The sequence below is a fragment of the Pezoporus flaviventris genome, unplaced genomic scaffold, assembly GCF_033815535.1.
Source record: "Pezoporus flaviventris isolate CSIRO_AGI_PZ_B2104156 unplaced genomic scaffold, CSIRO_AGI_Pfla_v1 ptg000002l, whole genome shotgun sequence".
NCBI lineage: Eukaryota > Metazoa > Chordata > Aves > Psittaciformes > Psittacidae > Pezoporus > Pezoporus flaviventris.
The window spans coordinates 23,177,286-23,321,464 of record NW_026892550.1 but is presented as its reverse complement, the minus strand read 5'-3'; the positions used below and the strand labels follow the sequence as shown (position 1 = coordinate 23,321,464).

The 144,179-nt window shown below is 38.1% G+C and overlaps 1 protein-coding gene and 1 long non-coding RNA gene across 2 annotated transcripts; both read left to right on the top strand.

Annotated features, from left to right (window-relative positions):
• Positions 1–28,700: 28,700 nt before the first annotated feature.
• Positions 28,701–127,030, top strand: KCTD8 (potassium channel tetramerization domain containing 8). The gene is made up of 2 exons (XM_061471787.1): positions 28,701–29,594; positions 125,717–127,030. The coding sequence occupies exons 1-2, from the start codon at positions 28,751–28,753 to the stop codon at positions 126,175–126,177; spliced, it is 1,305 nt and encodes a 434-aa protein (XP_061327771.1). The 5' UTR covers positions 28,701–28,750; the 3' UTR covers positions 126,178–127,030.
• LOC133278714 (uncharacterized) lies at positions 72,022–73,416 on the top strand. Its single transcript, XR_009746672.1, has 2 exons — positions 72,022–72,088; positions 72,477–73,416. It is a non-coding gene; the product is annotated as an uncharacterized LOC133278714 (long non-coding RNA).
• Positions 127,031–144,179: the final 17,149 nt, after the last annotated feature.

Sequence of the window (144,179 nt, the reverse complement as noted above, 5' to 3'; positions counted from 1 at the left end):
TGCCATCTGCCACAGCTAAGGAGAGTTTGGCTCTACAGTTTTGTATCTGTCCTTCAGGAAGCTACAGGCTGCTATTAGGCTGTTCCTTAACCTTCCTTTTGTCAGACTATGCTGCCTCCACCTGTTTTCATGCAACCTGTGCTGTAGGCCTGTAAATACATTTTCTGTCTTCTAATGTCAAGATAATTCTTAACATTTCGTTGAGAACATTTTGTTATTGGCAAAACTGTCAATAATGTGACTAATATAAACAATTATGATAAGACATCAGGGCATTTCCAGCATACCAAAATAGCAGAAGAGGTCTAATTTAATGAGTTTAGCCTTACCACATTTTAGTGAACACTTAAAATCTGATTGTCTGCTTTTCTCATGGGAAGTGGTCATATAGTACAAAAGATGGCTGTTTGAACAAAAAACAAAAACAAAAAAAAGAAATAAACTATGGCAGATATAGAAAATGTTCAGATAAACTCAAAAGCAAGCCTCTGTCTCAGGGGGACATTACAAGAAGACTTCAGTTTTATCACTTGTAGAGAGCAACATGGAAGCCACTGGGAACATTATCGCTGCTCTACAACTGTTTAATTTAGCAGACAATAAATGAAGTGTTATTTGGTTCCCTTTACAAGTAGAAGGGGGAAAACTTAAAATGAAGCTTGCTGCAAAGTATGCTGTTTCTGTAATTTCACAGCAGGACAATCAGAGACCACTTAAACTCACAAAGTTGTGGAAAACCTCAGTGCTACTAAAACACGTATCACTCACTGGGGCCTTATTGTATGGAAGGTAACATAAAAAAATTAATCAGCATATGCTAAGCTTATGCATCGTACCACAAATTCTGTGTTGTGTGTTGTCTTCTCTTTCAGAAAACAGCTGTAAAAAGTTCAGCTGTAATCAGCAAGGTATAAAATTCATGCAGATTCCAAAAAATGATGAATCCAACCCAATTTTTACCTGTACTCAAGACAAGGCATCAGCGGTCTTTAACATTACAACTGGAACTTTAAGACAAAAACCAGACAAATGCTTGATTTTCAACAATGAGAAGTTTGTACATTCAAAACGTATATACTCCAAATTTCCATGTAATTCTGGTGAGGCTATCTAAGCAACTCTAGTCATAAACAGAAGACTGTTAAAACTTCAGTTCTGATTTAGTAACTATATAAGTATTTTGCACAAAATATACTGGGAGATATCAAGAGACTTCCATGTGATATAATTTCTTATTTTGCTATGGGAGATGTTGGTCTAATTCAGGTAAGGAAAAGAACTGCTCCTGAGTCTCCCCTCCCATACATCCATTACAAGATTAAGTATGTGGCATTACTACCATGTTAATACTCTGAGCATGGGTAAGTGACAGGCAGTTTTGGCAGCTAACAACCATACTGAGTGCTGAATTTGGCTTAGCATAAGCGACTGTATGCTTCTCAGCATTTTGCAATAGATTGTTTAGCTTGTTACCCTTTATGAGCTAATTTATTGTGAGATTAGATGCCTGACTCTGAATATGGTTTCTGCTAAGAACTAAGTACCACAGCTACTAGGTTTAGTCCACACATTTCATGTACTCCCTCTCCAGTTTTACGGAAAACATCTCAAGTACCCCCACTTACCATAGAAAAATGTCAGACACACATATGATCAGAGCAATAATGGGTTTATTTTCCTTCTCCAAGTGGGATCAACAGAAAGCTGCCCAACAAATACCCCTAAACAGCTAGTTAAATGGTGCACTTCTGCTTATAGGTCCCTTTTCTTCCTCTTTTGCTTCTCAAGTTCTCCCCTTTACCACCTTCATCCACTCCCAAATAAACAGTCTGTCCCTATTTACTCTTCCCTGTTGTCCCTAATTTTGGTAGTTTATACATCTTCAGTATTTGTGATATGGTTGCACTGGTAATTTCTACCTCCATCAGCAACTCTAAGTTAGTAACCCCATTTTGTTATCAATTGTATTTCTCATTTTTACTACTTCTTGTTAATGCAGCCATGTCAGAATTAGATGTCTACAAATGTTACCCTGTTTGCTCTCTGTAGTATCTTGTAATTTCTTGTGGTTTTGTTAATGTAGCTGTGTGTACGCCCTAATAAGAGCTAGGCTTGTCTGAGTAGTGAATCTAGTAGATTTTAGATACAGTCCTTACTGCAGTGGAAGGTTAATACCTATTACACGAACACAGTTGTTATCTCTCGCTGTTGGTTAGCACACCAGGAATATTGCTTCCTTCATAATGACTTTAAACATGAGGTGCTGGCACACACACCATCAGGAGGTTTCTGATGGAGACAAGAAGGTTATATCATCCCAAGATGCCATGATACATTGAAACTAATTTAAAGTTACTTTAAGCTGACATACCATATTGAGGCAGAGTACTAATTCATATATAGCAGAAGATCATATTCAAAGGCCCATTGACCTTGCTTCTGAATCTCTTCCAGATTTGCCTAAAAAAGCTCTTAGGTTAGTTTGGGAAGTTAAAAAAAAAAAAATAGCTGAAAGCTGTACTTGGCTGTAAGTAATCAGTTTCTTGTTTCTTTTGTTTTAAATTTTAATAATAATAGAAAAAGTTTAGTGGCTGTCTCTGTCCTCATTGAACTTTCTCTGTTTGGAAAATTACTGCCACTGTCTTTGGCTCATCATAGTTGACTGTATGCTTGCATTCATTCAAATCTGGGGGCTCTGTCACCCTAAAACATGTTCCCTGAATGCTGGAATGCCCTTCAGAAGTCAGTCTTGATGCTTAACTTTGTGATGAGGACTGCAACTAAATTACATGGATCACTGGTAGAATATATATATATATCATACATATATGTATATTTTTCTATATCAGATAACTAATGTAAATGGTTTGAATTACTCCATATGAATTCAGCTAATTCAGCACAGATGGTGAATTCTTAAGACTCCTGTCTTCAAGGACAAAGAGCTTCTGAATAGATTGTACATGACAATGGAAATCAGTTCATGTTCAAAGAATTTCTATTATTTGTAAAAAAAAAATAAAAATATATAAATCATGTCACATCAGCTACAAACAGGTTGACTGAAAGACCTACCCAGACATTTCAATCAAGCTGTACAAGTGGCAAAGCCCTCCTGGAGATAGCTTGTACTACTTTGTGTTTTGAGCTGTCTCTTCCCTTGTGGAAAAAAATTAGATAATTAGACAAATTATGTCTTAGAAGTGTTTTTATGGAACATAAATTAAGGGGCTTAACATCTGATTAGCAGAGTGAGAAGCGGTGTGTTCAACTGGCTGAACAACAGCAGGAAGGTGAGCATTGTCATTTACTGGTCCACTCTCTTGTATAATTTTGTCATGGAGAAAGTGCATAAAATATGTGGTTATGGTATTTGAATACATTCCTTTTTGTAACACAACAAATTCTGTGTTTCCAATCTTTGTATATCAAGCATGCTAAGATACATGTTGCTATTCTAAGGTTGATGAATCTGCTGTGAAAATGTTATGTGAAAAATTTATTAGGGTTTATTAAGCTCATGATTGAGATTCTAAACTGTTCACTCTGACCACTAATATATGTGACTTCAAAGCAACATCTCATATGGACAGACTTCTGTTGAAGTGAAGTTTTCTGTGTCTAAATTTTTCATGATGAGTATAAAAATCATAAGAATAACACCATAAGTAAGTGAATGAGCAGATGAATGAATGGTACTGCTCCAATAAATTGAAAACCTACAGTGCCTCTCATTATGCCTACATGCCAATTTCATATGTTCTTGAATGACAGCTACTTTTATGGATAAAAATTTAAGCACAGACTTAATCAAAGTGAATAGACCTTGTGTGTGTGTGTGTGTGTGTGTGTGTGTGTGTGTGTGTGTGTGTAGGAAAGGGGAAAGTGAATGCTCTTTTGCTGTATTTGATTGCCTCCAATAGAAATTGATTTTATTACATCTGACATGACCCATCTCTTTACTTAAACGTACAATGAGATTTCCTCTGAAGATGAACTTTTCTCTGAAGATGAACTTTTCTCTGAAGACAAACTTATGACCAAAGATCTTGATTCTGGAATCAGAGCCTGAATATCCTGATTATCTACATCTGCTTGTTTTGAGGTGAGTCTAGCAGATTTACGTTTATTCCTCAGGATCTGCACCATCTTGAGAAACTTGAGCCACTAAAACCAGCATACTTGCCTGAGACCTGTTGAACTATCAATAAACAGTAGTAAAAAAACACAGCCTCTTTTGATCTTGAAGGGAAGGGAAGGATTCCATTGAGTGACTAAAAAGAGAATGGATGTAGCATACACTGTTCTAAGAACTTACCTGAAATTGTCATGCAGGGCATTAAAAATTAATAGTATAAGTACAGTTTGGTAAAAGGTGTATGCATAAAAGTAGAGTTTGACTGATTGTAAATTATGAAGTATCTGCATTTATGAACATTCCAATATTATATACTGCATCACTTATAGTAAATAGGAAAAAGAACCATCTGACCCTGAGACATCAAGCTACTTTAGTTAGAAGTAAATAGAATCACAAATATATATGATATATGATTTCAGTCACTCAAAAGCTCTATCTAACTGTAGCACTACATCATCACTAAGACAAGATATCGAGAGGCATAATCATGACATGCTCCTCTGCAAAGATCTCTTTTCCATGCTGGCTCTTCCTGCAATGTGGGAGCACAGGACAGTGAACTTGCGCCCTCTCACTGTAGTACTCTAAATATCAGATTAATTTCCATAGGAATAATTTTACTTCTTAACACTTTTTATTAAGGGTTATATACTTTTATGGTATAACAAGATCCAGCTCTTGGTTATGAAAGAGAAGTCAGTTCAGACGATGGAAGAATGAAATTAGCATCACAGCCTGTATCTACACTGTGGGATATGGGAACCCTGCCTTGCCCTTGTGCTGTGAGAGATGAGGTCCCAGCTTTCTGACTCCATGCCAGGATGCGACCTGAGCATATATCCGCTGCATGTGCACACCTGATTTTTTGCAGGGACTGAGCAGGAGGGAGCTGCCAAGTGCCCTGCTGCGTACCTGATCTAAACCATCACGGATCTCAGTGGCACATCAGGGTCGTCTGACCTGAAGGCTGAATAGACGTTTCCCTCCCATTGCTGTATTCCCTTCCAGCAAGGAATTTAAGTATATGAATGCCTTCTCCCTATTCTGAAAAGCCTATAAATGTCAAATTATCTGTAAACTGATGAACTGGTTTTATGTATAAACACCCCCTATCCCTTTGTCAGCTGGGACAATGTAGCATTCCCTCAAAGGGAAGGAAGATATTGACCCATACAGGGTGGAGGAACTAAGGAATGTTACTTGGTTCATTGTGGAAAAAATTATAACATGATTTTGATTGGTTTAATTATAAATTGTAAAAAGATTTAATTAAATGTCTTGGGTTTCTTGGATTTTTTATTTAAACAATGTTTGCTTGTTTTTTAGTGGAAATACATGATAAATAATCACCTATTTCTGTAGACAAAAACTTACCAACACTTCATTATTTTAGGGAAAAGCTGAGAAAAAATCAAGCATAGTATTTACTAAAAATACAATACTTAATCTTTTAGAGAAAAACAAAACCAAACAATACTGATCACCTCTGCTGAGATTTGAATCCTGGTAAGAAGATGAAGTTCTTTTTTTATAAGCATAATATTGATAATATTTGCATAATATTGATAATATTTGAACATGGCTCATTTCGTAAAAGCAAACATTGAATTCAATCATTAAAACTCAGTCTCTCTTACCAATACCCATGTCTGGAAAATTATATCGTACTGCAGGATAATTTTGTAGACAGTATGTAATGTAAGGAATGTCATTATTGTTACAGTAACTATACAAATATTTTAAAGACAGTTACTTCTGTTGGCAGTTAGTGTTGTCCCCTTTCACTACCCGGTAAAAAGTCAGGCTCAGAAATATAAAAAATGGCATATATATGTAATTTTTCATCTTGAAGTTGCAATAGAAGTTTATAATCTTTTGTAGTGGAAATTGAAGTACATTTAATGTGGATAATTAGATTGATTTGCCATTTTAAAGACTTTGATTTTTTTTAATCTTTGCAATAATTCTATGAAAGACATGACAAGCTGATATAAAAAATAACGCTTAAGGCAAGACCAAGTAAACAAAAGTCAGTTCAAGGAGAGAAAACTTGTTTGTTTTTTTAATTCAGAATTATTTTGCTATCTATTGTTTCCTTCAGTATAATCTGGGTATTGAATTCCACTCTGCTTCTGTTGCATTCACAGTTGTTTTTTAATGCAAATACCTATGAAGGCACACACTTGTCTTGCAGGGGATTAACAAAAAATGCAACAAAAGGCAAAAAGCAGCAATTTGTGTAGTCATTTTATTTTGATCAATAGAGCAAAATGAAGTTACTCAAAAATCCCACATAATTTGTGTCATGTATCACAAGAGTAGTATGTGTCACCATAACTACATAATAGGCAATGCTCTGTTTTTGTGATGTTGTAACTATTTTGTGATGTAGTAACAACTACTGATGTTGTAGCTTTTACATAATCCCCGGTTTGTTCATTGTGTTGCTCCAAGTTGTGATGTCTTGAAGCTAAAAAAATCAACAAATTTTTTTTTTTTTTTATATTAGCAAAGTAGAACGCAACCTAAAATTGTTTTTCCTTTTCTCTTTTTTTTTTTTTTTTTTTTTTTTTACTGAGGAAATGGCATAGCAGGAACCAATCTAATACTCATGCAGAACAGCATCTATTTTTAGTAAAGCAGTTTTCACTAGACATAATTTGGGAATTCTGAATAGAATATGTGAAGCATTGCAATTTTAACTCCTCTGTTTTAGGACATAAAGCTCATACTCTAGATGACTAAGGTGATTTTCTAATTTTAGGATATGACCTTGGTTTTGATTTTTTTTGCAAATTCACAAATTATGAGAGATTCCCGTATAAGCAAACAAACATGATATTTAGGTATGTATGGTATACAGCAAGAATGGGTATAGATAAACCAAGTGACCCAAGTTAAAGCAAATTAACCTGACTTGTTTTTGTTAGGATAGTCTGTCCCCAAATATCCATGCATGAAGGAGGCATCCCAGCGAAAGCAAAGATATTTTCATTTTGCATTGTGTGAGTGTTTCACATTTGTTTCTTCCAACCCCAAGTATAGTGCAAAAGAAGTGATTTGTATTTGTCCATTGTGAGTTCAGCCTATTAACTTATCTATTTATTTGCCTGTATACATAGATTTTTTTCATATGAAGCCTGTGAAAGTAGTATCTAAGCAACAGCCTGAACATTCCTGCTTTGTCCTGAGGATTCTATTCAACATTTAGAATGGAGTATAAATGTAGGCAAGTTGTATTGGCAATGGGGAGTTTAACCACTACATTATCTTACCTTGGTTTGTGCTAAGCAGCTGTAAGCAGTGTGTTATTTAACTGGTTGTCATCTCCTGCTTGAAACAACACTCTTACTATCATTACCACTAATGAAACTACCTGAGAGGTGTTAATTTAGAGAAATGTTAGGAGAAAAATGATACTAGAAGCAAAATCACACAGGGAAAAAAAAAATAAAAAAAATAAATCAATGCTATACCCTATTATAGTCTCTGCATCTGGTTGCAGGCATAGGTGGGATTTAGCAGGATTTACTTTTCAGATATTCAAAGCAGGGTAATAAGTTTGGAGAGCTTATGATATTACTTGAATTTAATTTTTTTTTTTTTTCAAAGACCTGCTGTACTTTTTCACTTCTAGGCCAGTGTGTTTCTTGAAAGGCTTCTATAAGAATTCCTGTTCATTCTTGCCCCTTCCCCACCAAAACCTGAGACAGTGTGGTCCTCAATACTATGGCAGACTTGGTTCTCTCAGCTAGAAGGGTTATGTATGAAGCATGCGCTCTTTTGGCTGGCCATATATTGTGAGAAAGTTAAGTAGAAGACCCATCTTCAATTTTTAGCAATTGTGATAAAAAAATACAGGGATAAGTTTTTGAAGGATATTGTGAAGAAGAACTACTAATGCTGATGTGTGAAATTGAGATTTCTGTTCTTGGATTCAGTTGCCTCTGTTTTTGAAGGGAAGAAAAACTCCACAGCCTCAATTGGGCAAGCAGCAAAGTAATTCCCTAGATGTAGATCTCATGTGTACTTGAAAAGCCATACTTACTATTGCAACTTTGATAGTGCTTCCACAATTTTTGCTGCAAAATGTGGGGACATCAGATGTGAAATATTTTCAGTTTAGAAGACTGGAATATAATATTAAAAACCTGGCCTTAGGCTAAAACAAAGATGATGTTTGACAACATTAGAAGTGAGGCCATGAACTTTGGGGCTTAAAGCAAGAATTTCGTCTACAAACAGTGGACTCTTCCACTGGAAACAGCAGAGCAGTAGAAATACTTGCTTTTCTATTAAATAACTCATTGCATGCCACCAGATAAGATGCCAATGTATTGCTGCAATGAAAAAGAAACGGAAGATTTGTCTATGAGGGGAAACTAAAATACTTGCTTTAATGTGTTTGCCTGCGATAATGAGCAACTAGAATTGATGTCCTGGGAATTTTCACCTGATGAGTTCCCCAACACTATATGCCTTTGGGACATCAGTGATTCTTTGGATTTTCTGTTTCAGCCCTCACAATACAAATGTACATATACTGTGAAGTATTTTGTAGTTTTGTGATGGCAGAGCAGCACAGATGTGCACATACACTTCAGAACTGAATGTTTATAACACAGTTTTTTGCAAAATTTTCTGAGAGAAAAAAAAAACACTGTTTATGAATGACCAAAATTTTCATGGCCACAATGTCACCCTTGTGTGTGACTACAAAAAATATATTTCAGCAAAGCAAAGAGAACATAAGGATAGCTAAGAGAAACGAGGCCTGGAAAACTAATCTCGAATATTTTGGTAAAGGCCCATATTTTTACTGTTCCTAATAATGTCTTTGTATATAGTGACAAACCTGGATTAGAGCTATACTCTCCTGTAATAATTAATACTTTTACAGTTTGATTCAGAATTATTGCCCATCATTGACTGTTATGTACTTATATTCACAGATTAATAATGAAAACTGTTATCATTTAAGATATCCAAAGTTAAGCAACTTTCTAGTTACTCTCATTTTATTTGAAATACAGATCGTTATCAGTTTTATCCTTGTGCAGTCTTTGAGTCCCTGTTATTATTTTTCATCATTTTGGACAGGAAAATACATCACGTAAAAAAGATGGGCTAAAATTGATAATCATACTAGATAGCTAAATACTGAAGTCTATTCTGTTATGAGTAAATCACTCATGCATAATGAAAGTCGATGCACCATAGCAATTAAGTAGTAGTGAGAATCATAGAACAGAATAATTAGGGTTGGAAAGGACCTTAAGATCATCTAGTTCCACCCCCCCTGCCGTGGGCAGGGACACCTTACACTAAATCATATCAACCCAAGGCCTCGTCCAACCTGACCTTGAACACAGCCAGGGATGGAGCATTCACAACCTCCCTGGGCAACCCATTCCAGTGCCTCACCACCCTAACAAGAAAGAATTTTCTCCTTATATCCAATCTAAACTTCCCCTGTTTAAGTTTTAACCCGTTACCCCTTGTCCTATCACTACAGTCTCTAATGAAGAGTCACTCCCCAGCATCCCTATAGGCCCCCCTTCAGATACTGGAAGGCTGCTATGAGGTCTCCATGCAGCCTTCTCTTCTCTAGGCTGAACAGCCCCAACTTTCTCAGCCTGTCTTCATACGGGAGGTGCTCCAGTCCCCTGATCATCCTCGTGGCCCTCCTCTGGACTTGTTCCAACAGATCCATGTCCTTTTTATGTTGAGGACACCAGAACTGCACACAATACTACAGGTGAGGTCTCACAAGAGCAGAGTAGAGGGGCAGGATCACCTCCTTTGACCTGTTGGTCACACTGCTTTTGAGGCAGCCCAGGATACGGTTGGCTTTCTGGGCTGCAAGTGCACACTGCCAGCTCATGTTCATTTTCTCATCAACCAACACCCCCAAGTCCTTCTCCACAGGGCTGCTCTGAATCTCTTCTCTGCCCAACCTGTAGCTGTGCCTGGGATTGCTCTGACTCAGGTGTAGGACCTTGCACTTGTCATGGTTAAACTCCTTAAGGCTGGCATCAGCCCACCTCACAAGTGTGTCGAGGTCCCTCTGGATGGCATTCCTTCCCTCCAGTGTATCAACCGAACCACACAGCTTGGTGCCATCGGCAAACTTGCTGAGGGCGCACTCAATCCCACTGTCCATGTCAGCGACAAAGATGTTGAACAAGACCGGTCCCAACACCGATCCCTGAGGGACACCACTCATTACTGGTCTCCAGCTGGACATTGAGCCATTGACCACAACTCTTTGTGTGCAGTCATCCAGCTAGTTCTGTCATGTGGGACAGTGTCGAATGCTTTACACAAGTCCAGGTAGATGACATCAACTGCTCTACCCCTGTCCATCAGTTCTGTAGCCCCATCAGAGAAGGCCACCAAATTGGTCAGGCAGGATTTCCCCTTAGTGAAGCCATGCTGGCTGTCACCAAGCACCTTGTTGATTTTCATGTGCCTTAGCATGCCTTCCAGGAGAATCTGCTCCAAGATTTTGCCAGGCACAGAGGTGAGACTGACTGGTCTGTAATTCCCTGGGTCATCCATTTTCCTCTTCTTGAAAATGGGGGTTATATTTCCCTTTTTCCAGTCATTGGGAACTTCACCTGACTGCCATGATTTCTCAAATATGATGGCCAGTGGCTTTGCAACTTCATTCACCAGCTCCTTCTGGTCTCAGATCAGATCCTCTCCTACAGTGGGTCTTCATTCTCAGAGTCCACTGTGACCACAGTCTTGGGTGGTTTGGTCAGAGCCTTTGCCAGTGAAGATTGAGGCAAAGAAGTCATTCAGAACCTCAGCCTTCTCCAAATCCTGTGTAGCCAGTTCTCCTGAGAGCTTCCTGAGGGGGCCTACATTCTCCCTAGTCTGTTTTTTATTTGCAATGTGCCTATAGAATCCCTTCCTGTTATCTTTAATACCTCTAAGTACATTTAATTCTAACTGGGCCTTAGCTTTCCTAACCTGGTCCCTAGCTTCCCGGACAACATCCCTGTACTCTTCCCATGCCACCTGTCCTTGCTTCCACTTGTTATAAGCCTCTTTTTCCCTTTGAATTTTCCTCAGCAGCTCCTTATCCATCCAAGGAGGTCTCCTGGCCCTCCTGCTGCACTTCCTTCTAGTTGGGATGCAACACTCCTGAGCTTGCAGCAGGTGATCCTTGAATATCAACCAAGAGTCTTGGGCCCCCCTGACCTCTAGGGCTGTATCCCATGGAACCTTCCTAAGCAGGTTCCTGAAGAGGCCAAAGTCTGCTCTTTTGAAGTCCAGGGCAGTGAGCTTGCTGCACGCTCTTCTCACTGTCCTGAGGATCTCAAATTCGACCATCTCATGATCACTGCATCCAAGGCTGCCCTGGAGAGTCACATTTCCAACGAGCCCTTCCCTGTTGGTGAGCACGAGGTCAAGCATGGCACCTCTCCTTGTCGGCTCCTCTATTACTTGTAGAAGGAAGTTGTCTTCCACACAATTGAGGAACCTCCTGGACTCCTTGTGCCGGGCCGTACCGTCCTTCCAACAGATGTCAGGGTGGTTGAAGTCACCCATGAGAACAAGCCCCTGTGCGCGTGAGGCTTTTCCTATCTGTCTATAGAGTGCTGCATTCGCAGGTTCTCCTTGATCAGGCGGCCTGTAACAGATCCCCACAGTAATGGCTCCCATAGCTATTTTCCCTTTAACCCTGACTCACAAACTCTCTGTGGACTGCTCTTCTGTCCCCAGACAGAGTTCCATATTCTCCAGCCTATCTATCTTTTCTAAAAAGGAGATGACTCAATAATTTAGAAAAATACTGCTTTAGGTACCTGGCTAAAGACAACAACAAAAAAATACTTAGGAAAATACAAAGGAATGGAAGTAAAAAAAAACAAACCAGAATGACAAGCTTTTCTTATATTCTTGCCTTTCTGGCAGTTGTGTGCCAACACAGTCATAATGCTACTCAGGATTTAAAAGATAAACATGTCCCCATTTTTTTCACCATAATTTCCATTTTAAGATTTTTTTCTTTTTGGATTTTTGCTAATTTTCCATTCACTTCTTAATGTCTTATTTATTCTCCTGTACTGTTGCCATATTTCTTTCCTGCCTATTTCATTATTTCCCCCTTTGTCTCTCTTCTTAGTCTCTTTCTCTCACTCTAATTTTCTTATTTTTGTTTTCCTTTTTTTGGCTGGTCTCCATAGAAAATATTGCAATATTTTTATTTTTTTATTTTTAATTTTCCCCACACTATTCTTGCCAGTCAACCACTATCCTTGACAAAGAGAAAAAATAAGCTGCTGCTCTGGAGGTGGCTAGAAAACTGGCATAATACCAATGAACATAATCCAAACCTGGCATAGGACAGACTAGATGACCTAAAAACTTTTCCTATATTGAACATCAAGGTTTTTGTAGAAGTAGTAAGGGAGAGGGACAGATTCCAAAAGACTTAAATCTGTCATGATGTTTTAATTGTGAAGGGCTTAAGGGACTCTGGAGATACTCTGTCCTAAAACACACATTTCACTCTCAGTGTTCATTTTGCATTTCATCTTGTTTTAAATTAAATAATAAGTAGATGTCTACTTTAACTACTTCAGCTCAACCCTTCACTTTTGTTTAAACAGATGAGAATAGTTCTGTGCCAGGGGCAGAGGCAGCTACTCTGAAGTAGTCTTTCCTCTAGAAAAAAGCAGTGTAAAATCTGAATCAGCACTGTAGTGCTGTGCACATGGGTAATCCTTCTGGCAGTACATATGAGGTGAAGGAAGGGCAGAATCAAAGATTAAGACAGAGCTCAGAGAAGTTAAAACCTTGGAGACTGTAGCACACCCATGTATTTCCCTTCCTTCCTTGCTTGCCTGTTAAGCTTAGCTGCATATGCCAAGCACTGACTTCGAGACTGTAGACCTGTGTAGAGGAGTCTGAGGGGTTTCTTCTTGTCTTTGTTTTGTGGATCCATCATCTGTCTAGCCTTTAAGAAAAAAGTACCTATGTATGTTTGGGTACATGTATCAAATGATTTCAGTTTTCTTGTTTCCAGTATTTCAAAATACACATTTCTGAAAGACTGCAGAGATATAGCATATTTAATAGAAAACTAAATACTTTCTCTCATCCAAGGTCATGCTGTGTCAGTCCCTTGGGAGATATCAAACTCATTTATTTAGCACAGGAGCTAGATAAACACATGATAGAAGCTACCACTGACACAGGCACATTAAACAGCTTTATGAATGTTCAACAAACCTTTACACAGTAATCTGACATTTTTTCTTTCTCCTTGATCAGCTATCCATCTCTATGTAACTGAAGTATAAGACAACCATTTGATTAAGAACTCTTATTAATAGAAATTCAAGACTAGAAACTATGCAAAAATAAAACTAACAGAACTCGAAAAAGTGGAGGATTTATTCCAGATTTGGAGCTAGTTTGTGTTGCCATTTCTAAAGCATAGGACTAAGCCTTTTATTTTTGTATTTTGCTGTAAGTCTTTGCCAGCCTGCTTATATTCTCCAAATAGCTTTCGCCTTACTACATTTTCATCTGCACAGAAAAAGCATGGGCATAAACACTTATCAGTGAATGAAATCTTCTCTACCTCTCAGCTAAGGCAGGATACTGGCAGGCCATATTTTTCTTTTCAGAAGTATTATGCCAGGGATTGAGTCTTTTATTGTGATTTAAGAGGGATTTTTACCACGAAGCTGGCAGCATCAAGCATTTTTGCTAGATGTTGAGCTGCTCTGTAATATATAGGTGCGTGTCTTTTGGCTGCTGTAACAACCTTCCGCAAAACTAACAAGTATTATTAACTATATCTTCACCATTTAATCTCTGCAGTAAATTAAAGTAGGTTTTCATCTTGTCTTTTTTTTAGTCTGAATTATCCTCTGCTTAAGAGCAAGATGGAAGATCATCATATATGTGCCCACGTAAAGAAGGCAATGTAAGAGCCTCCATGCAGCAGGAAGATATCATCCAGCTGGGAGTGCAAATCAGATTTCATAAGGATGTTATTTCCATGTTAAATAAGCAAGAAACACTTGGAAAGTTAAGGTTTGGTGGAATCCTGGCTTCTTTTTGCCTATACCACTACTAAACTGGTAACAACTAGTAGAAATTTATCTGAGCCCGTTGAACAATTAATACAGTTATCTACAGCAGAAATCAGTCTCCTAAATTAGCAGAAATTTAGAACAACACAGGTATAAAGCGTGGTTAGGGAATTACAACTCCAAGTAGTAACAATTTGATACAGAGATTTAAAAATCAGTAGAAATAGATAAGTCGCTGGAAAAAAATACTGCATCTATACATCTGTTTTCTACGGAGGAAATTTTCAATATGAGATCATTCCAATGAGATACAGGTGTATCACATATTCAGAATCAAGCTGTTCAAAGTTATAAGAATAATAAAGAAATAAGGATTCTCCATATTGTATGTTGAAATAAATAACGTATTGCATTTAGAAGTGTTAGTGTGAAACACGGGCACACCTATTGATGAAAAAGGGTACATGTATGTCCTAGAAAATTACAGTTAGATCACTTAGAACAGAAAAATATTTTACCATAACTAAATTAATATCATTATAACTAAGTTTGCATAATTCTCATTAATATCAATAGGATGCTGATGCCTAGAAATAAGATAATAGAACCCCTCATAAGAAGCAGATTTGAAGCTGATTAATAAAAATGATTAAACTTGCTTTTATGCTCTGATCCTACACAACACACTTGCAAATGCATATGCAGCCTGTGCCTTGCATTCGCATAAGTAGCATCTGCTCTTGAGTCCTGACCCTCTTGTAATGTTGTCTAATGGTTGAAAACTAAGAAGAGCAAATAGTGTTCTCCATTTAACTGTTTCCCTTTCACTTCCAGGCTGTTCATCAGACCTGCTTGAGTCTGCAGGTGCTCACCCACAGAGTGGTGTTCAGACCAGTCCACAAAGAGCCCCCACAATAAGCACACGAGGCAGTTGCAGGAATGCACTCCCAAATGCTCTGGGGTTTTCTGCAAGAATGGAAGATCAGGTATAACTGCAGTTAATGCCATGTTTGAGAAAATTATTTTCTTGGTAACTCTAATGAAGGAACAACACACTGGGAAGCAGACTGCAAGAAGGAATTTTATCCTTTAATCATAAATGCATGAATCTGAAAAATATCTAGACTTCAACTCTGATTCTGGATGAAAGGGAAATTGTAAGTGATTGGGGAGGCTAAGAGTGGAGGTTTTAAATTGTCTGAAAGACAGATGCCTAACCTGTTGCTATTGTTTTCCATGACCTTACTATGGAACATGAAGGAGAAGACCATAAGCACTTTAGACATATTAAGACATATTATTTTAGTTCTGTCCATTTTTCAAAACCATAGTGACTATAAATCCCTGTACCAAAAATCAATGTGGATCAACCTATCTTCTAAACATGATTAGGGGTATCCAAATCTCATTTAAACAGAGCTCTAGCATCCAAACCTCGCCTTAGCTTGTCTGAACGTGATGTGCTTCTGTAGCTGCACAAGAAAAAAGAGCATGAAAAGCGCATTACAACATATCATGCAGAGGTTTGGTGGTGTGGACAATGGCACTTTGGGAAGTCCTACAATACTTCTGTCACATACACGCGAATCTTCAGACTGCTGAAGCCAAAGAACTCAGGAGTGATTAAAATGCTTCAAGGGATAAAGAAAGTAGAAATCTCCCCACTCCCTCTGTAAAATTTTGCATTCCTCACTGTTTGGTAAAATGCCAAATTAATCCAAAGTAAGAGCATTTAAAGTTTTCTGTGAAGGTTTTTGACTTCTCAGACTTCCTGCACAGATATCATAAAGCAGTATTTCATGCTAAGAAAAGAGGTTGTTTTTTTTTTTATTTTCTTCTCTGAGCAGCTATCTGTCCTTTCTTGCTTTCTTCTGTGATGCAGGTCCAAATGGAGGCAGAAAGGCAGACAAAGGATTTATTCTCCTTAAAGATATTTCCTCCAATTCTTGAAGCAAGTAAGCAAGGAAAATAGCATTTTCACCTGTTGCTCCCATAGAAGGTCTCCTGACACTTCCTTAGAAAAGTGGGTGGTACCTGATACTTGAAGAAGAGGGACAGATAGTAAGGGGAGAGTAACAGGTGCAGAATGGTGCAGAATGGGAGAACAGTTAAGGCAGGAACCAGGGAAAATGAGGAAAGGATCTTCTTGTGCATTATATCATGCGTCTGCCTGTTGGTTACCATCTTTCACCATTCATTCATCACCTGCTAATTGAATATTCACAGATATACTGAGCATGCATGCAGAATCTGCTCATTGGACAAAATGCATTCAGTTATTATTATCTTTAAATGCCACATTTGGACTTTAATTGGTTTGTCTATTCTCTTTTGTACAGTGCAACATATGTACAATAATTAAAACTTTTAATTGTAAGTGTTTATGGCAATCCTACACTATGAAAATGCTAAAAAAAAAAAAAGATAGGAAGTAATGGACAGAAAGAGGAAAGATAAAATGGAGTGATCTAATCAGCAAACCTGAAAGACTAAGACCATCCAAAATACAGATTTGTCAGATATTAAGCTCTATGGCAAAATCCTATGATAAAATGTATCTGATTGATATAATTTTCATGATTCTCTGGAAGAAAGGAGCTTGACAGAGTCTGGCCATTTCTGGTAGATAAATAAACATAGTTATTGATGCACACAAAACAAAGGAAACCTTTTGCATACTTCTGGAATAGGAGTCCTATTGGAACAACTGATCCATGTTTGTTGGCATCTCACTTGACATTAATTAAATTCACTTTTTCTTTTTTTATAAATTCTTTTTTCCCTGTGATATATTTAAAATTCTCAAAATCCAGAAAATTACACTATAATTGCAAGAATATCTAAATATAGTGAAGACAATTTTTCTTCCTAGTTTATCATTTGTTTTTATAACAAGAATAAGGAAGATGGGCACATATATAGAACTTTACTATCTGATTTTCTAAATGTCGATTTAATGAGATCTGCTAGATAAGTTGGACTGAAAAGGGCTGTTTTTCTGTTTAAGTGTTAAACTTTCAATTTTGAGGAAAGTCTGTGGATTGGCTTGGTCTTTTTTTTTTTTTTCTTGCTTTGTTTGTTTGTTTGTTTGTTTTTTTTTGTAAATGGCTCTATAAAAGGAGATCAGCCAAACTGGGTCAGTTAGAATTTTGAAGCCAAATACCCCTGGAAGTGCATAACTTCAGTTTCATTTAGTAGCTCTTTGGATTTACATTACTGTATAAAATATCGCCACTGCTTAGTGATGTTGGTTTAGATGCCTTTTGCTGACAGAATTCGGGTCCATGCCTAAATTAATCCTAACCCTGCATTTGTAGTTTTGAGTCAGCCTAGGTGGTTTTTGTAATTAGACCCTCCCAGGTAGAATGAATCTAGAGCTTTGGCTCCTTAGTTAGCAGCTGTGCTCCCAGCTGGGTGTGTTTATTATAAATGAAAAAGACTCTTCAAATTTCCATTCTCGGCATGACCATGTTTGGCTTCAGTCTTTGTTTCTGGATGTCACTGAAGATAAACATTAAAGGCAGTCTAAATGCTACCTCATAAAGATTTGGTTTACATAGTGTACCATAATGCTATATTTCTAATCAGGCTATTTAGCACTATCAAGGAATCTTTCAAAAAATGAATCATGACTTGTCATTTGAATATAAATGTAACCTAACTCAGACAAGTCTTTGTACAATGAGCCTATGCAGTGTAACAACTGAATATGAAATATTTGCCTAAAGCATGCAGGTGATAAAAAAACAATGGAGCATTGTTGACCCATAGTGAGAGTATTTCACTGCTCATTTGAAGAAAAAATGACTTGTATTTCAATCTCATTATAAAAACTGGAAAGTTTGCTCTATGGCATTATTCACAGCTGTGCACAGCATTTTATTGTCTCACACCCAATTTGGAAGGTTTAAGTGAGATTTAAGGAGCACACAGGCCCAGTACTGGTTCTTAAAATGGGAGGATCTCATCATTAATAGCTATAGATCAGATATAAACCTCTATAAAAACAAGACATGGAAAAATGGCATTTAAAATTAGTTTTCCCTAAAGTCTCTAGAGTGTATTTCTGTAGAGCTGGAGGTTTTTGTTTCAGGTGATATTTTTACTTGTTCAAAAATTATTCCTTACAACTCCCCCTTCTATTTAATTCTCTAACAGGCAATCTTTTGCTCTGTACCTCCTAGCACTTTCCCTGCTTTTTTGCATGATTCATTGAGCTTTTTGTTTCACATATTTCATCCAAGTGTAACAAATCCCCTCAAGCCAGCATTGGTCTAGAAAAAGCTGAGGATGGGGAAGCAAGTTATTTCAAGCAAGTTATTTCATATCAGGGTTAAAGTCATTAAATTATTGTTCCACATTATAATAACTATGAATTTGTCTACTTAGGGGTTTTTTTTTTATTTTTTCTTTTTAAATCAGAGTTCTAGTTGAGATACACTCTAGATTCCCCAGGCAAAATCATATCAGGTTAAATGAGAGTTTTTCAGCTGATTTCAGGGAAGCTAGTTTTTCACTCAATTACTTTGCTTTTTAAGTCTCTAAGAGATAAATTTCTCTTCTGCTGTCCTATTCTACTGCATTCTCCTTTTCTGTTTCCACATAGTTATTCTTATAGGTCAGTGGAACACAGAGGTGCCTTCTTTGAAAGTGACCTCCACGCTATCAAAAGCATGAAGGAAACAGATCTTACATTTAGCTAAGGTGGTGGTTTCAACCTTTTTTCATTAGCATCCCCTGCAAGGTTTACATAGTAGACTTCAACCTCACGGTATTAATTCTGCTTTCCTTAGTCATCTTTTGGTGACCAAGAGCTGTCACAATACAAGCTGTCAACCACAGGTCTAAAATGTATTTGCAACATATACAATGAATAAATAAATGAAGTACAAAAAAGTCAGTTTGAAGATTTGAATGTTTTGTAGGTTTTAGGAATATGATCCTTCAATATCTAGCAGATGGAAAAATGAGAAACACCTGTCATGTTTCATGATTAATAATATCAAGTACACTTCATAAAGCTGAAACCAATGTTAAGACAAGGTTTATTAGTCAAATCCAAAATTCATTTGCCATGTTCTTAATTCTGTGTTAATACTTTATTAGTACTTTATGTATAGGTGTTTATATAACATTTATTACCTGCTTGAAGCACTAAATACCTTTAGTATGTTCAATAATTGTATTAAAATCTCTTTGCCTTTCATAGTACCTCAACCCACTGGATTTTAATTATCAGTTCCTGAAACACTTTGGTCTGATGCTTAATAGCAGAAGCCTGCCTCTGTTTTTAACTTTTAATCTCAGGTTTATGCTTGATATCCTCTGTACTTCTCTCATTTGTGGGGTTTGTTACTCTCAGCAGAATTTGTGCTAAAAGTGTTTTGAAACTTACTATGTAGAAAATAGTGACTGTGTTTTATATATACTACCTGCTTCATTTCTTCCACTTGATTCTCTCAAATCTATGTCGAGGTTAAGAAAATCTCCCATTACTGCTACAGCTCTCTTGACCTTTCCATATGCCTTTTCATTTGCTCAGTCATTTCACACTTGAGATGATTTTGAAGAAGGCAAAATATAGCATATTCCTGTAACTAGTTTACTCTCCAAGACCAATTAAAATTCAACCCTGAGTGACATTGCAGCCTTAGAAATGACCAGGTTGCCACTGTTCTTCACTCAAGGAGTAAGGAAATTGATGCCCATACAAACACCTGCAGTGGGAAAGCATGAAGAAAGAAACCCTTTGACTCCCATCTGCCTTTTCTCATAGCATGGAGTGGACCAGCTGGAAGGAAGACCCAAATATCTCCTCTCCATGTTGAATTTGCTGGCTAATTTAAACTGGTATTACACCTTGTCTCTTCACCAAGTACTTTGCCCCAGAGCAAAAGGGGATGAAGTAGCCTCACTCCTAAGGGCTGTATTTGTTAGGAAAGTGCAGGCTTCCCATTTCACAGACTTCCTATATTTCACATTTCTGTTGGCTTCATCTAATCTATATCTTTTATTGTTAATAGCCCAGTTAATGTAATCTTTGAGACAGATTTAAGTTATGTCCATAATATCCTACTTCAAAGGACTAGGTCTCTCATTCTCCTTCCTACTTTAGTAGACTTCTTTACATTTTTACATAGGCATTTTAATAGCCTTTTATTATGTAACTTACATTACTGTATATTGTCTATAAATTCCCCATTCATCTTTTATATAGCACATTCCAATCACAAAACCAAAACCAAAAGCAAACATTTTCCTATTAGCATTTACTCTATCTTTTTGTTTACATCTTCTCCATGTACATGTTAGAGAGACTGAATTTGGAAAGATTTGGTCATGCTTGCATAGGTTCAGCTGACTACAGGATACTACCTTATTGATCATAATATGTTCTAACAGAAAAATACCAAAAAACTCCTGCATTACTGATGCACCCAGATAATTTCCAGAAGTCTTTCCTCACCAGTTCAATATATTAAATCAGAGACGGTCAGCAGGAATCAAAGGAGTAATTCACAGTAGGCAGGACAGTTGGGTGTCTTAATATCTTAAGTGTGTGTGTATGTACATATATATAATACAATTGCCTATTTTGATAGAAAAACCTTGTAACAGTGGTTATGTACAAGTCAAGTCATGCATTTTACATTTTACATCATATGCTTTAATGTAAAGAATATATATATAAATATATATGCCTGTTACTACGTTCCTTTACAAAAAAGAAGTCTGTCAATCACAACACAGAACAGTTATAAGCTATCAGTATGACAATAAGAGAAAATAGCCTGGTAGAGCATTTCATCCAAAATATGCCTTTTATGGTGTTACGTGTTCATTTGTCTGTTATTTTCTATTTTCCCTCACAGCTGTAAAAATCCTGACTTTTTTTTTTTTATTGTTGTTATCTTCCTAGACATGGGAGGCAGCTGTCTCTAAATCCTTTTGGGCAGCCACCACAAAAAAATTTACTTGATTCTTTTTCCTTTATGGCTTTTATTAATACTATTTTGATAGTGACAACAATTTGGTTAGCTGCAAAATCAAATGCACATTGTTATTAGTACTTACTACTGACTTTCACATTCACATGTGTTAATTTACTATGTTATTCTTTGTAATCTTGTCACTTTCATAATTTTGCTTTTAAAGCTATCGTTAATTTATCATTATAATAGCTTTTGCAGCTTTCTTTTGTGAATGCAGCCTCCTGCATGACAAAGAAATTCTATCTTTATAGTCTGATTTGGTTCTTCAAGGCAACATCAGGAAGAAAATGCCATGTACTCAAAGAAAGAAGAAAAAATATATAGAAGTTACAAACAAATATTCATATTTCACTATGATATTTTTTCTCTTGCTGAATGAACTGAGTAGACATTGAGCTCTAAAGCATTATGAATTATTACTTTATGCTCTACATAAATATTGTTTCATAGTATGGAAATATCAGTATAACTGACAAAGAAGCAAAGACTTACTATAATCTCTGATCCTGCATTGCATGTGAATATTTTTACATTGATCAGTACTCTCATAATAGCCAATGGGGCTCTTCAAAAGCTGCAAAAGGGTTTACATGTCCAGTGCCAATATGGTATTGAAGCACTTACCTCCTGTTTAGGCATTTCACTCTTATTAATTTCAGTGAATCAGGACAAGCTCTTGTATATTCTGTTATAGATCTGGTCGTGTTTTGCAGAATCAGCGCCATGCCCAACATTTCCTTTTTCTTTTTCACATAGTCAACAGAAATGTTGACATACAATATGGCAAGTTAGGACATTACTAGAAACATCACATTTCTTGGTTTTGCACATTAAAAAAATCAAGCATAATCTTATACTGAGAAATTATTGTGTATTATATTTTCTCTTATATTTTCTCCCTTAATGAAGAAGGAAAAAATTGTTACAATCATCCATTTCAATATTAGATAACCTACAACAAAGAGGAAAAATCTATACTGAGTTTAGTGGATCCATAATTTGTACTACTGTAGGAAGTTCCTGAAACAAACACTGCTGCATTAATTTCTGTGTGCTAGACTGTAGATAGATACCCACTCAGACATTAAGTGCCTACTTATCAGAACTCCTGAATACCACAAACACAAGCTGAAGCCAAAGGGAGCTCTGATTATGTAGACTCTATCAGAATACAGGAAAAGCAAAATCTTTATTGACAGAACACTTACAGTCATACTGTAGCTGCTCCAGCAGAAGTATGCACTAACACACCTATGTTCTATCAGTACCTGAGGTTTCTGGATTTGATTCAGTTTAGGTTCATAAAGAAGTGACAGTGAGAGAATGTGAGATTCCCTGTTCTGGTGACAGCAAAAAGGTGCATAATTACATAAAATCTGCTGCCATCACAAGTGTCCATAATATATGCTTTAATATTCAGGAGCCAGGTGTTAGAGAAATATAACCTAACCACTATAATGAAACAATATGGTGCCAGATATATATGTTTGTCTTGTTGAGCTGTTTGTTTTAGCAGAATCTGGAAAACTGATGCTTGAGAATAAAAAGAAATGCGCAGCTGAGCAGAACATCACTACGCAGTACTTCTATTCAGATCACTTCACGTTGATCAACATTTAAAAGATTTTTTTTTAAAAGGATAAATGAATTAAGAAGATAAAAAATAGTACATTTAAATGCTAAATACAGCCTACACTGAGAAAAAGTGAGAAAAATGTCATTGCCATACTGGAGACACACTTGCATAACTGTTCAGTCTATTAGGCCTAATTAACAGAATGTTAACAGATTCTTACTATGGGGGTGTTTATACGCAGAACATGCTAAAAGTAGAGTTTCATACACTGAAGTTAGAACTTAGTTAGATTTAGGTTAGTGCAAATTTACATAGAAGACACATCAGCCCTAAAAAGGACCTATGAGCCTAAGTACTTTGGAAATGTTAATTCTAAGTACCAGTCTTAATGATGAAAAAGAAATTGTGCATTCTTAATGGAACAAATTCAATAACATAGAATATCAAATTATTCTCCTGTATGTTTGGATAAAACAATATAATTGGAATATTTTAATGAAGCTAGACTGGCTTGTAATTCCTGGTGGTGTTCTTTGTATTGTTTTTGCTCTTGTATTATAGCATAAGGTAGTAAATACTCCAAACACCTATAGTATGAAAGAACAGGCTTTATTTTAACTTTCATAAATGACTCTGGAGCCAAAGAACTCATCGGATAAAGCTAATGCAGCTGTTGCCATAAATAACTCAAACAAAACGTTTCAGCTAGAGTATTATGGAGCTGACTTCACGTGGTAACCTCTGTAAATACTGTCAGAAAATGTATTCATTAGCTATTAGCAGCAGAAACTTCCAGTCTTTGGGAAATAAAATTTGCTAAATTCTTTTTTTATTAACCTGACTGACAAAACTTCTCACCAAACCTTTTTTTTCCTGAGAATACATAATCTTTGAAACCTTAATAACTACTTGCTATGTTTCAAATGCAACTTATGTATTTCTATGGACTGTGAAAAGAGAGTTTCTAAATTCTCAGAATCAAGTGTGCAGACTAATTTCTTCTGCTCTTAGTCCCAGCAGTGCAACTAAATAATCTATAATATTAATCTAAATGTATGCAATGGTGTTAAGGTCCTGAATGTACAAATTCCCACAGTATTAACTTTACACATACGAGTGCTTCTGTTTAACTCTGAGAATTAGTTACATAAATAAATACATTTCTAAATCCTTGTAGGACAGAGTTCCAATCATTTTGGAACAAAGCAGTGTTACATAAAAATACCTTTAAAGTTTAAAAAATATGAATGTTGGGACTAGAAGGAAAGTGTGGTATGGAGAACAGCTAATAAGGAACAAATGTAACATATATATTGAGATGATGACTGTTAGGTGGATGGGAAATTGACAAGCTCAGAGTCTTTAGAAAAGACATTTCTTTGGAAAGATGCTTTGTTGTCATCAGAGAATAAGATGTAAGGGAACTAGTATGATCTAAGAATTCTTAATAGGAAAATATTAATAACTTGGAAAGTGACAGAAATGACAACCAAAAGGAGTGAATCAGGAAAGTGGCCAAGACTTCCAAGGCTTACTGAGCCAGAGTACAGCAGTGTTAGAAATATGATTCTGCTGGCAGTTTGTCACATTCTTGTCTAGAATTTTAATGTCATTTCTTGGGCTGATGACTTTTTGAAAGACAACATAATCATCTTAAATGCTTATTAGGTGATTTCTGTAATTATTGCAGACACGCTCACAGTAATCAGCTGGAACTTTTTCTGCATGATGAACTACTCTTCCTGCCTGATCCTGCAGCTCAGGACAAAGGAACAATTCCCTTTGACTTCACTGGGATTCTGCCAGAAAAATCTTCACCCTACTAGTTCACCTAATTTATTAACTTGCTGGGATTACGGAATTTTCATAGTTCTCTAAGAACTTCCAATTAAGCGTCTGATTTCAGCATTTGCTCTTCTCCTACACATTATCCCCTACTTTTTTTGTTAATTTTAAGTAGACAAATAAGATATATTTTACAATTCAGTTTGAAAAGTGGTTTTGTATCCTTCCTTTTGTGCTATCCAATTATATTAAAAAATAAGGCTGTAATTGCAGGAATCACTTTGCGTACATTTTCTTTTCTTAATAAGACTGAAGTGTTGCTTTAAAACAAGCCTCTTGTGAAGAAAACTTTCACTTCCACCTCTCTCCTTGTCAGAAACTCCAAATGTTTTATTTAACAGTTTCTACCAAATGCAATATCACAAGACATTACTGAAACATTTTTAAAATGTAAGAAAGTAACCTTTTGCTGGATGTATCAGCTCAAAACCTGACAGAGCAATAAGCCAGGTAAATGTATTAATTCCTGATATCCTAATTTCCATTCCAGAACTGGACAGTCTCAGTAGCAGTAAATGTGCTCTATCTACACATTTTTTTTTCATAAGGATGCCCTGGTTGGGCTACATTATGTAGTCTGGATGATCTTCCTGACCCTCCGTTCTGTTGTTTCCCTCCCTCTCTCACAACAATCCTCTCCAATAAGTCTTGAATAATAGAACCATCAAATAGTTTGGGTTGGAAGGGACCTTCAAAGGTCATCTAGTCTAACTCACTTCCCCTGCAGTGAGCAGGGACGTTTCCATCCAGATCAGGTTGCCCAGAACCATATCCAACCTGTCCTTGAATGTCTCCAGGGATGGCACATCTACACCTCCCTGGGCAACCTGTTATAGTATTTTACCACCCTTATCATAAAGAAATTTTTCATCACGTCCAGCCTGAATCTCCCCTCGTCCTATCACAACAGGCCTTGCTAAAATGTCTCTCCCCATGTAGCCTGGTCAAACCAGCACACTGACTTACTCCAAAGCAGAAAGAACTACAGTGAAAAGATTTTTGCGGGGAAAGACGTCCTGCCTTGTGCCCCTCCAGGCTGCTTTCAAGGGGGTGGTGTTGTTGCCTGCTTTCACCACTCTGCCTACCTAAGGGAATCTCCAAAAGAAATTCTCCCTTACATGAAGTCTTCAGCCCTATCTCAAAACACTCCCACAGATGAGGAGCCAAATCATGGCAGACTTTCATCTGCATTTTTTTACTCTGCTTTAAGCATCAGAACCCTTACATACCTAAACTTTAAGGATATTTACTTATGTACTTGCAGCTTTACTTATTTCCATTGTCCTGGCCTTAGACTTCACTCAAATGGCACTGCAGGGTGCTGTTGCACTATGCATAATGTAAGTGTGTAGGAAGATGTTTCTTACCCCACAGGGCACAAATATGTTCTCTGTGCCCATTCTCATGAAAAATTATTTTTGGAATTTATATGAGCTTTTTTCATCAACTCAAAGACATTGCTGGGCCTAGCATATACTTATTTACAGAGGAAACCATGAGCTGACCAAATAATAGGCAGCATACAGAAGCTTAATACAGAATTGACTGCAAGTATTTGGTATAAGGATTTTTCCAGTGCTTCAGGCAATGGCTGTTGAGCCTAGAAAGAATGAAGCACTGATTCTCCCTTCTTTCCCTGATAATACTGGGAAGAAATTTCTTCTTTCCCTGAGTAATATATTAACATTTATTTTATGCATGACTTCTACACAACCTGCCAAACTTGGGCAATCCTGTGCGGTAAATGATCTCGCTCTAACATTTGTCAAGCTACATATCCTTACATTACATACCCTTACAAACACAAATCTCTAGAGAGAAGGTTTAAGACCTAGTTCTGTTGCAGTCACAGGCTTCTGCACATAAGGAAGAAATGGAATTGTCCCTTCTCTAGTGGCACTGCACTGGGTATGGCAGTATCCCACGATGATAATGTGGTGTTACGAGCCATGTAGTGCTCTGGCACGAGTTGTCTTAGATATGGTTAAATTACTATTCCATATTGCACAGAAGAGGGGGGGGACATAAAATTAGCAAAAACATTTCAAATGAGCCCTCAGGAAAAACTATATCCCCTTACAGGCAGGACTAAAACAATGAAAACTGTCTCCTTGTGTTTTAGGGGTTTGAACCTAAAGAAATGCATGACAAAATGGTCAATAAAAAATGATGCCCTGCTTTCTTGTTGCCTAGCAGACTGAGTGGTTTTTCTGACCTTAAGAGCATTTCAGATGAAATAACCAAGGAAAGAGAAAGAATGTTACTTAGTTACTTACAGTTGTCCCCTTTTTCAAAACTATTAATCAGTTTCAGTAAATAGGCAAGAAGGGGCACTGCAGAAATCTTTCCTGCACATTTGTTCTCTGCTCCAAGCCCTTCCACTCCCACATAATTCTTATGTTTGAACAAAACATATCTAGTTTCTAGGAGTCTTTGCTCAGTCTTCCCAGCACTCCCTGCCCGATGGGTGGGTGGTAGATGTGCTTCCCTTAGTACTAGCCATGTAAAAGCTAGAAGTTCTCTCTCAACGTAGATTTAGGGGTTGTTTATGGATAATAGAGGGAGGAAGGTAGCACCAGAGGCTGATTCACCCCACCTTGAGAAAGGTATGTCAGAGAGGTTGGATGAGGTGCTGTGAAGAGGTCTGTGTTACTGCTTTAAAGTGATAAGTCTACACAAGTAATTTAAAGAACATGACTAAGCTTTGGATGACTGATTTTCTTGATCACCAAGCACTAGTGAGAAGGAAAAAGCTGTAGCTCTATCTTCCTGCAAACTGGTGGCTTTTACCCCCAGGCCTGAAGTGACCCTTGTTTAAATGAATCAAAACTAAAGCATTTCCATGCATGAACCACCCAGCAAACAGTTACACTTAGACCTGGCACTGTAGTCAGAGAAATGCACTCAGATTTAGGCCTCACTTTTTGTTGGCATGAGGAATTGCACACTCTCATCTGACACATGCACAAGTCTGTGCTCTGATACATTCCAGCAGCACAGCCTGAACATACAAACATCAGAAATCTGGATGTTGGTTAGTTGTGGCTCTGCCTAAAAACAATACAAATTAAAAAAAAAAAATACTGCTTAAACAGAGTATGAACTTTGTTGCCTTACGGCCAAGAATCCATACACTAATGTGTTCCAAATCACAATCTATACCTGGTATCTGGATCCTAATGGCAGCTGACTTTTTCTGCTCTGAATCACCCCAACTCCATTGTAAAACTAGAGTGCACGCTAAGCTTCTCTCAAAATCAAGACTGCTGTGTGCTGTGCCCCAGCAAAGCAGTTGGACATCAAATGCAGCATTTGTGTCCCACCACGGCAAGAGGGTACATTTGTACCATCAGCACAGCAAACACGGTTTTCGTTTCCTCAATTAAATCCCCCCCCTCCCCCCCCCCCCCGCCTTCCCTCATGGTAAAGGTATGCTGATATAGGGAAGATGGTGAAAAATGCTATCATGTGCGTCTAGCAGAACACTACTTTTGGAAGGACGACCATCATTCTTCATTCTAGCACCCTGTAAGTGCCAACCGGAGTGACAGTATAAGGGAGGCAGACCGATCTGAAGGAGGCTGGGAGGTTTTCAGGGGGAAAACAAATAAGAAACCCAAAGCGAACCAGAAAAGCCACCCAGCCGAGGAGGGGGGAGGAGTCGAGGTAGGGGCTTGGCTCTTCCCTGGGCCGGGCCTGGCAGAGCTTCTCCAAACGGTAGCCGGCTCTGGCGGCCGCTGGGCCGTGAGCCCAGCGCGGTTGCGGGTCTCCGCGGCCCCACCGCTGGGCGGAGCGCGGGTAGGGGCAGACGCAGGGGCAGAGCTCGGGGCGGGCGCGGGTCGCGCCAGGCCGGGCCGGGCCAGCTCAGCCCGGGCCGGGCCAGCTCAGCCCGTGCCGCCGCCGGGGCAGCGAGGGGGCGCAGGAGGGCAGGTGAGGGCTGGCGCCGCGCTGCGGGGCCGTTCCGGAGGGCGGCAGGAGCAGCGGCTCCGTCCAGGCGCTTCCGGGCTCGGCGGTGGAAGGAGGAGAAGGAGGAGGGGAAGGAGGGGAGGGAGGAGAGGGGTGGGGTGGGTAGAGGGGAGGGAGGGAGGCCGGCTTTTTTAGGAGGGAGACCCTCCTTCGCGGCCGCCCGCTCGCAGCCATGGCTTTGAAGGAGGCGGGCGGCAGCATCCTGCCCATCAGCGACATGGTGTCGGGGCCGTCGGGCTCGCCGTTCCCCGAGGTGGTAGAGCTGAACGTGGGGGGCCAGGTGTACGTGACGAGGCACTCCACGCTGCTCAGTGTCCCGGACAGCACGCTGGCCACCATGTTCTCCCCGTGCCGGGGCGGCCCGGCGGCAGCTCGCCAGCTGCCCAGGGACAGCCGGGCTCGCTTCTTCATCGACCGCGACGGCTTCCTCTTCAGGTACGTGCTGGATTACCTGCGGGACAAGCAGCTGGCGCTGCCCGAGCACTTCCCCGAGAAGGAGCGGCTCCTGCGGGAGGCCGAGTACTTCCAGCTGAGCGACCTGGTGAAGCTGCTGTCGCCCAAGGTCACCAAGCAGAGCTCGCTCAACGACGAGGGCTGCCAGAGCGACCTGGAGGACAGCAACTCACAGGGCAGCAGCGACCGGCTGCAGCGGGCGGCGCTGGACAAGCGCTCAGGCTTTCTCACCGTGGGTTACCGCGGCTCCTACACCACGGTGCGGGACAACCAGGCGGACGCCAAGTTCCGCCGCGTCGCCCGCATCATGGTGTGCGGCAGGATCGCCCTGGCCAAGGAGGTCTTCGGCGAGACCCTTAACGAGAGCCGCGACCCCGACCGCCCCCCCGAGAAGTACACCTCCCGCTTCTACCTCAAATTCACTTACCTAGAGCAAGCCTTCGACCGGCTCTCCGAGGCGGGCTTCCACATGGTGGCTTGCAACTCCACCGGCACCGCCGCCTTCATCAACCAGTACAGGGACGACAAGATCTGGAGCAGCTACACCGAGTACATCTTCTTTAGTAAGTACCTCCCGTGCCCCGGCCCCGAGGTTGGGGTGGGTGTGCTCTGTGCTGTGCAGTTAAAAGTGTATCCGCACCCCTACGCTCCGACCCTTGGTCTCCTAAAGCAACATGTAGCCCAAGAGGAACTGGGGCTGCCGCCTCTCCACCCTCATTCGGTGCTGCCACCGCCACAGTTCCCATTTTATGCCATGCGTTGGGGAGCGGGAGGGACAGGGCTGCCTAGCGCCCTCTCTGCAGCGCTGCGGGGGACCAGCTTCTCCCGCGCATTGAAGCAGTGGGAGCGGCGCCCACCTTTTGGTGCCGAGTGTGCCAAGGGAAGAACCATCCCCCTGCACCACCTGGCCCGTGTCGGAGTCTCCGGGGTGGCGTCGCGCTGGTGCCGGGTCGGGGGGCTGCGGCAGTGGGGGGGGTCCCATTCCTGTGGCCGGGCGCAGTGCTGGCCCCGCGGAGGAGGGTAGCGGCGCTCCCACCCATCGAGGCGGTGCGGGGAAGGGTTTTAGTATTTTATGGCTGCTTTTCCTTCCCGAGTGAGCGCACTGCGCCTGGTCATGGTCTCCGTGAGGGAAGGGGCAGCCAGGGCACGGCCAACTTCCCGAGGAGCAAGAAACAGCGTGGTTCCAACAAGGGGGAAAGGGGGGGGGGGACAATGGAAAAAAGAAAATAAACCACTCCGTGGTCGGTACACAGCTCCTAAGCAACTTTGCTAGCTGGCTGTGGGTTAGGCTTTAAGGTTTCAGATCACTTGCAAATAGGAAAATCAAGCAATAACGAGTGAGTTTAAATCTGGCAAAGTATGTAGTGCTATGTAGGGCACTGGCTGGGCAGTGGTTTCGAGTAATGAAACCGCAGCTGGATGGAGAACACCAGCCCTTATCTGAGATTTGTCTTTGAAAGGCACAGGCAGCCTTAAACGTAACAGATGTTTTTGAGAGCCAACTGAGCCTATGGAAGAGTGAGGTGTTCTCCATTCGCTTCTTTCTTCTGCCTCTGTGTGGTCTCACGCTCCCTGAGCGCCGGACAGATTCTCTCGTAGAGCATCCACCTGCCGCTGTGGTGAGGTGGGAGATGCAGCCTCTAACTAATTTCATCAGCAGGGCAGCTAAACAGAAGCAACCTATTTAGTGTTTAAAACTGAACCTAAGCATGGTATTTAATAAAGGATGGAAATGTGGAAGGGTTTCTAGTTGGGGGAGAAATTAATTAAATAATTTACACTACTGTATATGGTATGGGTGGTGACCACCCTTTGTTGAGCAGACTTAAGTAGTTAAAAATCAACCTTCATACTATGTTAAATGAGTTTTTGAAGATTAATTGCATAGCTTATTGCCAATCATATTTCATTACCATGTGTAGAAATTGAGTTGTAGAGGTGCTTTACAATCTACAGGGTGGACTTTTATCAAGTATTTTACATGATTATTAAATCTTCTTCCTGAGAAAAATAGTCATAATGATTTTCTAAATAGCAGAAGTTCCTTATTGTTCTTACCAAGACTGTGAACACTTGGTTCTGTTTGCTCAGAAATAAATATGTAGGTGAAGAATTATTTGTGTGCATTTGTGATGCTCATAATGTTTTGGGTTATATTTTGCGTGTGGTTGCTTTATAGAACAGTGCTGTAATTCATATTAGTGTTCCAAATTAGTCCCTGGTGTAATACCACTGATTTGTGTGGAATAATGCTAGGGATGAATTTGATGCTCTACATCATGATTTTTGTTTTGATTTTCAGTCTTCCAAGTTACAATGTTATGATAAGTAAAACAGTTATTACTTAAATTGATACACTTAACTTTTTTTTTTGGTTTTTTTTTAGGTATGTTTTGTTTTTTTTTTTACTTCTGAGTGCAAAAATGGCTGAGAAAAAAAGTAGGCTGAAAAGTTGGGGAGCATATTTTAATTTTGGCTGCTTCTTATGTGTTTAGGAATCTTTTTTGTTTAACGATTTTATACATGTTCATATGATTAGATATATTTTTCTGAAATATAGCAATATGGAGACAAATCACCAAAATGGGAAGAGAAACAAACGAAACACAATGCCTGAAGTAATGCTTTAGCTTTGTTTGCTTGTTCGTTTTTAAACTAAGTGTCCAATTGATGATGACTATTGACAAAACAGAACATTATTATTAAATGCCCTAGATGCAAATACCCTAGATTGGGTGCTTGCTGTTGCTTTGCCTGGCTGCTGCAGAAGAATTCATCAAAGGGAGAGCAAACCTTGGAAGCCTGCATCAGGGGTGAGAATCATGGTCAGGGTTACTGGCTGCAGGCTCTCCAACAGCATTAGCCTGGACCGTATTCTTTCCTCGCTCATAAACAGACCTTAATATTCAGAGAAGAGCATTCACTTTTCAGTTTGTTCCTTGCCACATGTCCCCATGAACCCCAGTTTTGTTTGGGAGGTTGCTAATTTAAGAGCTCTCATGGGGAATGTCCAACTCTGGACTCTGCCTTGCAGAAAAAAGTATCAAGACAAAAAACTTCAGGGAGCTTATTCTGGTTTTGGCCAGCACCTGAGACTTAATTTGGTGCCAGCAGAGAAGAAACCTAGTGTTATGTTCTACTGGAAAAGCTCTAGCTGTGTTTGCATTTGTTATTCACAGCATGAGTATCTGCAACCAGCAACTGTATTAGTTGTTGGTCTGTACCTCTATAGCAATTACACAAACTTCTCTTTCACCCTTTCTTCTCAGGACTTGTGTTCAAGTCTGTAGCAAAGTGTTTGGAAAAATACATTAGGATGTATATGTTTCCCCCATTTCCTTAGGTCCCGAGTAACTATGTTTCTCACAGCTACTAAGGCATATTTGGTGGCCAAAGGTTTAATCTATGGTTTGTGGAACAGATTTCAGGTTTAGGTCTGTTTCTAGTATCTCTCAAACTTCAGTAGATATTTTGAGTTGAAATGATGATATATCACTTTTTTTTTAAACAAAAAAAAAAAGAGGAAATTATATTATTAAACTTTCAGGCAGATTAAATTCATCTTGGGTGCTACGTATATATTTAATTACTCTATGAGTTCCTTAATGTCTAGGGATGGGTTAGTTGTTGCAGACTAATTCTGATTGAAGAACCAGAGGTCGTTTGAAGCTGCTTACCAGAAAATAATGCTTCAGCCTTTGGCAACATGTCCTGACAAGTACAGAGACAGACTTTCCTCTTACTGTGCATAATTCCTACAAAAAACATTAGGTTCTTTGCCCGCAGTGGTGTGCAGGCTATCACGTATACAGTGACAGCTTCATTTGTCTAGACAATTACTACACGGCCAGAATTCAACCAGTGCTCACAGATCTGTTCCATGTACCCATTATAAATCCTGTCTTTTAATAGTTAATAAAAGGAGTAAATTCTTATGTGGTACTGAAAAGGGTCTAAGTATACTGTAAGCTTTTCCTTATTCCCCCCCACCCTTGATAGCTTGGCTCCATGATATTGAAGCTGTCACCTTAGTATACATGAGGATGATTTGGGTCAGTTAACATGACATGTAATGCATATGCAGTTTGGGAAAGAGGCTTAAACTCTTTTGCTGCTTAGTTTCAAGCTGCCATAGAGGACCACTGATTAGTTACCTGTTGGTGCACTGTGAGTGATGGCCTTCACAAAAGTTGCTTCTAGCTGGAGACAGGAGACCAGGAGGCAGGAGACCTTGCTTCACAAGGCTGCAGGCAACGTAACACTCCTTCTGTTAGCTGGTCCTCTTTGTGAGGAAAAAGTGTAATTTACATTTTTAAGCTTGTTTGTTTGTGTTTTTTTTTTTTTTTGAGGTTCACTGTATCTCTCAGTACTGTTGTGTAATGTAGCGTTGCCTGTGCATGCTATTACTATTTTTTTCTTCTGTAGAATCTAATTGGTCTTAATGGATTTTACATTTAACATCTACGCAATCTGACTTATGGGTGTTGAAAGCATCGTGCTCAGCTGGAAGCTCTCTGTGCTGAACTGACATGTTTATTGTAAGAAAAATGCAGTAATATCTCGTGCAAAAAATTTTGACATGTGTTCTATTTTGACATTCCTGTATCACATGTGACAATATCTTTTTCCTTGTCTCTTGCTTTAAACAGGTGACATTTGCATGAATTTATGGCGCTTATTTTACACTTGAAGTCACAGCAGTCTGAGATTATATGGTTTGCTGTAGAAATTGTCATAAGCAAGTGATAATAATTCTGTAATCAGTGGGGAATAAGCAGTTGGAAGCAATTAACTTTTAGGAAACAATATGGAATTTTGAAAAAACAAAACCCCCAAACCTGCAAAACCACAGCACCAAACCCCCTAAAAAACTTGCCCACAGCAAAACCTGGCTGACAGTTGAAACATGGGGAACAAACATGTTCAAAAATTACTTTGAAGTGTTAGTTGCTCTGTGAATGCTAAATTCAGCTCATTGGTGGGTCAGCAGATAAATTGCTTTTCTGAGGGCAGAGTGGTATAAAAGCCACCCTGCATGTGGTTTCTGTGACCATGCCAAGTTGCTCTCCATCCTTCATGTTGTAGTGCAAACTCTCTTGAAGGGTTAAATCAGTATCACAAGTATGACATAGGAAAGTTTCAGATTTCTGACAGTCTCAAGATCTATGAATGTTACTTCTGGTAGGACTATTGAGCAAAGCCCTTTAAAGAGAGACTGTAGGCAGTTCTGGCCCTGTGACTTTGGAAAACTGACATAAAAGTTAAGGATTTTCTGCTTTGTGATTCCAGATGAGCTTTAATAAAGTTTAAAAATAAATAAATAATAGACTACTCTTTATCTTGTATTTTTTTCCAAAAAGATATGTCCCTGAATGCAAAGGGATGAATCAAAGTGTGCAGTCATAAATTACTAATATGAGAATATCTCTCTTATGCCACCACTTGACATAACATATGCTAATCTAGACTACTGAAACTGGTGTTCTCATTTTAGTCGTAATTTCAACCAAGAAACTTCATTTGAGAATGATTTTAATATGTGAGATTAAAAAGTTTCAACAAATTCATCCTTTTAATAAATAAATAAGGAAACCACCCTGCATTCCTCTACAGTGAAAAACTGTGCCAGGAACCTTTGGAGTTTTTTTATGCTTCAGTAGAAATACACAAGACTCAATGCAAAGATTTGTGATCAAATTTTAATCACTATATCCAATTCCTGGTCTTATTACAATAAAATAATTTTTTTCAGTACTTTAGAGCCACTTGATATTTGCATCTGAGGATTGGAACTGTTGTGCAGTATTTTAAAAGTAAAATTAGAGATTAACTGAGAAAATCAACTATCCTGGATGTTGCCAGGATCAATACTAGATAAGCAATAAGCACCTTGATACAAGGTGATATTTATGATGTTGGGAAATAGAAACACACTGGGTTTTGATATTATCCTGGACTTGCACTTCTTGTGGATTACATGGGAACAGTGATGGTGTTGAAGAAGCTGACTTTGCTGGATCTGTAATATTCTGCAGGAAAACTGCTTCTTGGTGTCAGATCACTTCATACATTTTTGAGGATTTATGACAGTAATTGCAAGGAAATGTTTACTTTTCCACAGTAGTATGAACAAATCATATTTTATTTTGTTCTTTATTGTCAACATGAACTTCTAGTTATCTGCTGTTCAACTGCAGAATTTATGTGTACAAAAGTTTTCTGCATAATAGTGTGCCAGGCACATGATTTAAAATTAAAACATTACTGCTAATAAAATACATTTTTCAATATACTTGATTTTTCAACATGATATGGCTGGTATTTCACTGCTTTTTTTTTTTTTTCCTTTGCAGCAAATACCCCATTTGTTATACTGTGATGAGAATTTGTGTGGCGAACAAAAATTCACTAATCATTACACCAAGAGGGAGTTCATAGATTCTCACATTATCCTCTTTCTGCCACAGTTCCACATTTAAACATAGGTTTCCAGAAAGGAAAAACTGCCCAGGCAGCTCTTGCAGATGTCAGAAGTAGTATGCTATCGTTATGAGAAGTGGCAGAAAGAAACGCTCTCTTCTTGGTCCAGGTGAGCATCAGTATGGCTTGAACAAAGAGACCAGAAATAATTGGTCATGTTTGAGTGTGTTACCAGTTTAAGGGCGAAATCTATGAAGCCAGATACCTAGATGGGCACAGAAGGTAAGTGTGTAAGGTGGCATGCAGCCATCTCATGCTTCTGGGATCCTGGGCTACTTGAGACTTGTGTGGTACCCAGTGTAACTCAGAAACAGCTTAGCGTTGCCCTCTATTGTCTCAGCAACTAGGCATATCCCAGGTGTCACTGCAGAGACAGCAATAGCACAGTACAGATTTACACTCTGATTTTCCATCTCCAGTTTCAGATCACTTTATTGCCAGAGTCATGCAGGAAGTCTGCACAAAGTTGATCAAGGTTATGTCTGCAGGGCTTTTCCATGCCACAGACTGGTTATTTGGTTGGTGCTTGTTTCATAGAATCACAGAATGGTTTGGGTTGGAAGGGCCCTTACGCATCACCTAGTTCCAACTGCCCTCCCCCTGCCAAGGGCTGGGACACCTTCCTTTAGACCATGTTGCTCAAAGCCCTGTTGACTTGGTGTAACTGTTGAAAAAAGCAGGACTCACTATACCAGCTAACATCCTAAACTGGGATGTTACTTTTATATCCAAGGATGATTTTATTTCATTTCTGCCTATCACATCCTTATTTCTTAAGTCAGTTAGAATACTAATGACACTCAAATCGTGGCTCTTTTATAAACTGAGCCACTGGTAGTTCAGTGGAAAATCCTTAAAAAAATGACCAGGCAAATTTCGTTTTGCTTTAGCAAATTAAATGCTTCATGATGGATTTCCCAGGGAGGCTGCTTACTCCAGCTTGATAAAACTGCATATTCTTTTTGAGAAAAGGTAATTTATACTCTAGTTAAAACTGTTAGGAGAAAAAAGTGCTATGTCTAAAATTAAATTAGCATTCTCAACAGAGTTTAAGTATTATCTGATTTTTATTTTTATTCAGGATTATTCAGTTTATTTATTTATTTAGGACCTGAATGGAATTAATTGTATAAACAGTGACTAACAGCGTGTGAAACTTGCACTCATGTCCCATTCACATCTGTAAGATAGACCTTCACTGAGACTGAAGCAGCAGATGTCTTGCAGTCTTTCATGCAAAAGTGAAATTGAAACTACAGAAGTGATTATTTGCTTTCATAACTGTTTCTAGTACAAATAATCTTGGCATTGGTAAGCAGTGATGTTTTTAAGTTTTCATGGCACTTTCAGAAACTAATGACATTCCATTTTGGTTGCATTTTAGCAGATTGTGGTAACAAAACTTGTCATATTTCTTACATTTTGACAATTTAGCTTCAGAAGACATTTAAATTAAAGAATGCATCTTACTGCAAGGTGTCACTCTATTTATATCATCACATCTAAATATTTTGAGGATTTCACCACACATAAAAATCAGAGTGGTGTTAATGAGTTTTATGTTTCTAGCAACAAGATGAATACAGTGCTTTAAAAATGTTTATGCAAATATTACTTCTTCTCTGTGGAGTGGCTTCTATTTTGATACTGTCTTCCCCAAAGTTGCTCAAAAAAGGATTTAAAGGTAGAGAACAGTGTGTTTACCCATTCTTAGCCCTGTGGGGTCTGCATGGCTGTAAGCTGTGTCAGTACTGCTTTCAGTTACAGGTGGTGTACCGATTCCTTCATCAGTGCTTTGCAGATGAGAGTAGTAGGGTCGGAATTCAATTGTTCACTTTCTCATCGCACCCCATATGCCTGGCCCCTATGATGGGGCTTTGAGCCAAGATCCAAGCAAAGGAGGTGCTACTGCCTCTGGGGGCTGCCACTGCCTCTGGGCTGTGTGCGCCTCAGGTGCGCTTTGTACAGCTTGTGTCATGTACCCTTGCCTAACTTGTTTTCTGTTCCAGTGGCATGCACTTAGCAAATACAGAAAACTAGAGTGGCTTATAGAATAATAATTAAAAAAATTACTTCTTTTGAAGGGAATACTGCAACATTTAAAAAAAAATACAGTGACTCAATCCAGGTACAGCAACTCAATTACAAGTGCAAGTACACATGGTGATGATAGCTAATTCTACATTGAAGTGTAGATACACTGCACATCTCTGTGGGGGGAAAGAGTGGGCTGAGAAACTGAAGAGAGAAATCAACACCATCATTAACTTTTATTAATAAAATCAAATATTCCAGGTATTCACTTAGCATACATTCAGTTGTATTACACTTAATACATACAGGGAAGTTCTCTTTGCATTAGCAGAAAGATATGATTCAGAAATTAAATCTGTCAGTATATTTTATTTTTTATATGAACAAACAACAATAACCTTCAGATGCATTTTTAGATTTTTTCTTTCATCCTTACTGGGATTTACCATTTAGTATTATTAACAAATATTCCCAAAGAGAGATGAGTTGGTGTTCAGGGACTTTTGTCACATTTTGTTATAAACAGCCTCTTGCAACTTAAGTTAATAGTAAAGTTGTTTTATATTTTATTGAATGTAGATGTTTAGAAATTCCTGTAAGGATTACAACAATTTCTGTGTGTTCCATGGAAGTTTGTGGAAACATGAAAGTGTGCTATGATTCCACATGCATTTTATTAGTTAATATTTTATATATGTCTCAGGTACCTATCTGTGAAGCTGTTTATATTTGTTTAATAATGGGAGGGAGAAAGGCCCAGGATTGCATTTATACATGATTATATATACTTTCATATGTTTCGTAACAGTTTAATTACACCAGATTTTTTTTCTGTCTGTTACTCAAATCCCCATGAAAACCACCATTCCTGCAAAGCTGTGAGAGTAATGACAAATGTCTGTTTTGTGTGTTCAGAAGTATTCTCTAGCACTTCTGGTTGTTAATCCAAGGTTCTTTAATTCTTATTGGAACTCACAAATACAAAATAATACGAAAATCAACTACGAAAGTGTTAGAAGACAGATAAAGTAAGTCAGTAAAAGAGAGTGCCAACAATTTAATCAGTGTGATGTGTAGATAATATAGTGAACAAAGACTAAAACTAAACAGTATTTTACTAGTTTTTCCTAATAAACACATTTTCTTTCCCTTTTGTCCCACAATCAGTCATTTATGGCCAGATGCTTCTCAGTATTGTTCTTTTCAGACAGCTGTTAACTGTTTTTGTTGTTAATGCCTATTATGGCTTCTGAGCTGATCTGAAACAAGTAGAGGCATGGCTACTCTTGCCACATAGTTTTGTCACTTTCCAGTGTTTGGGAATATAAATATCACTCGTATCATCCTTCTAAATATACCAATATACAGCCTTATAAAAGTTATGTGAACTTCAGGAAAAGAAACCAAAACCAAAATAATTCAGCTGTTCATGATGCAAGATAGAATGGGACTAATGTTCAAGTCGGGTTGTGCCTGGCCTCTCTTACTTCCAGAATTTTGGCATGAAAACCCACACCTGCTTTTCTGAGTGGCATACCCATTCAAAGTACCATTTCTTCAGAGCAGAAACTGTCAGCGTCTGTATGGGTAGATAAGCTAAACCAGAGCTACATAAGGAATATAACTAAGACCACTGTAATTTTCAATCCTTCATGGAATTTTTACTTTCCCAGCAGCCATAACTTTAATTTTCTCTGTTAGCAGTCCCTCAGAAAGATGTGCATATTTACCTGTTTTTGTGTGTCGTAGTTTGCAAACATAAATTACTGATCTTCATGCCATTGATTGGGGATACAAATGAATGTAATGTTAATATAATATACATACTAGAAATAAATATAGTGTTTCTAAATGTTGTAGACAGAGATAAACAAAGTCTATGTGGTTTTGCTTCCCAAAAACCCATCTGGAGTAACAGATAGGATATCCTTTGGCTTCAAAATAATCCTGTAATTCTTTAGGACAGAAGGGACAAACTTTTCAGAAATATTTCAGTTAGTGTGTGATAATTTTAAGCACTACTTAAGTTTTTGAAGTTCTACCTCATAACCTGCTTTTTCCTATGACTTTTAGTTGCCTAGTAGTCCAGCCTCTAGTCATAACAACACCCACATTTTCATTCCTGTCCTTTATTTACTTTTTCCACCTGCAGCTGAAGTAGTTTGGTGTCTAAATTGGTGGAATTATGCCCCTAAATAATTGCATCTGTGATGACATTTAATTACAGGAAGAAGAATGCGCTCACAGTAGAGATTATGTTAAATGCACTCTGTCTAATCAGACCCCGGTGACTGACTTCTGGCAGTGTTTTCTTCCTAAATCCCGTTGCTGTTGATGCGATGAATAAAAGCTGTGCAGCTTATGCAAGTCTATGTCTTCAGAAGATGTTTTTCCTTTTCTGATTTGTGGGTCTGATATGGACTTAGTAGCAAGGCTGAACATTGTTCACCCCTGCCAAAAACACGTGTGGACCTCATGGTGCTCTTTGTTGGCTTGTGGCTGGTCAGGACAGGGCTATGGGGGTCTGGAGACTGGCTCTGCTGTGGCCTTGGCGACTGCTTGTGGCCTTGGGGCCCTGGGAGGGGAGTAGGTGGCAGGATGGGGCCCTGGATGGAGTTGAGAGAGACACTGCTACAGCTTGATAGTGTCCCCTTGGGGCCTGGTGCTGTGGTGGCCATGTCTGTTTTCTGTGAATACCTTTTCTCAAGGGCATGTAGTGATAGGACAAGGGGGAATGGCTTTAAACTGAAAGAGGGTAGATTTAGATTAGATATAAAGAAGAAGTTCTTTAGTGTGAGGATGCTGAGGCACTGGAGTAGGTTACCCAAAGAAGTGGTAAGTGCTCCATCCCTGGCAGTGTTCAAGGCCAGGTTGGATGGGGCTTTGAGCAACCTGGTCTAGTGGAAGGGGGTTGGAACTGGATGAGCTTTGAGGTCCCTTCCAACCCAAACCGTTCTGTGATTCTGTGAAATAAGTGCTGCATCATCCAAGGGCCTGTGAGCAGGCACCATCATCACAGGTCTGCTTCAGGGCCTCAAAATACTAGAGCAATGATCCAGGGTGGGGTTTACTACAATTTCACCAACTTTTTATATCATAAAATACATAAGTAATAACTCCTTTAATTATGTCTAAGAAGGCAGTTCTTGGACAAAGACACCACTAAAGCAAGAGTAGTATCTTACCTATACTCAGTGGCATGGCACGCTGTGTTTCTGCAACCATACTGCTGAAGCAGCAGAAATTTAATAGTAAACTTCAATTCAGTGCACTTAATCTAAATATTCTTTACATTTGTCTGCAAAATGTGGAATGAAAAAAAGCACCTGTTGTAAGTAATTGCTAAACTGAAGAAAAACATTGGAAAAAAATAATTTCTTTTTAGAGTATGCAGAAATATTTTATTTAGATTTAATATTGATTTGACTGTATGCAAGCCCTTCTATATTGTCACACTTATGCATAAAATGTACAAAGGAGTTTTGGGGGGTTGCTTGGCTGCGCTTTTTGAAACAGTAAAAATGCTCTGAAGTTTAAGAAGATGCACTGGGTTTTTAAAAAAAGATTTTAATACATGTTTCTGGAATCAGGCTTATCCTCTGCCAGTGAGGATACTAGAGTAGTGAGGCTGCTAGAAAAAAAATAGTTATCCTTTTTAATGAACCATGCAACAAATCACATTTGAGAATAATATGAGTCAAAAATTGACCTCCAAATCAACGCTAGCAATCTTGCAGGAAATCCAGCCAAGTTCAGAGAAAATTTCTGTCTGCACTTGTGAGTTCTGCGCAAGCAGCAGGGATAAACAAATTTAAATTTAGGCTGCTCGTTTGGAAAAGTTAGTTCTTACCATCTCTGTAACTGGCAATAAACTGTACTCATTTCTTCTCTTCCTAATCCTGTGGTTATGTTAGAGGTTTAACAATGCAGGAATTGACATTGCACCAAAGTTCACCTTCATTTCTAGCATTGGTTATCTCTCAGGCATTAATTTGCTCAGTTTATAACAGTGAAAGCAAGTGGTAAAAGCTATTTACTGTATTATCAAGCAGTCATATAGCAAGAGTATTGCAAGTTACTATATAATTACTGCTGCTTTGGAGCGGGTTGAAATAATTTCTATTCAAGAAGGTATGTGTGTTAGACTGTGGATCAGTAAATTAAGGCTATTAAATATTACATGTGCTAGCTATATAAAACTCTCAGATTTTAAGCTTCTTAATAGATTTATAAGTTCCTTGATAAAAGGAAAAACATTTTCCCCATTAAGGCAGTCAGGTGTTGGGACAGGCTGTGCAGTGATGTGCGTGTGCACATCTTGGAGGTTTTCAGGGCTTGTCTGAATCAAGCCCCAGTAGCCTGATCTGACCTCATTGCTGACCACACTGTTGAGCAGGAGGTTGGACCAGAGACCTAAGTTATCCTGTGATTCTCTTCTCTGATGTGATTTAAGTTGACATTGGCTATTTGAAATCACTCCTCAGGAAATGAAGAGTAAACTGCTTCCAGTAAATGAAGTTGGTTCTATAGAGCTATAAATTGTGATTATTCTAAAAATCACAAGCTTTAAAGCTTTAACTTTATGTTACTTTGTTACTTACTTCTGTGTGTCCTACTTGTAGTCAGAATTGGAAGAAATCTTTCAGGGGGAAGTTTCTTAGAGGACTTCCTAGCTCAAATTCAAAATCATAGAATGTTAAATAGGCCACAGTTGAGAAAGTATCTGAAACAAATGTTCAGAATGAATGTTGGGTAGCACTGTGATTATTGATCATATGTTGCTTGAAGAAAGAAATCTCAAGAATTTAGCAAATCACCATTGGTTTAGTATCTAACCATTTTTATTGTCATTCGTTAGATGGGTTCTGGCGTGTTCTATCACAAAGATGACAGACCACCTTGGATTTCTTTGGGGTTTTCTCCATTTTGATATTGTTGAGTTCCTTTTATGTGACTTTTTTTTTTTTTTGAGTTTTCAGCCTCCATGTTTTCCCTTACCGTGGCTTGAATTAATTTATGTAGCAACTGCAAAAATGCCAAATAGGAATTTTTAGGTAGCCTGGAAATATAAAAAAAAGAAATAAATCATAAAGCAAACATGAACAATGCTGAATTACTTTTCAGCAATACATTGCTGAATGAATGCATAGCATAATAGCAAGATAGTTAATTATTAGGATATTTAAACAATTTGGTTGTTTTTTTCCTTCTTGAAATTTTAATGTAGGAATGGAGCATGGGGCACTAATAACTAGGATTATACGAAAAATGTTGAATTTTCCTCTTGCCTTTCCCACATTACTGAAAAGATTGCTGAAGTGATGTGTCTGGAAAATTTTTTGCTGTTAAAAATTGCTTATGACAACAAACTAAACCAGAAATATTGCTGGCATTGATTGACACCTGATAGATAAGTATACATATATAGTCATAGAGAAGCAGCATAACAAAAAGATCTTCAGACAGGTCTTATGTCAGTTGTAGGTTGTCAAAACACTTGATGTCAATGAAATTATGTCAGTATGCCTGGTAATGTGTTTCCTTCTCTAAAGTTACCCTCCTGGGCAGGGAATGTGTTGTTAAAGTACAGAATATTTTCACTGAATTCATGGTTAAAAAAGGGATTGGGCAGATTGGTACTGATACCCTTGTTATGAGCTCACCTACATCCACTTAGAGATGTCTTCTTGATGGTGTTAGCTAGTTTGTGTCCACATTGAGCATGATAGAAAACTTATGTGACACTGTATTCAAAACCCTGTGGCTTGGCTGTATTTTGCTTCTGAGGGAGCGGTGGAGATGGGTTCCTTAGAGAGGGGAGGAAGGGATTTTGAGGAACAGCAGCCACAGGGTTTCAGCACATCCCTTCCCTGCCTCCTAAGTGTGTGTGGTGACCCAGAAGCAGTGGATCATGGAGCATAGCTCCCTGGGGATTTGCATGGGTGCCCTCAGGACTACTTTCAGGTTCTTCTCTAGACTTTAACTGGTTTCTTAACTGCATATGTCTTATGTCATGAGCTACAAGCTTTTCTTCTCAACTTTGAGGACCAGATAATTGTTTTATAAAGTTAAAGCCTGAAATTCACATCTGATCATGTGTATCAGGAGCGTAGTATTTACTGTACTATGTTTTCATTATCTGTTCAGTGGCCTCTGTACGCCCTCATTTGTAGACTACAATTTGAACTACGTTAGTAATTTAGCCACCCAGTATTCCCAGATATTTCTGAAATGTAATGTATCATAATCTTAAATCTATGCATCATACATATATCTGTATGTATTTACATTTATGTATATTTAGTAATCTGTTTAAAGAAAAGGCATTAGCTAGATTGTGACAATGTTGTAACTGAGTCATATTATGGTGGCTTGGGAGGAACTTAAATACAGTTCTTTATCAGAAGTGTTTCTCCTTATAATGTTATTGACAGGCTTTAAATACTTGGCAAGATGCTTTATTTCCTTTCTTGTTTTATAGCGTCCATGAAATAAATGGTTGTACCAATACAATTCAGAATATTGACATATCGTATATAATTGTCATTATTCTGTACATTTAGAAAAAAAAGCTAAAGGAATACTTAAGTGATCCATGGCATTATTAGAATGTTTAAAATGTTGAAATTGTTTGCAGTATGACTTGCAATACAAAATAATTCCTAACTTATTTTACACAAAGAACTGTTTGTTTCAGCTTGGTTCAAAGCTTTTTGAAATATTTGCATTCAGTTCAGTGATTTAATATGTGTATGTAAAGACCCAGAGCATATACAGTTACCAAAATGTAAATATTGATTTAGTAATCATTTTATGCTGTGCTCAATCCTACATCAAATACATAAGAATTGTGTTATCAAGTATAAAATATTATGCTTTTTTTGTATTCTTCTTTCTGACTTCTGCTTTTTAAATAGGATTTTCCCTCCACATATTTCTTTTTGAAGATTGTGATGTTCCAGGCCTTACTGGGTAGGAAAGTAGTCTCACTGCCACATAAAGCTATTTTCTCTTTACTGTCTTGCTCTCCAGATTAGCAGGGTTTCTCCTGCATTGTTAGCAAGACAAAAATAGCCATATTTTTATCAGGATGCAGAATCTTGCTATATACACTTTGAGAGTCATTGATGCAGTTTGTGTATGATGATGAAGATGATGCGGAATATCTGCACCAGCCAAATAGTATATAACATTGTCTTCTTATGGTTCTGGAAAGATGTAGACTCTCTTGCTCCTTGAGAACTTAAAAGCCTCGATTAGCTCAGTAGTGATACAGAGATTACAAGAAATTGTAGAAATACTAAATAATATAAAAGGTATTTATAATAACTGATTGTTGTGAGAGCTGTGCCAGTTTTGTAAAATTACCATGTCTATGCAATGTTGGCTCATGTCATGTGTACTTGACTTCATCTGTACAAAGTTGGTCCAAGCAAAACAGGTCAAATCCTTTGCATGTTCATTCACCAGTTGTAAGTAATTGCACAGGACACAACCAGTGGAAACTTAGGGCTATATGGACAGGAATGTTCTTGGAAGACGAGAGAAAATCTTCAGCTAGTATAGATGCAGAGGCGAAACTCAGAAGTTCCTGAGTAAAATCTTGAAATTGTAAATTTGCAACAAAGTATGTGGTAATTCAGAAACATCTGTTTTCTACCAAATGATTCCTGCCATTATATACTGCAGAACTGTATTTTTAGTTTCACAAAGTTTCTCCAAATGAGGCTGCAGGGACTAAGTGCTCTGCTGAGCTTGTCTGACATTACACAGTACAATCAGTACATTGCAGTCCATCAAGTCAGGGAGTTTCCTATAAAAGAGAGAGCTTATGTGTGCTTTCATAAAGTAGAATGACTAGTGTTATGATGTGTAGACATGTAAAATATTTGATGGAAGCAGATAAAATTTAATCTGCCATGTTGCAAATACTTTTCTCCTCTTTGTTATATTGATTTTCTACGCTAGATGGCAGTGCCTTAGCACTAGTGCATGATAGGGGAATTGATTTAATTTGTCCGGGGGTGGTGGGGGGGAAGAAATCCTCCTGTTTCATGCTTTCTTTCACATACATGGCTCAAAGAATTACAGATGGGAGACTGAATTATAGTTAGCCACATATGGATGGGCAAAGGAAGATGCAAATTATTTCCCCTCTTCCTTTGTACAAATGAACCAGGCTTGAATTTGCCGTAGGTGAGATCAAATGGGGCTATCTCTCTGTGCTGTCCCCAAAGAACTGTGTTCATAGAAACTTCACATGAAACGCTGTATTGAGTTAGAGCTGAGAGTGCATCCAGACTCTGAGCAGATTGCCTCACAGTTTTGAGCCATATGTTGTCTATACTGAGAAGTCAGTGAGAGAAAACACAGCTTCCTTCTCTTTCCAAGAAAACCAGGTGCTGGAGAGGTGGGGATGGAGAACTGAGAACTGATGGGGTGCATCTGAGTATTGCTGTGTTAAAACTAGAAGAAAGCCAGGACATGCACATGCTGGGATGCACTCCTGGATGGTATGTTATATGAAAGCCTGTGAGTTTACTAGGTTGAAGTATTTTAGCTAACTGAAAAGTCTGTGGAACTCTGATGGTGACCACTGAGGGGAGATCAGGATTAGAAACAAGTGAGCTCTGGAAGTGTAAATGTGGCAGTTAGAGGTGAAAGCTAAAAGCTGGAAGCTCGGAGTTGAAATTCAACCTAACTTTTAAAATTAAGATACAGTGTTCAAAATTTATGGATGAGTTCCTTAAAACCACAGATTATTAAAGCAAACAAATAGAAAAACCCTTTGTCTTTTGTTTTTTTTGTGTATCTGGTATTCGTATTTTCAATCTTGTGTTCACAGGCTTGGAAGAAATCCTGCACCTGATTCTGTTAAAGAAGGAATTTAAAACTAAAAAGTTCCTGTGAAAACAGGAATTTAAAAACCAGAAAATACCAATAGGCTCTGCAGTTACAGTTGCCTAACATGATCAGGAGAAATTAAATACCGTAAAAGACAAGTAACAGTAAAAAAAAAAAAAAAAAGCCAGCCTGACATAGGAATGACTGATTGTATGAGGAACAGCTGAAAGGTATACAAGAGCCTTAAGAAAAAGATGTCAGGACATGGAGAACCACAAAAGACACAATTTTATGTAAAATTCCTGAACATTCTCTTCATCATGGATTTTGCTCAAAAAATATTGGAATTGTTTCAAGTTCCAGTCCAATTTATACTTAACAGGAGGTGAATTTGATGCAGTACCTTTATCTTGCTCACTGGAGTTAAACACTTTAAAATCAGGAAAGCTCTTGTCCGAGGCTGCGAAGAATACTTCCATGAACACATTTACTTAAAGAAAATTTAACTAAACTTAGTATCTCCTGGGACATGGCTGCACACAGCTTCTGCCTTATTTATTCAGTTTTATTTTATTTTTTGCTGCATCCCTACTGATTGAGCTGGATAAAAACAAATTGAAATACAGGAAAACAAATTTTCTCTCACTGTTTTTTACTGAATCTGCAGCAGTAGCTGAAATTTTCATAGCAGCCTTCCAGTATCTGAAGGGGGCCTATAGGGATGCTGGAGAGGGACTCTTCATTAGAGACTGTAGTGATAGGATAAGGGGTAACGGGTTAAAACTTAAACAGCGGAAGTTTAGATTGGATATAAGGAGGAAATTCTTTCCTGTTAGGGTGGTGAGGCACTGGAATGGGTTGCCCAGGGAGGTTGTGAATGCTCCATTCCTGGCAGTGTTCAAGGCCAGGTTGGACGAGGCCTTGGGTGATATGATTTAGCGTAAGGTGTCCCTGCCCACAGCAGGGGGGTTGGAACTCGGTGATCTTAAGGTCCTTTCCAACCCTAACGATTCTATGATTCTAGGATTTCATTAATGATGCTGGAAGGCAGGCAGGCCAAAGGAATGTTTGCCTATCTTCTACCACAACATTCAGAGAAACTGAATCTTTTTGCAAAATATGCCTCTATTATTTGCTGTCATTTTTTGCATGTCACAGAAAGTGATAGTCCTGCCTATAATTTATTACATAATTCTGCCAAAGCAGAAGACGCAGATGGCTTGCTATAAAAATGCAATGCAAATTATATTTGATAGTACCACTTAGATGATTCTTTATTAGTTAGGGGAAGCAGCAATTGGTGCTGAATTTGTCAGGAATTTGGTGCTAGAGAGTGAGCCTCATGCTTGGGGCAGTTATGTGGGAGGTAGAGGTTTCCAGTTCTTTAAATCAGAGAGAACAAGTGATTGAATATAGACCTCTCACCTCTGAGATTAATTTTCCAACCACCAGGTTAGGTTGTCAAGAGAAATACCTGTTCATTTTGCAACAATGTTTTTTTTCTTTCTGAATTTTAAGATAAATATCTTGAATTTGAATATAAATATCTTGCCTTGAAGGCTTTCATGAAGCAGAAACTTGCTTTCCAATTAGGCTTCTTCACATCAGTAGGAAGTGTGACGCATAGTTGTTTGAGAAAAAAATGAGCATTTATATGAACTGCATAATACTTATGCAGAAATTTGAGCTTGGTGAAGTTTGTTGTTGAGTGTGTAGGGCTTGTGTTAATGTTCTGTCTTGGTTGGGTTCTCTTTCATCTTGTGGTTAGATGATAAACTGGGGTTTTCCCTTTGTATGGATCTTTGGGAAGTCTGAGAAAAGGAAGTCATATGGAGAGTAAGTGAATTTCTACCAGAGTTTCAGTATTCCTGAGCACAGTTTCAGAGGCTGCATGATGTACAGTATTTGGAGATATAGAAGCCCTTTGGGTACTCCAGTGCTAGAGTTTTGTTATCGCTAACAAAATACCACTTTCAGAGACTTCTCCAACCAATCTGTGTAGTATGCAGATCAAATTCCAGTTAAAAAAGAAGAAAGGTAAACTTTTAATGTAAGTACCAAACAAATGTGACATCTATATCTTAACAATAATTCAAATGTCTCATTAAAATCTGATTATCTCATCAGTATTTCTGTAGCCATTTTCACTTTTTTAACAGCCATGACCAGCACTTCACAAAGCAATGGTAGCCCTCATCTTTATGTTCATGCAAGCCAGGAGCAGCTCACTTTAATAGAATATTTTTATCTTGCTCGAATGGCAGCTCTGATTAGATCTGAAGAACAAATGAATGACAGGATCCTTCAAACCACCCAACTGACTTGTCTTTACTCATATCCATAATTTAATTGTAAGCATTAGGTTTGCCTTCAAGAATTGGACTTTGTAAGCTAAGGACTGCCCTTGTTTGTTAAATGTTAACACCCATAATTAAAACTTTATTTCCTCAAAAAGGCAATTTGCTCTTCCAGACTATTTACTTGAGTTTACTGTGGCTGTGCTTTTGAAAAATAAAAGCAAACAAAATACCAAGGCTGCCCAGTTTGATAATCTGTCATTCATAAGGAAACATTCAAGGTGTTGCTTATGGGTTTGTATTACTGCTTCCCTTCCCCAGTATTTTGCTTGCCTCATTCTGATTCTGAAATGTCAACTCCACCGTAGTAACACAAGAGTTTCTACTCCTGCTAAATTAATGTTAACATTCCTCATTGCAGCTTTTCTACTGTCCAATCACTTATTAGTCAAGTTTTGTGCATTGCACTTGAAGATATCCTTCTGACTCATTTGACCTGGGAAATGCATCCTAACATAAATTTCATACATTCAGTTTTGAACAGCTTTTCTTGTCATAGTTACTCTTGCAAAATATTAATTAAGCACTCCTGTTGTCCTAATTTTTGCATTTCTTACTTGGACCTATACAACTTTATTTCTCCTTTTGCCATCACAGAATCATAGAATGGTTTCGGTTGGAAGGGACCTTAAAGATCATCCAGTTCCAATCCCCCTGCCACATGCAGGGACACCTTCCATTAGATCAGGTTGCTCAAAGCCCCATCCAGCCTGGCCTTGAACACTGCCAGGGATGGGGCATCAGGTCCTCTGGGGAACCTGTTCCAGTGCCTCAGCACCCTCACAGTGAAGAACTTCTTCCTAATGTTTAATTTTCCTTATATCTAATCTAAATCTATCCTCTTTCTGTTTAAAGCAATTCTCTCTTGTCCTGTCCCCACATACCCTTGTAAAAAGTCCCTCTCTAGCTTTCTTATAGGCCCCCTTTAGGTACTGGAGTGCTGCTGTAAGGTCTCCCTTGAGTCTTCTCTTCTCCAGGCTGAACAAGCCCAGCTCTCTCAGCCTGTCTTCATAGGATAGGTGCTCCAGCCCTGTGATCATCTTCGTGGTCCTCCCCTGGACTTGCTTGAGCAGGTCCATGTCCCGCTTATGTTGGGGCCCCCAAAGCTAAACACAGTGCTCAAGGTAGGGTCTGATAGCAGAGAGGTAGAATCACCTTGCTTGACTTGCTGGCCCCACTCCTTTTGATATAGCCCAGCATATGTTTGGCTCCTGGTCTGCAAACACACATTGATAGGTGATGTTGATTTGTTTCTTCTTCAGAGGTTTATAAATGAGTTAATTAGCTTTTCCACTGTGATACAGCTTTTCTTTTACCTTTCTTTTCTCTTTTTTTTTGTGTGTGTTTTGATTTTTGCTGTTACTGTTAACATCCACCAGTGTTTTGTCCTTGGTTTGGTTTTGTTGGATGGTTTGTTGTTTTTTTTTTCTCTTTAATAACCTGGAAGGTGTTTTATTTTGTTTTTTTAGTTTGAAAATTCCTGCTTCTTTGTACAGTTGCTTGGAAATTGAATACATTGTTCTACCGGCACTTGAAGACTATGTACTTCTGGTTTTCATAACATGGAGTCTGTACTATCACACTTTATTTCATTTCTAGCAAAGTTAAAACCTTTCAAAGGCAGCAGCTTTGGTTGTTTCTTAATTGTCTTTGTTTTCTCATCTTCATCCTGCTAGACATATGGAAAACAGCTGGTTCCCTCGTTTCCATTCCTTAACTATTACTTCCTATGGTCACATGCTGTTCCAAATCAATGCAAGCTCTTTGGGTGGCATAATAGAGATAAGGAATTGTTTTTTCCTTTATAAAATGCCATACTTTCTTTTTTTTTTTTTAATTTTTTTTTCCTCTCAATTCATGTGTTTTAAAATAGGGGCTGAAATACATATTTTCATGTTAATACTTTCGTAATTTACTGCATTCATCAGTAAAATTTTGCAACATACTCAAAATCCTTCACTTCCATTTACTGCTTTTGGTTGCTGCCATAGATTCAAATCTTCAGTCCAGCTGAAAAGCCAAGCTGGCTGCTAGAGAAAAGGTTCAGATGCAAGTGAAGAAGTGAGAAACTTCTGCTATAGTCTGCAGAACTGCTGTGAAATTTCTGTTCAGACAGTGGATCTACAGCAACAACCAAATTAGCATTTTTCTTGCTATCATTTTAACTGCCCTGGGTTAATCACAGAGCCAGTACACTTAGTTGACAACACATGCAGATCTCTCTCTTTGTATGTGAGGACAATTTCACATGGGATGCAGACTCTTTTCTAGAAAAATTGAGGGAAGGATCTGATGGGCAGCAGGACCCCTCAGGATGTTTGAGTTCCTACCAACCCACCTCTCCGGTGAACGTTTTCCCAATATACTGATCGATGCTCGCAGCAGGTCCAGCAAGGCCCTCTGATTTCCAGTGCTTGCTGTGGCTACTCCTGTTATCCATATTTATGTGTAATTTTTTTCATCTAGCAAATGCCTGTTTTCTTCAGATGGAAAGCAGTTATGTCTCCTTCCTATGTGAAGATCAGGATATACTCTTCAAAGGCTGGTACATATGGTAAATTGTGGCTGCCCTTACAGCCGACAAGTAGTAGAGCTTTAAGCATTTTCATTTCTTAAGACAGATAGATACAAAAATAAAAAGGCAAAAAGATTAAATAACAGCTAATAAGATTTCAGAGTCTTCTGGTTTTGTTTATTTCATTGTTTGTTGCAGCTTTTAAAGTTTCTGCCTCATTTCAGATTCACCATAATATGTGTGAATGTGCTATCTAATAATAGGAGCAAAGATAGTGAAGTAGATTTATGCCACTGTTAGAGGCAATACCTTGTAAAACTGAAATGCAGTAATTTCTGTGCTAATATTGCTGCATAATTATGTAATGATTTTTTTTCTCTTTAAAGAAGGTCCTAAGAAATGTTTGCCCAACTTGTAAGTTATTTTATTAAAAAAAAAATCACAGAAAAGGCTATCATAAAAACTACTGTCTATCAGCTATTTTTATTCCCCATCCTGTATTCTGTAGACTTGATTTTCAGTTTTAGGTGTGTAATTATAGCATTGCCTCACTGTCTTTTTAACTTTGTGAAATTTAATATTAAAGTGAGTGTTTATGGAAAATACTGTTCTCTACAAAGATGGCAAGAGAATTATGAAGCATTAAAAATTCAAGAGGAATTGTTTGAGGGGGAAGGGAACATCATATTCAGTCATGCTATTTCTTAAGAAGTCAACAAAAGGCACAGGATGTTGCTCTGGAATGACTACAGCATTGCATACAGAGAGAAGGCAAAACCACAACTGGCATTTTAATTTGAATATCAAAAATTGCCGGTCCTGAGGAACCCAGTTACCACTATTACAGTTTTTCTTACTTTGGAATCTTGTTACTGACAATCTCCAGTTTAGGATTCTGAGTGTGGTCATCGCACACTGTCCATCACATGGATGCTGTATGTTGCTCATGCCTTGCCACTGCTCTTCCATTTCTGACGTTCGGATACAGTAGGTAGATTGCACCAGCGCTTTCTCCTGGTTCTGGCCTGGGCAAAGCCTTTTTAGATGCAGAAAGTCAGAGCACATATAGGAGGCTGAAACAAGAGCAAGGCAAGGTGAGAGAAAGCTTTTCCATTTTCTAAGTGTCTAGGGACAACTTAATTGATCAGCTGGTGGTACAAACTGTAGAACACAATGTATTCACATGTACATTCCTATTGGACTTGATGGACATGCCTAGTATCTTACCATTTTGGATCTTAGTGTACTTAGTTTCCTATTTGACATTTAAAGTATCAGTTGAATTAAATCTTGCAAAGCAGAACATCCACCCTATAGCATTCCATTCCATTGTTTTCTATCCATACCTTTTAGTACTAATCGCTATTTAATCAGAGAGACCAACTGGAAATCACTCAAAACAGCTAGAGATTTTTTCTGCATGTTCTTCTTCCCAAATCGCATCATAGTTTTCCCTCCATTTTCAAACCATGTGCCATATATTTTTCCTCCTTTCTGTTTACATTTTTTAAATCATTTGTGTTGGACATGATGTAAATCTTTATTTGAAGTATTTGCCAAAAATCTTTAGGCAAAGTTTGCTGAATTTGTACTCTGAGTTTTTAATTCTCCTTTACCCGGCTGGAGGGTGGAACTTGTTTACATCTGTGATATTTTTTAGAAAAGGAAATCAGAAATGTTACTTCACTCCTTCCAGTTTACAAAAGATTTTGGATCTTCCTGAAGGACTTGGTTTAATGGTGGACTTGACAGTGTTAGGTTAATGGTTGGACTTGATGATCTTAAAGGTCTCATCTTTTCCAGCCTAAATGATTCTGTGGTTCTATGACTTTAAAATATGATTTTGTAGCAGATGAAAATGGACTGTCTGAAAAGAAAAAGAGAATTGCATCTTAGGTTTCCATAGTAACATGAGTAGAATATTTGCAAAAGTTTGATTTTATTGCATGGTTCTGTTGTCTGTTATGAATAGATCAGTTTGGCATTGTGAGTTTTGCTTCATGTTTTACTGGGCTCTGACTCCTCATGGCAATATAAACAGCAATCCATGTGACATGCAGATGAAGGCAGTAGTGTTCAGTGGCAGTCTGTGTAGACAGTTTAACTTCTCAATGTCACTGAAGTTTTATTCACCTACTGTATTTATTGAATGGAGGAGCTTAGTGAAGAAAGCCACAACCTTTAGTGTCGTTACAGACCTGTTATGAAAAAATAGCATAATAGATAAGATTTGAAATCCTGTTTCTTTTTCTTAACTATTGGTATTGCATGTATTGATGTTTCAAAATTGCCAATATATGTTGTCTCTTTGGTGACGTAAGTATACACCTTATTGATGTTGTGCTCTCTGCGAGTGAAATCTCTGAAAACTAATACTGGTGGGGCTGGTGTAGTTGCTGGAAATGCAGCAGTGTGCCCCAAACTTGCACATTCATAATTGCTTAAGTAGTTATGCCTAGGACAAGTAAGAAGGAATGGATCCACCTGAAGTCTGACCAGGATTCAGTTTGATGCATTTTTTACATACTTCAAAGCATATGTAAATTAATGGGATACAATAATTTATTTCTGTGAGCTAAAATGCAGTCGATCACATTCATTACGATGTGGTCTGCAAAGATTAGAGATTCTCAGCTCTTTCTAGTGCAGCTGCGTGGGAGTGGAATGACAGTGCCTTTATTCTTATCACAAGATCAGTCTTCCTTCCCACAGGGAAGTAGTGAACCTTATTTTTTTGTATATAATCCTGCATCTCCTTTTGTAGGAAAGGTAAAGTAACCCAGATATTATCCAAACGTTTAATTAAAGAAGAAATTATAATTAGTAATCAAGTATCACAAAGAATTGGATGAGGTGGATTATTTGCTCTCTCAGTCTTCATTTAGGAATACATTCTGTGTTTTGAGACAAGGGTAAAGATAAAATAATAGGTTTTGTCTAGTGATGCACTGAGACATTTGTAGCTTTCTGTTCTATTGTTCTCCTTGTGCAACATCCAGCTGTACTGGTTGGCTTGTAGAAAGTAGGACATAAACATGGGAGTGACATTTCAGATACTAATGATCTATGCCTTTGCCTTAATAAGTAAATGTATATCATCCTGTTACTACATCTGTATCAATTTAAAAACTATCACTTTGTTCACTGTCACTACTTTTGTTGGTTAGAAACCACTTTAAAATGTCCAGCTTTAGCTATAGTCAGAGTCAGTTTATTCTTTTTGTTATGTGCTGATGCTGATGCTGCTTCGGTTTAAATAGGTCTTCTTGTTCTATTATAAAGAATGGTCATATTTTTTCTGTGTATTGGTTTGCTAGGATGAACAAGATATGATTTTGTCATGTACTATTATTTGACAGTGTTGCCCTGCTTCTTATCTTTCTAGTAGCTTTAGTTTTTGCATCTGATCCTGTTTAACTGTACATCATCTGACGAAAGATAGATTTGTATAGGGTACATTCGATGAGATTTTATCATTGCTGAGGCATTTACACATTTTAAGATAACATTCATAATTTTTAAAAAGCCATATCATGCAGACATTAGTTTACCCAATTAAGATAGTAATATCTTTCTGTTTGTCTTCTCCAGCTGAGAAATTTCTTGCCACTAGCCTAGCAGTGATTTCACTTGGTAGCATTACATTTCACCCCATTAGGTTTCACCCTACTTCTTCTATGATATTCTGATCTTAGCTTATTGACTTGCCTGAACCCTCTATTGTCAGGAAGATTTCTCTGGAAAAGAACTTGATTTCTTCTGTTTCTGTTTGGTTTTATGTGTTGTTTTTTTTTTTCTTTTTCTTTTTTCTTTTTCTTCTTCTTTCTTTTTTGTCTATAAGCTGTTGTGTCTTTTTGCAGCCATGGTACGACTCTGCTGCATTTTTTACAGCCTAGAGATCCAGGACAGTGTGGCCAGAGTGAACGCAAAGCTGCTTTTTAAAGTAAAACACTTTTTTTCTGTAAAACATTTCTTTGACACATGGTTCCCCTGGTTACTTGAGTGGGGTAGTCCAGATACTTTTTCATATTGCTTTAGATCCAGACTTGTTTGTCATACTGTGCAGATGCTTCAACAGTCAGTCTCCATTGGTTTCTTGGCATTATTTTTATAAGAATATAAACCATATAAATCTACGTTTTTGTTTTTGTTTAATATAGGAAATTTATCAGGGAATAGAGGCCTTTAACAATAACTTTTGTACATCTTTTGTATATATATATCTATCTGAACTCAACACCTGCTAAAATTACAAAAGGAATTTTTTGAGGAATATTTCTATAAAAGGCAACAGAAAATCACTGACAGTGGGGTTTTGTGGTTGTGCAGCAAAACATCAATATGCTACAATACACAGGCTCTTCTACTTTCTGTGGTGTGTTTATTCCAGCAGCAAATAATACTGACAGGCAGGACAGCTGACATTCTGATTAATCTCACTTTATGTAGAGCTAAAAGCAACTGTAGATAAGAGCAGCTGACTGTGGGATTTCTGAAGTTTCTTTTTGACTGTTCTGGTGCATAAATTGCTGTGCACTCTGTAGTTATAAAATCTCCTTGCTCTTTGAAATTGCCGAAGCTACTTCAGAAAAAATGTGAAGGGCACTTTTAAAAAGAATCTAAATACTGTATGCTAAAATTCCTTACAATCTGACTATCATAAACACAAGAGAAAAAAAAAAAGCGTTTTTCAAATTTTGAGTGCAATTTTGTTTTTCCTCAGGAAATGTCATTTTCCATTTTTGAATTTTTCAGTACAATAAACCCCCAACCTTGTATCTCAGGTGTTAACAGAAGGGGAAGAGGAGCCATGGCTAATGCCAAAGTAAGTTGTGGGTAAAATTCATCTGAGAATAAAAGAGCAGCAGAACACTTAGCAGCATTTATCACAACTTCCTAATTGAAAATTATATTAGATATGGAAATCTTATGATAAGTACAGTTCAGTGTTTTTTCAAGAGAATTGATTGGTTATACAATTAGGAATAACCCGGAAATTGAGCAGAGTTGTTGAGCAGGCCTACTATGAGGCTGTGTTACATTGATTTTCAGTTACCAAATAATGTGCTTTGTCACAAAGAAAACCTCTCATCTTGTGTACTAAAAGGTGCAGAAGGTTATGTTAGGATCAGTAATGTTCAAAAGTGGAAAAATAACTGTGTCAGACTTTTACCCTTTCCTGTTCAAACCAGTGTTTCTTGTATTTTAAAAGTCTAGAAAGTGCTTAAGGTTGTCACTGATTTTTTTTTTAAGAAGATTTTCTTATTAAAAAAAAAAAAAGAAAAAAAGAAAGTGAGTTATCTATGACACCGTAATAGATCATGCAGTTTGACTTAGAATCTCAGCAGAAACTGAACTTGTATGCAAGTGTTTCCTAAAGTGTTGGTATGTTTTTTTTCAATTTTTATGTGCTTTCTTGGGAACTGATAGTTAAGAATCTTATGCCATACCATTACCTGTGGCTTGAATAATTTGTAACATTTATGCTTTTCATGATTTAATATTTGCTGCTCTGTGGATTGTTTTGTCCTTTAGCTTAATATAAAATTACTTTAATTATATCTTGAACTCCACTTGTTCCTCTTACTTGAAGCTAAAGACACCCATTAGAAAGGAATGCTACATTTCCAATGAAAATTGAACAACAAATTTGATACCTACTGTGAGTGTTGAGAGAACTGCTCCCAGCTGTGACATTAATATTGCATTGTTTATCAGGAAGGTGACTTGCTGAGTTATTTCAAGTTAAAGGCCAGGGTTATTTCCCACTGTGATAATAACAGTATATATCTTTGCACGAAAGTGTTGGTCTAATTACATTTTTAACTGGGCTGCTAACTATGGTAGCCATACAGCTACATACATTAGGATTAAAATGACTTTACATTTTACATATAGCCCTAAATTTTCCTGTTTTGAAATTATAGTTTTAGATTTTTACACAGTAGCGTGTTGCCTTGTTTTTGAATGCGTTGTTACTGAACTTTAATGTACTGTTTTGAGAAAATCAGCTGCATAGAATTCTTAAACATTTGAATGATTTAAAAGCAAAGAATATTTCTTTTGTGTGTTAAAGAATGGTACCAATTATATGATTTATTAAATATTAGTAACTTTAAGGGGAAGTATTTAGCATGTGTTAGTGTGAAAAGCACATTCTGTGTTGTAGTTTGTCAGAACACTACATTTTGCAGGAGTAACTAAAAAGCAACATTAAAACAATATTTAGTCAACTAGGCAATATATTCAGCAGCACTTTTCAGTCATATTTTATGTTTGATAGCTGTTCCCAAAGTTTGTAGTAAAAATGTTTCTAAATTCTTTAACTGAAGCTAAACAGATAGGTTGACAGCACAGATTATTCTCCACCAGAGACAGTGGCAGTATAATATTATGAGGAGGTATAACAGCAATTAGTCTTCTTTCTCTTGATGAGTATTAGTAATAATATTTTAAACTTCTGAGGCCCCTCATACTTGAAGGTCTCCAAACTAGACTGCAAACTAGGTCTCCATGCTGAGCTTATGCAGGCTGAAGCAACATTTGTAATATCAGGTGAAAGTTCATTGTAAGAAATGTCGTCTTAGTCTTTAAATTGAATAAGCAGCTAATGTACTGAAGATCTGAATATTTGAACCCCATTCAGTAAAGAGCATATGGCAAGGGAAAACTTCCCTTTGCATATAGCCACAGTTACAGGTGACATGTTTAATAAATGGACTCAGCTCATCCAGATACAGTCAACCCTTGATTATCTGAGGATGAATTATTCGGTCTCAGGGTTAAGTGTGCACTGCCGCAGAGCCACCAGAGCTGGCTCTGCATGAGCTGGTTTCATTTCAGGAGGAGTTCAGGCATGCTGAGGCTGAGCACACAATATGTTATTGACTTTTCAGGTGCCAGCTGGGGAATCTCCCTGCTCAGCAGCAGCCCTGCCCTTTTCCCACTGAACCCTTGCTGTGTGTTCTTATGGCCAAATGTTATGTGTATCTTGTATTATATGTGGTTTTGGGTTACCCAGGTTATACAACCCCTTCAGAGTCTGAGAGCATATAATCAAGAGTTGATTGTTGCCTGCTGTTTTCTCTTTACATTTTTTATGTACCAATTTGCTAGGAAACTATATTAAAAGTAGGAATAAAATTAAAAATGCTAATTTTAAAGTGATAATTTATATGTGGCTTCAAAATTAGGATTACTGCTGTGTTTTAGTAATAGGGCTCATTATCTCTTCTAGTGGCAGAAAGACATTCTTACTACTAAACATTTTGCTTGCCTTGGGCTTTTGATACACAGTGAATTAAAACCATTGCTGCAATGTAATTCTTCTGCAAAAATTGATAAGACCATCCACTTCAGAACTTTGTGTGGAGTAGATGAACTCTGCAATAAATACGAAGTTGAGTAAGATTTAAATTTCGCATGGTTTTATTTCAGGTCCCTTTCACAATAAATACTAGTTAAGTCCCATGTTATGATACTAGTACATCTACATTGAGAATTTTAAAATTCTCATTGATTGTTTTTAATGCTTGCCATAACATACCATGTGTTTTGGAGTGGCAATTATACACATCTATTTTATATATATAACTATATTTTATTCTAACAGAAGGCGTCATTGGCACTGCCAGACCCATTGATTGTCAACCACAAAGTCCTATCTGTGTCTTGTGAGTTGCTTTCTGTTTATAGACTACCTTAGACACAATCATTTGGGAACAGCGTAATAGAAATCCACTTTTGAGATGTACTCATGTTGCTTTTAAATGAAATTAAATTGTAAATTGTACTACTTATATGTAGCTTCTTAACTACTCTTTTTTAATAACATCATTTCAAATGCTTAGCATAACCATTTACATTTGAGTTATATTCCAGGATGTAAGATCTAATCAAGCTTTCACATCGTGCAAAAAGCTTTATGTCTTTTGGTTACTTCCATGATAGAAATAACAGTGTATCAAAACACTCTTACCCAGAATGACTTCACCTACCAGGTTAAAACTTTGAAATCTTTTGGATTCTGTCCATGAAAAGTCTATAATTGAATTCTTGGTCAGTCAACAGCATTACCTCTCTAATCGTAAGATGTCATTTGTTTCATCAACATCAACTGCCTCACAGAGAAATATGACAGTGTAATATTACACTCTGTGAAATTACGTGAAGTAGATACCTGAAAGGTTAAAATCTGCATTTTCACCATTTCTGCCAGGGACTATCTGAGTAAGGAGAAAAAAAAAAATAAAAGGCATTTTAAATAGTAATCTTTTCCTCTGGCCTTTAGTTCTACATAATATGCTAAAATGATAGTTGCTTTTAAAATACCCAGCAAATTTTTCTTTGAATGATTTCCAACTTTTTCATCTAATATATAGTAGGCTCCTGTTGAAATGGAAATAAGCTGGTATCGGTATTTTTGCCCATTAGTCCACCTGTAATTCAACCCACCTGCCTATGTCTCTTTGGACTTGGCTATAATGTGCAAGCTGGTTTTTTTGTTACAAGGCCAGGACATTTTCTTATTAATATATGTAACTGTGCTTGTGATATATTCCCAAAGGCTTTGAAGAGCTTTCCTGTGTCTTTGAGCCAAATGGTAAATGTAAGACTTCCACAAAAATTTCAAAAGCTTTGATGTTGCTAATAAGACCATAGGTAGCATTTGTTTTTGGAACATGTGGCAATAAAGATAAGAAGGTGTTTCACATTTAAATCTTTAGTTTTCAGGATTACTCATTACCAGCCCACAATCACCAGTAAAGTCAGAAAAGTTTCTGCCCTTAAAATTAACTATTTGTCTTCAGTATCCTATAGCTGTCATCATAATCCTTAGTAAATTATGATACATAAAAGAAGAATGGAGGGAGGATATATATACTTATTTCTGTTATGAGAGCACTTCACAAGTAATTCACTCCTACATCTGTCCAGATTTTATATTTCTGACTCTTCCTGACAGCAGAAAGTGCTCTGCTTATTTATTCATGCTACTTTGGACTGTTGCAGTTGTGACCTATTTTCACACTTGTTTCAAGCAGCTTTTGTGCAAGCTATAAGTTTATTTGAGCTGTGGGTTCACAAAGATTGTCTCTTGCTGAGTGGCTCTCGATCATTTAATCATTGTCCTTCCCAACCATAACTAGCTGCATTTCATCTATGCCTGTTTGTTTAATGTGCCTTTTCTCTTTCATCCCTACTTGTAGCCTGTCAGCATTAGCGACTACTCTTCCAAACTCAGCCTTCCCATTCTCATACACTGTTGGTAAAACTAATTATTTTACTACCTTCTGCATCATACTGTGCCCTTTCCTCCCATTAAGGTCAATCTACTATCACTGTCCTCAGCAATACCCATCCAGCGTGTGTATCTCCAACTTCTTTTTTACTGTGTATTGTAGGACTTCCTCTATGTTGATTTTAAGAGGGTTTAAGTTGCTTCAGTCTGGAGACAGGAAGGTGGAAAATTAGCTGTCCATGCAAGCCAAGTGCCTACATTTGATCATTATGCAGCTGCTTCAGACCAGGCTGGCTAATTTATTGTATGCAGTATGTACTTAAGAGAGTTGTTGGGAGTCCATCTTGGGTAGTACGACATCTTTTAGGCTCACCAAAATGTGTTACAGCTACAAGCCTGTAAAGCGTACACAGAACACACAGAAAAAGAGATGCAGCTTTCTCTCTCAGCACTTACGTGCTGAGGGTTGGACTCTGTTCTTACTGATCAGTTTCGTCTTGTGGATGTTGCCCCAGTGGATTAGTGAGCTCCAGGTCATGAAGGTGTCACCAGAAGTGTACAAAGGCATGGCCAAGCTGACAAGAATAGGAGAAGCAGAGTGGAGAAAGTGGAAGGAGAAAGCAGGGGTGGAATAAGAGCCCTGAAGGCCTCTGGACCATGATCCTTACTTTTCTCAGGCTTTAGAAGCAGTCCAAATAAAATTGTTAGGTATGAATCTTATCAAAAGTTTTCATCAGTAACAAGTCTTCCAAACAATAGTTTCCATTCCTTCTTTCTTTCACTCACTTTCAATACCTGTATCTTTACCTTTAGCTTCAACTTCTCAAGTCTGGTACAGGGTTCTGAAAAAGTATCTTGATTTTCTGTTAAGTCTGTTGTTTCTGTGTATTTATTCCTGCAATGATCCTCTGCCTGCCAACAGCTAGTAAAGAGGCAGATACTTAACGCTACTCATCCTTCCTGGCTCTAAAGCTATGTGGGTCTGAAACATATGTATCACTCATCAGTGCATGTTTGGCAGAGGCCCCTTACTGAGAGAAAAAGTGGGTGCGAATTGGAAGAGATGACATTCTCTCTTCACTTGACTCAGGTATTCCCATGCTTAACACCATAAGCACAGAAGAATACAAATAGTCTGGGCAGTCTTTGTTTCCTCTACACCAGGTCATTTGAAAGAACTACGTGTTTTGGAAACCTGTAGTGTGCGTGCTGACAGATTTCCTGCAGTAGTGTGACTAAAACCTCCGCAAGACTAGTCTTTCATATCTTAGCTGGGACTTTGGCCATTGATAACAGGAGTGGCTCCGCAGCAGATCCACAGAGCTGCTTTATCAGCGCAACATGGTAATTAACCCACATGCAATGAAGCTCAAATATCTGCAAAGGTTAATTCCATGTGTAGCTAACTCTACACCACCACTGAGACAGTCAGCAGTTGTACAGCTGTTCACAGCATGCAAAACTAAACATACTTCCTATTTCCTGCCTCTACTGCCTGGTCTATCTAGGAGGTTCCTGGGGCAATCTGTAAATCCAGTTCTACCTCTTCCATCTTTGTTTTTAATATCTCCCTACATGTTATGTAAACTTTCATCCTATCCACCAAAATTTTAGTTTCCCTTCTACAAAAATATTCCTTCTCCTTATATGAAATGCCCATCTCCAACATGAACATGTAGCACATTTCTGCAATGTCTATCTCCCTTAGATGGGCAAGTTTCTTGGGAGACTGCAACTCCTGTGTACCCCAAGCACAGCAGCAATGTGTCTTTCTTGAATAACAAGAATAAGGAGAGTCAGGTTGTGAAACAGTGGAATAAATCCCTGTACATTCAACAGAGACATAGGTGGAGTCCATATTATAGCACTGCTGCTCAGGCTGTCCTTGCCCAGCTGTGGACATGACCTGTTATGGGTGAGGGATCTGGTGAGCCTGGTTGGCCAGTATACCTTTACAAGGCACTTTAATTCTGCATCATTTATTCAGCCTGATCATTTGATGGTGATAGCTTAAATCAGTAAGGTTTTCGGCAAAGTCCTCAAATTCATTAGAAATGCAAGTCTGTGTTGCTGGATATGACAGAACCTGGTAACTCATTAGTCACACCTGACAAGGAGTACTACTGCTACAGTAGGTGTTTGTGATCTTGACTCATTTCAAGTAAAAGTCTTCCACTTTTGAAAAACACAGGGGCATCGACACAGATTTGAAAAAACAGCTTCTTTAATGGCATCTTGCATATCACACAGAATAATCTGTCTAGTGATACACTCATCACTTTTTTCAGGATATGCTTAAAACCAGAACTTTTTGCAACCTGCTGCAATGTGGCTAATGTTGCTTAACAATCTTCTGCTAGAATAGGGATGTGATTTTCCCTTCTGAATATTTTTTGAAGCAGTTTTTCCTCTTAATGTTAAGGGAGAGCATGTTCTGGTGGTGGATATGTCGCAGTCATTTTAGGAACTTGGTTGGCTAAGGAGGGAAGTGAATATCCAGACTTGCTACAGGTAGATCTGGCAGCCTGTTGCAGTAGTACATCACAAGGATGTCGATGAAGTACTGCACAGGTGAATCACAGACCTTACAACATGTAGTTGAAGGAATGGGCAATGTAGCATTCAGTAATTCATCAGAGCTTGGTGGTGGGGCAGCAGTACTGATGACAGTTTACTGAATTTAGGGAACTGAAATATCCAGTCCATAACAGATAATGTAGGCAGAAATGTAACTGATATGATACCATCTTATGCCTTGTTCTTCAGCGCAGCTGGCACAATAAATGCCTATAGTGGCAAACACGGGCAGTTGAAGAACAGCATGTTTTGGTTTGGGAATAATCTCTTTGGTTTCAAAATTATTGTTGAATTCAGAGAATTCTGAGACAAAATCCCATGATGCAGAAGCACTGATACTGAGTTGCTTAAAGCATCCCAGATATGCTGATATAATTTCCAGGCAAGCACACTGTTTCAGAGACTGTGTCAGCCCTTTACATTGTGAGTGCTTGCTGCTTGTCATCAGAAGCACTGCTTCTGGGGAGCAATGCACACTCCTGCTGGTTCCGCTCATTCTTCTGCAGTATTACATGCTTTCTGGCAAAAATTTGTGTTTGTAGAATGGGACGTATCTTGCAGAAGAAGCCAGCAGCAAACATGTGTGACTTTTTGTGGTTAGCAGTAGGAACAAAACCACACCAGCTGCACTTTCACACGCAGGAACTATGTGATGTTATTTCCTCATAGGCCAAACAATATTCTGCATGCACCGCAGTGATATCTCATCTGGATATTCATACCTCAAGTAATTTAAGTGTCCTTTTATGCATATGTAACATTTTCTGCCTCCTGCTTTTATTTCCCTGTCTGTGTAGGAGTCTGCTGTCTTTTTCAGACAGAAAAACAGCAAGTCCAACATTACCACTACTGCTATTGCCTCTTTCTTTGCATTTATCAATAACAAGATTTCTCTTCACCTCTCTTTCCTTAGTCCTTGCATCTCTTCAGAAACCCATCAACAGGCTGACATAGCAAACACATTAATTCTTAAAACGTTGTCTCTTTATTGTTCACTTACCTGATTACCAGCTAGCAGCCTGTCTGGTTTTGTCCATGTGTCATTTCTTCACTGGCACTGAAAAAGCATAATGTTGGCAATAGATATATTTGTTGCTTTCTAATTGCCTTTTGTAATTCTTTGAAATTTGTTTTTTTTGTTTTATAAATTAATGAAAAAGATATAGTAGTTCTGTGAATATTACTGAAGCAGCTTTTTTTAAATGCTTAGCCAACACCACCAGTAAATCATTACTATAGCTGGGCACGTGCTCTGCATTAAAAGTAACACTATCAAATGAAAGAATATGCAAAATATCACCATAGGTATATCACCAGCAGTGATCTATATTGAAGTATGTAGATGGCAAATCTTGCCACTGGAAACTTGCTGTTTCTAAATAACAATACTTTCAGAAGATATTACACATGCTTTGTTGAATTGTTGCTACAGGAAGCAGATTATTCCACCTGTGTATCATGTAGGCATGGTTGTTTGGAAATGCTCTGAACTAAACTCAGTGAATTTTTCCGTTTAGATGACTAAAGATACATGGATGATTTTACTTGTTGACAGTCCTAGTTGGGAATAGCTAGTGGTTTCTGTTTCCAAGAAGTATATAATGAATTAAAGGAAAGGTTCTTGTATGAAAATTGTGAGATTCTTGGGGAAATTTGCAAAACATAAAGGTTTAGTGATTTAAGTCCACTCAAGAATTAATTTAATTTATGGTTTAGAAAGCTGGAATGCCAAGGATATTCAGTTTAGTAGCTTCAGAGATGAGATGTAAGCTTTAGTGACACAATGGCACTAAAGAGCAGTTTACTAAATCATTTCAACAACAGTTTCTGCTTCCTTCATGAACTACATTTATAAAGATTTATTTTTCATTCTGTTACTTGAATACTGTATTATTTTAGCACTTCTAGAACTGTCTTTTTTACTTGTGACCTTTTTGTTATATCTTTCAATATGTAAGTGTGAATGAGCAGAATAGGGAGAGAAATGGAAAGTACAAAGGAAACAGAAAGTTCAAAGCTTTCACAGAATGCCTTTTGGTTCTTGAAGTCTTTCAAGTAGAAAAGTATCATGAAAATTAATTACTTTCTGATGCTAAAACATTATTAAGAAATAATAATGGATAGCACAATATACGAAATTTAAACAACAGTGATAATATATTAGTAATATCTAAAATATTTATTTAGAAGAAATTTTTCAAACATGTCCCAATATTTTGTTCTTTATGTACACAGATATAATTTTAGTGTTCTGAAATACAGACTTGCAAGTGAGAATTGATGGTTTTGGTGCTATGATATTGAAGTTGGTGCTATGAACATATGATTTTTTGTTGTGTATGAGATTGTCCATTCCTCACTTTTTGCTAGATACTAGCATGTATATCTAGTAATGTTCAAAGACATGCTTATGGTTTGAATGTGTTCATGGTGAATCTTCACACTGCAAACTTTAGGATACCTTCAAGTATGTAACCTGGGTAAGGTTCCAAGCATCTGTGTTTAATTCTATATAATCGATGGAGACAGGAACATCTAGATGAACCTGGAAGGACAGAAGTTGCATACCTATTTTAAGATCATGACATTACCTCCTTTAGTGTTAACTTGATTTCAACTGGAAGTGCCTTTATTTGAGAAATAATTTTGCAAACTGTGTATTTTCCCTAGAATTTGCTACCTCTGGTCCAGAAGAAAATGTCTCACCGAGAAAAGGTAGATGATTTTGTTGGCAAGTTATAAACAATTTATTTTAAAGCCAACATTAAACTTTACCTACCTAAAATACTTTTGAAGTAACTGTTATTCACAGGTCCTTTGTAATATATTTTTGACTTGTTCATTAAATTTTAAAATATGATAATGTTTTATGTTTAAAAACGAGAAAGCTTTGAGACACCAAAGCACATCAACGGTGTCCTGAAAAGAGCTGAGAAAATAATTCATAATTTATTTGCTGGATTTTACTTCCCCAATACTTCACATAGAACACTTTCCTAGTATCAAATTTTCAGGTGTTGAGAAGTGGGTTAGTTTTAAGTTCAAAGTCTTTAGTCTTTTTTTTTTTTTTTTTCTGATAGTTACTGAATTACAAACACTTGACATGTTTGGATTGATAAGATCTTCTTATCCCTTGTTGTAACTCTGTACACCACTCCTCTTGTAGAAATGAGAATGAAAAATATTTATTCTTAGGCATTAGCATCTCAGTTTTCATGATTTCCTGTCTGGAGTTCTGAGGTCCATGACCAATGGTATTGAAATTCTTTCACTAGAGAATGTTCAATAAAAATAGAATATAATATCTTTTCCCCTAAAAATGAGTAAGTGCTATAATGTTTGCAACAGTGAGAAAGAGTGTGAAGTGTAGGTATTTATAAACTTAGAACAAGTTTGTTATTGGATCAATGACAACATGAAAAGTAGAAGAAAACAAAAAACTATAATCAAAAGCTAGAGACTAGTAATGGGGAACTTCAAATGCTTTTATAGAGTTCAGGAGAAACAGAATTTTTCATCCTTATGTTTTTGTCATAGTATGAAAGAGAACCCTTGGTCTGAGATGTTTATTCTCACAGAGCAGTGGTGCTGATTAAAGTCTAGTCGTTTGCAGATAAGCATCTGACCTTGAGAATGATAAGCAGTCTCCTGGTCGTAAATAATATTGCTATGTGCTTGAAAGTTTTAAATGGCAATAAGATGGTGAAGGATATTAGCACAGTGCAGAAGAAAAAAATCACACCCCTTTCTCATTTGATTGTAAAAATATGTAAATATGTAAAAATATTTGTAAGCTCTCTAGCTCTAAATGTATAGTTATTTAAATTGTACGTATCTTTTATCAGACACCTACTTTTATTTAGAAAACTGGGCACATAGTGTTTGTTCCTGTGCAGTGTTTCCACTAGGAGTGTTTCCACTTTACCACCAATCAGAGATTTATTTCTTTTATTTGTTTTGTTCCAAGTGCTCAGGGGTAAAGTGGGAAATAATTGTTTCTTTCTTCAGCTACTCAAAAAGCTCTGATTTCAGGGGCAGCCCATCTGCACTGGAAAGCTTGTACAGACCAGTAGTTTGCACTTAATACCTTAATGATGATTACAGCGCCAGCAAGGATAGTTTCTAACATAAACTAACCCTGGTGTTCTTGAATATGTATAATCTTACAATACAAAATACCCCAGATGACTGGTGATCAGAAAAATCAGTAACACCCACAGTACTTGTTCCTTTGTGAACTGCTGGGAACTTCTCTGTCCTCTTTATTTTGTACTGAGCCCACTTAGTTTCACAGTTGGTTTAAATAAAGAAAGAAATAAAACCTCCTGTGATTAAAGGTTACAGGTTTGGAAATGTGTCTGTACTTACTACAACAGAGTATTACCCAAGCTTCTGTGGCTGTGTAGTTGCCTAACTATTGAAAACTTGATGTCTTTGAGTATTGATATTGAGGTTATATGTAAAAGCCCTATTTATGACTTGAATTCTGTTGTGCTTTGCACCATTGCAGCTGCACACTTTGTTTGTTTGTTTGCATATGCTACTTTAGTATTGTCAAAACAATGCAGTTTTTTACTCAAATTTTTTCTTTGATGTAGGTAACAGAGATTATTCCATCATTAAAGAAACATTCAGGGTGGAAAAACCCCCAATGCTTTATATACCTGGTTTCTGTTCTCAGCTGCTTGTTTTTGTTGTGGCTTTGCCTGCTATAACTAAAAGCATAGTGTTGTCAGCCTAATTATTCGATACACCTCTTTCCATTTTCTGTAAATTTCAGATTAAAGCACATGAAAAAGCTTTCCTTCTCTAGGATTTCATGACACTTCATTTCTTGCCCCTAAAGCCAAATTCACCATTGTGAATAAGCTTATCTGCCAACAGTGAATTGTCTGCCGGTCTGTCTATCTCAGCTATGTTTCCTAGCTTAATTGCTGTGAGTCAGCAGTAGGAAATTAGAAACACACTCCATAATGACCGGAAGCTGTCTGTGAATACTGTCTCTTTGAAGTACAGTTAAGACTTTACAAGTAAAAGCTGTTTTTTATGCTTTATTTTTTAGGGCCATGCTTCCATTCATATGTTTTTTTCACTGTCAAAACTTAGTGGCTTTCCATATGTAACAGGTCATAGCTAGGCAAATGTTGTAACCTGTAAATAATGATCTTATGTTTCAAAATCACTGAGATTTGTAAACATGAGCTGTAATTCTGAAAATTCTGATTATTCTCCTGTCCAGCTTTTCCTATGTGCAGTATTCTTGTGCAGTTTTGGAAATGTTGCCTTGTCAGCTCAAGTGGTCAGAGTGAGATTGAGACAAAGTTTGTATTCCAAACATAATGTCAGTGATATATTATACAGTGACACATTGTTTTATATCACAATGATTAAATGTATGACTCAGACATGATCCCAAAGATTTATGTACAGTATAAGTGTTAAGCATTTGAGTAAATTTAGGTTTGCACGTAAATCTTCCCAGGATTAAATAATAAAATTTAGGTGCTGATTGCTAAATATTTACTAAATACCAACAAAGTGTCTAATTGATAAACCTAATTTAATGATATGCCACCCCTTGATTTTTCCCTTGCTTAGGGCAAAGACAAAGAAATGTTACTGAACGAAAGATATTGTTGCGTTGTATTTTATTGCTAAATTAGCAACAACTGTGCTATGGCTGGTTGTTCTAATGAGTTAAAGTTTTACTCTGTCTCGATGACAAATAAATAATGAATCTAAGCATTACCTTGAAATTATCTTTTTTGCTTTTCCCTTCTCTTTTTATACTTTGCCCTTACTTAATTTGTTTGGTGTCAAAGGCGCAGAGTCAAAGCAATTAGAATTTGACGTGTTTTCAGTGCATTACATATTCACAAAGACAATATGAACAAGTATTTATATTCAATTAGGTCTGAAGCTTGCAGAAAATGGTTCTTATCAGGTAGTTATGCTAAGCATTGAAACAAGATTTTCAGACAAAATATATGAACAAATTGAGAGGTGCTGCGGATAATATTAGTCTGCATTTTGTTTAACTTGCACAGTGTATGAGTAAAATCTGCAAGTGTAGAGATTCCTCTTTTGGGATACTATTGGATAAGGAATAATTCTGTGGGTTTTTTGAGATATGAGGGTGTTGCTGGATGCACCCTTTGTCATATGGTTTCAGTCCTTTGTGTCCCAGTTTTTTCATCTGTAAAGGAGTTGTACTGATTCTGATACTTTCACGAAGTGTTTTGATACCTGTTTATAAGGTGATGACTTTTAAGTGCCACATGCAGTTAGTATTCTATTCTAACATTCATTAATATATACCTTTTTATTAAAAGAAAAATAATCATGTAACATTTTATCCACTCAAATTCTTTATGAAGTCCCAGGATATACCAAGAATCCTCACTCCCCACCCCATCTTGGTCTTTTTTCTCCAAAAATCAAATTCAAACTCCTGGATTAATATGATTACTCAGAATTTAAGCTTTTCTGTTAGATTTTAAAATGATTGCTATCTTTTGTAAGTTAGAAAGAAAAGATTGACAAGTGGACCCTTCTTACTGTAATGACTTTAAAGCCAATGTTATTATTGCAGACTTCTCTTTTCAATTTTGATGCTTGAACTGATATTATTTATTTAAAATTCTTTGTCTACCCACATTAGTCATTAATTACCTGACTCCCAAGCACAGTTCACCTTTGTGGACTTATGTCCCCTTATGTTTCATAGACGAGAGAGAACCATAAAGTTCACCTACTGCATAAGTTTATCTGTTAAAATATACTAGCATAGCTCTATCATATATGGATACTCTATGGAGAATTGAAATATTCCATGTTTTCATAATCCAAAATGGTCAAACCACTGTGGAAGAACAGTAGTTATTAGGGAGTAGATATACCTTTGGAGAAGAAGACACTTTCAGACTATGAGAACTACTGAGGTATGTGTATAGCCATATGTCTCATTCTGTAGAATTGAAAACTCTGGGTTAAATTTCCCTATTGGAAATTTCAAGCAGCCTGCCCCAAACTGAAACTGAAAACCCTGCTATGAAATTATGAAATTCTTACTGAACTGAAGCTTACCTGAAAAACAACCATATTCATGCAACTTCTGAAACTCAGGTGTTTCAGGAAGACTTGCATGCAGATGGAAACAGAGCTGGATACATAGAGAGAGAAGAATGGTATAAAGAAGAGTTCTTGCAAACAAGATCTAAACCTGAAGAAAATGGCATTCCATAAACCCTACTCAAAATCAAGGCTGTTGCACACCATCCTATAAAAGAGCGCAGAGGAAACCAAGTCATCACAAACTCCTGTGATGAGTGAAATAGTAAAAACTGCAGGTTCTGAAGTCAAAGGAGGGCTTTTCCAAATACAGTAAAATTTATTTGAATATTCCATTAATGTCGTAATACTGTCTCATTTCATTCTGGAGACAGATGTGAAAATAAACCAAAATCTTGAACTGGCACAATACTGACCCTCACATTTTTACTGAAGTGGAAGGAGCCCAGTCTCCTTTTCTTGGCAACTGTTTAAATGCCAGACTCAGTGCTTTATAATGAGGTTTCATTATATGTGCCCTCTTACTCAGGCTGGGGTTCAGATCAAAGTATTTGTTCTTTTACAGTCTGTTCTTCCTGATGTCAAAATGTGTCCATTTGGCTCTACTCATCTTAATTGGCTCTCCTGAGCTTCAGTTGCCTGCAAGTGCCACAAAGATAACTTTTTATGGTCAATATGTGGAAGTTTGAGTTATTAAAAAAAAAAAAAAAGGCTGGTTCCATTTGCTGGCAATTAAGATAAGGTTATTCATGCATGTAATCGACTGCTTTTTTTTTTTCTTATTCTAATTATCAAAGGTCAGTTTTAGCATCAAAGTCCTGAGTATCTCCATAGTCACTGACTTTCCACAAAGTCAGTGAAGTTCACATCCTCACAGGCAGTGATCAGCAGTGCTCAGTGAATGGTCCCAATGCTTTCGTTTAACCTCTCAGAAGGATAAATCTTCCCTGAAAAGGGAATATGCATTCAGGTCCATTTCTGTGTCGGTTTTTTCTAACTTGAGAATTACTTGGAATACATCAGAAATGAGTGATGAATACATGAGCAAGACATATATTACTTTGGGAAGTTTTCCAGCCACTAAAAAGAATAAAGGCAGCCCTGCTCATGTGTTCATCAATTCCATCTGCTACCCACTGATAGACCTCTGGGATTTGTTTCAGAATAAAATATTAGTGTAATGGACAACACAGACACAGTGCATGTATCTAATGAATTATAAAGAAGCATCATTTGCTTTATAGAAAAATTATAGCAAAAGGAAATTGCTTTATTATCATAAATCAATGTTAATAACAGGAAGTGTAATAAGATTAAATGAGATATTAGAGTTGCCATTCTTGAGTATCAACAAAATGTTTTGCTTGTGTTGAGGAATGCTGCAGTAGGGTCCCTGTCAGTGGGACACAATTTGATAGGCATTACTGGCTGGCACTATTACATACATTTTTTTTCAAATTTCTTCTTAATGTGTAAGTTTTCTGTCTTTGGAAAAATCCTGCTAGTTGTTGCTCAACTTTGATCTCCATCTTACAAACTGAACAAAAATCTGTTTTGGAATGATCCATGTATGGTAAAATGTATGGTTTTTCTTACAGCCTTTTTCTAGTTTATACTTGTAATTTCATAATCTATAGAAATACTGCAAAGAACTTGTAACAGCCCTAATTGAAAAAGGTGATGTTTGTGGCCATTTCAGATAGTTAGGGTATTCTATGTGGCAACCTAAGGGTTCTCCTTAAAAGAGATTCCCCATCTGACAAAAAGCTGACTGAGGTACAGCTAAGAATTAAATCTCAAGTATTATAAAAAAGAATTAGCTATAAAATAATGTGTACTTTATTTTTTAGAATGCATTGCAAATCTTCATATTTATTTACAAGAAGCCAAAACCAAGCCTTTGTGGGTATACTTTCATGTAAATGTGTTTCTGCAGGTGTTTCTGCGTGTATGTGGAGACAATGAGGATGAACCAAGGAAGAGAGCTGATTTTGCATTTTCTTGTTAATATGGCCCACAATAATTTTATGTTTCTTCATGTAGTTAGTTCATTTATCTTTTTCTGGTTCCAGTGAATTGAGAATACTTTTCCTTTACTGTAAAATTTCAACATTTCAGGGAATCAGAGGTATTGTAGAAAATCACCGTGCTTGGGAAGGGAAGAAGGGGGAAGGCTGAGAAAAGTCCTGCAGGAATGCTCAAATGCTGGGAAACAGCAGATGACTGAGACACTGTTAAGTGAAGACAGCACACAGGAGATAATTATCATAGTGTCTTCGTAGTCATGTTGGAGTGCAAAATTTGCACATGAATAGGAATAACTGAGTGTGCAGCCTGCAGCTATGGTTGATCACTGTCTCCAGTAGATCATAGGATAGATAAAGAGTTTGTTGCCTAAGCAGTCATGTCTAGAAATGAGTACTGTTTTTTTCTTTCATGGATGTCCAGATGTCTTATTAGCATCCTGGAATCCAAAAGACCGAACTGATTGATTTAAAAGTGGATATGTCAGTCAAAATATATGAAGAATTATGCTCTGTTTAAATCAATTTTGGAAGGAGACTAAGTACTTCTATTAGAGATTCAGGGGAACAATGATAGTTGCTTTTTATAAAACACACTATGAAAGAAGTATTTCATACATACTCTGGAACCTTGTGTAAAAAACTACTGATTATTGAATTACAGGGAAGTTAAAAGAGATTGGTACCAGTATAACTGAGGTCAGAAACTGGTCATAAGATGTTTTAAAACATTGTATTTAATAATCTTAGTTTATTCATGTGTTATTTATACCAGGAACTATATCTGCTTTTCTCTTTACAGAATACCCAGAAGAGTATGTCCTGGACTGTGGGGTTCAGAGCCATTACTATTCAGTGGCGTAGAGGCCTATTATCAATTTAAGGCTGTTTTAGCAGCCGTACAGGCATCATGCCTTCATCACAGGTGACAGAATATCAGTCTTAACACTGTGTCTGTGCTTCTAACCTCAGAAGTGCTGAGGGCTTTCCTATACCTCGTTAACTGTGAATAATTTAAAGTTGCTGACAGCTATCATCATTTAGAGGGATGAACCCAGTTCACATCAAAGCAAACATTGGGAGAGTTCAAGGAAGCCTTTGCAGATTCTCTGTGAAAGCTTAACTGGATTTAATGTACAGAATGAGAGCAAAAATTTTATATTTGATATTAGCTTGATGTCTTTCTGTTGCAACTATGCAAAAGCTTTTTGGTATCAAAACATAAATAAACTTTTAATTATATATATTATATTATTCAACAAAATGAATCATGCTAGGATTGCAAGATGTTTCATCCATAAAGAAAAAAAAAAGCTCTGGAGAGAAAGCTTTGTTGGGGGGGAGAAGAGCATTGTCCATAGTTACACGTTGCTTGCATGAATAATTTTTAAGTCAGACTCCTTTTTATTGTGTCCTGCATCTTAGCGAATACTGTATAATGAAAAATACAAGCTTTTTGGTTATAGCTTTTTCCTATGGTAGATGCAGCTAAGAAGCATTTTGTACTGAACATTGGTCTATTGGACAAACACAGGGACCATGTTCCCGGGCACAGCTTCTCCTGAGACACACCATTTGGTACTATCTGCTTCCTAGCATGTGTGGGCTCAGTATGGTTGATGAGGAAAGGAAGTAATAAGAAGGAATATAAGTACATATGAGAATATCCTCATCTTTTACTCCCTTGCCTTCATAACTTCAGTCACAGCAGTTGATAACCTGCTTGGATTTACCCTGTAGACCAAATAAATGTTGAGCTGCTACAAGAAAGGAGACATATCCCAAGGGACATGTAAACACCTAAGAAGGCAGGAAAGTATTAACTGGAAACTGTCTGCTACAATGACTGGTTTCAATTAGAATGTAAAACTAGTATTGCCTTGTCCTGAAAAATAAAAAAATAAACCTGACTTTTAGGGATAAAGCCCACAGAAAATATTTAATTTAAATGTCATTAGATAAAGTATGTTAATAGCGTAATTGCACAACAGCATTGCATTTTTAATTCCTCAGGTACGGTTAGGGGAAATACATATGCTTTGGAAGTATTTGAGGCCAAGACAATAAAATCAACTTTAGCTTTAATAATTGATTTGCTATTGTTAAGGAAACATTTTTCCCCATGCTTTGATCTCCAGTGTCGAATTATATTAAAGGATAAAGAGAGTAGAAATGCAAAAATAAAATAGTGATTCTTAGCAGGCAGAAAGGAGAAGATGAGCAAGTTGGGCAGTCCCAATTCACTGTATCACTGCTGGCTTAGTCTGCAGAAGTACGAATTTTCCTAGTTATAGCAGCAGCCATATAGCAGTTACTCAGATTTAGAGCTGCTTTACTGCAACTCTTTCTTAAAATGCATTGGTGCTTTTTAGTTTATCATCTTCTTCAATCAACAATGCTGCTATATATTTTTGTTGGTATAGCATTAACCTGTGATATAACTGATGGTGGAAATCTGTCTGGCACTGTCCTATGAATACACACATACCAAACCAACATGGTAGGGACTCAGCTGAAGGAACTTGCTCTCTGGCTGTTCTTGCAAAAGATGTGCAGAATATGAAAGGGCAGCATTAACCTTTCCTGTAGTTTTTAGTAAGTGACAAATGATTAAAAGGTGCTATATAGGTAGTTCTGGGATGCACAGAGAATAGTAATATGGTTAGAGATATAAGCAGAGTTTGAAACAACTCCATGAATAAAAGTTAAAGTTATACTGTTGTGATTTCTATGTCAAAAGATTATCCATGATTATGATTACACAGAAACTTTCCAGTTGCATGTGAAAATTCTTGGGATTTAAGAATATTTTTTTTTATTATTAGTTGCTTCAAATTAATATAAAAATCACATTAGATGTATCTGCATATTATTCACTATACAAGGTCCATACAGGAAAAAATGCACATCTTAAACTGTAATTTCAGGATGTGTGTATTTTGGCAAGTACTTCTTGAAAAACAGTTACATAGTCTCATTCTCTATTTTCTTCTCCTTGGTTTCATTATTGACAGATAATTCCAACAATAATACCAAAAATAAGGAACAGAAGCAGTCCAGGTAGGCTGTTCATGATGTTTTCCAGCAAAAATAAATTCAGCTAAACTGTCTGAATTATGAAAAAATTGAATATATTTGGAAAATGTACACTTACGAATGCTTCATTGTCTCAGAATTATACCTGCATTTATAATGTGTATATTCTCTAATGAATATTTAGCTCTGTGATTTCAGCCACCCAAAAGTGTCAATCTGCACTAAATCTGAGACTAAAAGCACAAGGTCACTCTTTTCTCTTGGACTCAGTCAGATGTGGCTGTGTTCATAAATGAGCACATTTAGTTTGTTCCTCCTATGATACAACCTACTATTCTTCTGAGCATCTACAGGAGATAATTTTGTACTCTGCTCATTGTAAACTATATTTTTCCTATAGTACAATCTTTCATTCATTCTTCCTTAATGTTTTGTCACATCTGACAGATACTCTTTAATTGTAAGCTTATTCAATAACAAAATTGCCCTCAAATAGCATCCAGCAGTAACTTGCTCTCCCTTTGCTTGCTCTATTGCATATTTTGCTGTGTTTTCTCATTATCTTGAAAGTCTTTCTCTTCATTGTGAAAGTTCATATCATAAAATCTTTTCTGACATAAGAAGGCACAGGTACAAGGGGCCATACAGAAAAAATGAACATACATTGTTGCTTTTCTTAGAAAAGTTTGAGCATCTCTGGGTTTCCATTGAAGTTTCGCTTGAGGAATAAAGCTGCCCTACTGCCAACTCCAGTAAATATTTGATGGATCTTTTGGGTAGGCAGTTACAGAGCCTCCGTCCTAAAAATGCAGAACCTGTATTTACTGATTGTCTTGGAAGGTTTTCATTGCCAGTCTGAGCTGTCTCATTTGCCTTGAGGATAAAGACTATGCTGATGTTTGTATCTTATTTAGAAGGATGACTTGTCCTTTCTTTCACTTAGTCATGGAACCAAAAATTGCCTTTTTCCTTATCGTTTTCCCAATTTCCTTCCTCTTTTTTTAGTATAGCTGGAGATGTACTTTTCTCCCAGATTTCTTTACACAGGAACATCTGAAAGGGTCAGGTATGTTTACACTAGACTGTTACAAAAACCCAGTATTTTAACAAACCCAGCATACAGTTTGCTTCCCTTTTGAATCCTTCAGAAAAATCCATGTCCTTTCAATGACCTTCCGAAGGCACGGCATGCAGCTAATGTGCACCTCAAGCAACATCTGTTAGGAGATGGCAGAAAATTCACTTCCTTCTCCCTTCCCAAGGATCATCTAAGCAGTCCAGAAACTTAGAGCAAAAATGCAGAAAGAACAGCTGTGTTACTCAGTGTCAGAGCTGCTGTTCTTCCCAGATGTGTGTACAAAAGAAGATACTGAGATTTTTCCCTTTCTGCAGCTCTGTGCAGCTTCACAAAAGCCAGGCACCATCTGACCCACAATTGCTCTTTGAAATATATAATGTAAAGTCCTAAGAAGCTGCCACATATTTATTTGAAATGTTCATGTGTGCCTCCTGAAACATCTAAAAGCAATGGGTGATGCAAGTCTGCACTGAAAGAAAAGAAAAACCTATAAACATTAAGATGGTTTCATTATCAATTCGTGTTTTCCCACAAATATTTTGAATACTTTTAATGATGAGCAAGTAAGGCAGGCAGCTTTGTCATCAGATTGATCACGGTTCTTTAAAAAAAAGGAGGAATCTTTCTTATCTATTTATGAAATTATTCATGTGATTAATGTTTAATTAAATTTCTTCATGGAACTTCCCATTTTATCTCACTGTAGGTAATAATCATCTTTTCTACTCAGAGGTAGGGAAATGATGGTAAAACTGAACAGAGAAGACCTTGCCAGATTCAAAATGCAGAAGACACCCAATAGATGTCTAACTTTAAAAAAAAAAATTGAGTTTCAGATATTTATTTTTTAAATAAGTACTGTTAATAGGGTAGCATGGAAAAGCTGTTTCTTGGGTAGACATCAGTGTGGTAGCATCACTGCAGCTGCTTATATATCCATTCAAGAACAGCAGGCAAACTTTTACTGTTTCATTAAAGCATTTCAGAAGGACTGATAAAACAAAAAAATCCTAAAAGTATAAAGATTGTTCTGAAGTGAGCTAGGAATATGATCTTTCCTGGGTGTTTGTGACAAGCCTTGGCAGGGACAAAACATGAGCATGAATAAATATATAATGCTTTGGTTCCAAAATAACTTTATATGAAGAATTGGTGTAGCTTAAAGTGATTCTCTGCTTTATATACATCTAATAGGAATAGAGAATAATATTTTACATAAACAGATTAATCATAGTTACTTTTTCTAATATATCAACATTGAAAGTCCATGGATATCCAATGAAGACTCAGTAATTATTACATTGCAATCTAACTTTCTGAAATTTTGGATGTTTACATAATTACATAGCAGTTTCTAGATGGGATGAGGCATTTATTCGCAGTTTTATTTAGAGAATAATTTCAGAGATTCTTTTGAAAATTTTTGTCTCTTAAAAAATTTTGAAGTAGGTAAAAGAGAAGGAAATCATAAATGGAAAACAGCTGAATTGCAAGCAAAACCATCACTCCCAGAAGTCCACCATCCTGCCTGGTAGTGTTTGTGAGGGTTTCCTTCCAGGCTAGCAGAGCTCTATCCGTTTTTGACCCTTCTCTTGAACAAAGATCTCTTTAAGAGCTACAGAAGAGGTAATCCTTTGTTACTTAAATTGAACTAGTTGCTGATGCTTATGTCCTGAAGACTTTATTCAGATTCAGGACTGGCATTGTCATAGTTTAAAAACCAAACTGATGGATCAAAATATTACAACTAATGTTCAGCTCTAAGAACACAAAAATATTAGTACTGTATACAAATACCTTTAAATGTCCATCATAGTTATTTCAAAACAGAGTTCAAACTTAAAATTGAAGTAAGTTGTATCCTTTTGGGTATATATTAATTTCTTAACTTTCTGTGACTTTTCATATTATTGCAAAGTTAGTTTCTAAGCATTATTTTAATGAAAACCTCTTTAAATCTATACATTACTGTTTAAAACTTATACTTGTCACATACTATTGTATATATTTGAGATGAAATTATATTCTTTTTAATTCCCATTTGTGTTGCAAGGTCTAGAATGTAGTTCAGGCATGACATTTTAATCATCTGATAGAAGAGAAGATTTATTTTTCATTAAAGTGTTACCCATCAGCAAATTGACTAAATCCTTTATTGACCTTTCTTTTTAATTTTTTTTGAGATTTCAGAGGCTTTAATGTGTTGCAGTTCATCATCCCTATCTTCCAAGATCAGATTCATCTGACCTTTACTCTGTGTTTAACGTTAGTTCTTTGATTCAAAGAATCACGTATTGTGAAATACTGCTTTAACTTTTTTTTTTCCTGTCAGTCAAAGGTAATATCTGCAAATTATATTGATAAGAAAGTACAGGTCTTTAATTTGTTCATGTTCATAGTGTTACTATGTTAAGATGCTCTCTATTCTGCTTCTACAGAGTGAGATGGGGTTTGGAATAGCTGTGTCATGAAATAACCTGAGGCTGAGATCCAAGAGTTGCTCAGTCTTGTCTTACATTGGTAAGACAGTCTGACATTAGATTGCTGTTGTTAATTTTTCAAATTACTACACACAGTTAAATTCCTTGATTGTTTTACAGAGGGTAGTGAATTCTCTCAGACAGTATTTTGATGGATCTTCAGGTGAAAACTACAGTCTACTGATATAACAGTGAAGTCCATTCAAAGGTGTGCCATTCACTCTGTAGCTTTTGACAGAAAAAGCAAGTCAGTCTAAATTTTGTACAAGTATTTCCTTTTCCTCCTTCCCCTGTTATCAATAAAAAAGTCTATAATACAGAATGAACAAAAGGAATTGGGGTGACAAATTACTTTTGTGTTTGTTGTTCTCCATCCTGGTTATCAGGCATTAACTTCACTGCAGTCACAACTTCTACTGTTGTCTGCAGCAATGACTTCGAGTGAATTCACACATAGCAGTAGCTCTATTTTGGCCAGCAGCCTCTTTGTAGTTAGCATTAGTTTAGTTCTCATTCTGCATTGCAGCACAAAACTCTGGTTCCAGGTCAGGCTAAAAAACATCTTTTCAAACTTCTCCCCTCTGACTGGGTATCCACAGCCACTCTTTCAAAGAGTTCTTGCAGAAGAATCATGTTGTTGTTACTATTATTATTATGATGATGATTTTGATGAAATGCGAAACCAGTACTCAGTCCTCTACGGCCACTTGCTCTTTCTCAGGCATTTTCAAGCTGTCACAGCCATGTGCTACTTAGCATGGGAAGGAGAAAGCTGGTCTGATGCTGTGTTAAGCCTGAAATACAGCAAATGAAGTCTTTTAGGCTGCTGAAATAAAAGACTGTCCAGTTCAGTCTAAACAGGCACTTATATCAGCCTGGTTTGATTTTGTACGTGATGAGAAACAGTGGATCTGAACTCAGAACAGTGAATTTAGGTATCTTCAGTCACCAATGAGAATTTTTGGCATGAAGATTTGTATGGAAATACTGCCACTGTGTTCAAGCCCCATTTTCGTGGGGTAGGAAAATTCCTGAAGCCAGTCCAGCTCTATCATAAGGCATGTATAAACACACATTAAAATGTTCTACTTGCAAGTCAGAACCAAGCATGGACAGTCAACAACTCACTAGAACCAGGGAAATGGCAAACAGAGGAACATGGTTATTAGGGATTTCCGAGAATATTTGTTATGATTGTCCTCCGAGCTCTCCACATCTGAAGCATCTCTCTGGAATATAGAGAAGCAGTGTCCCTGGCTTTGTCCCCAGTCATCCTTAAGGTGTACCTTGACATTGCTATTTCTGCAGGTGAGATTAGATTCCCCCCAGCTTCCCTTCTCTTGCAGAAGCTAACTTTCTGTGGTAAAGAAAGTTTATCTAGGTAGTGGTCAGGTGTGATGGTATCCCAAATGAATCTGATTATGGGTTGCCTTACCATACATATCTGCATCTAGATATTGTTGACGCTACTGTCTGTTTAGCTAAATGTTAAATTGAAAGTGGGAAAGGATTAATTGTAGAAAGTCTTTTCAGTTCACTTGTAAACTTAATGCAACAGCAGTGCTTTTAGAGTATAATGCTTGCAGACAGGGGTTTCAAAATTACTCAAGGGGAAGCCTGGGAATTGCTTAAAAAATAACTACAAATCATCTGCTTTGTTGTAAAAGCAGAGTTTCTGTTTTTTTTTAATTCTCTGAAATTCAACCTGATGGTTCCAGAATTACTTGCAAATTAATTCCACTGTGGTTTAGCATCATCAGTGGGAAGAGGAGTGTGAAGCTGAGCAAATCTCTTGCCATCTGGAATGTAACCCAAGCACCTGATAGTTGCATTCTGAGTCCCCTCAGGAAGCTTACAATTATATAAAATGTTTAATCAAAGCTGTTATGCCAAGTATAACTGCAAAGCTGACATCAACATAGGAAAAGTTAAATGTCTCCACATGAGCTGTTCTTTTCACTAGAATTTTTAAAAGATGGGAAGAAGATATAATCCCAACTTTGTTTCCTTTATCTGTGAGTTATTAAAATCACTCTTTTAGTAAATAGAGTCCTTTGGCTACTCTGCATTGTTATTGTCACTTATGTTAATTACAGAATTAATGCCCATAGATGTATGGCTCTGTTTCATGAAGACTGAATGTTTATTCAGTTGCTTGCAAATGTGCTAATTTCTGTATTCTAGCAGTTAAACATGCCAAAGTGACTTAAACCCAACTGGCTTAAAGTGCATATTTTTATTGTTTTATTTCAGTTCTTAAACCAAAAGGCTGGACCATTAGAAGCAGTAATTTAAAAATGAAAACATCTATTGAACAATCTTAATGTAATATGTATTTTTAATAGAAAATTAATACTTTGGTATTACAAACATTTTATCGAACTGGGGGGGAGAGAAAAAAGTCATACTTCTTGAAAAAGTTCTATGTAAAACCTACTTTAAAAGTATATCTTAAAATGTTTTCTTTGAATCTATGCCCACTTGGGTGAATTTGCATTTATAAAACTGTTGGAATGTAAGTTTATCATATTTGGGGATAGCATTTTTTTCATAACAGCCTACAAAAGTATGCAGAAGGAACTGCTATTTTAATAGATTTAGTTGAAAAGATGCTTGCATAAAAAAATCTTTCACTAAAAATCAGTTTAAAATTGTTTACTGGAATCAAATTCAAACTATTTTTTTTTAAACATCACTTATTTAAAAAAAAATATACTTCTAGATGCCCAAAGCAAACTATGAATTAGTGAATAAAAATCTTAGCATAAGAGATGCGATCTTCTAGATTATTGTTCTTTTTAGAATTGAATTCTATGAAACTTGTAACTTCACAACACATTAGACACACTTCAGGATATTTAAAAATTACTACTACTTAACTGGAAATCCTTCAAGAGAAGTCTGAATCTTTTAAATACTTTCTAAAATGCTTACAAAATGCAATACATATGTCTTCTGCATTTTCCTTATTATTCTATTTGCAATGCGTGCCAGAAAATCTTGTGGTGTTAAAAGCTTGAACCACCAGAACAAGAGACTGAAAAAGCTGAAAATAATATACGTTCAGTAGTATAGATAAATTTCAGTTAGGCTATTCAATAAACCTGTTTTTTATATACTTGTATAAATAATGGCTTTTCTGCAAATGTAAAATAGTGATAAATCTTCATTGTTCCATAAGATAGAGGTGTTATATCGTGAGGTGAGCCTTTCACTGCCATATTATATATAGCAGTTGTTAAAACTGAGAATATGAGAATTTCCCGTTCAGGAAGAAAACTTGTCTGTTACTTTTTGGCATTGTAACACACTCCAGTATTGACAATGGTTTTAAAAACATGAGAAAGGAATGCAGATCTCATGTTCTCAACTCACTAAGGGGGCTACAGATTCCTTAAAGCTAAAGCTTTAATATGCCAACAAACAAACTTAATAGGTCATTTTGACTGTTACTAGGTTACATCATCTTACTACCATATCTGTCTCTGTGAGCGCGAGTTTTGTTCCATCACATGTATACTTAACCATCAAATAATTGTGGCGTCAATCAGTCTCTTATTTACAGGTGTTGGAGGAGATGGCAGGTATTGCTAAAATCCTTTCTCTCCTCACATTAACAGTGAAGGCATAGCACCATGACTTACTTTGGTAATTCCTTATAGGAAGGCAGAGGAAGAATACATACAGAATAAGGAGAAGATGCTGCAGTGGCCTTGGTTTTGTAGGATGTCCTTTTTTCCATCAAGAGACATTCAGTTGTACCAGGCAGCAAGGAAATCTTCACCACCATCCAGAGGCAGTTTGGCTCAGAGGGGAGGGAGCATGGTTAGATCCCACCATGTGTTGTATGGAGTGTACCGTCTGTAGTTATTTTAAACAGGAGATTGACTTGAAATTTTCTAAGCCTTTACAGCTCCCTGGGAAATTACATTGACCTAATTAGAGCTACACTAGAACTTCACCTACCACCATTTCTTTTTTAATAAGCAGGCTGAAATTTCTGTTAAGCTAGTTTAATAGCATTCTTATCCTGCTGCTTTAAGGATTGCTTGGATTTCAGCCAGCATGATCTCTGAAACAAACTAACAACTTTCAGATCATCTGGAGAAGGTACATTAAGTACATCTGTACCAAAAAAGGAAGTGGGCTGTTTTAACAGGTTTTCAATGAAACCTATGCATATTGAAAGTATTTAGATTATCTGTTGTGAAGCTATATTTGAGAGCTACCACTTTATATAGTTCTCCTATTGTTACCACCCAGAATTTGAAACATTAAACCCATTAATTACAAGAAACAGAACAACAATAACAAAAAAACCCTAAATAGTGGCTTGTGAAAGTTTAGGCAAGAAAAGTGAAAAACCTCAAAGAACTGCAGTAGTACTTTGTGTTATTTTTCAAAATGTAAGCACCTGATCCCCATGCCAATAAATATCCATTAAATGATGCAGAAGGTAAATGCTACCATTTCTCTCTTTCATGTCTCTGTGCCCTTTCAGAAACTCTCCAAAGACTTGTGAAGTGGCCCATTCATCTTAATGAGATGCCAGGCAAATGAGAACATCTCAGGGACATGGGTACAGACAAAAACCATCCCTGGGATGTCTCATGGCTTTATACATTTCAGTGGCTCTTCTCATTTTCCCTACTCTAGTTTCATCTTTTGTCAGCTTGCTGGTAATTCGAGCATAAAGCTTTATATTTAGATAATCTATTTTGCAGCATTTTTTATATTTCTTCAGCTGTTCCAATGTTTTATAAGACTGCTGTGTGCATATGCATGAATTGGAGAGAGGAAAAAGAACTCAATTTATTTACCACTAACAACTCAAATACAACACCTGAGAAAATGTTTCATATTGCACAAAACTCCTGAAGAAATTAGTGGAAAAAAACAGAATTTAAGCTACTCCATTTTCACTTCCATGATGTCTTCATACAGCACCTTTGTGCTGACACTTCTAAAAGACCATGTGAACTATGTAAGACTCCATACCTTTTTCATCATTAAGAGAACTTCAACCACTAAAAGAAATAAAAGAACCTCTAATTATAACTGAAAAATTGTTTGCAGGCTGCCGCATCTTCTTTTCCAAGTCTTTTGATCTTTGAGTTCTTTCAATTCTGTTTTATATTATGCTATTAATAACTATTTTCTGCTAATTGACAATTATTTTTTATTTGTAAAATACTAGAAATGTGTTAGGCAATCACAAAAGTGATTTTACATCTATAACTACTTTCATTTCCATTGCCCTTTCCTTTACCTAGGATTTTAATCTTTCTCATTTAGCTCTACCAGCTGTATTAGATTCCTTAAGTTCCACTCGATTTAATTCATAGCCTTGTCGTATTCCTTGACAGTCTTTTGTATAAAACATGCTGTCATTTAAATTATGAATACTTCTATTGCTCCTTTGTAGCACTTACTCTTTTCAGTTTTACAGGGTACACCTTCAGGTAAAATAAATTAAACCTTGTTTGGTGTGATCAAAGAGCCGGCAAGGAATTAGGCTCAGCTTCGTCACTAATGCTGACAACAGCAAGATTAGACCATCTGGATTTTTCCCTAAAAAATAAGGTCAAAGAAGGCAGCTTCTGAGCCCAATAATGAAACCTCCTAATTGCTAAAGAGCTGAGGTGATCGCAGCAGTTAGAATGAATTGTTTATTTCATGTATATATATATTAATGAAATAACATCAAGCAAACTGAGCATCTCTGCCAGGCATTCATTTCCACGTAATCCTATCAATTGATGGTGGTAGGAGTTCACTTTTTTGGGTCCTTAAACTTTATCAAGGAGTTCCTAGCTGAAGAAGCAGTTGATGATTACCACTATTTGGCAGTATAACAGGACTAGAAAATTGGAGTTACTTCTGAGGATTTTGCAATCATTAACTTCAGACCCTGTTAAGAACTTCAGCTCATCTGAAACTTTCTTGGGGGTTTATGGAAATCCAGAGCCAAAAGAAAGGGACTGAAAAGCTTGAAAATCTTTAGGCCATGATTTTCAAGCAGCTTTATACCTTTAAAAAAAATCATTACACAGTTGTATTCCACTGTGTTAAGAATCAGTTACCTCTCTCAAGCTTACAGCTGGACAGAGAAAGCTTCTGGCCTATTTTATCTTTTGCCTCCATCAGTTAATATGTAGATTTCCCATGGAAAATTGAATTTTCAAGGATGCATCTTGACTATTCTTCATGAGTTATTTTGTAATTTTAATACGGCATCACCAAATGGAAAATATGGAAAAGAAATTCTATAGGAAATCTTATCTAAAAGGAAATGCAATTCTAACAAAGGCTATCAGAGGTGGATTTTGTCTTTTTTGTTTGTTTGTTTTCAATACAATGAAGTATTGTTAATCCTCATCTTGTGTGGAAATGTTTTAAGCAAATATTCTTTCAATTTAACATGCAGCTGCTAGAAAATGCATTACAACCTACACTGAACACTGTAAAGAAAAACAGCAGAAGTATTTGCAAGTCTTAGGCCAAAAACTTTTAGAAACTGATTTTTTTTCCATCTTAAGGATATAAAGATTTTCCACTTCATGAAAGACTTCTTATTTCAGGCCATCTGCCCCTATTGCTTTTTCAGTTTTGATTGAGTGTCTAGACTTATATCTCTCCTTTTGTAATTAGGATTTGAAATTTGATTTGTCTTCTGGTTCCAGTAGATAAAGAAAGATAGGATTTATCTGAATATGATATTGTTTCTTCAAGGGTGCTCATAAATCTTCTTATAAAATAAAATGAAACATATTAAGACCTTAGTGAAATAAAACATATAAAGACATTAGGGTTAGCCTCTTGGGCTCCTTCTGTAGCTTTTGCTGGACTTTTTCTTAAGCTTCTATGAAGAAATACCTACATAACTGCTCTGACAGAAGACTCTTTACCAGTATGTATTTTGGTACTGAAAATTGCACAGATAGTACTGATGATTTTCAGAAATCATTTAAAGGCAGGTGATGATGACTCTGGGGTACTTTGATGTGAGTGAGCTTGAGGTCTCTGGGAGATGCACTAAAAAGCCCCATCTCTTTAATGAGGACTCTTTAATGCAGGAGTCTCTGCATCCCTACTGCAGGTGGTGTCTGTATCAGGGTAATTTTCAGTTTTAGGCCAAATATAGTAGATTTCTGGCTGATGCAAATGAAACCTGCTCAAGTTCTGAGCAAACTCCGATCCAAACATTGCTCAGCATTTGGCACAGCAACATGTGCTGAGTCTAGTTTAACAGAAATGCATGGCTCCTGCAAAAGCTCATTGTCGTGGACACATGTTCCTCTTACACTGCAGTTTCCCATCTGGTTTTGGCTCAAAACACAGGTGACAAGTGTAGTGCATGTCTGTGTGCCCGTGGGTATCAGTAGGCAATCTGCCAGTCTGCCATTAGTGGTTCTTGATCTTTTACAGGAAGGCTTGACATGAGAAAATTGGCAGTCATATAGTGCATTGGAAATCAATCTCTAACACTGTATTTCTATATCTAGCAATTTATAGTGCTTTGATCTTGATGGAGGCCTGCTTACTATATGTTGTTTGATTTTAGACAACACTTGACTAGTAAGATACCAGTACCAATAGATTTTTGCCTCCTTTACAGGCAATAAACTCCAGAATCATGCATGTAATATAATTTAAGCATATAATTATATCCAAGTTCGACCCTGATGCCTGTTTTATGTTGTTGGCTTGGGATTTTTTTTTCTTAAGTTTTTTTGCTTCTTTTCTCCAACAAAATCTTTCCTTGTGCTTATATATTGTTCCTTTAAAATGTTTTTGCATCTACTGCTACAGCAGACGATGTGAAACATTTCTTATTCCACTTAAAGTACAGATTATTTTCAGGCACGCTCTCTAGACTTTACAGTTTAAACAAAATCATATTTTGTTAGTCTTCCTCCATATGATGAAGTAGCCAAAAACAAAGTATTTGCTGACAGATCCAAACGGGTTATTATTAAGCTTTATTATAACAGTCCCTGTAACCATGGGGGGTTTTAACTGTTTAAATAAAAAAATTGAAACCCTTTCCTGAAGTTTGTCACTGAATTTCTGGTTTTATACTTTCCTTAAACACAGTAATAATAAAATGGTTTACAGAAAGATACAAGTGAAGATACATTATTTGTGTAGTAAAATGATATAACTGATTATGTCAATATTGGCTTGGAATTCAGATTTTTTTTTTTTAATAATTTGAGTATGTACTTGTTGTTTTCTTACAGTGGAACTGACAGCAGTAAACATTCAAAAAACTGGTTTATGAAAGAAGTGTGTCAGTGACCTGTCGCTGAAAGACTGACCTGTGTTTGAGGCTGAGATACAGTGTGGAACAGGAAAAAGGAGTTGAAAGAGAAACCATAGAAACACTGTTTCAAGCTGTCTATGAAGTACTTTATCATTTGGGGTTATGAATTATACATTGTAATCCCTTTATTTAGCATATTATATTGAAAAACAAAATCAGTCATCTGCTCTTCAAGACCTGCCAGTCTAAACTAAAACTAATCAAATTTGTTTCTTTCTTAGCATAGTTGATTACACCACCTGATCTGGGAGGATGCTTATTGCTTGAATAGCAAGAGCCAATTTCAGTAGTACTGAGGTGGAGTAGACAAATAACTGTTCTCCCTGAATCAATTCTCAAGAGAAGGGCAGCCTGAAACATTAGTGAAAGTGAACTACTATGCTTTTATGGTTTTTATTTACTTAAGATAATTTAAGTGTTCTTGATCTATCAGTTTTCATTCCTAAAATGTAAATCTGTTTTGAACTACTGTGTTTTGATAAGAACATAAAACTTATCTTCCTACCAAATATTTCTCCTAGAGAGTTAAATCTGACAGCTATTTTGCTTCTGAATGTAACATGAGTTGGAATTTACTTCTGAAAGTACCATTTCATAGACCTCAGTTGAACTACTCGTTCATTTATCAGCACTATTAAGTCAATAGTTGTCTCTTAAGCATCAGAAAGGAGACTAGGAGGAATCTCAGAGTGAATTAATATATTTTTCCTGTCTCTCAAACTGAAGATGTTGAGGTGATGCTGTAAGATTTATATGCCTCTTCATTGCTCTAGTAAACTTAACACCTTCAGTGCTTTCTTGTAGTAATAGGATTTATTTCTTTTACAGTGTTTGCTGTTCTTTGCCCCAACTGCAATACAGGATTTGTAGCTGTGAGGATCACAGCATTGCTCAAGGAACAGAATAAATTCTTTGGTGTGGGTCTTGGATGAGCTTTGTGCTAATGTAATTAGATTTCTAACAGAATATGATCTCAGTAGTTTAAAGTTAACTGAACCTAATACACTACAATGCAGTGACCACTGACTTTTGTATTGGTCACTAACAGTGGCTTTTCCACACCCTTGCAATGTTTAGTATCTGTTTTGTGTTACACAGAGTTGCTTGGGTTAGCCTCATAACTCAGTCTGGGTCACACATTTGCTATTAGAATACATCAAGTGGAAAGCTATTTATTTTTTTTTTTTTTTTTTTTTATCTAATACATAGCTACAAATACAGTGTATTCTTGTCTCCTGGCATCTTAGCTTACCTGCTGCAGGTGGGTGAACTATGGCAGCTGGTGGGATAGTGAGGGTAAGTGGGGTATCTAGGATTAAGCATTTGATGACTGTGAAGAGCATAAGATTGTTGTGCATCAGTTGCTGCTCTGGTCTAGCAGGTGACTGGTATTCCCTGACTCTTCATTAATGAATCCTTTTGTGTCCATGTGCTTTCAAGGACAAATGATGCTTCTTTTTCTTGAAATGGTGGAAAAGCTTCACCTCTGTTTGGATGACATGGTTGTTAGGTAGAAAAAGATTGTATTTCAAACAGTCTTATCATACAAGATGAACATACTTCTCATCTGAATGGAAACAGAAAAATATGATTGCCACTGCTGGTTACTGGCACAGTATAGTGAGAGGCATGAAGCTGATAAGTGTATTTAAGTGAAATCACTTGAACAGGCTTTTTAATTGCTCTGTTTTATATAAAAGAGAGGTAATTCTTTCCAAAATATGTCATTAGGATATGCTGGTGCTTCTTGTGCTACTGCATTCAGGTGTTATAATAAAGGATTAACATTATTACCTTTCAGTCCAATTATATTATTTTGCTCTTTTGTGCATCCAGAATCTAACCACAGTAACTGTAAAATTCATGGTTATTATTACTAGGCAATGCTTCTTTTTCATAGTTAGCATTCACTGTAAAATTCAGTAATTTAGGTTAGCTAGAATTCTCTCTATAAGTTTCTGTTATCAGACAGCTCATCAGCCCCTTAGAGGCAAATTAATTATTGGCATTTTTAAGTATTGCTTGAAGTAATGAAAAAAATATTTAACACATCTTTTTGGAGCATCAGTTTATCTTGGGCTCCATTTTGGGGATGGAGATTTCCCATTTCTTCAGAAGTTTTTTAAGCAGACTGCAGCAGAGATCCGAGGACTGCCTGTGCAGTGAGGCCCTGCCTATCACAATTGTGAAGGGTGGCATCTGGCACAGTGAACAATTATAATTAATTTTCTTTGTGCATTACGTTTTCACTTTCAATGGCTGGGATGTTTAGAACATAACCTGTATCATTTGTTGATGTAGTGAAGTATGTAGCTGTTTGAATAGTCAAATGAGTTCATTCACAGCAGAGAAATTCCAGCTCACATTTTTCCATGTAACTGAATTAATAATGAGCCAGTAAGCCTGTCTATGGATAATTAGGAAGAAGGAAATAAACAACTATTTCACCAAAACAGTGCTCATATCTTGGTGTTTGTTCTGCACTAGGTGTTGATAAAATTTGAATTATGGTCGTAAAAGTCAGTGTTGATACCCTAGTCCTGTGACTCCTTCAGTCTGTAGTCACAGGCTAAATTCTGTAAGCTGGAAGATGTTCAGTAAATCACCTTCTTCCTTCAAAAAGGGGCTTTCTAAATATTTATAAATATTTAGAAATATTTAGAAATTTAAACATTCTGAATGTCCAAAGAAGGGTAAAGAAGCTGGTGAAGGGTCTAGAGCACAGGTCTTACAAAAAGCGGTTGATGGTACTGGGATTGCTCAGTTGGAGACAAGGAGGCTCAGGGGAGACCTTATTGCTTTCTATGACTACCTGAAAGGAGGTTGTAGTGAGGTGTCGTTCTCTCCTTCCAAGTTGCAAATGTCACGATGAAAGGAAAAGGCCTGAAGTTGTGCCAGGGGATGTTTAGACTGGACATTAGGAAAAATGTCTTCACCAAAAGGGTTGTCAAGCATTGGAACAGTCTGCCGAGGGATGTGGTTGAGTCACCATCCCTGGAGATGTTTAAAAGATGTGTAGATGTGGAGCTTAGGGACATGATTTAGTGGTACACTTGGCAGTGCTGATTTAATGACTGGACTGAATGATACTAAAGGTCTTTTCCCTGCCTAAATACTTTTATGAATCTATAAGACTATTTTCTCATTAACTTTGTTGCCTCTTTTACTTGTAACTTTCTCTATACAATTCAGTCTATTACATCTAGGAAAATACACCTATCTCTATATATTCAGTTTGTGCATTTGATTACATGATTATTCTTAATGTTTTTTTTTTTATTTTAAAAACATGAGAAATCAAGACTTCTGTAAAGTTTGTATTTGATGAACAGATTAAATGAAAATATCCCCGAACGATAATGATCATCAAAGAGTGTAGCTATCAGCGTTTTTCACTCATATATGATTGTATGACTCAAAATGTTTCAAAAATTGAAAGTATAAAAAGCAAACTTGAAAGATTTCAAAATATTACTCTCACCTTGTATATACAACTTTGAAGTCATGGTCTGCAGCCTACTTCATGTCATCCAGCCTAAAAAACTCCTTCAGGCTTCCTGTACCCTGCCATTTTTTAATAAACATCTCTTCAAGCTTTAAGAACTTCAGAAAGTGATAGCCTTCAGAATTCTTCAGCTTCTTATAGAAAGATCACTACTGGTAAATTGATGCCTCATATCTACAAAAAACAGTATTCAGTCACAAATTCCAAACTTTACACCACACATGGATAATATCCATTTCTTACCATGGAATTGGTCTGGATGCTGATGCTAGTTGGGTAGAACAAATGAATAAATATGTGCCCCAAAGGAAAAGCATTTTTCTTTGGAATATTTATAAGTGTTAAAAATAGGTTTATTAGAACATACTCATTGATAGTGTTTGAAAAATTGATAAGATAAATGAAATGTAACATTCAAAATACTTTGAACAGGCACTGAATTTAGAGTCACTTATTTTTCACTTTCTAAGTAGATGTTTATTGCTTGTGTTCCTCTCTTAGTAAATAAAACACTTCTCTTTCCAGTACAATAGTGATACAATATAAACAGCAATACACTGGTACATGGGTACCACAGCAGAAAAAGATACCTAAACCAGGGATACTTTGAACTCTTTTCTGAAGCTCACATTTACAATGAGCGCATGGAGAGTTAGAGAAAAACAGAGTCTTTTAGGATAACTAATGCTAGGGGTGGAGGTCTCCACGTGCACACAATGTTCCTCATCTTTGTATTTATGAAGGTATGGCTGATAAAAATGGTTAAATATTTTGCCAAAACTGACAGAAATTTTCCTTCCTTACAACTGTTAGTTTTGAGAAATATCAAAGCTTTTTACTTCTTTATCTGAAAGAATAGTGATGCATAGGTGATGGGGAGTACACTAATAGAAAAATAGAAAGCTTTGAAGCAAACACAGTAACTGTGATAATATATTGAGTTCTAAAGTTTCTTGAGATAAAAAATGTAACAACGTGTTAAGACACTTCTGTATCTCCTGCCCTTTCCCATGTTGTGTACTAGAAATGGATACTAGATGTAGCCACATCCACACGGCCTGTAAGCCTTGCCTGAGTGCAAGGGCTTGCTTATCTTCTGCTTAGGCAGCCTCTGAACAGGCTGTGGAGAACAGGATGTTTACTCTGGAGGATGGTCTGTAAGTGTAATAAACATTCAACCTAGTGCTATTGTTGATGCAGCCTACACAAAAGCAGCAGAGAAAAGCTGAGTTAATAATCTTCACTGCCAAATTCAAAAGATCAGGCTAGGCAAAGGGGGAGTGTGCAGCCTCCTCTCACTGCAAAGCAGCTCTTTGGATTCTTAAGAATTTCAGTAAGTCACATTCTGGATGGCTTTGGCAGCTCTTGAGTCCCTTCTGGTTTTGCACATGGCTCTCTCTGTAAGGATCCTGTGCAAAACTCTTCATAGAGAAAATGTGATTAGGGGTTATTTATTAATTATAAGAAGTTGTTTGCATGATACTTTTAGGTGATTCTGATTCCAGTTCTGAGTGAGAAAAGTATTGCCTCCTTGTGCCTTTGCTGATTAGTTAGAGAATCTAAAGTTTCCCGCCAGTATGATACAGAAATCTGGTAACATGAGTAAAAGCAGTATTGTATGCTTTTCAACCCCTTAGTTTGAAATTAATTAAATCAAACTGCATAAATCTAATGAAAGAGCAGGAATTAATAAAAAATCTATTAATAAGTTTATCTTCATACTTAACATGTTAGACACTTTCAGTCTCCCGTGAATGTGTATTGTGACCTCTGATATCAGGAGGTTCAAGAATATCCCCAAGTAGCAAACTTCTTTCATGTATAAATGTCTAGGATACTTGCTGGACACTGCTCAGCCGTTTAGACCTTGTGAGGTACATCTGGAGTGATGTCTCCTGTGGTGGACTCCCCAGTACAAGAAAGACAAGGACATATTGGAGAAAGTACAGCCACAAAGATGCTTAAAAGCTTAGAGCATCTGTTACATAGGAACAGGCAAAGAGAGCTGGGACTGTTTAACCTAGAAAAGTAAAGGCTCAAGGGGATCATACCAATGAGTATGCGAGAGAGTAAAGATGGAACGAAATCCCTTTGGGTGGTACCCAGTGACAGGATAAGGGCAACGAGCACAACCGGGAATACAGGGAATTCTGTTTAAAGATAACCCCTGCACACCTTTTTACTCTGGGAATGGTTGAGCAGTGGTACAATACTGGTTGCTGAGAGGTTGTGGAGTCTCCATCCTGGAAAATGGTTAAAATCTTGACTGGACATGGCACTGGGCAATCTGCTGGAGTTGACTTTGATTTGAGTGAGAATTTGGACTAGATGATCCCCACAAGGTCCCTTCCAACCTCAGCAATCCTGTAAATTTACTTAACTCTTACTGAGGATTGTGAAGATAACCTCTAAGGGTTAGTTAAACAGCTCTGGATCGTACAGGTACACTTTACTTTCAGCCTCTAGTTTTCATGTCCTTACTAGCTTTCCTTCCACTACCAGCAAATACTTCAGAGTTACTACTGAAGGTGACTGGGGTGGGGTACATGCTGTTCACTGTCTGAATCCAACCTCAGTTTCAGAAAACACCTAATAAGCTTTCTTTTGGAAAAGTTTCTTTGATTATTAAAAGACTCTATATATGCATCAGCAGAAATGTCTGAGTGATGTTCAGTAACCATGACCAAAGTGCTTCCTCAGATGGGTTAGTCTATTGATCATGTATTGATCAGGTGTAATGGTGCTGTTCGATTTCATAGTTTTCTTCTATGTAAACAGTTTGAAACAGAATTTAGATGCCAAATTCTGCTTTATATAGTCAATTCCCACTAGACAAATAATTTGTAATGATTATCAAATTAATGTATAGGATAGTTTGCAAGCTTCAATTATATTTATCCCTTCTTCTGTAACTTTGTCAAGAAAAGTTCAGTGCAAGGTTTTTGTGAGAAACAAAGTCTGATTCAGGTGAGCGTTTAATATCCTTTTATTGCTCAAAGTTCTAAACCAAATTATTTATTTCACAAAATGTGACAGCATTAGTAGAATTTAATAAAACACTTACGGAAACACATCACCAAACCTAAGCTACTGTACATAATCTTAAACTGAGCAAATATAACGCAATCTATCACAGCAAGGTCAAATCAGCAAATTATCCTCTACTGAACTGGAATTAGATAATCAAACTAATTAAATCCTCAAGTTAATACCAAAAATATCCTGTCTTTAAGTGAGTCTAAGGAAGTGGCTGCATGTGTGGGCTGCAGATCGTAACTAAACAATTTTCCTGGAGTTGTTTCACTGAATAATTTGTATAGGTGAGTGCTTTAATACTGCCAGAACACTATGCTCTAATGTCTAAATTACATTCTTAAAGGTAATAATATTAAAATAAAAAAAAAAAAATCACATGGAAATTTAAACCTTTCCCATATATTTATCCAGTAGGAAAAAAAATCAAGTTTATCAGGAAACCTGTTGAGAAGAAGTTTATCAGACCTTATTTATCAGAAAGTGCCAGGTATTATTATCTCAGAGGGGATAGCGCAGAGACATCGCGGTTCCCGACCTCTCCCGATCCCCGAAGCCCCAGCAGCCCTTGGGAGAGAGAGGCTGACGTGGCGGGGGCGTTCCCACGGTGACGGCGACCACTCCCCTGCTGCTTGCCTTGAAAGAGCCTTTGAGAGGGCAGGTGCCCGCCGGAACAAGCAGGGAGGAACGAGCAGGTCTTGTTGCTGGTGTCTCAGACTGCGGACCAATATGGTCGCCTCCAGAAAGAGAGCTTGCAGTAAGGTGACTACAGCAACTCAGACAGAGACCCCGTCCCAAACCGTGGCTGTTCAGGTCTCTGGGTGCAGGGAGTGCCAGAGCCTGCTGCTGCCGGGGGAGGGAGGACAGCATTCCACCTGTGTGAGGTGTGAGCAGGTAGAAGATCTGCTTAGCATGGTGGCAAAACTTAAGGAGGAGGTTGAGACGCTGAGGACCATCAAGGAGTGTGAAAGGGAGATCGACTGGTGGAGTAACTCCCTGGCGGGCCAGTCGGAACGGTTCCAGGGAGATACCCCCCAAAAGGGGAAGGACCCCCTGCCTTCTCACACAGAGGGGGATGGCCCGAGGCAGCCCCTGCCCTGTAGCTGTTGCACAGAGGTAGGGAACCAAAAAGACGACGAGGGTTGGAAGCGAGTTCCAGTTCGGTGTCATGGGAAACCCTCCCCCCTTCTGCCCTGCTTCCCCAGGTGTCCCTCCGTAATAGGTTCGAGGCCCTGGATCTTGAAGGAGAGGTAGGTGAGAATGTGGGGCAAGGCCAGCCCACAAGGCCACATAGGAAAAGGGGGTTGACTTCACACCTCAAGACTGCCTCTGATAAGAAAGAAAGAAGGGTCATTGTAGTAGGGGATTCCCTTCTGAGAGGAACAGAGGGCCCGATATGCAGAGTTGACCCTCATCATAGGGAAGTGTGTAGTCTGCCTGGAGCCCGGATCAGGGATATCACCAGGGTGCTCCCCAGCCTGGTGCACCCGACAGGCTACTACCCGCTGCTGGTCTTCCAGACGGGGGGGAAGCTGCTTACCGCAGTCTGAGGGGGATGAAGAAAGACTACAGAGCCTTGGGGCGGATGGTGAAAGAGTCTGGGGCTCAAGTGATCTTCTCCTCACTCCTTCCATCTTCCACTGATGATGTGGGACGGAATGGGAAGATTCAGTCCATAAACGATTGGCTTCGAGACTGGTGCTGCAGGCAGGGCTTTGGATTCTTTGATAACAGCTGGTTTTATAGGGCACCACTCTGGACAATGACAAGTGGGAAACGTTTGTCTCACAGAGGCAAAAGGATGCTGGGGCACGAATTAGCAGGGCTCATTTGGAGAGCTTTAAACTAGATTCGAAGGGGGATGGGGTTGTAGCTGGGCTTGCCCCAGTGGGGCAGCGCTCCAGAATTAATGAAGACTGGGAGGCCTCCTACAATCCTAGGGTGAAATCGGTGTGCTCAGCTCGCTCCCTGGAATGTCTGTACACCAATGCGCACAGCATGGGAAATAAGCAGGAGGAGTTGGAAACCTGTGTTAAGTCAGGAGACTATGATCTGGTGGCAATTACAGAGACGTGGTGGGACAGCTCACATGACTGGAATATAGTCATGGAGGGCTATGTCCTTTTCAGAAAAGACAGGCCAGCCAGGAAGGGTGGTGGGGTTGCTCTTTATGTGCGGGAGCAACTACAATTCACCAAGTTCAGTCCAGGGACAGATGACGAGCGAGTTGAGAGTCTGTGGGTGAGAATTAAGGGGCAGGCTGGCAGGGGGGATACTGTTGTGGGTGTCTGTTACAGACCACCAGATCAGGGTGAGGAAGTTGACGAGGCCTTCTACAGGCAGCTGAGAGCGGCCTCACAGTCACAGGCCGTGGTCGTCGTGGGGGATTTTAACTTCCCTGATGTTTGCTGGAAGGACCACTCGGCAGCCCAGCCACAGTCCAGGAGGTTCCTCCAGTGTATGGATGATAACTTCCTCCTGCAAATGGTGGATGAGCCGACCAGGAGAGGAGCACTGCTGGATGTCATCCTCACTAACAAGGAGGATCTGGTTGAAGCAGTAAGGGTTGAGGGCTGCCTTGGTTGCAGCGACCACGAGATGGTGGAGTTCAGGATCTTGTGTGGCAGGACTAGTAGAATACCAAGTAGAATTGCAACCCTGGACTTTAGCAGGGCAAACTTTGGCCTTTTCAAGCAATTGCTAGGGGAAATCCCATGGGCAAGGCTTCTTGAAGGTAAAGGGGCCCAAGATAGTTGGTTGACATTCAAGGACTGCTTTTTCCGTGCTCAAGATCGGAGCATCCCGACATGTAGGAAGTCAAGGAAGAGGGCCAAGAGACCTGCGTGGATAAATAGGGAATTGCTGGGTATGCTCAAGTGGAAGAGGAGAGTTTACAGGTCATGGAAGGAGGGGCTGGCCACTTAGGAGGAATATAAGGCTGCTGCTAGAGGATGTAGGAAGACAGCTAGGAGGACTAAGGCATCCTTAGAATTAAACCTGGCGAGAAGGGTCAAGGACAGCAAAAAGAGCTTTTTCAAATACATGGCAGACAAAACTAACACCAGAGGCAATGTAGGCCCACTGATGAACGGGATGGGTGCCCTGGTGACAGAAGATACAGAGATGGCAGAGTTACTGAATACCTTCTTTGTCTCTGTCTACTCTGCTGCAGGCAGTCCTGAAGAGCCCTGTACCCCTGAGACCTTAGATGAAGTCAGGTTGACGGAGCGGTTTGCCTTAGTCGATGAGGAATGGGTTAGAGATCAGTTGAGCAATCTGGACATCCATAAATCCATGGGTCCAGATGGGATGCACCCGCGGGTGCTGAGGGAACTGGTGGAAGTCATTGCTAGACCACTCTCCATCATCTTTACCAAGTCTTGGGAAACGGGAAAAGTGCCTGAGGACTGGAGGAAAGCAAATGTCACTCCGGTCTTCAAAAAGGGCAAGAAGGAGGACCCGGGTAACTACAGACCGGTCAGCCTCACCTCCATCCCTGGGAAAGTGATGGAACACCTTATCCTTGGTGCCATCTTAAGGCATATCAAGGATAAGAGGGTTATGAGGGGCAGTCAACATGGCTTCACCAGGGGGAAATCATGTTTGACCAATCTCTTAGCCTTTTATGAGGAAATAACACGGTGGATGGATGATGGCAGAGCGGTGGATGTGGTCTACCTTGACTTCAGCAAAGCATTTGACACAGTCTCCCACAGCATCCTCACGGCTAAATTGAGGAAGTCTGGACTGGATGATCAGGTAGTGAGGTGGACTGCGAACTGGCTGAAGGAGAGAAGCCAGAGAGTTGTAGTCTACGGGGCTGAGTCTAGTTGGAGGCCTGTAACTAGTGGAGTGCCTCAAGGGTCAGTACTGGGACCGGTATTATTTAATATATTCATCAACGATTTAGATGAGGGAATTGAGTGTACTATCAGCAAGTTTGCTGATGACACTAAGCTGGGAGGAGTGGCTGACACGCCAGAAGGCTGTGCTGCCATCCAGCGAGACCTGGACAGGCTGGAGAGTTGGGCAGGGAATAACTTGATGAAATATAACAAGGGAAAGTGTAGAGTCCTGCATCTGGGCAGGAACAACCCCAGGTTCCAGTATAGGTTGGGAAACGACCTGTTAGAGAGCAGTGTAGGGGAGAGGGACCTGGGGGTCCTAGTGGACGACAGGATGACCATGAGCCAACACTGTGCCCTTGTGGCTAAGAAGGCCAATGGCATCCTGGGGTGTATTAGAAGGGGGGTGGTTAGTAGGTCGAGAGAGGTCCTCCTTCCCCTCTACTCTGCCCTGGTGAGACCCCATCTGGAATATTGTGTCCAGTTCTGGGCCCCTCAGTTCAAGAAGGACAGGGACCTGCTGGAGAGAGTCCAGTGCAGGGCAACTAGGATGATTAGGGGAGTGGAGCATCTCCCTTATGAGGAAAGACTGAGGGAGCTGGGTCTCTATAGTTTGGAGAAGAGGAGACTGAGGGGTGACCTTATAAGTGTCTATAAATATATAAAGGGGGAGTGTCACGAGGATGGAGCCAGGCTCTACTAAGTGGCAAACAATGATAGGACAAGGGGTAATGGGTACAAACTGGAACACAAGAGGTTCCACTTAAACTTGAGAAGAAACTTCTTCTCAGTGAGGGTGACAGAACACTGGAACAGGCTGCCCAGGGAGGTTGTGGAGTCTCCTTCCCTGGAGACATTCAAAACCCGCCTGGACACATTCCTGTGTAACACTATCTAGGTGTTCCTGCTCCGGCAGGGGGATTGGACTAGATGATCTTTCGAGGTCCCTTCCAATCTCTAGCATACTGTGATACTGTGACAAGCTCCAGTCTTCCCAAAACTGCATAGTATGAAAGTAAGCACCAAGCAAATTTTCCCCTTCTGTGTGAACTCACTAGTTGCTGACATAATAGTAATGCATATAAAACATAGCAGCCATGCAGAGTTTGCATGGACACACTTCCATTTCTGTAAACTGAAAATATAAAAGACATCTCCAAATTATTAAAAACAAAATGGAGAAGATTGAGATGCTCAAGGCATAGTGGAGCTTGAACAGACTTTCACTTCCATAGGACAGGTCTACACAGTGCAGTGGAGCGCATCTCCATGCAAGTGCTGATGAAGCTTGTCCGATGCCAGAAGCGATAGACTTGATGCATGTTAGTACTGCCCTGGTGCTCAGGTGTAACACTGAAAATATGCCGTAGATAATTCTCACTGTTAGCTGTCAGTATCTTGGGTAGTCTCAGACTGAAGCATTGCTCAGAGCTAGTGGTAGTTATAATACTGACAGAGTTTTGTACATAAGCTAAGAAAATAAATCCATGCTACTGGCTGAAGCACAACTTTTGTTCTTCAAGTAGCATGGACTACTGTGTTCTTAAAGTAGTGTGTTCTTAAAGTAGTGTGACTTAGTGGATCCAGGTGTTTTGGACTTCTGGATTTGAGTTATGGCATTCTCTATGTGTAGAAATAAAACACATCTGGAAAACCAGAGCCTATGCTTTGTAAACCGTGGGGTTAACAGTCCAGACCTATACTCATTGAACAGGATACTCAATCCATGTCTATACTGAACTACTTTTCCTCAGTAAATACAGCTTCTCTTGAGAGGTTAAGAGTTTTGCAGAAGAAATCGCTCTGGTATCCAACAAAGAGGAAAACATGAAGATCAGCTAATTATTTTTTAAAAGAGTGCAAAATTTCTTGTCATTAATGGGTTTTATACACATCAAGCACAACTATTCCAAAGGCAAATATTCAACTTATTTTTACAGCAGCTAAAGAAAATCAATAGAAACTGCTTATTAACCTTCAATTTAAAATATTTTTGATACATTAAGGCAATCTCATACAGAGAGACACAAATTGGAAGTTTACAAGTTTACAAATTAAAAGCTCATTTGCTGCTGCTATTCTCCGTTTTTCCCATCTAATCGCTGTTCCATTTAGCATTTTTACCACTGAGCTAATTTCATAGAATATTAGTATGCAGTTAAAAAAAGGCAAACTCAGGTAATAGTTAAATCTAAAACCACATGTAGAAATTTGCCTCTCAATTCCTCTCCTTCTGGTAATTTCACAGAGGGCAGATTAGTGCCAGAAGTTTAAAAGAATATAGAATTTTTCCATAAAGCCAGAAAACACAGAAACTTCTCTTCAGCCTTCACCTCTCACCAGTCCCATTCTGTTTGCAATGTGCAGACTCAATGCCCATCTCGGTGCTTAATGCAAACTGTCATAGCATCACTTTTGAATAAATGAAGACTATTGTGCTTTGCACATGACAAGAGTGGATCTAGCTTGTGGGAAATGTCACTGTCATTTTCTCCTATCCGGTTTCATCAGATGCTATGTAAATAGAGTAGAAATGGCAACTATTGTGATTAGTTTGGAAAAAAAATAAAATCAGAAAGTGTGTTTTCTTGGATCCTCTTATTCCTGTCATTCCTTATCTTCCACCAAACAGTAACATAAAACCTCCTCTTCTTCTGCTTCCATGTGCTCTGTGTTTCATTTGCCTTTAGTTTATTAAAATGTCACTTTTTTAGACATCTCTTTAATGAAAAGAGCTGTGGAAATACATCTCATCATTGATCTCAACCTAAAAGTGTAATTTTAATTCAGACAGATGAACTATATTCTATTGACTTTTCATTCCTCAGAGTTGCTGTAATACAGTAAATACTGCTTTTATTTTTTCATAGTTCTATCCCCTCTGCCTACTTGGTTTTAATGTGTTCATAGAATGGTTGGGTTTGGAAAAGACTTTAAGATCATTAAGTTCCAACCCCTCTTCCATGAGCAGGGGCGGTTCACAGTAGACCATGTCGCCTAAGCCTCTGTCCAGTCTGGCCTTGAGCACTGCAAGGGATGGAGCATTTACCACTTCTCTGGGCAACCTGTTCCAGTGCCTCACCTCCCTCACAGTAAAGAACTTCTTCCTTATATTCAATCTAAACTTCCCCTGTTTAAGTTTGAACCCATCACCCCATGTTCTGTCGGTACAGTCCTTAATGAAGAGTCCCTCTCCAGCATCCCTATAGGCCCCCTTCAGACACTGGAAGGCTGCTATGAGGTCTCCATGCAGCCTTCTCTTCTCCAGGCTGAACAGCCCCAACTTTCTCAGCCTATCTTCATACAGGAGGTGCTCCAGTCCCCTTATCATCCTCGTGGCCCTCCTCTGGATTTGTTCCAACAACTCCATGTCCTTCTTGTGTTGAGAACACCAGAACTGCATACAGTGCTCTGAGTGAGGTCTCACGAGGTGCAGGATCACCTCCTTCACCCTGCTGGTTGTGTCTCTTTTGATGCAGCCCAAGTGAGTTGCAGTTGCTGCTCTTCTGCCCTCATCCTGCAAATGTGGCTGCCGATTCATTTGCATTTAATTTTCCATTCATGCCCTGTGAACTATAGGTTTTAATCCGGTTGATAGTGTGCACAGAGGCAGCTACATGGAGGCCGGCTGAACACGGGATGAGTGTCCACATGCTGCAAACTAATCATTATCAGTTTCCAGAATGGGGCTGTGCATAAGCAGCCCAGTTTTCCAGTCTAGTGCTTCCCTTCATTCAAATCTTTCTTAATGCTTTTTATGATATCAATAATGAGATCATAATTAAAACCTAAGCAAATCAACAGTGCCTTTAGATTTTCATGTGTAATCTCTTAACCCTTAATTAAAATTAGACATTGGTCTTTTTTTCAAATCCTCTGTTTAACATGTCTATGCTGGTTCTTAATTTACCCAAAGATTAGCTTTGGTAAACCAATCCATGAGTGTTTCACAGCAGTCAGCCGATTTCCTTTTCAATTTCTCTTTTACATTATTTATTGCTTGCTGAGAGAGCCTAATTAAATCTAATTGACTGCTGGTATACAGCTATTGGAATATTGACATTTTATCAGCAATTAGACTGTATTCCTTATCATATTATAATGCCGGCTGGCTTTATATCACTTTACCTTATAGGAGTCGGAAATGGTTCCTCTGTTTTTCAGTGTTTTAGATTTCAATTAAGATGTTGAGGTGTTTTATTTGGAAAACAGAAGTTTTACATGTTAGAAGGTAAGTATACAAGGCATGACTAGAAGGCATAATCATCTTAAATATCCTTTTCTTCTCCTCCACCTGTACTCTCTTTCCAAAATACATCCCTCAGTCTGATAAGTTATGCTCTTATATGCAAATCTGCTTTCAAGCTAGAAGGATGTATTTCTTTTTTTTTCCAAACCATTTTGCATCAAGAAACTTGGCCTGGGTTCAGCAGTAGCAATCATTTTTTTCTCCTTCTTAGTAGCTGGTGCAGCACTGTGGTTTTGACTTTGGCCTGGGAACAGTGCTGATAACACCGATGTTTTTAGTTACTGCTCAAATGTTTAGTCTGGCCAAGGACTTTCTGAGTCTCATGCTCTGCCAGGGAGGAGGGGAAGCCGGGAGGAAACAGAGACAGGACACCTGACCAAAGCTAGCCAAAGAGGTATTCCATACCACATCACGTCATGCCCAGTGTATAAACTGGGGGCAGTTACCCAGAAGGGCTAGTTCTCTGCTCGGTCGGGCTAGGTATCGGTATTGGTCGACGGGTGGTATTATATTCTCTTCCTGTGTTATTTCCCTTATTATTATTGGTGGTAGCAGTAGTGATTTGTGTTATATCTTAGTTACTGGACTGTTCTTATCTCAGCTCATGAGAGTTACGTTCTTTTAGCTTCTCCTTCCCATTCCTCTTCCCATCCTTCCCTGCGTTGGGAAGAAAGAGCGGGGGGGGGGGCGTGGGGGTGGACGGGTGAACTTAAATTGTAATGCCTCCTTGTTTCATTTGGAGATAGAGCTGCAGAAAAGACTTCTTATCCTGAGTGTCTTGTATGAGTAGGTATCCTTAGACCAGAAGAGTCTATGTGGCAAGCTGCATCATTAAAGGCATGGGGGCTGTTGTGAGAAGCTTAGTCCAAAGCAAGGGTTGTGATACAACCAAGCAAGAAATATATATAATTATGCAACACTGAAGTTGTTTTTTATTAATAGATTGTCGTGGTTTAAACCCAGTCAGGTAATTCGTTCGCTCACTTCCCCCCCTTTCTTGCCCTCCCCCTGCTCCCGGAGGGACGGAGAGGAGAATCAAAAAGAATGCAACTCCCACGGGTTGAGATAAGAACAGTTTAGTAACTAAGGTATAACACAGATCACTACTGCTACCACCAGTGATAATAATGATAAAGGAAATAACAAGGGAAGAGAATACATCACCTCACCACCAGCCAACCGGTAACTCGCCCTCCCAGCCCCGACCAAGCTCCGACCGATATCTCCTCCAACCCTGCAGTCTCCCAGCCCTTCCAGCTAACTCCCAGTTACATCCTGGGCATGACGTGCTGTGGTATGGAATACCTCTTTGGTCAGTTTGGGTCAGGTGTCCTGTCTCTGCTTCCTCCTGGCTTCCCCTCCTCCCTGGCAGAGCATGAGGCTCACAAAGTCCTTGGCCAAACCAAAACATCGCTATCAGCTCTGTTCCCAAGCTGAAAGTCAAAACACTACACTGCACCAGCTACCAAGGAGAAAAATGACTGCTACTGCTGAACCCAGGACATTATCCACCCCTTATTCCATACCATTCACGTCATGCTCAGATCCCACATTTTCAATATACCATCACTCTTATCTAAGTGCATGGACCAGTAGCTATAAAGCTGCTGAGTCCATTTGGTCCATGATGTCAGGCTCCATCTCTTGTAACAGTCTTCCAGAGCAGGAGAGACTGTGTGCAGTGTTCACACTCGTGAATAACCTGGGCAATAGTGTCCATTGCTAAGTCCACCCCTCGATCATGAGTCCATCTCTATGTTGCATCTCTGCTCTGATGGCCTGAAGTGCCATGGGCCCACCAGGCTTAAAATAATTCACTGTCCCCTTCAGCAGTTTCTGCAGCTTGTTGCTGGGGACTCCACACAGCTGCCTTCCATCTCCGATGCTTCCAAAGCACTGGAGGGGCCCAGTGGACTAGATACTTGCCCATACTGTCCCACACACCCTGCCACTCATGACTGTCCAGCCTTGGGGAAAATCTCTTGGTCTCCCTATATTGTTGTCTAACCCTAGACAAGACCCAAACCTGACTCTGCTTAACTTTTGAGATCAGACAAAATGGTTGTGGGTAGAACACAGTCTGTGTGTGTGCCAACATGCTGATCCCCATCACAATCAGCAGGCAGGTCCCAAGGATACCCAAAGGCCATTCAAAACCTTCAGAACTCTCAGCTGATGCTGCTGTACTTGTCACTGGGGCTGGTGTAGCTGCTGTGCTTGCCGGCTCTCCCACCACCAGCTTCTCTTTTCCTGAGTCCAGCTCTTCCTCCTCTGCCTTGCTGGGAAATGCTGCGTGGTCTCCTGCATCCTCCTGGGGCTCGGCAGGCGGCTTCCGGGACATGCTCTCGGCCGTCGCGGAGCTGGGCTCCTCCGCGGGGCTCGGCTCCTCCGCCGCCTTCTCCCGCTGCTCGGCAGCCGCTTCCTTCTGCTCCTCGACCGCCCCGGCCTCCTCCACCGGCAGCCGTCCCCTCGCGGCCTCCGGCCCCGCTCCCTCCGCCGCTTGGTGCCCGGGGCCGCTCTCCCGGGCCGGTTCGGCTGCCGCCGGCTCCCGGGGCCGCTCCCCCTCAGCTCCCCGCAGCCTCACGAAGATGGAGAGTAGGGTGAGGACCAGGACGGTGAAGAGCAGCCGGACGGCCAGGTACAAGTCCACGGCCACGTCCGTCCCGCCCTGCTGCTGGAGCCCGCCCGTATTACAAGCCATTGCCATAAAGCACAGTGAGACAAGAACCTTAGCCCAGGCCCCACACTTGATAAACACTATCACAGCAAATACCGCCTCTACGTAAGTTACAACATTCTGAAGCTGTGAGATCCACAAGAGCAACTCTGAGAGCCAATAAATCGTCATTGTGACGAGTGACTATTAATCTGGTCAGATTTGTCGTTATCTCAACCCTTCGTGCCCCACGTTGGGCACCAAAAGAACTGTCGTGGTTTAAACCCAGTCAGGTAATTCGTTCACTCACTTCCCCCCCTTTCTTGCCCTCCCCCTGCTCCCGGAGGGACGGAGAGGAGAATCAAAAAGAATGCAACTCCCACGGGTTGAGATAAGAACAGTTTAGTAACTAAGGTATAACACAAATCACTACTGCTACCACCAGTGATAATAATGATAAAGGAAATAACAAGGGAAGAGAATACATCACCTCACCACCAGCCAACCGATAACTTGCCCCCCCAGCCCCGACCAAGCTCCGACCGATACCTGCTCCAACCCTGCAGTCTCCCAGCCCTTCCGGCTAACTCCCAGTTACATCCTGGGCATGACGTGCTGTGGTATGGAATACCTCTTTGGTCAGTTTGGGTCAGGTGTCCTGTCTCTGCTTCCTCCTGGCTTCCCCTCCTCCCTGGCAGAGCATGAGGCTCACAAAGTCCTTGGCCAAACCAAAACATCGTTATCAGCTCTGTTCCCGAGCTGAAAGTCAAAACACTACACTGCACCAGCTACCAAGAAGGAGAAAAATGACTGCTACTACTGAACCCAGGACATAGATTTGACTATTGGGCTCTGATTTGAGGCAGTGGAGGTGCCAGCACATTTTTTTCTTTACTGTTTCTGGGGGCAGTAACCTCTTCTAGAGGTGCACAGAGAAAAAAGGGTTTAAGCTTTAGATCTGTCCACCTTCAGCAAGCTCTACCAGAAGATGTCTGTCTTTGCTACTTCTATATATCACTTGAATTCTGCCCCTGTTGATGACCACTTGTGTTGATGTATGCTGGTATCTGCCCTACAAATATACTACAAAAAAGAGACAAATTGCTTTGGCTTCCAGAGGGACTGGTAAGTCTAAGTTTCCCCCCTGGAATCATAGCACATGTGGATAAATTTAAGGGTTTCAGGATGAATATGGAAAAAACCTTTAGGGCTCCTCTCCCATGTACTGATACTTAGGGTCCAGTGGCATTGAATGCTGTATTCTGCTCATTTGCTGCTGAGACCATAAAAGGAGCAAAGTGTGTTACATTTTGCCCCAGAAGTGGACACAGTATACTTTTTTTTTTCCAAATAGAGTAACTGAAACCTATGCAGATAAACTGGGGAAATGTAAAGTTTGTTAACATAACCTAAAAAGAGTTACTTTACTGAATTACAAGAAACGTTTTCATATGTGTTTAGGATCTCACTTCATAACCTGCAGCACTAATGGCACTGAATTACAATTATTTGTCTTTTTTCTAGACTTAGAGGTGGCTCTATGGAGAGTGCAATGATGATAGCAATTAAACTGTGCATTAAAAATACCATAAGAACTTCATAGTTCTTTTATAATAAAGTAGCCTGCTTCATAATGTATTATTATTATTGTGATGATTTAACAACTTGTATCACAGATGCACTAGATGAAGTAGTAGCAGCAGCAGCAGAGATAGCAGCATCAACATCATGCTCCACTGCCTGCCCCGTGCTAAAGAAATTAGAGTGTGGGAGGAAGAAACATAACGTTGTGAATGCTGAGACTGACAGCCATGGAAGTGATGAAGTCTCATGAAATCAACAGTATGTAGGGTACATACTCACCAATTATGATGACAAAGTTTCACTAAAAGGTGGACCCACTATCATTACACGCAAACACAGCTGTTTGTTAAGAAAATTTCCAAAAGATCAAAAGCAGGATATATAGTTTCAAATAGATAATAAATGTTGGTTGAATCCAGCAGCTCTTCTAACAGTCTTATACTGTCTTCTACCACTATGAAGTTTGAACTGTGAACTGTTTTTTCCATTCTGGTTTGGATTATTATACACATCTGTCTTCAAAATATTTTGTAGCCCCTTATTGTTGGGGATGGCACACTGTCTTGGTCCCATATGCTGTACGGAAATGTGGCTGATATTGCCATGTTTGTAGCAACACACATGTAATATATGTGCTACTGCCAACTGCAGAGCAAATTATTAGGATGACCTGCCAGAGAGGGGTTTGTTTGTTTGTTTTTCTAAGCAGAATACAGGATCTATAAAAATTATTTTGTGTATGAATTATGAGCTTCATTGTGAGGTGTGACAGAATGCATGTTGCATTTGCTTGTCCTTAAGCTTGTACACTGCTTTTTCAGATAGGCTGGGTGAAGAGAGGAAAGATTGCTTCTTCCTGGTGCCCTCACCATGTGTACAGAGGAGGAAGATCTGCAAAGCTGCTGGGTGTGCAATTCCCAGAAAAAAAAAAAAAAAAAGGTAGCATAAGCAATTCAAGGAAAACTGGGTTTGGTTTTGTTCTTCTCCTCTCACTTGTTAAAAAGCTTTAAGCCTTTAAGAAGTATGTATAAGGAAATTATCTAGGCAGATCCACCCCAAAGCTGTAGTTTATTTGGGGGGGCTCATCATAGATGCGGCTGGAAGACAATTCCCAGTTTACTGAATTTGTATTATCAAAAGCAACCACACATAATCCTGTTTAGAAACTTACTTCTGAATTCAACTGGTAAAATCAAGCTATTTTTTTACCATTGTAATTTCAGTTTGCATTACTTTTTCTTCTTCTGAGCTTTCAAATGTAAAAAAAAGGAATAAAAAAAATGTAGAAGCATTTTCTTTAGTTTGAAATTGTCTTTCATAAGCATGGGAAGCCATAATTAACACAGTATTCAAGTCAGGTCAGGTCTTACCTTTGCCTTGTAGAGCAGTACAGTATTTTCTTCTGGGTATGCCTTATTTGTCATGTTCTGCAACTTTTTCTTTACTGCTTGTATTAGTTTGCTCAGAGGAACTGTGGTCAATTAGCACAGCAATTTCTAACTCTCCTTTTGCTTCCACTCAGATGCTAAGAAGAAATTCTTGTTAATATTATGTCCAAGATGCGTTCTTTACCATTACATTTCATGCTGCTTCTACCACTTAGGACTTCAGTATCACTTCATTTCTCCAGTATATCCTGATCTTCCCTCTTCTAACATATTATTCATTAAAGATAAGCTCATAAAATGGGATGAGCTACACTTATTAAATGATACTCATCTCAAGAATGATTCCTAACAATAAACACTTGTCACTTTATCTCAACAACTGAATTTTCAGTGTGTCTTCACCTCCCATTTACTCAAATCTGTAGCCACCTTTGTATTCTTGTATCAGTTTGCTTTTCATCTGGCTTTTTGTTGATCATTGCTGCACAAGTTTCACAATACTCCTCAAATGAGTGAGAAGTTTTACTGATGTCTTAGCAAAATATTTATTGCTCAGAATTCATCTTTTCATGCAGCTGTGGATTCTATTCTTATCAAAGTATTTATGGCACACCCATCACCAAAGTCCAAGAAACCCGTAGCAAGCAGAAAAAAAATACTTATTTACACAAGGCCCATTCAGAGGACTGCTGTATTTAAGCACTGAACGTTTTTCTTTCACATGTATAATTTTGCAAAAGACTTAAGGGTTCTTCATACTTAAATGCCCAAGGAAAGTAAGGGATTATTAATTCTTGTGTAAAACAGTAGGAAAATTGAATTAAATCCTGGAATACCTCAAGTACCTTTGTTTAATGCATGTTCATACCAAGCCACACACATGAGGTCATACCCATTTTGTGATCACAGTTAAAAGAAGTGAATACAAAGAACAATTTAATAAGAATGTGAACGGAAAATGAAGAGAGTTTAATTTTTTAGGTCTATCTTGTATTTATAAGTGCCATGACAAAACTGGTTAGGACCATTTTACAGCACAGAGCATAATGCTGCTACTATTTTATGTACAGTCCCAACTGAGAAGCAGCTTTTTCCCCATTTACTTGATGACATTTCTTTTCGGTTATTAAAAATAGAAAAGGACAGCTGCATACTTAGATGTGCATTAACTTCATAAATTGTTAATCCTGAAAAGACATGCTGCTCTCAGAGGGGGGTAGTTTAATGCTGCACGCTGTCATTCAGTGACTATCACTGTTTCTTACATCTGAAATCATGGACATCAGGTAATATTTGCTTCTCTATAAATTGAGCCCATTCTCAGGGTGCCCCTTGATGCAATCAGGATTTTAATTTATTTCTGAAAATAAAGCTCATATGAAAGCAATAGACTTAACTGAAATGGTTGCCTAGCTTGTGTTCCTGAGCAGAGAAGTGTGGAAAGCAGGTTTGCAGCATGTCTTGAAGGTGAGCACCAATGCTCCTCCTTAGAGAGTGTTAGCTCCCAGCTGTGCCCTGAAAGTGTTCTCACCTTGGGTGACCCTGTTCTGACACCTAGGCTGGGCAAATGTTGGGGCATCCAGCCGTGTATCCAACATACCTGGCAGGATGCCTGGCTGCACTGCCCTCACAGTCAGCAGTGGACCTCTTTGCAAGAAGCAGGCACCTATTTGCCTGCATGGATGCTTCAAAGCAGGGATGGACAGGCAACACCAAGTTTTTCACCTGGGTAAAGCAGGGCTTTGTTGATGGATTTCATCCCATGTTACTTTTATTAGCTTTGTCTCTGATCAGCTACTGCATATACTGCCATTTACAAATCTTTTTCACTCATTCACTTTCTAACCATAAGCTTTGGCTTTTATCTTCATTGAAATGAAATGCTGAAAGTTATCAGTGAAGTCTTTATCAAAGAAATACAATGCAGAGAAAACCTTGAAATTTTTCATTTCTTACATGACAGGAGAGTAGCAAATATCTTTCAGCAGTGTTTCAGTTAGGGGAAAACTTAAAGCCACACCAAAAAAAAAAAAAGGATTTAGGCATATATGGTGGAACTTAGACCCCTAAGCCCAAAATGTCATCCTAAGAAAGCCTCACTATGGGAACACTTGCAATCTCCAGCAAAGTTTCCCACTTTCCAGGCTTTTAGCTTTCCATGTGCTTATGCCTGGACAGCCTACTGAGGTTCCATAAGGCAGAAGACAATTAATCATCTAAAAGTGCTGAATCCTTTCTTATCAGCTATGTTTTAAAAAAACATATCTAACTAGAGAAATGATTAAAAAATGAACTGCAAGGGCAACACAATGGTTCCAATACAGAACATAATCCTAACAGTGCTGTTTGATGGTAAGTGTGGAAACGTTTCCTAGCTTTTGGAAACTGAGACTTTTTAGAAGGTGCTAAAGAAGAGAAGGAGCTGAGAACATGCAGGTTCAGCTGTAAGGCTGCTGGGATACTTCTTCAGGTTAATGTATAAGAGAGATGAGCTCACTGAACTTAATTATATTTTGTTTTGAGTATGGTGAAAGACTAGAGCAATTCCATCATCATCACTGATGTGAAGCAGTATAACTCTGTTCAGAATCTGAGCCACAGTATCAGAAATGTATCCATATGAATGTGCCAGGGTTAAAATTCTTAATACTGAGCACAACAATAGCAGTAGGAAGTAAAGGAGATGATTGTAAAATAATTGCCTGCCTCCATCTGCTGAGGGAAAAAGTGGCATTTTTTATATGAATATATTATGTAATGTCTTGCCATTAGTAGAAATGTATTTCTATATCTGTATTTTTAGTACTGTATCTGCATTATCCATAGATACTGTGCAATCCAGAGATAATGTTATTCTGATTTCCTTACCATACATGTTAAAATTATTCTTGTTCTTTTTCCCTTTCTCCCTTTCATTGTTCCATATAAAGATATTAAATAGCTTCTGACAAATATCATAAAAGTGATCTGTGGAACTATAGGTTCAGTTGTGTCACAGACACAGGGCGATGAAAAATGTGGAGGACACTGGTTATGTTCAGAAAAATATGCTGAAACACTTTTTCATTGAAAATCTGTGGGTTTTATAAAAAGCTAAAATATTTTAAGCACATGGGTTTATTTTTTTTTCCTAGAAAAAGTAATTTTAAGAAGAAAAGCAGATGATTTCCAAAATCATTGGAAGCTAATTTAATAGCTTTATTTTTTTATTATTTTTTTTAGTTATAAGAGTAAGTAAAAACTTTCTTTACATTATTTTCCCAATTTTCTTTACATTATTTTATAAAAATACAATGAGCATCCTACTTGCTGAAATGGAATATCTTGTGTGTTAAAATAAGAGACAAAAGTCAAAACCCACCATGAGAAGGGGAAAAAGCAATTCTGTTCTGTTATAGATAGACCCTTGCATATTATAAAAAACAGAAAACGTTCACTATAATTAGATATAACAAATACCTGTGTTTTCTGTTTTCTTATATGAACATCTGCAGAGGAGGATAAATTATAAACAAATAATAGCAGTGACAAAAGATTGAAAAGTAAAATCAAACATGTTATTAAGTTTACTGTGAAGAATGGTCTTTTGTTTTTTTATACAAGGAAGTGTTTATGTTACTTGTGTTAGAAAGCATTTCATGACTGGTTTAAAGAATCTGGTTTAAAGCCTTTCTCTAAACAAATAGAACATATAGTCAAGATTGTGCCTCTTGCTTCATGTTAGCATAATTATAAAGAGCACACTCAACTAGGATAATGACATAGCAGCCTATTGCAGTCACCATTCCCAGTTTGTGAAGCTCCTAAGCTTAGCTGTGGGGAAATGGAAGGATATATCAGGAGAGCTCTCTCTATGCATTTCCTTTTTTTTTGTTTTGCTTTGTTTAAATGCAGACAGTTTCTTTCAAATGAAATCTCAAGGTTTTGTTCTGTCAGTAAAAGTCCCTGCCAGTGTTCATCTCCTGTCTGTGACCTCAACTGTAATACAGGCAGCTCTGAAGCTCTGCCATTCATTCATACCAAGAATAACAGGAAAGCTGCATGGTAAGTGTGCAAGTTACAGTATCTTTTGGGAAAAATGAGCACAATTCCCTTCCTCTTTTCCATGTTTGTTTACACTCTTTGAGGCTAATAAAAAGCAAGTAGGAATGAGTAATTTCAGTAACTTTTGACTGCAGAGTGAAAATCAGACAAAGTCAACCAGAAGCAGCCAGGAGAACCAACACTGCGATTACTAGATTTTCATTCATCTTTTCCATTAAGGACTTTGGCTTTCTTTGCTTACCTAAATCTGTCAAGGCACAGTAATACTGTGGCATACCATTCATTGGCAGAGAAATAGCAGTAAGAATGTACAGGTGAGACCTCTTCTACAGTCTTATTAGATAAACCTGTTACCTTGTTTATGATCTTGACTTTACTTTCTCTTTTCCCATCTGTACTTTATTTTGTAACCCCAAAATAATTTGGAATTTATTTTGTAAGAAATTATCAGGATTTATTCTAGTATATTATTAGCATCCAGTTGTCATATATTGTTTTCAGCAGTAGGTCTTCAAGATTTTTACAGAAGGGACAGCTCACATTTTACAGTTGAAGAAATTCAGTCATTGAGACAGAAGTACCCTGACTTTCATATTGACATCAGAAAGCAGAAGAATATTACATTTTTAGACACAAACCTAATTTGTTCTGGGTAACTGCTTTGTTGTATTTGAAAGCTCAATGTAGAGATGAACAGGAAAAATACACTATCATTGGTAAAGCTTGCGGAAATTAAGCTAGCATATAAGGGAATCAGAGTAGTAGTAGTAGGAGAAACAAGGATGTAGGAAGGAAAATATTTCAGTACAAGAAACCTTGGACCAATGAATGTAACAATGCCAGTATTTTGATCCTGGGTTCTTTTTTGAGGAATACAAAAAGTGAGAAGAAAGGGCACATATAGCCCTTTCCCTGGTTAATAACTGCACAGTTTGCACCTGGAAATCTGAGTCAATAAAGTTATCATTGGCCCTTGACAGCCCTTATGCATATACACTGGTCTTTTTTGTCAGCTCTGCATGGTGACAAAGAAGAAGCACCATCTCAGCTGTCAGCAGAAGCAGGTTTCCGTTTGGGTTGCTGTTGGAAACTTAAAAATGCAGACCTGCAACTTTTACTGCAAACTCACGCCCACATCCATAATGCAACAAATGAGTTCTGTATTCTGAAAGAGTAAATATCCCCAAGCCTTATAGCTATTAGAAAAAAAAATGTTTTCATATCTATTGCCATTTTGCTTTATCTTAATTTTTATATTCTATGTATTTTAGGTTTTTCTATAGCCAACATATGATAGCTCTTACATTAATGTAATGAAAATGCAAATTAATAAAAAATGAGATTCTATTTTTTATAAATGATCACTTCATAAAATTCGCTGAATGCTGCTTTAATAACACAGTGACTTTTTTTGTGATAACATTCCAAATTAATTATCCCATCTGCTGGTCATTCCTCTGTTGAGCCAGTCAAAGATGGGAAAAGAAAATAAGAGAAAGTAGACTACTTTAGCTCTAATGAAACTAGTAAAACAGCTTTTGACTGTGCCTTTGATCAAACTGAGGCAGAACTATTAGTGATAATCAGAATGAGGTTGTGTAATGTTTTTACTACAAGGTAGGTTACTGTGATAAAATGAAAATTGCTCAGGTTGATTTGGCAAATGAAATTTGATGTAAAATTTTCAATAGTAGTGTTTGTTCACTCTCTCAGGATGCTTTATAGTGTATTTTTCCTTCCTGCTCTCACTCTTTTTGTTGCTATGCAAAGCTACAAAAGCCGCACAGCTCCTAGTTGAAACATTCTTCACATAATTTACTGGAATGTAGGATTGTGGTGAGATGTATAAGTAAATGTGTATTTCTCCTCTGAAACTCTCACACTTTTTCTTTAGAGATTTTTGTTTGTTTGTTTTCTTTGCCTCTATTAGGGCTAAATTAGGTATCAACTAATAGTATCTACATTTTAGTGTTGCCAAGACATATTTTGTGAATTGCTCAAGATTGTGTATATTTTATCTAAAAAATTGCTAAGAATAATGTAAGAAAATAAATTTTCACTAAAGAATGCTGTCACCCTCTTTAGATAGCCTTCTGTACTTATTTGGTATTCAGTTTGCAGGACAGTCGAAAACCAGTCCATGTTTTAATATCTAACATTTTTATTATTTAAAACTTTTCAAATGTGGTTAATATTTCAGGAAAGAATGAGTTTAAACAAATACATTTCACTCTGAGCTGGGCATAATTTATTCATTGCAAACTGTAGTAAGTGATTAAATATCTCAGTTATATGTGTTGATTGTATTTCCTGGTAAATATCTGAAACATTTGGAATAAGAGGAGGATTAAATCTTCCTACTCTTTCTGATGCTGGTTTCACCTGGGCTGGTAATCAGACTCTTTGTTACTTGGTCAGGGATGGAAATGTGACATGTAAATGCAACTATTGGATGCAACTAGTTTTCCACCTCTTCCATCCAGACTTTATCTAGCTGTGGGAAATACTACTTTACCTGCTTCCAGAATATCTGCTTTGTGTTGGTAGAAAAAAATAATTTTGGAGTTTACTGCTTTCACCTATGCCTCTCAGTCCCTACATTAAATCTCACATTTTTATGTCAGACATGGGTTGCTTATCCCCACACTTAAGGACTTTCTTTGCCTGTCCTCACCTAGCCTCTATCATTTGCTGCTGCAATGGTGACTCTTAGCCCCAACCAGTCCACTGTGACTTTATTGCTCACGTTCATGTCACCTCTGATGCTACTTTGTACTTGAGGGAGAAGATACCACTAACATCTGCAAAGTTATTGTATTATTATCCTTCAAAATCCTCCTTAAAACTCTCTGGCTTTGTGCTGCTCATATAAATTTTGAGAAAAGCTTAGACAGCTGGAGGTCTGAGACAACCAGCCTATTGTGCTGACCAGTACTGCATTTTTTGGTACTTTCCCATCTGTCTGTCTCTTCCCATCTGTTGTTTCTTGTCTTGTTCTTAGATTTTAACCTGTTCAGGGCAAAGGTAATCTATTAATTATTATGCAGCAAAACTACATTATGCACAATGTAGCCTGTTACTAGAACATACAGTCTGCAAGGGAAATAAAATGAATATTACTAACAGCCACCTCAGTAACAGCAGTAGATCCTTTTTTAGACGTTCCTTTTATTACCTTTAGAGGATTAAGTAATGGTGAAAAATTTAGGTTAGTTCAAGATACATAGTATCACTTTTATCTTCAAATATTATCTAAGAAGTGTCTGAAGAAATTTTGCAATATTTCTAATATTGCTCTTAAGAATCCCTATACATTTTGAATTTCTAAATGTGACCACTGTAATCCTGTCCCTTAAATGCTGTTGTTTCTGTCCTGTAAAAAATGTAGTTTGTTCTGTAAATACTCAGAACTTCACATTGTATTTACTATACTGTAGTTGTAATCTGCGTGGTTTCACCATTTCTCAAGGAGAATTAATTTAATGAATTCAACATTCATTTTTGCCATCTGTTTGTGGGTTTATGTCATATAGCCATAATATTTTGTTTGTGTGGATATGTTTTTTACATGCAAATTATTTGCAAACTATTTTTTGTGGAGAACAAGATGTGTGCAGAGTGAATTCATTATCCTTCACATATTTAATAATTTTTATTTTACTTAAATATATACCATACAAGTAAGACTGTTTTTCTGCATATGTTTTAATATTTTCTGTAGCTATTTACTTGAGGTGAATGCTTTGAATGTGCTGTAAGGCAGCTCTAGGAATTTAGATCTAAAGACAGTGTGTTATTATTGGCATGTGTTTACATAGTTTAGGATTCAATGCCCTGTTAATTTCATATTGTTTTACTTTAGTTTTCATGTACCAAACCTTACTGACAAAGGCACTGCTATAGTTGAAATGTTAGTCTGAAATGTACTTCATGCTGTGTACACAGAAGTGAGAAAGACCTCAATGATGACCATCAGTGTTACTTAGGGAAAGCTTTCAGTAAAGGTTTGTAGTCTGTTCACAGAACTCTTGTAGATTGAGACTCTTCTATTATTCCAGGGATCCAGAGAGGAAAGGCATGAAACTATACAAATATAATCTGAGGGTATTCTGAATTGCTTCCCTCTCAGTGCTTGAACCCTTAGGATAATTCACTGTGGACTCTTGCCCAGTTCAGATAATTCACTGCTAGATCTCAGTAAAATGCAAACTTGATTCAAGTGTTCATTTCCCATTGTTTTCCACTTGCTTATTGCCTGAAGTGCTGTCATATATATTATGTAAGCCTGCCAAGATTGCTGCTGTCTGAAGTGTTTCTTTAATTTGAGTCTTTTTCTAATGCCAAAGCCAGTGCACAGTATTTTGACAACTTTCTGCTAGCATATTTTGTACACATTCTGTAAATTCACATTAACATTAATTTATTTTGCATGCCAGTAGGAAAGAAACCTGTAAAATTGAAAGAGATGGAAGGAAGAAATGAAGATGACACATTTTAGCTAAAGCAATTGACAAAGTAATTGACAAACCAAAGTAATGTGAGATCATACTAGAAAAAACAGAAATAAAAGTTAACAAGGAAAACTATTGCTTAGATATCTGAAACTAAATGGGGAAGAAAGCCACAAATGTGGTGGTTGATTCTGTACCTTTTTTGTTGCGGTTTTTTTTTTTGTTTGTTTGGAGGTTTTTTTGCCTGTTACTCCTACTGTAAGGACAAAGTAAGCAAGTCTAAGGCCACTGACAGTCCCTTAAGAGAAGAGTTCTTACAAATAAGTTACGAATGAACTTTTCTTAAAATAAAAATCAGAACAAAGAATCCTGAGATTGCTGTGTTAATCACATTCTCTCTGCTTTAACTCATGTTGGAGCTTCTAAGAGAGAAGCAGTGATTTTGGAAGTGATTGAATCCCTGAAGTACCCCTGAAATACGTTTCTGACTGGTAGATCTTATTTGAGACGTCATTTTTTACATTCCATGTATACGTTTATTGAAAGTAAACTATATTTGATGGGGACATTATTAAGTCAATATATTTAACATACGTATATGTCACAAGAAGGCATGTAATTGCTTCATTATGTTTCAAATTGCCATAAGCCGTCACTGAGGAGTGCAGTTCCTTCCCTTGAATATTTCCCATTTTTGTTTGCACACAAGCATTTATGTGGCCACATATAGAGCCACATTTGACAGCTGAGAAGTTAAAAATAATTCAGGAAAAATTAAAGGTGAGTGGTTCAAAGAAATGCATTGCTTATTTGTGTGGAAAAAGATTCAGCTTCACGTTGCCTAAAACTCGGGTTAGGGCTTTGCCAAACACAGACTTTCTGGCTAAAAGACTGTTTCACACTTCAGGGGATGCGCAACCAATATTAATATTTACAAAGCAGGAAGAAGCAGCCAGCAATGTGGTTGACAACAGGCTGAAACTCCTAGTTGACTTACAAATAAATATGTTATTAGAATAAAGGGGAAGGGAGTGAGAAAGGAGAATGATAACAGCTGGCAACTCCAGAGGGACCCCAAGGATCTGAGGCTATAAGAGGAATAAACAAGGTTATAGAGGCCAGTATTCTCCCACAGCCTAACAGCTGTTTTCTCTAAATGTGGTCTGAGAACACCAAAGAGGAAATACAACTGAGTCTCTAAACCCATGGGTTAAGCAGTCATTTATAGTTTGTCCTATGAATTATGGGAGGGAGACTCATCTGGGATGTGTTTCTGCAATGCCAAGATGGAGTGATTATCTTTCTTTTTTTTTCACTTCTTCCCTTAACGTAGGTTTTGTAATTGTGTTGTTGGCTTTTAATTTGTTTGGGGCTTTTTTTTTTCTTCTTGTAACTTAAGCCTGTGTTAGAGGTGATTTCAAGAAAATGGTTAAGAAACAACAACTTAAGGACATTTATATGATTCTATGATTCTATATCCTTGACACTCAAATTCTCTAGTAGAGCTATTACTCTGCTGCTAACAAGATTAATATAGCATATGAAAAATGTGATGACTTATCCAGATCTTGCTTCAGGAAGAATATTCTGTACTGCTTCAGTGATTTCTCCAAATACCCAACACAAAAAACATGAAGCATCTGTTTGATTCTGGACATTTGTGTTGCCTGCTATGAACGTGTCAGATAACTTTGCAGTATGCATTTAGCTGGGATAGATTTTTTTTAAGTTTTTCTTTAGTAGAAGATCTTGCAATCTGCAGAACAGTGGTCTCTTCGAGGGTCATTAGCAGGGTTGACAAATTTAGTTGCAGAGTATTGATCTAGCAATATAGTCCTGAAATTGGTAACATCTGTCATGCATCATACATCGTGGGTGCTATTGATGGTATTGGTGGTTTCCTTTTAGTCTTAAGACTTCAGTGTACAATTCCCACTTTGGAATTTTGTGTTGGAATCAAAGCATGTGAAATGCCTTTTGGGCTTGTCAGTAGGGGACAGGAACTATTATGGGAAAATTTGCATTTCCTGTTAAATTCTGAATGTGGTGAAACATTTCTGAATAATCAAGAAGTATATTTTGCCATCTCTCATAATCACCATGATTTATTTATTTTTTTTACTTTTCTCATTATTTCTTTAGTTTGTCTACAATGACTCATTGAACACCCTATTATAGGTTCTGTATTCTAGCAAAGATGATAATAAAGTCTACGGTGAGGTTTTCATATGTTCTTATGAAAAATATTTGGGGGCTAAAGTATTATCTGAATGTAATTTTGCTTGGCTTCACCTAAAGGTGAATTTTTCAGGGGTTCCAATAAAATTATGCTTTTTGAATAAAGTAGTGAGAAATCATAGAAGTCATTCTAACTAACTTTTTTTTTTTTTTTTTGCAAAAAGAGAGTATTTTTACCCGTTTTGCTTTCACCATTAAGTTGCTTTCCTTCTTCCTTCTAAGATCTTTTTTTCTTCTTTCTTCATTCATACTAGAATGAAAAGGCTTTACTTTTAATTATTGCTTTGTAATTTAAGGTCACAGACTGTGCTGACTTCGACTTCAATGGGGTCAACATTTAAGTATAACCTTTTTTTTAAATTACGCAGTTTTGGACCCACACTCACAGCTCACCATCAGCTTGTTAGTGAAGCCAAGCCAATTTACATGCCCTGTAGATATGAATTTGAAGTTTTGCCAGAGCATAGGGCATATTTACAAAACTGCTTTAATAGAATGTGAGGAGCCTAAGTGCTATATTTCATGTCAGGAAAGCCCTGCTGAGACTCGCAAAACCTCTCTGTGGCAGACTCATCTGCAAGATGACTGTCGTGGTTTAAACCCAGTCAGGTAATTCGTTCGCTCACTTCCCCCCCTTTCTTGCCCTCCCCCTGCTCTCGGAGGGACGGAGAGGAGAATCAAAAGAATGCAACTCCCACGGGTTGAGATAAGAACAGTTTAGTAACTAAGGTATAACACAGATCACTACTGCTACCACCAATGATAATAATGATAAAGGAAATAACAAGGGAAGAGAATACAACACCTCAGCACCAACCAACTGATAACTCGGCCCCCCAGTCCCCGACCAAGCACCGACCCATACCTCCTCCAACCCTGCTGTCTCCCAGCCCTTCCGGCTAACTCCCAGTTACATCCTGGGCATGACGTGCTGTGGTATGGAATACCTCTTTGGTCAGTTTGGGTCAGGTGTCCTGTCTCTGCTTCCTCCTGGCTTCCCCTCCTCCCTGGCAGAGCATGAGGCTCACAAAGTCCTTGGCCAAACCAAAACATCTCTGTCAGCTCTGTTCCCGAGCCGAAAGTCAAAACACTGCACTGCAGCAGCTACCAAGGAGGAGAAACATGACTGCTACTGCTGAACCCAGGACAATGACTTGCTTGGCTTTCTTAAATCACATACAATTCAAGTTCTGCTCAAAGTCCTGAAGTTGATATGTCACCAGTGCTGGCCTTCTACCCAAGAGTTCAGGGCTTAGCACATTAATAAATCAAAGCCTCCCAGATGCTAATTCTCTCTTGTGCCTGAGGGAAGTTAACTCACTTTTTCCAAATGAATATGTTACCCTGAAGTAATCAAAGGTGAAAGGAACATTTTTTTCATTTTATTGAAACTATTCTACTTTGCATTGACTAAAGCTAAGCGTCGGGTCAAACAACAGGAAAGTGTAAGTATTTGGCTATCCATAGTAACTCATCACTCATCTAAAAGGAGGAAGAATATAGGAAATGCTGAGGTTTAATCCTCCTTTCTGAAAAATACTTCACTATTACATACTAAGCATTATTCAGATCAGGCCTTTAGTCCAAAAAAATGGTTTGAAATTTTGTACCGAGGCCGAAATTGGGAACTGATTTTTTTTTTTTCTTGAAGCGATTTCAAACCACGCAGCACAAAGACTCCCACACAAAGTTTCATTGCACTGAAATCTCTACACTGAACTTTTCAATTTTTCCTGTAAGTGCAAGCTGTCAAGAGCAGAGCTTGTCAAAAGCACTTAGATATTTCTCACATTATATGCTTAGTCATTAATATTGTTTGCTTGGTATGTTCATAATGGATAAAATTGATCTGTAGGCAGAGGGACAGCTAAAGACTGCATGCCACTTAATTCCTGTGTAAACCAGCATATTAGCCTGAAAATGGAAATTAAGTGGGGCATGGCCTTCTCTCTCCCTGGATCCCAACAAGCCTAAGTTAGATGTAAATTGCAATAACTAAAATAAGTAGAAATGTTTCCTTGACAAACTGTATGGAGTTAAAAAAAAAAACACATAAACTCTCACTGCTAAATCCAAGCAGTGGATTTAGCTTGGTTTCATTGTGCATTAAAAATGACAGAGTGCAGTGGTCAGGAAGTCACTTGTAAATTTGCCTGCCATAAAGCCGGTCGTAACCTACAACTCCAGTGGTAAGAGGCAAGCTGAATCCCTTTCTGTTTTCAGGGAGTGAATTCATGTATTGAGCTAGGCTCTAAGAACAGTATTCTAAACTTGGAAATATCATTAATATACCACAGAAAATGTCAGGGGCTTAGAGCTATCCTTTTATATCTCTTAAAAATAATCTTTAAAAAAAAATAAAAGTAAAGTTAGACATGAAAGAAAATCATTTGCCATTGAAATGTGATATTAAGTACTTAAAAGTCTGGTAGTGAAAAGATTCCCACAGTAGCTATAACCTGTTATCAGATTTCACAGGTGGCTTCTCTAAGCATTCAGTTTAGTGTAACACTTTGAATGTTGATGAAAAGGGATAAAACCCCCTAGATATTGAAGATGGATAAGTCCATTATAATGTGATATTTTATGAGGGGTTTTGTGTTATTGCATATTAATTATAGTTAGTTTTGCTTAGATTCTTAAGATTAAATCATAAAACACGGATTCATCTTATATTCACTCTGAATATAATTATGAGATAATAGGTAGAGGAAAAGTTCATTCAGGGGTTTAACATAGCTGATATCAGGTTAAAAATATTCGTGAAGCCTATAAAAGAAGGATTCTTCTCTATGCAAAACAATGTGAAAAAAATTGCATTTCATGCAAAGTCATGTACAAATCACATCCAACCAATATTCTTAAGCATGCAGAAATTATTAATTAAACTGAAAATACTATTTTGGGATTAGATATAAAATTTTCTACAAGAACAAATAAAAATAGCCTTTGTTCTGTTGGGGTTTTTTTTAAAGGTATAATTGACAAAACAGAAAATGATGAAGATAATACCCCAAAGAACTTTGTCTCACTAAAGTTATATCATAGAAAACCTCAAGATTTTGGGTTTGTTCATTTGGGGTTTTTTTTGGTGTTTTTTTTTTTGTTTGTTTGTTTGGTTTGTTGTTGTTGTTGGGGCTTTTTAATTGATTTAGTTTTTTATTTAAAGAAACAAACAGGCTTCATTTCATAGCACTGGCAAGGAGATTGGCAAAACTCAAATAATTTCAGGTTTTTGTGTATATTTTCTGGAATAGTAAAAGCATCTCTCTAACAGATTCCATTCTTGACCGAGGTACTGCCTACTGAACACATTTGAAGTGTTGTTCATGTTTTGTTTCCAAATGACTGTATTTATATAATTATTCAACTTTTATCTACATCTCTTAGATCCAGCTGTAACTGTTGTACTTCAGAGCTAAGATTTTCTGTTCTTCTTGTCAATACAGTAGCTATTAAAATAGCTAACTGCAGCAATCTGTGCATATGTTCACAACTTCTTTTACATTCTGCAGTAAAAATAAACTGATTCATAAACAAACAAATGATCTTTGAGACACTGCAGGAATAAAAAAACTGTGTGAGGAAGAAGTTAATTCTTGAATCTGCCACTGTGCACACAGTAAACTGGGAGTTTAACCAACAGAGAGAGACAGAGGAGAATCGTAGAATCAATCATAGAATAATAGAATGGTTTGTGTTCGAAGGAATCTTTAAAGGTCAGCTAGTCCAACCCCTTTGCAATGGGCAGAGACTTCTTCAAGTAGATCAGGTTGCTCAGAACCCCTTCCAGCCCCTTCCCTGACCTTGAATGTTTCCAGGGATGGGGCATCTACAACCTCTCTGGGCAACATTTGCTAGTGTATCACTACCCTTATTGTAAAAAATTTCTTCCTTACATTCAGTATAAACATACTTTCTCAGTCCCTTTGGCTCCCAGCCTGTACTGATACCAGTGGTTGCCCCAACCCAGATGCAGGACACTGCACTGGCCTTGTTGAACCTCATGAGGTTCACATGGACCCATTTCTTGACCTTCTAAAAGTCCTTCTGTATGGCAATCAATCCCTCCGATGTTTCAATGGCACCACTCAACTTGGTGTCATCTGTAAACTTGCTGAAGGTGTACTTGATCCCACTGTCTGTCATCGACGTAGATATCACACAGTGCTGGTCCCAGTGTTGGCTCCTGAGGGACACCACTTGTCACCAGTCTCCATCTGGACATTGAGCTGTTGACCACTACCCTCTGGATGAGACCATCCAAACAATTCCTCATCCATTGAACTGTCCCCCCATCAAATCCATAGCTCTCCAATTTAGAGAGAAGGATGTTGTGGAAGACCATGTTTAAGGACTTACAGAAGTCCAGAGAGATAACGTTTGTAGCTCTTCCCTTGTCCACTGATGTCACTCCATCATAGAAGCCCACTACAGCAGGGGTTGCCCTTGGTGAAGCAAGATAATGAAGCACTCAGGTTAATTGAATTTTAATATTATTTCCTTAACTTTAAGACTGTTAAGAATGAGTCGGAGAGGTCTGAGATGCAGTGACTCAGTTCCAGCATCTAAGTTAGGGAGCCAGCAGCAGGTGGGAGATCCTAGAAAGGGCAGGAGCAGGAGGGACAGGTTGTAAGTCACTGAAGTTTTTTTAGTGTTATGTGTGGACTTTGCAGTGCCAGGTTAACAGTTAGACTTGATGATCTTGAAGGCCTTTTCCAGCCTAAATGATTTTATCACTGTATGATTCTGTGTGCACAATGGAGCAAATACACTTTCTCTGAGTTTTTAAGAACTATTCTGCACTCCTAGAAAATAAGTAGTTTCAAGCAGACAGGTATTTGAAAGTCTTTGGTGTTACTCTGGAAGGGCTGAGAAGGTACAGTGGAGACAGCATCCCATCACCCAAACCCAGCCACAGATGAGCATGCCAGCTTGGAGGGCAATAAAGAGATGCTTTCCAAATTAAAGATGCAGCTAAATTTATCTGATAATCCCTGATGTTGAAAATTAAACAAATATCTCCTGAGGATTTTTTCTTATGTATTTATAAATTCTTTTGAATTTCAGCCAGCAGAAAATATTGTGAGAAAAACCTCACCTGTAGCAGAACTGGTGCTTCTGTTAATAACACACTGCTGAGAAAGAAGCGCAGGAGCATGTAAAGAATTCTTTGTGAGGGAGGATTTGTTAATTTTTAAAAGGAGAGGTGTGGGAGAAATGTGTGTCTGGATTTAAGTCATTGTGAATTTAGGTGATTCAATGAAGCATACAGAGCTCAGTGCTGTAAGGTACTGAACCTCAGGGCTGTGATCCAAAAAAGCATTTAAATATGTGCCTATTGTCAGGCTCCTGAACAATCTTGTACCAGGAAGTGGAATTTTTTATATTCTTGAAAAGGTGTATTGCAGTGCCTTTTTGAAGTAGAGCCTTAGTACATGCAGATTTGAGCCCTTGAAAAGCAAGGAGTACCAAAAGAAGTAAGTATAAGTAGAAATAATATCTTGATTTATTATATTACAGCAAAAAATGGGCAGGAAAGACAATTGAAGACTACAGGGTGTGGCTAAGAGAAAATTTTAATTTCTTAGTCACAGAGTGTGCTGATACATTTGTAGAAGCTAAGATTGTAAACTAGATTAGATATTGATGTTAATCATGTTACTGAAAATCAGAGTAACAATACTGAAATCATTAACTGATTAACTTCTCGGTTTTACAATCACATGCTGCAAAGCTAGAGTAATTCCATGACAGCTGACTCTCATTCATATAATGGTTTGAGGTATGAAACGAAATGCTTGATACAACAATAGCAGGAAAGCATATACATCTCTTTAAGAAGGTGAACATACTTCTGGAAGAGAAAGAGGAAGGAAATCACTGCAACCATGTGCTAAATATTTGGGTTGAATATAATGAAGTAGAAAATTACTTGTCTTTTTCACTCTGAATAATGTAAGTACAAGCCCTGATGGAGTGTTGTCTCTCCTCTTTGGATCTTGGTTACACATGGGTTTCTCTAGATGGACAACAGAAATGTGACATGGCATCCTGAGATGCTGACTAAAACAAAAGCAAAGCAGGTTGTTGAATGCTTCTGTTGTTAGATTATTATTGATTTGCTGCTTTTTTTTTTTCCGCTTTCTTTTGTTTTCCTCTGTGTCTCATAAATAAAATATGAAATACTGCAATCTTCTTAGATTCCTTTGAATCATAGAACTGCACTGTCAAAAAGACACGAGAGTGTTCATATTGCTTCTGCATTCTTTATAATTGTAATTATATTGCTAATTTGTAATTCTGAAAAAAAAACAGAGTGACTCAAAAAAATCTCTGCTACTCTGCCTCAGTAACTGGAGGCTGAGCTCTCATTCTGAGTTTTGGTTCTGGCAAGGGCAGTTAACCAATTGTGGTGGTGTTTGGAGAAACTGTAAGGATAATCTAGATTTTGTAAAACATTTAGATGCCTAAACTGTTTGGATATTTCAGGATTTGTAGCAGGCACAGTTTACATTTTCATTTAGATATTTAAACATCTTTGAAATTTTTCTTTCCATCTGATCCAGTGCCTCTTGAACTCTGTAGACGTTTCTGTAAGCCTTAGACAGTGTCCTAAATTAAGATTGTGACGTTTATATGATGTCAGCATAGTGTCATCTCACTTCACAGCTGGAGTTCTGAAATAAGGCTTCAGAAATGAAAACACTTGTACAGATTTAGCGGCTACCAGTTAATTTTCACATTTATATTCTGCTTAAGACTTCAAAGCAAAAGTGGTATCTGGAGAGAATAACAGCCTAGATCTGATTTTCTGACATGTGAAATGCTGAGCAATGCCTGCTGATAGGCCATCAGACTGCTTTCCCTGCCATTGCAGAGTGCCTCTTCATCGATAACTTCATAACCTACTTTTCCTTGCCAGCTTGTGCTGTAAGAGGAGTACAGCTGAATTCTGAGCTTGCACTGAGGCAAGCCAGGGATAATAACTGACAGTAAGAAGTGTGGTGAAATCACTATAGGATACAAAAAGAAGAAATAAATTAAAAAAAGCCTAAAGACTCTGTCAGTAATGAGCAATCTCTCTGTTATTCTAGGATTAATGCTTCTTTTTCTGTTCAGGGCTTCTGCAGAGTTGACATCTGCAGAGCATAGTATCAGTAGACTGTTTTGGGAAGGTGAGTTAAGAACTTCCAAAAAGGAAACTGAAGCCCTTGGATTATTCTTATTTAAGCAAAGAGTTTGTAAATTGTATGATAGTATTTTCCTAATACTATAAAATCTAATTTCTCATAATAAATTCTTGGTGTGTAATAGCAAACTAGCTCATTTAAACTTGCCTGCAGGGATTTCTGGTGCAGATAATCTATGAGCATTATGCATGTTTCATTACCTGCATTCTTAGGCAGGCAGTGAAGTTATTCTTGCTATAAACATTTTAGGAGTAAGAATTTGGTGGACTAGACCTTCATCTTGTCTACCAGTCTCGTATAGTTCTTTTGACTACAAGGAAATGCCACCGACTTATGCCAGCCAAGACTCTGAGTCATGTTTTTCTAAATGGTATCTAATCAGTTTTGATGTAAACCAGTGCTCGCTTAATACTTTTTCTCTCCTGCCTTGTATTAGGGCCCCCTCAGAGAACTGTTTCCCCCAAACAAGACCACGAAGAAAGGAAGCATGACAAAGTCTTGGACAAGGGCAGTGAAAGTGGGACTTCCTGTAACGAGTTGTCCACCTCGAGCTGCGACAGCCACTCAGAAGCGAGCACCCCTCAAGAAAATGCCACCAGCACTCAGCCTTCCACAGCCCACCAGCCAAATACTCTGACTTTGGATCGTCCATCTAAGAAGACACCAGTGCAGTGGATGCCACCACCAGACAAACGCAGGAACAGTGAACTCTTTCAAACTCTCATTAGCAAGTCCAGAGAAACAAATCTTTCCAAAAAGAAGGTATGCGAGAAGCTGAGTATTGAGGAAGAAATGAGAAAATGCATCCAAGATTTTAAAAAAATCCACATTCCAGATTACTTTCCAGAGCGCAAACGTCCCTGGCAGTCTGAACTCTTACAGAAATATGGGTTATAGTAACCAGCTCTTTCATGATATATTTTTGCGGCATTTGATGTTTATTAAGTTGCTACTAACTTACTGATGTCCTCTTTCTGGCCAACTCTGCCACCAGAGCTGTTCCTGCTGATTATTTCTTTCTGTGAACAGTGGATGTTGGATAGTACATGGTTTCTCTAATAATATATAGAAAAAGATAGAAACAAAAAAATACAAAAAGCATCTCATCTAAACCACCTCATAATAGAAAAGAAAAAAGTGCATGGTCAAGAAAGATGGTTTTCGAGCTGTAGTCTGTTGAGCTTCATTATCGTTTTGGAATTTACCAAATAAAAATCTCAATCATCAGTTAATGCCTCATTTTATGTCACCAATAACAATGACTCAGACTTGCTATGGATGAAGAGAAACAGGGTGTAAAATTTGATTGTACTGGTTTCAGAACTAATTCCCAACCTTCTTTCAATGTTAATGCAATAAAAAAAATACCTATTTTGCATGAGCACAATGTTACAAATAAATCACACAGGAACAAGAGGTTGTCTGTTGCTTGGAGAGTTATTTGTTTGAAACCAAGCCTATAAAAGTAAAACGTCTAAGGGACTGAATTTTCTTTGTTCTGGATCTGTGATTTTTTTGTGTGTACAGTGTTCTGTATGTAAGGATGGTGTAAATATGCCTTATACTGTTTTGTTATTGCACCAACGACGTTCATCTATTAGTGCTTGTCAGGATTATTTCTGTGAAATGCAAACTTATGGCAGATTGTGAAAACTGGTTTGATGGTCTGAAAGTTTCTGTTATGTTAGTCGCTAAAACTGGATTAAAATAAAAGAGACTTTAATGTATTTATTAAAAGAACCATCTGGTAGATTTTCTTGGCTGTCATTATCTCCTCTCTTTTAAAAATAGAATCAAGGAAATTGTTACTTTTTGTTTAATTTTTTCACAAGTACTCCGCTAAAAAAAAAAAACAACAAACCACAAACACCCCCCCCAAACTAAACCAAACAAAAAAAAACCAACAAACAAAATAAGAGAAAACAAAAACAAATGTTTAAAGAGTGGCTGAAAAATTATCTGGGTAGGGACTTTTAATTGGAACCACCGTACAGATTGTCCAAGAAGAAGAGAGTTATGCTAAGAAGCAGCAGGGAATGAACTAGAAAACTGAGTAGCTTTACTTACAGAGCTGAAAGGAGCTCAAATTCTATAAATTCACAAAAATCAGCTTAGAAATAGAAGGGTTAAAATATCACAGCAGTGTGATACATTTACAAATGAAGAGTTTTCTATGAATAGTCAACTCTATATGACAAACCTGTTTTCTCAGCCCAGATACAAGAATATTAATACTTTTCTTATTACAACATCACCAAGAAGACACTTTGTGGTTCAGACAGTCATAGCTGCAATGGATAAGGGCCCTGGAGTTAGCAAGAGAGCTGCTGAGTTCTTACAGACTTGAAAATACTACTGCATGCACACATGAACATACACATACATATTTAAAGGAGTCCATTCCTGTATATGTTTTATAGCAGGAGCTATACAATTCTGTCAGAATAGATGTTTTACATCTGATGATTATTTTAACTGATTTAGCTAAAGAGGAAGTCTTATGTTGTAATTTCAAGGGTTATTTCTAATGTCTGTATTCCTTTCCAGTCCTGACAGGCCACTTTAAGAAAAGAATGCATACTTTTGATAGTAGCTCAGCAACTTGATTAACTTTTTTTGTTTGTTTGTTTTTAACCTATCTACAGCTGGTTACTCTATTCAGTTAATCAGTTGGCTCCAACATTTCATCTTTTGATGACATTTTTATAACTTGAAAGAGTATAAGGTATACTGTTGCAGGATATAACTGCATCAGCATAAGTCTGATGCAGTCTAGTGTGAAACCAGTTACCTTCTCAGCTCTGCCATTATGTTCCTTGCTTTCTTATTTCTCTGACGTCCAAGAGACCTATTCCTTCTTTTGAAAGTTTCTTGCTTAGACATGTTTAGAATTTACTTTCTCTCTTTTTTAATCTTTGGCTTCATAAACTTTTCCTGATGGAATTTCCAGCTACTTAACTATGACTCACCAACCTCCAGTAGGTACAATTCTGTTTTTATTTTGTCTAAAGTTAGACTATTATTGAGAGCTTTGGAAAATCTCACACTGAGATTTAAGATCTCTTTTAGCCTTTTTGAGTCTGTCCTCATTGCACTTCTCATTCCTCATGCTGTTTTCCGTCACCTTTCTTTAGGCTATGTTTCCATCTGGGGTGATAGTTTTTAGGTTCAGACAGCATCTGGATGTTTGTTTTGCCTTCCTAGTTGCTTTCAATACTCCGGGCAGTATCTGAATTTATTCCCTGTCCATTCATTTTAATTTGTTCGTATATAGATGCTTTTATGAGTTTGGTTTTTTTTCCTTTTATCATACTACCTAAAATTTCTTATAACATTTTTAATTCATTCTTACAGAGAACAGAATATTGTCTTAATGCATATCTTAATATGCAGGCATCCTATGATTTATGATAACCTTAACCGCTTTTCACGAGGCATGTGAGTGATGTAGGAAATAAACTACATTGCTGTTACTTAGCAACCACACCGGCATCTGAAGGTGAAGCGTTTTGGTTTTGGAATTGCAGAGTCTACACTGTCCTCCTTCTTTCAGTGTGAAAAATTGGGATGTGTTATAGTCAGAGTGGGAGAAAACAACAGCTCCTGTGTGTCCTTTGGTCATATTCTCTAATTCTCATCACACTTCTCATCTGTTTCACCCAGGTGCAGCTCTAACCCTATCTATATGGTTATTAATCTACAGTTTCCAGACAACAGCCTGTAATTAGGGAGGAAGCAAGCTGAGACCACTGGTGGTATAGAAGAGCTTGTGAACATTCAGATGGCTACGGTTGTTAGGAAATTCCTAGGTGCTACAAGAGAATTGTGTATTATATGCACATGGTGGGGGATGATTTCACCCTTTGTCTTCTGTTTTTCTTACTTTTGGATGATGACTGCTTTTTCTTTTTGCATTTCAGTCTTTTTCTCTTCTTTTCAGCTATTCATTTTGTTATACACAGGAATAGTCTGCCATGGAACTTGTGCCTTTTATTGGACTTCAGTGGAAATGGTCAGTACATTAAAATTCCACTTTATGTGAGGTTTACGATTTTAACACACATCATTTTTCTAGAAAGGAAAGATGAGCTGACTTTTGAAAATCTTAACTTAAAAAAGGAATGTAAATAATAAAGTTTGTATATTTTTCTTTCAATATATCTGTGATAATTTTTATATTAATTTCACATTCTGTAGGATTATGTTTTACAGTTATGTATATGGAGTATTTATTATAGAATCAGAGGATAGTTTGGGTTGGAAGGGACCTTTAAAGACCATGTAGTCCAAATGCCTTTCTGAAACAAGCAGGGACATCTTCAATTAAACCAGGTTGCTCAAAGTCCCATGCAACCTGGCCTACAATCACTGCCAGGAATGGGGCATATACAGCTTCTCTGGGCAACCTGTGCCAGTGCCTCACCACCCTCACAGTGAAGAATTATTTCCTAATATCTAATCTAAATCTACCCTCTCTCAGTTTAAAGCCATTCCCGATTGTCCTATCACACGCAGCCCTTGTAAAAAGTACCCCTCCAGATTTCTTGTAGCCCTCTTTTGTTGCTGGAAGGTTGCAATAAGGTCTCCCCAGAGCCTTCTCTTCTCCAGACTGAAAAACCACAACTCTCTGTGTGTCTTCACAGGAGAGGTGCTCCAGACTCTGATCATTTTTGTGGCCTTCTCTATACCCTTTCTGACAGGTCCATATCTTTCCTGCACTGAGGACCCTACAGCTGGATGCAGTATTCCAGGTGGGGTATCACTAGAGCAGAGGGGCAGAATCACATCCCACAACCTGCTGGCCTTTTTGATGCAGCCCAGGTTATGTTTGGCTTTCTGGGCTGTGAGTGCTCTTCCCTTGTTTGCAGGTGTAGTCACTCCATCACAGAAGGCCACAGGCAAAACTTGCCCTTGGTGAAGCCGTGCTGCCTGTCTTAATCACCTCCCTGTCCTCCATGTGCCTTAGCGTATTGTCTAGGAGGATCTGTTTCATGATCTTGCCAGACACAGAGGTGAGGCTGGCAGGTGTGTACTTCCCAGGGGCCTCCTTTCTACCCTTTTATAAATTTAGTGTCATTAAAGACCGACTAATTTTTAGTCAGCAGTTGCTATTATAAATCATAATTAATAATTGCTTTGATTAAATATATGTTAAAAATTTTGAAATCCAGATAAAATACAAAAAGTAATATAACACTTAAACATAGTGTATTTCTTTAAAGAAATTAATTCTTATAAAAAAGAAGTATTTATTCTTCAGAATTTTTTTCAGAATCAACGCAATCCATTGGATTATGGTCATATTGGGGATTCAACATGAAATTCATATCCCTCTGTATTTTTCAGTTCTTAATTTTAACATGTTCAGCAATATAGAATAATATATTCTAGATTATGTTTACAGATCTGGATCTGATAATAATATAACAAATCTTCCTTCACCAAGTGGTCTTCCAGTTAAGCTAATATTTCACAAGATTAATATATCAGAATCTGCTGCAGAAATACTTCTATCATTGGCCATGTTTATTCACCATAAAAATTAATTTTAAGACTTCATAATAGGTTCTATGTGCACCAATTTTTGTATACTTTCCTGTTCTAACTGGATAGATGGGGAATAGAGATACAGTTTTGTCATACAAAGATACACCTTTAAAATGTGTGAACAGAGATCAGAATCACATGATGGACTAATTAGTCTATTGCTGAAGGAATATTTCTGGGCTCTTCTTCCAGAAAGAAAAATTTACAAGTCTTAGAATAATTGAAATTAATTCTGAAAATGGAATTTCAGAATTCTCTTTGATTCACTTTGAATGAATTAAAAAAAAATATGCTAAATTGTATAAAAAAACATCATTTTGTGGCCTTTTTTTAAAAAAAGTCCTTATGTAAAATCATTTGCTTTGCTAATGCTATCTTTGTTCAAGTAATGATATTCAAAAATATACTTACTACTGGAGGTGGAAACCCTAATTTAGTATACTTGGTAACAAGAGGGCAATGCTGGTTTCCCTTTATGAGTGATTCGTGTCCTGAACCAAACTCTTTGAGATGATCGGAAATTCTCAGGAAACCTTTAGCTTTTTGCAGGATCACACCACTGATGTGACTTCTCATAAAAATAGCATTCACACATTACTTCAGCTTGTATATTGTGGGCCATCAAGTTGTTTCTTTTACTGGATCTGTTATCTAGAAGTAAATGCTCAACCTGTTTTATATTTTCCTCTCTACCCCTCTCTTTTCAATTGCTACTATTCATACGATCAATTGTATTTAAGAGCTTATCTGTTCCTTGCTGGAAGATCCATATCCAAATTCAGAAGGGACTGCCATAGTCTTCACACTGGAAAATGATGGGGGAAGCTGGACAATTGGGAATTTTGCTGGTTTGAATAAACTTCATCACTGCTGACAAGAAAAAAACATAAAGCATAAGCTGGAAGGCAAAGTCATATCCCCCCATGCTCTTTTTCAGACTGTCAGGAATCAAATCCCTTTATTGCTGTCCAGTAATACAATGAAGGTATCCACAAAGACATTATTCACCAATAAATAGGCTGCTGATGCTGTCATCATCCAGTTTGCCATCCACACCTGCTGTGTGTTGGCACTGCAGCTAAATTGGTCATCCCAGTTCAGATATGTGATGCTGGGCTGCCCGAGGCTAGTGCAGGTAAGAGCTGTAAGAGGTACTACTCATGCAGTACATCTGTTCATGGGGGCATAGTACTTACTGCAGGCTACTGTACATATACGTGGCTTCATATGGGTACACCCTGCATCACTGTATCTGAACTGGGATTGTTTTATTCATCTGAATCATCACTTGTTTGCACAGAAAACAGCCGTCCCATGAGAGCAAATCATAGTATCCCTACGTGTAGATACAAAGCAGAAGATAGGAGATCTCTGCTGCTTTACCGCACTTTTCCTTGTATGAAAATGGGCTCATGACTGTGAAAAGGGGTGCTGAGAAAAGAGTACAAATGATGCCCAGAAGATAAACTCAGCACCCACTGTGCTCCCATCTGTTTGGAGCTTGGCACTGTGGCAGTCCTCAGTTGCAGGCATTAGGTTTTGTAAGACACACTGGGGGAAAAGCACAAATGGAGTTAGTACAGTTAGTGATGAACATAGGAAAATAAATATTTGAGAATTTTCTCCTCCCCTAAGGAGTCCTCGTGTTCTTGCTGGGCCATCTCTTCTCTTCAGATAATAAGAAACAAAAACGGATTGTGATGAAACAATAATAGATGAGATGGATGTAGTGGGGATTTCTGTGTCTCTGTGTTGCATTGTCTTTTAAAATTCGTATATTTCTTCACAATGTTACTTTATGTTCCTTTATATACAGAAAAAGAGAATGTAGAAATAGCTTGATGGGATTAGTTCTAAGATACTAGATTGTTTAATCTTTCATATATATGTTAGATTAATTTCTAGTATTGAGCATGTTAAGTGCTTCAATTACAATGTATTGTAATTTTTAGCAAGAAATCACTCCAGAATAGATGAATGACAGTAACAAGAAGTAAATTAAATTAACATAAAGGGGATATCACCAATAATCTATATGCAGTGCTTCCATGTCTGGACAGGGAGGGATGGGGAGCCTTTGCATACTCTTCCTGAAAGGAAAGCTTGGTTTCAACGTCTTGCAGAACTAAGCCTAGTCTTTGGGAAAAAACAGTTGCTCTTTCACAGGTTCTATGACGCTAGTCCTGAATGTCCGCAAGGAGAAATTAAGTAGCATCTTCCTGGTCCCTGGAGAGAAAGTAGGCTTGGCTTCTATTTTTGTGACTAGTTACTAAATTTATGTGAATAATCACCTGAAACTTCCCTGACAAGTGCAGGTCTCTCGTTTAAAACATGTCTTGTGACTCTCCTTGAACTTCTTCCAACTGTTCAATACTCTTTTGAGAAACAGATAACCCACAAATGCACATATTGCAGTTTCGGTCAGTAATGAAAGGACAGAGGTAGAAAACAAAGGTTATTCCCTTCCTGCACTTTGATGGTTTGTTTCCATATATAGAATTAATTATTGCATGCTCTTTTTTACTGCCTCCTTATATTGCAAACTTATGTCACTTGTCTTTCTTCTGATTACTTCATCCCCCTGGAGATACACAGCACAGATTTTCAGCTATTTCTAACCAGACCACTTCAAAAATTCAGTCATATTTTACCTTTCTCTGAGTTTCTAATTATTCATAAGCCTTTCTTTTCTTTTTTAAACTGAATTTCATGAACTTCCCACTTATTTCATCTTAAATAATTAAAGAAGATGGCAAATAAAACATAAATGAGAGATTTTCAAAAGAACACTGGTGAGAGATTTGGATCTCTAATTCCATTTAGCATTTACTGAAATTTGGACATGTAACTTTTTCTTTTCTGTCTCTGAAAAACTCGTGTTGTCTCTGCTGTGATCCCTATGCCCTTTCCCACGTCTGAATAGGCCCTGTCAATAATCTTTAACCACAGCTTTCCACTTCCACTTCAAGTCAATTTGAATTAATTTTACAAGTAGGGTTTTTTGAAATTGAAATCAGGAATTTATTATACTGTCCCATTCCCTTCATTCACTAATTCTTTAGGGCTTATTGAAAGGAATAATCAAGTTTTTCTGACAAGAACTATGTTTTAATATCCCTTGTGAGTCTGTCTTACTCTCATACTGTGGTAAACAGCAAGTTTGTGACAGGCATCTCAGCAGGAGGTAAGCAATGGTGCTGCTCTGTGGGGTACAGAAATGAAAAGAAGCTTCTAATAAATTAGCCATACATCTGAATACCTACAGAAGTTTTCCAAAGCCTTCTGTGTCCCTCTGTAAGTCTACGTACAGTGAAGCTTTCATGGGGCGAAGAGAGGGAAACCAAATCAAGAACAGGACAAAAAACTTCTCCATGGCTTTGAAAGTGATTTGAGTGGTTTTCTCCCATCTCCAAGTGCCTGGAGAGCAGTGAGATCTTTAGGTACTTTAATCTTCCCAGCATGATTACCTTGATTGTCTGCTGATGGACAACCTGTGGACTGGAGCTCTCAGATTATTGATGAGATGCTTAGGAGCTGAGATCCTGCTTGACTTCATAGGAGACAGCCATCAAGGGCCTCATCTCCTGAACACCATCGATGACCCCATCTTAGAAAACACAGATGGAATTTCATAGATCATGCCTTAACAGTGGTACAAGTGGAATATACTACTCCTAGGAATTACAGTTTTGGATGTGTGCCACATCCCATCCTGAGCTTGATTTCGTATTGTGCAGGACCCATGTCCAGAATTATCATATCTTCTTTTTACTGTAAAAATTAACGGATTATTTTCAGCCAGTACGATACCAGGGTTTTAAGCCTGTGCATGTGCTTATCTGACTATCTGATTGCTGCTTCCTCCCAGTTTTGAAGATGTGTTTTTTTTTTCTCTTCCTCCCTGCTAGTGCCTCAGTCACTCAAGGATATTCTGTAAGAATTATTATTGATGCAGTAGGCACGTGCTGATTTACTTACTATTCCAGAATGCCTATTATAATTCATTTTTTTAATTTATTTTGCATGAGATGCATGGTTAGAGCTTTACACTTAAGTATATAGACTTGTCACCTGCCCCAAGACAATTAAAAATGGCAAAACAAGAACTGCGGCCGTTGAAATAAATATAAGTGCAAAAACTAGTTGTTTTCTGCAATTCCTATTAGTATTCCTTAGAAAATTCTGTTTAAACTTTATTACAGTGTGGAGTAAGATCGCAATCTCTTCATACTCTTTTGGTTAAAATCAATGAAACTCCTTGTCAGTTACATCAAGTTGTGTCTAGTCCATTTTTTTCTGCACCAGATTTTCCTAATCACCCATCTTCCTCTTTGACACTTTCACATTTTTAAGATTTAACAAATTATTTTGATCTGTTGTTTGCTCATCAACTGTGTGATAAACTAACTTAAAAATCATATCATACAAATGCAAAATAGGGGGGAAAAAGCTCTTACATACAACCTCTTCCCATATTGAACACTCTGTTTGGTAGCTAAATTTTCTTCCGATAGCTGAGAACTCTCATCATCTGTCACTAAGCAGGAAAGCTCCTGAATGGATGAGGATGGGTTTTTTTTTCATAGGCCCCAGTGCTGCAAACTAATGTTTAAGCAAGATGCTGTAGTTGGGCAAAGTCTGTTGTTATACATGGGGTTTTTGCCCACGGGTGTCCAGTTGCAGGATTAGTGCCTTCAAATTGAGCCCTTAAGCTTCCCGTCTGTTCAAGTCCTAGTAGTGCTGAGCAATATTGTGATGCATCTGGTAGCCATGAGATCTTACCTCATTGAAGAATGATAGCTGGAAGGGCATCATCTTTCTCAGAAGTGGGTAAACAAAGAAATGAACATTTAGCAGTTTACAAGCTCAGTTACTTCTAAGAATGGAGCCTCAGACCATTCTAGAGGCTCAAGGAAAGGTCTATCCAGCTTACTGCTGCACAGCTGAATTCTGTAAGTAACTCTGTCTACTTCTTCTACAGCAGAAGTACTAGGGTAGGTGGATGGAAGGCACTTTTCTGCTTGCTGACTGCATAGGACATTGCTCCCAAAGCCCTTTAAAACAACTCTGAAAAGGGACTACTTAGCCTCTGTGGAAGGCACCTGTCAGAAGTAATTTGCTGGCCCATGACTGCCTTTGATTGTTGCAATATTTAACATATGCAAGTCCACTTATATTACCAAGCACAATGCTGAATTGTAGAAAAGATGTATTCACCTCATTGCAGAATCACCCTTTCTGTACCTTCTATGCTCTGCTGTTTTGTATATAATACAGGTGGGAAAACAAGCTGCTATTTTTAACTTTTTTTTTTTTGAAAGAGAGAGCTACTTTTTATGGCATTGGGGATATTTTCTGGCAGTGGCATAGTATATTCTCTGCAAGCCATCAGCAAATTCCTATTTTATTCTTCCTTTTCAGGGTCTATCTCCTGCACTGCACAGCAGAGCCATGTAACTAAAAGCATTGCCTCCACCTGGAATTCTCAGTTTATTGGACACCACTGGAGGAGAATCACTACTGCTACTCTCCCCACCATAAAAGAAAGTAGTCACAGCCTTAACCTCCTTCTCGGTCTCCAATGCCTTATATGTTTGAATGATGCCAACTGCATAGTCTGCAAATTCAGCATGGAATTTGGGTTATTATGTTTATTGGTTTGTGGGTTTTTTTCCTTCTGTAAGCTTTCTTCCAGAGACACCAGCTGCAAATCCGGGCTTGCAGCCAACTTTGTCTCTCCTTGAATAAAAATAAGACAGAACTAGTTGGAAGTGCAGAACGGGCAGTGGAAGGTCACACAGCAGCTTGTATCAACCATCACACAGCAGCTTGTATCAACCATGCAACACTCACCCAAGATGCAGTAAGTTCCTGAGGTGCTGCCCCAGAGAAGGGGTCTTAAACCATGTTTGTATAGACAGATAGGAGTCTGCAGATATGTGGCTCCTCACCAAGCAGAGCACAGGTGGTGGTGATGGCAATAAGCTGATATCAGCTTCTCCTGAATTGGCAGGGTATAGAGCTACAGGAGGAAAGGGCTTATGGCCCCCTGCACCAGGAGGGTCTGGACTCTCGCTGCACTGCTGTGACACTGGGTGGGAAAAGTGGCCGCAGAGGGTCCTGAAGGGAGAAAAGGAAGGTTCAGTGTGCTCAGAGAACATGCTTTTCCTGGGATGAGGTTGGAATCATCATCAGATTCACTGGGAGGAAGCCAGCAGCACTTCTGTGCCTTTAGGTGTGAGAGGGAGCTTGAGGCTGGAATCATGGGCTTGAAAATAAGCAGCAACTGCTCAGTAGGTGGATAATGGGGATACAATAGGTAACATGGTGGTTTCTTCCCTTGCAAGTGGCAGAGGGTAGAAACATGACTCCAGAAGGAAATTAGGTTGAATAATAGGGAAATTGGGAGAAGCATTTATGAGTTCTGCCAACCTCGTCTGGCCCAGAACTGATAATTGCCTCCCAGCACAGGCCTTCCCTTCCCCCTCCTTTCCCATTTGCTCATGGTGCTTTCTTCACCAGCTGCCTTTTGAAGGATTGCATTGCAGTTCTGTGCATCAGATATGGATCTGTGATGGGGAATGACTGCTCAGGTCCAGCATCACTAACTGAGCCACCCCAACAGCACAACAGGTGTGTCCTTCATCTCATTAAAACAAAGGCTTTAGGGGAAAACTGGAGCAGCAAAGGAGTTCCAGAGCGCAGCAGATGTGACTGGCCACATGTTCTGCTGGATGAGCTTGAAGCTATTCCTGGGTACAAGCCCTGGGGTGTAACCATTTAGTGTGTGCTCAGGTTGGAGGCAGTTGGGCAGTTAGGTGGTGATGGATGGGCAATTACCTGGGTGTTTAGGTGGCAGATGTGTTACAGTTTAACAAATGTCTGGCACGTCAGAATTGTAACCAAAGCTGCCAGTCTGCCTCTTTATGAACCCCTGGCTGCCAGGTCCTGCCCTGCTGCTTGCTCCCCAGGGCCCTCACAGTCTCTGACAACATACCCATATGGGAGCTGTTCAACTAGATGTAATCTTAGGAATTAAAATAAGACCGGAATGCTAAAGAAAAAAAAAAAAACAAACCAGAAATAGTCACAAAAATGTAGGAACAGCAACAAAGCCACTGTCATTTTACAATTGTGGTTGATTAAAAGTAATGCCTTTCCTGTAATTTTTCTATATTTTTCAGGTCAAGGAATAGAAGCTATGCAAATACCTGCCCTGGACAGCTCTGCTCACCACTCATTTCCCCTTCCCTCCATTCAAAACAGCTCATGATAATTTTGTTCAGGACAAAAAGGTTATATGCTTAAACTAATACAGGACAGGAATGAAGCTGTAACTGTCTATTGAAAGCAATCGCCCACAAAATATAGCTCTTCTTCCAGAACAGAAGAGTCCAGAGGGCAATGAAACGTCAACATGCTTCTGGAAATACCTGCTTGTCAGAGAAACAAGCAAACAAGCAAATAACCCCATTCTCTGTGGTGTGTCATTCCCTCACCCCCTTTCTATTTATGTAGCTGCTAAGACTGGCTTTTAAAAAACAATGGAGCCGGTAGAAGAAAAATAAAGAACCTTAAAAAGTCTTTATCAACAGGGAGAGTTAGGCATGTCTCTAGGGATACCAAGAAAAGATCTCTTCCTCTTGTGATATATGAACAGTGTAGCAAACAAAAAATGGTATATATACACATAATAGGTTCTAAATCCTAGAACTAACATTTGTCATAAGTTGCCTATTCACCTCTCTGCACACAAAATCTTAAATCTTTGCTAATTTAGGTAATGTCAAAATAACTGCCCATTATATCAGTAGAGAGGGGTCTTTAAAACTGGAGACAAACATCTTATATCCCTATTAGGCCTCTTTTACTGTCATTTCCTGTGAAGAGCCTTAGTGCAAATGAGAATCTGGCACATTCCTCTTCATAAACACTGCCATTTATTAGCAGGTTAAGACAGGAGAAGAAGAGTCCTTTTGATGAGTAGCATAGAAGATAATTAATTAGAGTTGTAATTCAGCAGAAAAGTGTTAAATTTAAACTTCAGAATGACAAAACTTAATGAATTGACCTGGAATGTGCTGAAATTTCTAGCAACTTAATTGCCCTATATTAGATGACCTAAAATCATGACTGGACATTAAAAAATTGACTTGGTTGATCTGATGTGATAAATAGCAAACTGAGGGGGGATTGATAATAAATATATATTCTGATAATAAATATATATTCTGAGAGAAAGGAAAAAGCAAATAATTTATATAATAATTCCTACCCCATGAAGATTATCAATTTAAATCAGTTTCCTTTCATTTCTAGGAAGACCCAAAGGCTTCAGCAGGGTCTGAATGAATGAGTTCCTAATATAAGCATTTCAAACAGGAGATGCCAAATGGACAGTTTTCTTTCTGCTGCTCCTTTGTGGTGTGAATGCCTGACAAGCAGTTTGTCAGCTGTCACAGATGTTTGAAGACATGGACTGATGAATGTGCTCTATATACAGTATCTGCGCCCTCCAGATTTTAATGTGTTTTTTAGATATTTAGCAGAATTCCCTAACCTTTATACCACATCTATAAAATTAGCAAAAATAGCAGGGACATTTAGCTTAATGGACTATGAAGCCGGTACAACTGAACCTGAGGGCACTCGCAGAGGTCTTACACATTGTTCTTAAATAAATAAAAAATTAGGTTATTAAAACAGAACCACAAACAGAGAGATAAAAAAGAGTTTCTGCAGTTTAGCTTTCAAGAGCCCAACTTCACTCTCCAATTAGATGACTATAAACTCCAACACATACCACTGTGCAGCAGAAGAGAATTTGGGCCACCGTGTAAATACTGTTGCAGACTCAAGAATTCCATATGTTTGTTTAAATTTATCAGTTCCTCCCCCATATATGGCTAACACATGATATTCAGGCCTTCCAGGAGAAGAAAATTGCTGCATCCACAGCATTCCCTGTGGGTGCCATTTATACTGGATCTAATGCAACAGGCTGATTTAATCACTGTCCTCCCTACACAAGGCGTCCAGTAGCCAGATTTTAAGCATGCTGGAAAGGTTCACAGCCTTAGAATATTTTTACTGAAATATTTTCATCAGCTGTGTCTGTTTCCTCACACTGATCTAAAGTAAGCCAACTGCTCCAAACATCATAGAATCATATGTCAGCATTTTCCCTTTTTGTTGCCTTTCTCACTCTGCTGAAATCATGACATGTTCGCTGCAGCACTGGGTACTGCCAAATGGCATAAGATCACTGGTGCTACAGGAATAAAACTATGCAAATCTAAGGGACTGGAAAAGCTACACAGAGGTGGCTTAATTCAATAAAAACAAAAGCCAACAGGCCTGCAATACTGCTTAGTAGGGACCTGTGTGCATCCTAAGGCAGAAATACGGCAAACATTGTGCTGAAGTTTTGGGCAAGTTTCAGTGTTTGTCAGAATCAGAAAGTCATCCACCTAATTAAGGGTTGATTTTAAACTTATACTTTCCCTTCATTATTATGCACTGCAAGAGCATACTGCAAATATTAGTATCCCATTATTGGTTCATAATGTGGTGCCATTACTCTGTCCCCACTCAAATTACCACTGTAATGGCTACTGTCTTCCAATAACCTACCCCAATGCTAGCTTCCACAAGGGAGACACAGTTTATGTGAAGCACTGCTATAAATGTCTCAGAATATGCATAAAAGACCGAACTGTGCATAAAGGATTGAACATCTTGTGAATGCAAAGCCTCTGTGCTCTCTGAAACAGATGTTTTCTTTCATGCTTCCCAGAAAGGATATAACTTGGGGATTGTTTTCATGCAAATATATATCATTGTCTCTATAAACATTTATTGGTGCCACTTGTGGCATCTACTTCCCTTCTACTTTTCTGTCAACTTTTCCCTCCTTTTAGTTTAGACTGGATGAGAATATGTGAAATAATGTAAGACTCACCCTTTGGAGTGCAAAGACACACAGGTGTCATCTTCTATGGAGCTGCTCCCCAATTTCCTATCACATGTTGTTGATCTGTGTGATTTCAGTTACCTGTACTGCAATTAAATTTGGTTCCCATTGCCCACAACTCTTGTCCATCTCACTGCCACATATTTGAGCTCCCTCCTGTTCAGTGCTCACACATCAGTCCTTACAACAGATGTGCTCTGCTAAATAAACACCACACAGACTCCATTCCCCATCCCACCCCTCTAAGGTTATCGTTATTTTGAACTTTTCTTTTTTCTTTTTTTTTTTCTCCAAATACTTTAATTATAATTCTCTGTTCCTATTTTCTCTATTTACAGTTGCCATCATGCATTAACTAAACTTTGAGTTATCTTTGAAATATTTCCTTGAGAGTAAGCAATATTTCGAAACAGAAGATAACATGTCATTCTCACAGGGACATGCAATTCAGACTATCACTTCTTTTCACATGCAGTTTATTTATGTACATATAACATGTAGACAACTACCCAATCTTTCACAGAAAATTCTCCATATAATTTTTCTTTCATCTCTCCCTGTGATTTGCATCTCTCAGTCAATAACTCTTTCCCTCCCACATTGTATGTCCTGTCAGCTTTCTTTTATATGTTTTTAAATGAAAAAGGCAGACTTTTTAAAAAATCCATGCATGATTTTTCATATTTGTTGATGTAAGCACCCATAGCATTTTTTATTTTACTTTTTAGAAAACCAGTTGTCTCTCATTAAACATCCACTTTGTTGCCATCCATCATATTAGAGAAAACTTGCATACTTCATAGCATTAAGTAATACCTTTTCCATTCACAGCAGTAGCCTGCAGTCAGAAGTTCTCTACTTTTTCTTGCTTACTCTTAAGTGAGAAATGATTGAAAAGTGTGCTATGAAAAACATCTAATAAGAATTGGGGACCATTCCCACTAAATTCAATGATGAGAAAGTTCTAATCTTTGATTTAAGTTAGACTATGTATAGTGAATGCAGAAGTGTAGAGAGCCTACTAATGCAAATTGTGTTATCTGTTTCTTGAAGGAAAGATTAAGAATTTCTTCTGAGCCTATCCTGACACACTGAAGTTAGCAAGTATTTTGACAATGAGTTTTCTTGAGTTTTCATTACCGTGGTAACTCTAATAGATAGATACTTAAGATATTTGCATAGAAGTTATTGTTTCCCTCTTCTGTATCAATAATATCTGAACACGGATATGGAACAGGCTGCCCAGGGAGGTTGTGGAGTCTCCTTCCCTGGAGACATTCAAAACCCGCCTGGACACATTCCTGTGTAACATTATCTAGGTGTTCCTGCTCCGGCAGGGGGATTGGACTAGATGATCTTTCGAGGTCCCTTCCAATCGCTAGCATGCTGTGATACTGTGAATTTGGTGATGCTATAATTTGCTAATTTTGCCATTATCAAAATTACATGTCCTTATTTCTTTTAGAGATGTCTAATAATGTGATATGAAATACTGCTATGAAGTAAAGACTTTATGTTATTGCATTCGAAAGTGCTGGGGAAAAGAAGCTGCCTATTTCCATCAAGCAATTAAAAGGTTTTAATGTTCTGATGCATGGGGCAAGTAGACTCTCTGACTGGAATAACAATTTGTGTTTCAGTGAAAAATCATTTAGCTTGTACCATATTAAAATCAAAAGAAAAGAAATGGAATATCAATATGACAGGAACAAACCATTTATTGTAGTAAAATCATGTTATTGTTTTATAAGAACTTTGATCTCAAATAATATATTAGAATTAAATTATATTTCTGATGAGATGGAACATATTTATGTTAGAAATGATCTAACTTTCAAAAGGCTGAAAAGGGGTCTCTGGAAGGAAACAAAATGGTTGAGGGGCTACATTTGTTTATCCTTACTTTGTAATTAACAGTCATTAACGACTTAAAATCAATCTGATTAATGTGGCATTGTCTTTGCCAATTTGTTTTCTGTACTGTAAAGAGAAGATCTAGGAAGAACTGTGAGAAAGGTTATTAAACTTCAATAATGAGACTAGGCAAACTCTGTATCACTTTAATGGAACAAATTAACAGTGAACAAAACAAGAAAAAAAAGTCTTTGTAAAGTTAATATGCCAAAAGCAAGCAGTAGATAACAGTTTTTAAACTAAGAACTTTAGGAATGAAATCTGACCTCTAGCCATCGTATGTGACCCAGAGATTGCAGGATTAATGTTCTGTCCCTTTCAAATACATTTAGCCAAATACTTTCTAAATTAAATATCTTGCAGCCAGCTAAAATCAGTAGGGACATGCACAGTAACTTTAATAAGTTTTAGATCAGGTATTTTTCTTCTAATGAGACTTGGCTTATTTAGGTAACAACTACTGGGGAAACAACAACAGCTTTACATTGGAAAGCCCCAGTTTATACTTTTTGGCAATAACTTGCAACACAAAGGTAGCTGAGTTTTTATTAATTCTCTTCATATTAAGGCTGATAGAAATTAGTGTCCTAATTTGGTGTGACAGTATTAGAGATCTTATTTTCACTGCAGGACTCACACCTGCAAGCATACTCTGAAAACAAAATAAGGGAATCATTAATACAGTGGATCTGCTTTGGTACTGGTAGCTCCAGTTAGCTAGGAAATTAGCTAGGTCTTCACAGGTAAGACTTCAACAGCACCCCCATTAGCTCTATTGATATCCATCTACTCACAGTTTGAAAAGTCAGTCACTGAAACTGGACATCGTCAAGAATCGAGGGCTCTTTGCTTTATCTTTTTGAAATTCTTCATCTTCTGTCCAAGTCTTCTCTTCCTCCTGTTCTAGAACAAAGCTTATTTCATAAGAAGCATTTGATTATAATCTATTATTTCTCACTATTATTTCTCAGAGGTGCACAAGAAAAGATTTCTTTCACCTCTGCTGGCGCTTCTAAATATTATCTGAAATTTTCCATCTGCCATTATATAAGAAAAACTTATCTTTAAATGGCCTACTGCACATGACGAGCATCTGCTCTGTCAGCTATTTCCAACATCATATACTTAAATATGTTTATATTTAAGAAATGGTAATTTTCTTGATTGTAAATATTTGCAAAAGCTACGAAACTTTGTCTTCTTTAGATACTGGAAATGACTTAAACTGAAAATAAAAAAATGTAAAATAATGATTTTAAATCAGCATAAATTATTTTCATTAAACAATGCAGCAACAAACCAGCAGGAATTCTGTAGACAATTACAGACATGCATGTTCTGTGTTTTGCCATGAGTTTCTTCCCCCACCTTCCATAAATCATTTGCTTAGGATGTCAGGAAAGTGCTTAGGCTGCATCACTAAACACTTAAAGCTCAAATATTTCTGCAAACCTTAAGAATCTCT

Excerpts from the sequence above, each read along its gene's own strand:
- KCTD8 (XM_061471787.1), top strand. The coding sequence starts at position 28,751 with ATGGCTTTGAAGGAGGCGGGCGGCAGCATCCTGCCCATCAGCGACATG. Across the intron at positions 29,595-125,716 it reads CACCGAGTACATCTTCTTTA|GGCCCCCTCAGAGAACTGTT; the intron begins GTAAGTACCTCC and ends GCCTTGTATTAG.